A 138,639-nucleotide genomic window follows, 5' to 3' on the forward strand; every position below is an offset into this window, starting at 1 on the left:
AAGAGTATTAAAAAGAAGTCGTGTGCGAATAACAAAATTCTCAACTCGATCTTCTCTGTTAATCCACTTCGTAGTGTATCATATAATACATTAAAACTAATTTGGCTGGAGTAATTAATTCCGAACAGCAGTCTCGACCTTAATGAGTACTTAGAAAAGTATTAGGAATTGTCCTGGTGGACTAAAAAAAGTTCTCAACTCGATTTTCTGTGTTAATCCACATCCTAGTGCATCACAAGATGCATTAGGACTAGTTTTGTTGGCGTAATTAACTCCAAATTGCAGTATCGACAGTAATTAGTAGGTTAATTCACTTTGAAGAGTATTAGGAATAGACGTGTTGGAAAAAAATTCTCAACTCGATCTTCTGCGTTAATCCACTTCCTAGTGTATCATAAGATACAGTAGGCCTAATTTTGTCGGAGTAATTAATTCCAAACCGCAATATCGAGGGTAATTAGTAGATGAATCCATTTTGAACAGTATTAGGAAAAGTCGTGCGGGACTAAAAATTTTCAATTCGATCTTCTGTCTTAATCCACTCTCTAGTGCATCACAAGATACAGTAGGGCTCATTTTGCCAGAGTAATTAATTCCAAACCGCAGTATCGCTGGTAATTAGGAGATGAATTCTCTTTTAAGAGTATTCAGAGAAGTCGTGTTGGAATAAAAAAATATCAACTCGATCTTCGGCGTTCATCCACTTCCTAATGCATCATAAGATACAGTAGGCCTAATTTTGCCAGAGTAATTAATTCCAAACCGCAGTATCGCTGGTAATTAGGAGATGAATTCTCTTTTAAGAGTATTCAGAGAAGTCGTGTTGGGATAAAAAAATCTCAACTCGATCTTCTGCGTTAATCCACTTCCTAGTGCATCATAAGATACAGTAGGCCTAATTTTGTCGAGTAATTAATTCCAAGCCGCAAGTTTCGCCGGTAATTAGGAAATTAATCCACTTTTAAGAGTATTCAGAGAAATCGTGTTGGATTAAAAAAATCTCAACTCGATCTTCTGCGTTAATCCACTTCCTAGTACATCATATACGATACATTAGAACTAATTTTGTCGGAGTAATTAATTCCAAACTGCAGAGCTTTTAAGAGTATTCAGAGAAGTCGTGTTTCGGAATCTGTGTTAATCAACTTCCTAGTGCATCATACATAGGACTAATATTGTCGAAATAATTATTTCCAAAATGTAGTATCGAGAGTAATTAGTTGATGAATCCTCTTTGAAAACTATTATGAATAGTCTTGTTAGAATAAAAAAATTCTCAACTCGATCTTCTGCGTTAATCCACTTCCTAGTGCATCATAAGATACAGTAGGGTTAATTTTGTCGGGGTAATTAATTCCAAACTGCAGTATCGACGGTAAAATTAGTAGATTAATCCACTTTGAACAGTATTAGGACAAGTCGTCTTGGAATACACAAATTTTCAACTCGATCTTCTGTGTTAATCCCACTTCCAAGTAATTAATTCCTGACTGCAGTATCCCCGGTAATTAATAGATTAAATCCACTTAGAAGAACATTGGGAAGAGTGATGTTGGGGGATAAAAAATTCTCAACTCGATCTTCTGTGTTAATCCACTTCGCATCGACGTGAAGTTTGATTACGTCCATCAAAAAGGAATATAAGTAGATATATCAAATTCTGAACCGAACCAACCCAATAAAGAGTTCGAATCAGCTAGCGATTTTCAAAATTGATTTCGAATGGAAATGTTGTCGGAAATATTTCTAAATTTAGCAAGAACACAAAATCATTTACGTCACCGCATTTATTCAAAACCCGCAGCGGACGAAGCTACCATAAAACACATTCTCACAGTACTAAATTAACATTTAAACACCGACTGACCAACGTTGTACCTACTAAACGCAATTTTTTATGGCAAATGTAAATTTCCGAAGAAGGATCTCTTCCTTAATTTATACCCAACTAACCAAATACGGATATGCGAAATATGCTTCTTTTTCCCGAGATGTTAGCAATGTATTACGTGACTGATTTCAAATGACACAGGCGACCTAATGAATGAAATTTACGATGACCTCTGAATTTTGAAATATTATAAAACCGTCCTTATTACCTAATGCGCTAAACTTTTGGCCCGAAACATAAAAAAATTACGAAACGTCGTAGCTTTTAAATTAGCAGATTGCTAAAAATATTTACCTTCATATACAGAGTTGGGCGTAATTCCCGCCCTTAATGCAAGCACTAACGATAGGACGCGTAACCACCAAACAACTACTAATAATTAATGTAATAAACGGCCTCCTTCAGATAATTAACGCAACTGCATGAAATAACTGAAATATTAGTCAGAACCCGCTAATTTTCAGGCGGGTTCGTCACATAATGTCATATTAATGGTTTTGCTCTAATAGCACATATTTTGTCATTGTCTCGCATACGTAACTTTCACAATCGTGTCTCCCGTACAATTTAAAATTTAAATACATATATTGTAGCCCACTTTTTTTGTTCCGCGAACAAAACGGCGCCCATTGTGTGCAAACGAAGCTAACAAAATTCGATTTGTCCCAGATATTCGCGGACTCGCGATTTACACGTACTCGCGGAACATTAACAGTATAGCAAAAATGGCTAAGTATTTAGATAAATGTTTCGCGTTTCGTAAAAAGTTGAATCTCTCAAGAAAGAACGCATAATTTCTGTAGAATTGCATTGTTTTAAGGCAATGCCATCTTAGAGATCCTAACAAGGGAGTGCACTTGTACATTCCGATGTGACATTATTGCCGGAGTTTGTATGCAGCGTATGTAGCTGTGATCTCAAAGTACACCCTTCAATATCAGTTGTAAAACTGAAATCAGTTTATATTATAGCGAATAGCGTGTGTGCTTCGGTTTTTTTTTAATTACTTAAGGCCGCTAAAAGACGACGCAGGCGACTTTAAAATGTATAATTGGAAGTGGCTGCGATACGTAGAATGGGATCTGTTGCAGTTTTTCTAATTAACTTATTACCAAGGCTCGTTATTAAGCGGATTGTAATGGAGGACGCGGTTATTTAAGCCGCGCAATTGAATTATGCGCTTTAGTTCTCGATATCCGAGGACAGGGTTAAGCTGCATTTGCATTGGAACCAATTATTAAAAAAAAATACTTCACATCGATGTCATGCGGGGAGTTATCTATTCTATTTTATTTAATACGGGAACCCCAGGAACTGTTTATTTGTATGCGAAGTTAAAGGACTTCTTATATTCAAAGAAACAAACAAATTTACAACCCCTTCAGTAAGAGATTGCTATGTAAGAGAGGATTTTCATAAATAATTTTGTAATTTTAAGACAGCGAAGTTTGTATGCTAAGCTAAAGTGTTTCTGATCAAACCCTCAAGCATACTCAATCGCAGAAACAAAACTAAAAGCCCCCTCGGAAAGAGACCGCTATGTCAGAGAGAATTTTCTTAAAAAATACGTAATTTGGTAACAGCACAGGGTTTTATTTGTATGCGAAGCTAATTAGTACAGCATGCAGATAATTTTAACCTGCAAAAGGTGGTGTAAAAGATTTTATTATTTTAAATGGTCCATTTGCGTCCCAATAACATTGATTTGAAGAGTGCACACCAATTTTTTCACGCCACAACTTTTGGCAGCCAAAAAATCTCAAAATGGTTAGACTTTTTTCAGTTTTTCGCTTAAAACTCGAAAACGGTACCATATTTTATGAATAACACTTCTTTAGTAAAAAATGATCAAAGTCCTCGTGTGAGATCGAAGGGACTTCAGCGCATTTTTGTGTGGCAGATCAGTGTTTTATTAGCCAATATTGACTCCACCATCAATAAGATCTTGCCGAAAGCTACCACGTTCACTTTGTCGGTACCATTTTCTCACTTACCGTGCACTCGCAATTCGCGTTTGAAGTTTTGACTCCACCATCATTAAAATCCTTTGGGGTTACCATATTCCCTTTGTCGACACCCACTTCTGATCACCCGCAACAATTCGGATTTGAAGTTTCGACTCCACCATCAGTAAGATCTCGTCGGGGGTTACCACATTCCCTTTGTCGATACACAGTTCCGACGTCCCGTTCATTCGTAATTCACATTTTGGTAGATTTCGATAAAATCCCGGCATAAAATCGTATTCAACTTTTGGGTACTTCACATAGCTCGACCTTCTATTAGTGACACGAGAAAGAGAGACCGCGATTCGCGCTGTAAGAAACTTTTGGGCGCCCAAAGTCGACTACCCCTCGAAGCGCGCCGCGCAAAAGGTGGTTTATTTCGCCCCTAGGAAAAAAAAACAAAATTCCGCCACGCAGGAGTTGTGCGCGTTGACAAGATCTTCCCGACGACACCAATTTGAAAACAATCGGAGAAAAACTGTAGAAGAAGATAGATAAAAACTGAAAAATCTCCAGGTTAGTATAATACGCTCGGGGATGGCGTCCAGATGTCGTCGACTCCAAATCTTGTAGCCCCATCCCTAACGTTCTTAATTACACGGCCCCGATAGTTACATGTACACTCCTTGTCTTTTTACAAGCGTTTTTCTACGGGCGCGCATTTACTGCCAGCCAGCCAGCCAGCCGACCAGCCAGCCGCCAGCCAGCCAGCCAGCCAAAGTGAGATTAAAAGCTACTTTTTACAAAAAAATTTTTTTGCAAAAATGCGCTAAAAAGGAAACAAAACCCTGCGTCGACCCAAGGGTGAACAAACAAAATCGATCCAATAGAAAAATGGTTAAAAACGACCATTTAAGGATGTTGCGCGACCTTTTAAAATAAAAATATATGCAACAATAAATTTAAAAAAATGTTCCCCTACATTTATTTATTTGTTTAACCAGACACCATACAGAATAAGAAAATTCCAATTACATAGCACTGGGGCTCTGAACATACATTAGGGCTTTAGATTTAATTTGATTTATTATTACATTTAAGGGATCGTGAAAAAAGTCGATATCATTCACTGAGGAGAATTTATTTAAAGTGATCATCAAGATCGATCAAGATCTTAAAAAATGGGGACGTGGTGTAAAGTCCCTAAGAATATTGTTTTGGGTGTAATGCTTGCCAAAAGCCCAAAACCACGTCTTTTGTTCAAGTTATTAATGATTTTGGACATTATTTTAAGCTATTTCTAAATTGTAAGGTACTTGTTTTTAAAAAACACACCAAAACTTCTATTCCCAAATAACATCATTTGTGGTTGCGATACCACCATAATAATTTCATTTCCGAAATTCCATTACTAACACGCTTCAACTACAGTATTTTTAATTAATTTTCATTTAAAATTGAATGAGCTCGGTTTGATAAATAGCCCCCGAAATTTAAGACATCTCTAAAACCGTCGTTTTAGATGTTACACTTACCCAAACCACGTCTTTATGCAATGGGCTAATGACTTTGAATTTTCTAAAGCATTCCTAATGAGCAAATCCCTAGGGGCGTCATTTGGGGATCAAAAAAGCGCCTCCTTGGGTAGGAAGTTTACAGATCAGAAAGGCATGCCAGAAACCTTGTTATAGCCGCAAGTTTAATCGTTCCACTTGTCATGGTTGTTGAGACAAATACCATTAAACAGTCATGCAAGAGGTAATAATACAAGTTCAAGACAAAATTATCTGGTCTGAATATGCGAAAAATGGAAATCCACTTTTCGATTCTTCAACTCTAAAGAAGTTTGTGAATACGTGGATATTGAATGAATTTTTGGACCAATTAAATGCCTCTAATAAGGACCCGGATTTTACATGAATACAGAGAGAAAGAATGAAATTGCTATAGTCTGTCTAAAATTGACGCGAAGTAATAAATGTACCTGATAAACAGAGACAGAGAATCACTTCCATACAAAAATACTATTTCTATTTCACCAATTTATAATTTATTACTTCGCGTCCATTTTAGACAGACTAGTAACCCTTTTCGTACAATTTTTAGGCATGAGGTGACACAATAATCTTGAATTGCATGTTTTGATTTCAAGGCATTTCATTTTGCGAAGGTATTTGGTTCACTCGTATCAAATTAATTCAAAATTAGTAAACTCTGCGATAATTATTAATTAAAGCAATAGGCAAGAATGAAATTTATTATATTTAAACACCTGTTTAAAATGCCGACGTCGCCGACGCAATGGACTACTCACATGTGTTTTTAATTTTAGACTTGGATTGATAAGATGATTGTAATCGTCATGTATAAATTTTTGATTTGGAAAATGATTGATTGAAACTAACGGCAGTTACATATTGTGTTGAGGTAAATTTCCATACACAATATTTAGTCACACTTCACATATTGTCCAACTCATTTTGCATTGTATGGCCAATGTTTAAATGTAAAAATCCAAATTACTTACTGCATTTTACGCGGTACCTAATCTCTCCTTGTCAAAATTCACCCTTAGCTTTCTTGCTTTCGGTACTAGGCACTCTCCTTCGAACCACTTGAAATGTTTGGAGACCATTCCGCACAATATGCACTGCACTTCGCGTTAATACGATCGAATTATTTGATCATAAGTTATATTTTTGATATGGAGGGGCTGTAACGTAAGCAGGTAGTAATAATCACCTGATGCGCTTATCTGCACATGCGGTCACTTTTACCTTTCAATAATTGTTTTGCCGTACCGAATGAAGTCGTTTCTGATAAGATATGACATGTGAACTACAATTTTTTAACCCAAGAGATTGTGTTCTAAATTAATTTTCATTCTCACATGGAAAAAGTCAAAATCTGACTTTCCTTGTCTACCTTCCAATTGCATTTTGTCACTGAAATAGCTTTCTTTGATTCGTTCAGAAATAAACTTTAGCTTCTAATTGTTTTGCTCACGCAGTAGGTAGAAATACAACAATCGCAAATATTGTTATTAATTTATAATATCTGTGAGAAGGTGCGTGACGAAGCGTAGGTTTTTCTATATGAAAGCGGCAGTAGTAAAGTATTGTAATGGAGTGTCAAACGCAAGTATGGGGAAGAATTTAAGAAGATTTCGAAAGCATTTCTGAGGATTTATAAGGAATTTTATCCGATTTCAGGGATTTCCGTGGATCTCCAGGAATTGACGAGGAGGTTAAGAGATTTCTTTGATTTCCTATTGGACCGATTTTGTTTGTTCATCTTTTGATCGACGCAGGATTGTGTTTTCTTTAATTTACTAAAGAAGTGCTATTCATAAAATATGAACCGTTTTCGAGTTTTAAGTGAAAAACTGAAAAGTCCGAACATTTTGAGGTTTTGGGCTGCCAAAAGTTGTGAAGTTGTCTCCTGTCTTGGTCCTTAGTTAGTTCCTGCCGTAAGCGGCAAATGTGGACGCCGAAAGGCAATGCTTAACATTTCTGCGGCGTTCCTCCACTGCCAAGGGAAATGCCGATGATGATGATGCAGGGCCCTTTCAGGGTGATACCTACGATGAACAGTGGTCAATATACATGCGGAAAACTCAAACATTGTACCTTTCCCCCATCCGCGGCTCGCTACCTAGGAAGAGGAATGTGAACTACCTAAGCACTCAAAACGACCGCTTAGGTCCCTGCTCACGCACGGTACACCTGTTTCGTTGACTGGCCTATAGAGGGTTTCTTATAAAACCTTCAAGCATAATAAATCACGCAAAGTAAAATATTTAATGCACCACTAAAGTTACAACCCCCTCAGAAAGAGACTGCTATGTGAGAGGGAATTTGGTAACAGCCGAGGGGTTTGCAGTGGCGTCGTAAAGGCGGGACGGAATATCGGTTAGTGTCGAGCGAGGCCCGCACTCTGGCTGGACTTGTTCTTGGACCAATACATCATTTGAATATGTCAGCACTAGAACATGCACGATTTAATACCTGAAGATACATAAAAGTGAATTTCATTCAATTCGGTTCATAACTAACGGAGGGCCTTTCTTATTTTTTGGCCTACATTGCCAATTCAGGAATTCCGATCATCAAATTTGATGAAGAATCTATCTGCAACATTTTATTGTAATCAGTCCGGTGTTCTCTTTTAAATCGATGGACATGAAGTCATCGAGCGAGCGAGAGCCGGACGAATCACGAGCGAGCGACGGACGAATCACGAGCGAGCGATCGGACGATTGGGAGAAAGCACAAGCGTCTCGCTTAACAACAAGACGCTAAAACTGCTTATTACATTTTTGAACTTTTCGCGCAACTCAAACGTCATAATTGAGGTGGGGGATGTATGAGGGCGCAATTTTGATGGGCCGTTTCGGGCAGCAGCGGTATCTAGTGCTAGTCCGCCACTTGGGTTTTGTCTCGGGGTTTGTATTCGGTAACTGCACCCCCTCCACCCCCACCCCCACCCCCCCGATTAAGAGACTACTATGTGAGGGAGAAATAATTTAGTAACAGCGAAGGGCTTTGTTTGTAAACGGTTTCTTATGAACCCCTTAAGCACAATCAATCAGAGAAACAAAAATATTTAATGCACCACTAAAGTTACAACCCCCCAGAGACTTCCACGTGAAAAAGAATTTTCTTAAAAAATCCGTAATTTGGTAACAGCGAAGTGTTTTGAGTGTAAAAGGTTTCTTGTGAACCCTTCAAGCATAATCAATCACTGAAACAAAAATATTTAATGCACCACTACAGTTACCACCCCTTCACAAAGAGACTTCCATGTGAAAACGTAATTTGTTATATTTGTAAAGGATTTTTTTATGAACCTCTCAAGCATAATCAATTACCTCGTCAATTACCGAAACAAAAATATTTAATGCACCACTACAGTTACAATCCCTCAGAAAGAGACTGCAATGTGAGAGCATTTTTTTAAATTCGTAATATAGCAACAGCAAAGGGCTTTGTTTGTAAAGGGTCTCTTATGAACCTCTCAAACATAGTCAAACACAGAAACAAATATATTTAATGCACCACTACAACCCCTTCATAAAGAGCCTGCTAAAAAATCGTCATTTGGTTAACAGCGAAGGGTTTGTTGGTAAAGGGTTTCTTATGATCCCCTTACGCAAAACCAATCACAGAAACTAAAATATTTAGGCACCACTAAAGCTACAACCCCCTCAGAAAGAGACTGCTATGTGAAAGAATTTTCTTATAAAATTCGTAGCGAAGGGTTTTGTTTGTATAAAGGGTTTCTTTTGAACCCCTCAAGCATAATCAAATACAGAAGCAAAAATATTTAATGTACCGCTAAAGCTACAAGCCCCTCAGAAAAATACTGCTATGAGAGGGAGAATTCTCATTAAAAATTCGTAATCTGACAACAGCAAAGGGTTTATAAGGGTATGCGGAGCTGAAGAGTTTCTTATGAATCCCTTAGTCACAATCAATCACCGAAACAAGGATATTTAATGTACGGTTTTGGTTTTGGTCAGGAGTAATGTCCCTCGATTATCTCAAGTGTAGCACATAATTAATACACCAGCTCTTCTGGGAGTTTTGAGCTTCTTTTCAAAATGATGAAAGTCTCAAAGATTGAAATGTAAATGAACTAAATCACGGAGGAACTGACATACTAGTACTTTTTCTACAGTTGAGGTATCTGAGTGAGGGCGGACATTACTCCACGACTGTACATGTACCACTAAAGTTACAACCCTCTCAATAAGAGATTGCTATGTGGGAAGGAATTTTCTTAACAAATTCGTAATTTGATAGTTCCTTATAGACCCCTTGAGCATTATCATGGAAAATAAAATTATTTAATGCGGTGCTAAAGTTACAACCCCCTTAGCACGGAACTGCTATTTAAGAATTGTAAGAAAAAATTTTCTCAAAAAATTCTTAACTTGGAAACTACAAAAGGATTATCTGTATGCTAAATTATAGAGTTTCAAGCCAAGGATACTATATAATATAAGGATTGCTCGATCACTGAATTTTTTCGCCGCGTGTAGTGACGTCACTCGCGGACCCAGTACCAGCGCATGCTTTGATTAAGGCCGATTGCCATTATAGCAGCATCGAGCAGCGCGGTGCGGTGAAAAGCTGCTCTCAATTGTTCGCATGTAAATAAATAGATCCGTTTTCACCTAGGCAGAGCAGAGCGGCGCGGTGCAGCGTAGCAAAATTTAAACGCGTCGGGAACCATTGGAATACGCCGCGCTCTGCGTGTAGACGGACAAGTGGGAATCGAGGAACGAAGCAGATCAGCGTGGACCTGCGGCTTGTGTGGATTTGCTATGGACGGACAAAGAATCCCCTTTCTTTTTCTTCTTTTTTCGTCGTGTACATGGCATAGTGCCGCTATAAATATTGTGAAATCATTTGGTGATGATGACGATGATGGCTCTTCTTCGAGCGTGCCAGAATACATTCTCCCTTAAACTGAACACAAACAGAAACGCTGCTTCGTCACGCTTCCAAATGGTGCTTAAGTGGGAATAACCCTCTACAATTTCCTGCTAGCGACGCGCCGCGCTGTTCTGCGTCGCGCCGCTCGGTGCTGCTCTAATGAGAATCGACCTTTAGGATTAATATAATAAATACGTTCAAATGGGTGTTGTAGGCAGGCATTTAAATTAGAAACACTTGTCCATTAATCTCGCTTGCAGCAGCATATCCATTCCTTGCGTATTAATCCATCTGTTTTAGGGAAGTTATGGTAAATGACTTCCGGGTTAGTGGTTTTTGTGCAAACACGGCTGTTGTTACAGTCTAATATTGCACATCGGCGTCCTGGCGTCCATGCAAATACGTTCACAACTTAGCAAATTATAACTGTCAATTCTGACAGCCAGGTCCGTTGGTGACGTCACATATGACTTAAACTTGGGCAACATTACAAGTATAGGGATCGAGCAATCCTTATATTATATAGTATCCTTGGTTTCAAGCTAAATCAATCACAAAAATAAAACCGTTTAATGCACCCCTAAAGTTCAATCCTAGGTTCAATCTCTCAGTTACGATTGCTGTATAAGAGAAAAAAATTCGTAATTTGAAAACTGCAAAGGGGTTTATTTGGTTAGGAAGTGAAAGGGTTTCTTATGAACTCCTCGAGCATAAGCAAACACACAAACAATAAAATTTAATGCACCACTAAAGTTACAACCCCCTCAGTAAAAGACTGCTCTTTGAGGGAGAATTTAAAAGAAGTGAAAAAGTGTATCTTATGAATCACTTACGAATAATCAATCAAAAAAACACAAACATTTAATCCACCAATAAATTTTACAACCCGTCTGAGTAAAAGATTCCTGTGTGATATTTTAAAACGCTTTCCTACAGAATGAACACTCGGCGCATGGATGAAACTCAGCCAGGACTTATGTATTTCTTTTCTAGAGGTTGGAAATAGAGATCAAGATAATGTTGCTCATTCGCCGTTGGTGGCCGTCCCCGTAGAGATATTTTATTTGCTCTTGCAGCCTTCGAAAGTAATTTGGAGGACGATAGATATGTTCTGATTTACCTTCCGTTTATTGGTTGTTGGACGATTTTAGAGTTCCATTGCTGGCTTACAACTGGGATAGAAGCGAAAAGAGTCGCCGTGGAGCGTTAAATAAGATGACCTCTTACATGATACGAGTTTTCCACGTAGCAATTGGTGTTAACTGAACTAACGAATTTGAAAATTTCGACCTGGCCATTTGAGTGACCATAAATATCGGTTGCCTCGTCTGAATAGATTGTATTTAGTATCATTGAAAATGCGCTAATTAATCATGAATTTTGAGAGTGGTTCTGGATTTTTATGATGACCGGAAGCCGAGAAATTAAATGAGGAGGTTTCTGTTTTGAGCGTTTTCTTTTCACCCCAGTTCGCCATACTGTTTTAGACCCAGCGTTTCCTTCCCGAAATTGCCAAGGTAAAAGCGAGGAACGTGATTTAGAGGGGATTTTTACCGTAATAAATTTAATTAAACCGTAGGTACCGTTTAATTTTAAGGGTAAGCGTTTGATATTTTCATTTCTTTAAATATAAATGGAGTCTGCTTTGTTTTGTTTCCCGTTAGATACTTTTAGTTAATTTGTGCTTCCGTTCCCGCTTTGGGAATTTTACATTTTTCGCCAGTGGCAATTCTTAAAAATCCAAAGAATCTTGAATTCTTACGAATTAATACAATTTCTGAACTCAATCTATAAAGGTTTTTTGGGCCTTTGTCGTTGCAGATTTACCATGTATTCTTGGTAGGATTTTAAACCGTCTGAATAATTTGTAGTAGTTCGACCGTAAAAGGAGATTTTGTAATAGATTTGGATTTTGGCCTATAGAATAAAAAAAAACAACCGCCAAGGTCTGACTAGCACAAAAATGGAGTTATCAAATCGATTTTTATACACAATATTATAATTTATGACTTGCAAATGTAGTAGAAAGGTAAGGGGCATTTGGAACCTCAACTTGGAAATTTGGAGTTAAAAATACGGAATTTCCAAGATGAAGTTGCAAGTTAAAATAACGCACACACCCTCTGTACGCATTTTACAGACTGTGACCCCGTGAGGAATTTGCACATACCATAAATAGTCCACAATGCTCAAGTTGTTCCATAATCAATCAGACAATTGGAAGATGCTTACAAACAACACCTCACCTCCTGAAGCCAGACCAATTAAATGCTTATCTTCAATTGGGGTTAGGTAAACACCAGCTCGTTATCGTGTAAACACTAAAGTTAAACGTACAAAATTAATTATTCAAGTTATCTGGATGCTGGACGGCATCGGCGTCAGGCAGACTGGTGGGTGGCGTGCGCCTTTCCAAATTACTACCAGAAGTAGATTGATGCGTTTCGTCGTGGCCCAAATTTTTGGATACGTTCTTTAATGGCTTAGCAGATTACGATGTTGTCCACGTGTGTCCTCCTATACGAAACCATTAAGATAAAATGCCTTTCCGAGATAGTGTGGGGTAATGTAAATAACTGTAATTTGTATGCACCGGTACAGTTTGAAGAATTCCGTAATAAATTTTCCAAATTTTTGTTAAAACTACCTACAAGAATGCGTCCTTTGTCGTTCGCTGAAGAAGGTTAACGAACAGATAATACAAAGGTGTACACACCCAATAACTCTCGTTTATGATGTATGACTGTACTGTATGTACGACATTGTTCTTTGCAGGGAGAGGAAGATCGTTAAAGTTAATCTCGAGAGACGAATAATGGTTTAATGTTAACCAGAAATCAGTTACGGTTATTAAATCCTATAACCTTTCCCCTTTTATAATACAAACCGGGAACGTGCGTCATGCCGTAATTAGTTTTAGGGCTTTCACTGCCACTGTCATAATAATTACCGCTCGAATAGATTAGTCTTAACGGGTGCCTAAATGAAGTCGTAAAAATAACCTTTACAGGTACGTGCTTTTTCTGAAATTTGCACGTCTTCAACGATCTTGACAAATTAGAAGGGTTCTTAAACTGTCGCAAAACGTGACATGTTTCTCAAACGGGCGATTATAAGGTGAAAGGCAATTTTTACCTGACTACTTCGAAAAGTTACACGCATAAATTTTCTTAGCGGTAGCAATTTTCGTTTCTCGGGAAAATAAATAAGGCGTAGAAAGTTATCGAAAGTCTTTAAATGGCCGTCAGCGGCGACATGTGCGAAATAATTGCAAGCATTGAACTTGTAATAATTAACCGTAAACCACAAGATTGCGAAATGTGTTACAGAGATGCCGTGTCGTCATAATATATGCAAATATGATAGGGTTGGTTGGCCTTCGATGCCAAAGCCGATTTAATTTCTTCATTGGAAGGGGAAGCATATAAATCTTCGCCAAAGATTTATCAAAAGAAGAGTAATGAACTTGCATTTTTCTAATTGGCACCAGTTCTTTAAAGTGAGTTCCTCAAGGGTCTACTCTAAGAGCCCTCCTATTTCTAATTTATCTGTGCGCGGATGGCGCCTCCAACTCCCTCAAAAATTGTGGTGAAAATCTACATGTATGAGTGGATACACTGACCTATGAAGTTTTCTAGGGAGTTTCTGGGATTTTCTAAATTTACAGGAAACTGCCTAGTATAAAATTTCTAGGGAAATGTATACATTCTTACTCGAATATAAGCCCCCTAAGATTTTAAAAAATATTTCTGTGAAATAGTGATCCTGTTGACAACTGGATTTAGAATAGATTTTGATAAACATACACATTTGTATGAACGGGCACCGTCTCAGATTCTATCTATGAAGTTTCCTAGATGTATTATTAGGTTTCTGGTCAAACTCCGTTATACTATTACATTATACTATGACACAACTGTCAAACACAACTAACTAAATAAAATATGAACAATAATGAATAAAACGAAAAATGAGATAGGTCACTTTGCTCTTCAGTGTCCACCCTCCACCATATATTTTAAGCAAGATTTTGAAAATGATCTTCATGGGACCCAAAAAATAATTCTATAGCGAATATTCCAGAAATCCCGGTGGACATCGAGGCGTCATGGAAGATTAGTCATCGGCAATAAAGAAAAAAGGCGGAACCTTCCGGGAAATATAACGTGTTTTGTACTAGAACAATGGAGAAGATTCGCGAGCACTCGACTTTGCTAGATAGGCAAATCGAATTGCGTTTCAGTTCAGTTCCAATTTCAACGCCGTAGTAATGATGATTGAGATTAATCACTGATTAAAAATATTACAATGGGAAACATCTTATCTTATAATCAAAAGTGTAAGAAAGTGAGTACATATCCTGGAAGGTTTTCTATATCCCTTTTTCCTTCCTTGTAATCAATGAAGTACCTAGAGCTATTCTCGTGTAATTAGAGAGGCGGCAACCCTGATTTGAATTTTGATTTGATTGTTTTTCAATTAACGTTCTTTTGGGGACGTGTTCCTTGACTATTCTGGGGATGATATTCCAATTTCCGTTTTATTAATACGTCCTCGAAAAAAATAAACTATAAACAAAATTTAAAAGAATTATTGGTATCAAATTGTTTTTATAATATGGACGAAGTTCCGGAGAGAGTTGGAACATAAATTGTATGGTTAAGTTATTAGTAATTTTTATAATGGATACTGTCCGTCAATATATAATATATATATATTAATCAGAATTTTATCAATTTGTAAAACCTTAGTTTAAAACGTATTTGGCTTATTGTAAATCATTTGACGTTTATTTTAGTGCTTTCGCAAGAACCGTACTAAAATATGTACTAATAAATATTATTATTATTAATACGAAATATTACGTAGGTCAACAAATTGGCGAGAGAACCAAATATTTTCTTCTAATTCCAAAATTGTTTCGTTTGGGAACTACATCCCCAAATTCGCATTTCTTCTCCAACAGCAGAACATTGAAGATTAAAAGCATGTGTCCTTTCTACTTTTCAAATTTCCAAAATTCCAACCGCACAATGGCGTACCAGTAGGCGAGGACCAGAAAAATTCTGATGTTCTGAAGCAGTGTCAAAGGGAAGTACTGCTAAGGTCAAATTTTAGGAAGGTCTAAAGACCGCGAATATTCTGAGGGTAAGTGGTAAATTTTCTGGGGCGAGGTAGTCCGTCGTTTTCCATGCGAATTCTTTGGGAAAACATTATGTGGGTGGAACTCCCGTGGGAAAAGTACCAAGAATTAAGTATTATCCAGGGATACAAAAGGGGGTAACCTGTAAGCACGCCAGAAAACAAATGCGGTCGAGAGAACAATTCTCTTGGAAGCTACTTATGTCCCCAAAAATGACAAAATTCGTGTTTTTTTTTAGATATGCCAAAGTATCTCTAGAAGAGATTGTGAAGAGAGTTTGGAAAGATTTCGAAAATAATTTGGAAGAGATTCAAAAGAAACTTAGCAGAGATTTTGAAGGGATTTTTGAAGAGATTTTGAAAAGATTCAATTTCTTAGTTATAACCTTGTGATCTAACTAAAACTAGTGTGTACTATTGTTAACGTTGCCTTTATTGTATACGAACTGAACTTTTGCTTCAATTTCTCACAATACAGGGTGATCCAACTAATATCAACAATGCTAACGTTCGTGCTATTGGATTGGAACATAAAGTTGCTTAAATTTGCAAATATGAAGCATTTTCCATCAGAACTGAAAAATTGAGGATCAGGTTCAAATAGAACACTCATTATACAGTGTGACTCATTTTTATTATTGGAGCTACGAATTTTCCTAAATTTGCAGGAGTGAAGCACCTTTTCTCTGGATTACAATGATCAGAAAAGAGGAAAATGGAGCATCGGGTCCAAAATAGAACTTTCCTTTCAATTTCTCAGAATACAGGGTGATCCAACTAAAACCAAACACTATTGCTAACGTTTTTATTATTGGACCTACGAAATTCCTCCCATGAACCATTTTTTCTCGGGATTATATCGATCAGAACTGAAAAAAAATCAGCATCGGGTTCAAATAGAACTTTCGCTTCAGTTTATCATTATACAGTGTGACCCATTCTTGTTAATGGAGAATTTTCGCAAGAATGAAGCATTATTTCCTAGGATTATAACGATTAGAGCATAAACAAATTGAGCCATCGGATTCAAACTGGCACTTTCGGTTCACTTTCTCACAATACAGGGCGATCCAATTAAAACCAAGCGTCTTTCTTGCCAAAGTTCAGGTTATTTGCAAATATGAAGTATTTCTCCTTAGAATGACGATAGTTAGAACAGGAAAATCGGGAGCATCGGGTTCCAGTAGACCTTTCGCTTCAATTACTCACAATACAGGATGATCGAACTAAAAAAACCAACAGTGAAGTTGCTTACATTTACAAATATGATTACAATGGTCAGAACCGAAAAAATTTTGAGTCATCGGATTCAAAACGAAAAAATGGAAATTCAGGTTGTCAACAATATTTTTTAATGGGCATATTTTTACATAAATTCTAAATAAAAAAAAACTTTAATACTCAACCTTTCTTAAATATCTTTATTTATGTTTGCCTTTATTTTTGAGTGGGCGGGCTTCAGCCAAGGCTGCTCTACTAACCCAACCCACTATACATTTACAAAAAACCATTCCCGATCTCGGATTCGAACCAGGGAACTTTAGTACCGCAGTCCAGCTTCAACTAAACTGCGCCACACGGGCCGGGTAACTTTTTTCGGACGTACTAAAAAATACAGTTAAAAAATAAAAACATCAAAAATCAAAAAATTAAATCCAATTTCTAAAATATTTCTGGTCACCACTGGCGTGCTGTATTCTTACACTTAAATCGAGACTTAAACTTTCGTTTTTTGGTTAGAGTAGAGCTCTTGGGTCTACGACGGTTGGGATAATCGTATAAATATAAACCGGATTTATGGTTCAGTGGTAGAGCGTTGGGCTCCGGTAAATACCGGAGTAGTATAGAACACCTTAAAACCATCTGCAGAGGCACCTCTAAAAAAGCATTATGCGAGTCACTCTGCAATTGGGCGCAAGTCTGTTGAGGGCCCAGAACAAGAGAGGGATAATAAATAAATAAAATAAATAATTATGTCGCAGTCTTTTAGTGAAATCCATCATTTCATGAAATATAGTGAAAGGCTGACAATTTGACGTGCGGGGTAGTTTTCCTTCCCCTTTCTAGATCGATAAGGCATTTATCGATCTCGAAGGGGAACGGAACCCAATCACTTAGCCCTAGAAGGTACAGTTTTTTCACTAAAAGACTACGATCACGCTTGACACTGCCCAAACATCTCATATGTAAAATTTCAACCCCTACGACCACGTATAACAGTAGATCGGTATAGTTTCTTAGATCCTACACCCTGTATAATAAATTTAATCATTGGTAAATATTACGCTCCCCAACAAATCCCTTGATAATGACTTTTTATTATTGTTGATATTTTTAAACGAGTTTGTAAATATTAATAAATTCAATGAATGTTTATTTTGGAGTTAAAACGTTACCACACCATAATCCACTAAATGACACTATCTATTACAAACAAACGTAAATATAAAGCTATTGAAGAAGAAGAAGAAGATTATGGGTTATATAAGCTTGTTGATGTCATTTTAGCTTGTAGCGGCGTTTTCCAACTCACAAAAAAACTTCTGGATCTATAATTTTATGAATAACTATAATTTAGGTCCGACAACGAGATAATCGCCAAAATTAATGTTCACCTTGAATAATTCAGTTGGCTCGAAAATTTGTTTGGAGGTTACATGGAAAAACACACAGGATAAAGGGGATGTTGATTCAAAATCGAACCTTTTGCATATTCGCAAATGGTACACTACTGGAGTTGTGACTTATTAATTGACTGTCAACCGTGAAGGCGCGAAATTTTCAGTGTGGCAATTTTTCAAGTGCGAAAAAGCACGATTATCCAAGATAAACAAAGTGCAATTAACAAAGGTGTAAATCGCCAAACAATTCATTATTTACCTTACCTGCTGTCAGTAAACAACATTTAACAACGCATACAATGTTTTCAAGAGGGCCCTTCGACGTTTAATTATGAGCCACGCCAAATAAGGCGCACACAAACAATGGTGGTATCAAAAAAGGTCATTACTCTCATTCCAGGACTACGCTCGTCTTATGATCGTATTTTAACTGTTACACGTCCAGCTGCAGCAGCAAATGCATTTACGACATTTTTTCGAGGTATTTTGACCTTTTCGAAGGCCTTGACGTGTGCGCGCGTATTTTTCTCGTAACGGGGCGCGCATTCCTCTCGGCGCTGAAGAAATATTAGCTGTCAGATTTCTGGAATAATTGTTACATATTTTCGCAGTTCATAACCTCAATTTGCTCGCGAAAGGATGTAAGTAACTTGTTAACTGGTTTCAATTATTAAAAAAGCGCGAGATATTAAAATATTCTTACCTTAGAATTATTTGTGCTCGTTTGCATATTCGTGCATATCTACATGCGCATCTTATTACACATATCCCAGATTTTTTTTGCGCAAAAATGAAGGATGTTCGTAATTATCTCGCATACCGCACTTAGAATAAAAACCTCAGCGGCCGTGAACCTGGAATCGTACGGGCTAAATTACAAATTGATTAGCCTAACGAGGTATTAATAATCGTGTAGGTACGAGCGGGGGGCAAAGGGATTAATTAACAATAAAATTTCGTTGCGCAACGAAAACCCGTCCGATTTATAATGTAGGTAATTCAGGTTATTAGACAATGACCTCACTTGTAAACAAGAAAGTGTAAATGGCGACAATAAAAAAATATGGAGCATGAAGAGATCGTATAACCTACGCAATGTCACGGACGTCGCAACCTGATTAATTACGCAACTTTGCCGATTTGCACGCAACTTTTCGGATAAATTTCATTTCTAATAAATTAATTTAATGAGGCGCGCCAAGTATTTAGGTCATATAGATGCAGAAAACTGTAATTCAATGACAAACATTCGTGGACAGGTGCACCGATTTCGTCAAAAAAAAAGCAACATTAAAACAGTAATCTGAACAGTTATTGTTTCCTGGGCGTTAGTCGTTCCGCAAATTTTTCGAGGTTATAAAATGCGATTTCGTCATTTGTAACAAGAAATTGTATTATGTATTTTATTGTAATGTGTGGGAAGTTCCATTCATTTCGGTGACGAAAGTTACGCAAAAATGAGTACCACCCCATCAATAGCCTAACGATTAATAGTTTTTTGCATTAAAAAAACTATTAGTTTAACAATTACAAATAAAACTGAATTACGAACGGTCATTAATTTTAGCACTTTGGTCAAAAATAGTTACCAGGTTACGCAATTTGGATTTGTATGATTTTTTTTCCAAAAAACGTCGACTTAATAGACAAAAAACTCAAAAAAAGAACTGGAAAAGCATGCGCACATTAATCGTCAAGATTTTTCTTGGTTCAGGTGCCAGAGCTATAAGCTACCGAATTCAAAAGGAACAAACCAAATATATTGAAAACTGTAGGAGTTGTTAAGGCCTCGGGTGGACGGACAGATAGATGGACGGATGGACACAGAAAGTGGCTACTAAAAATTAAAAATATAACAAGGTATTGATGCATACAATACTTCTGCAGTGGCTTCCCGGCTAATGTGAATTATTACTTAAAGCATTCAACACCAGCCACTCGTTTGGCAATACGCTTTACAAATTATTAGAAAAACAAACTCTCCGTTAAAAAATTCTACGGGAGCAAATTTTTCAAGAGAGAATTTTCCGGCGGCGAATTGTTCTGTGTGCGGTTTAAGAGACTCGGTGCTTCAATCAACTTCCGAAAATTCCAAAGAATTTATTACACAAATTTTGACATCTGAAATTAATATTGGACACCAATACTTAAATCTGAAAAGAAAACTATCTAGGCAGCACGTAGTTTACACCACAATATTTAGGCTGGTTTTTCTTCAAAAGTATTTTCGGAACCTGGACCCGAAAACCATCAGCATTCAAAAATGTTCGAGTCAATTATGTAATCGGTATTCCGTACAGCAAAAGATGTCGTCAATTATAAAGGTAATCGCGTCCCACCTAATTTCCAGCCGTGTGCTTGGTAGGGCTGTAACAATACCTAAAAGGTTAACTATCGACCCTATAAATACGCATGAAAATATACACCCTCCCAGTAATTTCTTATGCGAATGCAATCTCATTTACTATCGTCATGAACTTTGAAGGAGTGTAACTTCTGCTGTACGGCAAACGGTTTGGTTGTTAGCGCATTTTCCAACTGGTGTTGGAAGGCTACTTTCTCCGCCAAGAGAAAACTTGACGATTAATTTGCGCATGCGTAGACTGTGCAACACCAACTTTCTTTGAAATGTTAACGAAAGATGCTTCTAGTAAAGGCAAACATATCGCATATTGTAAACACCAGGTGTGCACATGCGCAATGCTAACGCTCTTATTCGTAGAGATGTTTTTTGGAATTTTAACCACATATGCTTCTAGTAAAAGTCAGTATATCGCATATTGTTAAAATCAGATGTGCGCATGCGCAATGCCAACGTCCTTATTTACGGAGACATGTTTAAATTTTAACCATAGATGCTTTCAGTAAAAAAAAAAGATAACCCATATAACTATGGTCTTGGTGAAAGTACTGATCAATGCATGGAGAATGAACTTTAGGGCTAAAACCTTTTTTTAATTTTTTTTTGATTGAGGACGTTTAAAAGGATTCACTATCAACCCTTTAAATGCGCTTGAAAAAATACTTACACCCTCGCGCTTTTAACACTACGTAATTTTTTTATGTCGTCGTGAAGTTTAAAGGGACTTATGCATTACGTCAATTAATTCTGGTTCTGTGATTGAATATGTTTAAAAGGTTCACTATCGACCCTTTAAATGTGCATGAAAATTTACACCCTATCAGTTCGAATATTACGTAATTTTCTATGAAAATTCCAGTAAAAGAAAGAAAAGATGATAATTAAACAGGAGAAATGTCTAAAATATGAATAATTTCCAGGATTATTTACAGTATTGTAACGTAAATTTAATTACGAACAATTAACTATTAATGAATTCTTGTACACAAATTTATAACATGTACACTTATCACATACGGGCTCCAACCTTACTAATAATGACTTTGGCATCTATGTTGGAACTGACATTAAATACGCTTCAATTTTTTTATACGGCAAACGGAGTTTCTAGACATATCACGGACATTCTCGAAAATTCCTGAATACCTGAGAAGGCGACATATCGCATTTTTCGAAAAGAGCGCGTCACATTCGCCTTCGTTCCTTATCGCCGGTGACAAATCTTTTGTAACCCCTCGACGACGGCTGCTGGTGCCACGATGTCTGGGATACTCGCTACAGTATCATTAAGAGAGTTTGTTGTATTAAGATCAAAAATGTATAAGATAAACCTATACTAAAGAAACAATAATATTCTCTAGACCTTTCGAATATTCGCGCAAAAATCCCACTTCGCATTTTCGCGTATAAAATTTCCCAAAATTGGATCAGGGATATTCTCAACCTATACAACTTGCACCAAAGGAGATCCAAGAAAACTCCACCGCGATTGAAATTAGACCGTATTTATAAGAATGCTTTATTTCCTACTCGTAATCTTTTACTTTTCCTTGCAAGTAAATCCTCGTCCTCCCCTTTCCGACGACACAGTTTTGAAAGCTGTAGAAGATAGGAAAAAACTGAAAAATCGTCAAGTTAGTAATCCACGGTTGGGGATGGCGCCCAGATGTCGCCGAACCCACATCATGTAGTCTATCTAGGATAGGAAGGGGGAAACGAATGTGTTGTAAAATCACCACTCACCACTATTTACCCCCTAACCTAAGCCACACTCACCCCAGCTACAAAAATGAAACAGGTTTAACCTCTACTTGTGATACATGATTGGCAAGTATCAGTAATTAGCTAATTAAGAAGTAACAATTTTAAAAACAAACATACTCTACTTGTGAGATATATACCCGTTTTGTAAGTTTTTAAATTATCACTCTGTATAGGTATGTAGTCTCCAGCAGATTCGTCCACGTAAGCGCATTTTCAGAATATTCGCCTGCTCCAAGGAAATTTTTTTCGTTACCTATGGTCCCTATGGATGCTCCCCTTTGGCGGGTGGGAGAATAACTTCAATATCATAGATCAGTATTGTACGAAAATCTCATTCCCGGAAAATTCCGCCCTAGGAAAACTCGTCTTGTTGGTAACGTTCATCCTCAAAATTTCAGTATTGATCACGATATAATTATATTTATTGTAGGAAACTCTCTTTCCAGTAGAATTCGACTTCAGGGAAACTCTCCTTTCGTAAAATTGGCACTGATGACGTTCACTCTCCAAACATACGACACAGGAATATTCGCCATCCATCAAATTCACTCCGAAAATTAGCTAATTATTTTTTTTTAATGGAAATTTCAGATTAGGAAAATTCACCTCCCGAAAAACTGACGCTCGTACCCAAGATTTCTTAAATCTTCTTGATTGAAAAAGATTTCTTAGTTCATCCTTTAATGACATAGAGGCCACTAAAGAATGGTAGGTGTCTTTATCACAGTTTTGGTAATTTTTTATATAAATGTGGCCAAAAGGAAAGTTTGGAGAGAGGTTAAAAGCTTGGCAATTATTGCAAGTTTATATTATTGCTGTCCGACAGAAAACCTACAAAGCAAATCTAGCATTTAGTTTTGCACGCAGTCATTTATTATTGAAAGAAAGTGTATCAAGGGTTATGAACTTGTGTTGTATTTAAAACAATTGGTTAATATTTATTCAAATTGGTTTCTTCTCGCTTCAATATCAGGTTGAACTAACATTAGTACATTTTTTGTCCATCCCATTCTCTACTAATGTTAAAAGGGCACCGGAATAAATTAGAATACCGTAATTAAAAAAAACACGAACGTAAAAACAATAAATTTAAAATAATGAATATTGGGGGGCCATATTTTCACTGGTACACATATTAAAACGAATGGAATGCCTATGCCCCATTACCATAAAATATAATTATGACGGAATTATCACGTAATTACCCTCATTACGCGGACAATTAATCACGAGGAGGATCTTATTATTTTCGAGGTGACATTTTTCTCAACGTCCTAAGGTCATAGGTGAAATGGGGAACGATACTTTTTGTTGGTCTCTTACGCATCTGTGCTGCATTAATTTCCATAAACCTACTTCTGTATCATATTCATAAATTTTTTTTGTACCGTTATCGTAGTACGAGGTTTACGTAAGCGCGGGTAAATTATCTCATAGTTCCATGAGGAATTTATGGCAGAAGAGAGGGTGCAATAAAACACAAATTATGTGGAATTGGCGACTACTTTACACACCGTCATTTGTGGCAGTAAATTTTGGGTTTTATTGTACACCAACTGCCTGGGATTCTTGACGAATACATACCAAGTCTAATTATTTTAGTGTCGGTCCTACGGAATCTGTCCATATGACACTCATTTATTGCCACAACACACAATTTTGTATTTTAACTTATTTATACTTCGCATGTTCATGCCTTTTGTCAATTGTTTCCATATGTTTGTGATAATTTACAGAAATAGTTAAGTCTTCAATTACCATTTGTGTTTATGCGTTTGTCAGTCACGCTTACACTTTTTCTTTGTTATTGTTTCCATGTCTGCAATGTAAATTACTGTTGTTAATAATGCCATTGTTTAGCAAATGGTAATTACATATTTTTTTATTGTTCAATGTCTGCTTTGATAATAATTAATTGCAACTTCATACATTGGCAACATATTGAGAAAATACAAGAATAATTATTAATAAATATAAAGTAATTGAAAATAGAAAGTATTTATGTTTTGGGTCTATTTTTGAGGGGAAAATACAGAAGAACTGGATTTTTAATCAGATTGAGATCGAGAGTTTTTTCCAGGAGGCAACCAAACTGGAGTGAATTAAAAAAATAACGCGATCTTCTACGGGCTTGCATTTGCTGCCAGCCAGCCGGCCGGCAAATACATTTGCAAAAATGCGTGCCCCATTCTTGTGTGGCCGTTCTGTAATTATAGGGGGATGAATTAGGAATCTTTTTCAGAGCCTAATTAGGACTGTTCTCAAGAATCTTTTAAAAATCTTTAATACTTCCATCTCAATTACGAATATAATTTTCGGGGCGAATCGATGGGTGTTCCTCTGAGGCATGTTTTGAGGGCGAACATTGCGAGCGTCAATTTATCTGAAAACGCGTTTTCCTAGGGTACAATTTTCTAGGAATGTGATTTTCGTACAATAATGATCTAAATGAAATTGAAGTTTCCTTCCCATCCGCCACCAAGGGGAACTTCCATAAGGAGAAATTTTCCTTGGAGCTAGCTTCTTGGGTGGTGAATATTCTGAAAATGGGTTTAGGTGGAGGGTTTAGAGGACTACACGAATTGTTATTTATTAATTTGGTAATTATTGATACACTCCATACAATTATTTTTTAGTGAACGTGAATTTCCCCTGGGGTGAATTTCCTTGGGTGCGAACATTGCGAGGGAGAGGTTTCATGATGGATTTTCCTAGAAAATGTTGTACTCGCGCATTTCGAATCATGTGTTTCGAGAGTACTTGCTGTGTGCAATGACAAATAGTCACTAAGCCATCCCCAAAACACCTGTCCAGCTAGTTCATACAAAAGAACCTTAAAATTTAGTATTTTTTCTTGTACACGCCCGGCATTCACTGTAAAAAATCCTAATGTTGACCTAAAGTTTTATTAATTTGAAAGACAAAGTAACCTCGATTAACTTCCAAAGAATTAACTAAACAAATTACATAATTTTTGGGCACGAATAAAAACATCTAACATGAGAACTTAATCTGGGTCGCACTTTGGGTTCGATTAAACATACAATTAATTAATTGACAAGACGAACATTTATTCCGCAAAACATAAAAGAAATTAGAACAGCAGTGCTGGAAGAAGAAAGCGATTTAGAGCCCGTTTTTACACACAGTTCGACAGACAATTAAATAAAGAAATCTTAATTACTTACATTTTTCTATAATGCAACAAATCTGGTTGAATTAGATCACAAATTTGGTGGCTTTTCGGACTTAGAACACTTTTAGTATTGCCGAATGACAAACCTTGCCGAAAAGCTTCATTAAGACTGCTTGATGCGTAATAAAAAATCAGGCGCACTCCAATACCAAATTTTAAAAAAAAGATTAAACATCGTCTCTCGTATTTAATGGATCCACCGCTTCCACCAAAAAAGTGAACTCATTTATAAATTTTTACATAAACCGCCAATCATAATTGGACTTCGACAGAACGCGTCCCCACTTGCGCCGTGAAACGCGGATGTCTTCGTATCAGAACCACATGTGCATTAATTAATTTCGCCTAACAATAATACTTCTTATCGCAAACGACCAGATAAAACCTTTTATACATCGCGCAAAATTCGACCAGATATCTTAAATTCTAGCACCTTATCGAAATTAAACAATTCAAAAAAGCGATAAAATGCTAAAAACCCACCAGAGTTACCCGATTCGTGATCGGCACAAAGATGTCGTTCTTATTTTAATGACACCGTGATATTAATAAATCTGCGACTGAAAAATAACCACAGATCTTTTTAAAATGAAAATTACAGATTAATATAAATTTAAAAAAAATAAAAACGTGCCCCACCCCTCATTATATAGGGAACGACCAACATTAAAGAGAAATTTATTCAATAAACATTTTCACTTTCACGATATATTTGAAAAAAAAGACCTCCAAGGGTAAACCGAACATCTAATATCAATTATTTTTAGGTATAACCGAAAAGAAGTATCAAACTTCATTGTTTTTATAGTAGATTCCTTCCATACTTATACAAACATGCATCCAATAAGCTCTCTTAATGATACTGTAGCGACCGTCCCAGACATCGGGGCGCCACCAGCCGCCAGCGAGGGGAATTAAAGATAAGTCGCCGACGATAAGGAACGAAAACGGATGTGACGCGTTCTTTTCGCTAATGACCGTGATCTTTTTTCGGTTTGTTATAATTATAAGCAAATTGATGCGTGTTAATGCCAAATGAACTTTAAAAACGGCGAAGGGTTTTATTTGTACGCGGATTTAAAGAGATTCTTATAAACCACGGAATCATAATCAACCAAAGTCAAACAAGTTTTTAGCGCATTTTTGCAAAAGGTGATTTTTAATCCCACTTTGGTTTACTGGCTGGCTGGCTGGCTGGCAACAAATGCGGGCCCGTAGAGGGACGTAGAAAGACGAATGTGCATGTACCTACCGAAGTTGTGTAATAAACAACTTTAGGGACGTGGCTACTTGATGTTAGGTTGGCGACTTCTGGGCGCCATCCCCGAGCGTGTTATTAATGATGATTTTTCAAGTTCTTGAAAAGGGATGTTTGACGGTAGTTCATAAGACCTATTGAAGAATTTTGCAACTCCATTAACAGTTAAAGTAGGTGTATCCAGAGTGGTATCACATCCAATTTTGTTTTTAGCGTAACACATAACGAAGTTAAGGTAACGCTTATGTGCTCGATTTTCCGTCGCCTGTCTGTGTGTCTGTCTGTTCCATCGAGATCTCGGCCCCTCGGCTACCTAGAGACTTCGGATTTTCGCTGATAACTGCTATTATATTTGCCCATTACTCACCATTTACGTGGAAACACCCACGAGTGGGTTTTGAAACATTTTTTTTCTTACGAGCGAAATTAACCACCTTTTTCGAGGCGCGCGTTTTGGAAGGGTAGTCGACTTTTGGCGCTCAAAAGTATCGAATTGCGAGTGAACAGGAAGTCGGAAGTGAGGCCCGCCAAAGGGAATGTGATGGCTTCCGACAAGATCTTACTGATTGTGGAGTCAAAAACGCCAGGCGCAAATTACCGGTGAACGGGAGGTTGGAAGCCGGGCCGGTATTACCAAAGGGAATGTGCTTGCCCCCGGTAAGATTATTGATGGTGGGATCAAAACTTCAAACGCGAATTGCGAGTGAACGAGACGTCGCGTCGGAAGTGGGTACTGACAAAGGGAATGTGGCGGCCTTTGACAAGGTCTTATTGATTGAGGGTTCGAAATTGGCCAATAAAATACTGATCTGCTACACAAAAATGCGCTGGAATCCCTTGGATCTCACACGAGAACTTTGACAATTTTATATTATTTACCACCCCTATTCTTTTTACACTTGAACTTCCAATTACTTTTGCTATTTCTTTTTCATCATACTCAAATGGATTCTCCCCATCGATCTGAGATAGCGTTTTGTTGTTTCTTACGAATCTTATTAATTGCCACCTTTTTGACCACCCTCCATTTTTTGACAGAAATACACGTTTTGAAGAACCAGGATTAGGTACACATATTCTTAAGACATAAAAGGAAGGGTTTCAAAGTTTGTGTCTTTCAAGTCAAAATTACACAATTTTAGTGACTCGCACTTGCACAAAACATTTCATAATTTGGGATTGTAATTACAAGCTAAATTCGGATTTAGATTATATCCACTTCAGTTTCTTTGAGTCGTTTTGATGGGTTTACCTTTTTTGTGGTGGCGGTCGTGATTTTGTTTCCTCTGCATTCCAAAACGGCAAAACTTCTTTCACAGGTCAGAGAAAACTTTGTCGACTAATTTTAGAGGATTTTAAAGGTGACCGTGCCGATATTCACTTTTCGCACAATGGGGAAGGGGGGTTGCGAGGACTGCATTAGTTTGAACGGGACCACTTTTTAGATTTATCCAAGATCTCTAGAGCCTCACATCCAAAGATGTAACGATGACACTTCAAATTGGTTTTCATAGTTAATCCACCGAAAGGGGCGACGTGATGTAATCCCATCTTAAAATTACCAAGAAACCTTTCGAGGTCGTCCCTCTAATCTAAATATGCATCACGTCAAGCCACATTGTATTTTTCAATAATAACGCAATGACGTCTTGTTCTTTTACCGACTCCTCTCGAACATCACTAAGGCTGTCATTTTAGAATTTAATCTTTTCCATCCATCAAACGGCCTGGAAGACGCTTTTTAATGGATTTTTTTTCTAACCGTATGGCATATAAATTATCTCCATTACTTTAAAAGGTCAATAGTGCAGTAGAGCGGGATTTGTCACTCAAGAGTTTGCCGATCGATAGTGGCGATTAAAAGATCAGAGGAGAATGGAATCTTAACGGTAGATTCTGTTAAATAGCCGCCGATATCAAGCTTAGACAAAGATTAATTGAACTTCGATTTTAATGGTTTAGCGATTACTTCTGTATTTTATTATTATCTTTGAAATAATGAAGTAATTACTGTAACCGTTGCAACTGGATTCCTGCTACTGCACTTTCAGCTCAACGGTGATAATGCGAGCAATTATGGACGAAAAGTCATCTAACTGCCGATTTAATTAGTGGCCTTGCAAAGTTCGTATGTATGCAAATTACCGTCCGGAACGGATACAATGGATGGCTGCATGGGTATGCGTTTTGTTGGTACACAATGTGTCCAAAAAGCATGACGTGTTGCCCTGTCAATCATGGTACAATAAAATTAACAGTTTTCGGCCGTGTCAGATTCTCATCTCGCCAAAATTGCGTCAGGATAACGTAGTAAATTCGAGTTTGCATGTGAAATAAATTCCGATTTGCCATTGCATTGCGGGGAGTCCAGGCGCATTTCTTACCAAATCTTCGCCCACCCAGCTCATCTCAAACGCACCTGCAATTACAACACTGATCTTTGCATGTAAATTATTTTTCAGTAGACACTTTTTTGCATACAACCATAACGTATACGAAATAGTTGGCATATATCCTTTCAATTAACATCCCGCTGTTTAGATACCCTTACCCTTGCATACGCCGTTTTTTAACGGTCGGAGATATTTTTGGTTGATTCATTACGGTTTTTTGGACGTATGTAAATTTGACTTGGCACGATAGACTGGAAAATTGTCTCATCGGGCCCACGCGGTTGACACATTCGTCATTACCTCGCTTGTAAACAAGTGTAATGTGGTCGTTGATTCATAATTTTTGTCTAGTCCCCCATTCATATTCCTCGATTTTTCCGCTCGCATCAAAACACCATTAAAGATCAAAGCAATAATGCGTTTAGTGCGGATTAATGCACTTTCATACCACCGACAGGGAAGAAATCATTAACTGCATTTGCATTGGCTCACGTTTCCTTAGAATTTCTTGAAAAAGTTTTCTCGCGATGGAGTTCTAATGGCGCCGTAAATTAAAGTTGTAATTAAGGAGTGATTATGCAAAGATGTACCGGAAGTTCCGTAAACCTGTAGCTCGCCGTATGAAATTTAAGTTTTCTCATTTGCAAGTGTAATTTTTCTGTCTAGTTTTTGTTGCGTACGGTCGCCGCGAGAGCTGAGATGAAATTGTTAAAAAGCCAGAAGTTCACACATGGAAATCATTTACACGTTCCTAATGAAATTCATACGGCTAATATTGACTAAACCACTCCGAAAATTCGAATTTGACAGTGACCTAAATGGGAATTGACATGGGGAACCAGAGGCATATTTAAATGAGCATTTGAGATAAATAATTTCAGGGAAACTTGACGCAATTGTAGGACAAATTTGGGGGAAAGTGAAGAAGAACTCTTGAGAGTAGCATGAGAAAAGCTAAAGGGAAATGTTTCGGGAAGGGTGGACTCGCGTTGTCAAGAAGAAAATTTGAGGGGAAGAAAACGTGAGCTTTTGGAGAACTGAAAGAGGAATTTGACATAATACATAAACTTGAGAGTAACAATAAGTTTTATCATTGAATAAAGATTGTGAATATTTTTATCAAAATTTGATGGGAACTTGGGAGGTAATTTAAAAATTGAGAGGGTCGCAATACTGCAATACTCAATCAAAAAAAAATATTCCGTGGAACTTAAAAGTTACAACCCTCGCCTTCCTTTTTTACCAAAAATCGACTGCACCAAAATTTCTCGGGAAAACACTTTTTCTTATTAATTTTGGTGCGTAGAATCCAAAACAATTCGTACTTTTTCGATCAGACTTCTCAATCAAAAGTTATAGACTAGAAACCAATTTCGAAAGAAAATTCAAAGGGCTGTAACTTTTGAACTAGTAGCCCAATCTTGGAACTGTTTGAAATTATGGATTCTACAGGCCACATTCTATAAGAAAATTTTTTTTCCGGGTCGATCTGAGACAATTTTTTTTTCGGGGCTCAAAAAAAGGCAGTGTATAACCTTCCTTTTTTACCAAAAATCGACTACACCAAAATTTCTCGGGAAAACACTTTTTCTTATTAATTTTGGTGCGTAGAATCCAAAACAATTCGTACTTTTTCGATCAGACTTCTCAATCAAAAGTTATAGACTAGAAACCAATTTCGAAAGAAAATTCAAAGGGCTGTAACTTTTGAACTAGTAGCCCAATCTTGGAACTGTTTGAAATTATGGATTCTACAGGCCACATTCTATAAGAAATTTTTTTTCCGGATCGATCTGAGACAATTTTTTTTTCGGGCCTCAAAGAAAGGCAGTGTAAAACCTTCCTTTTTTACCAAAAATCGACTGCATCAAAATTTCTCGGGAAAACACTTTTTCTTATTAATTTTGGTGCGTAGAATCCAAAACAATTCGTACTTTTTCGATTAGACCTCTCAATCAAAATTTATAGACTAGAAACCAATTTCGAAAGAAAAAAAAAGTTGGTAATTTTAGGGGGTGTTGTCATTTTATGCGCTGTTAAAGGGTTGTTTGTAGATATTTTAGATAAGTATATTCAATTAAAGAAACAAAAAACTTTCTTGAAGGTACCTTAAAAATTACAACCCCTCGTAATAGATAGTTGCCATGCATTGTAGAAAATACGTCCGCAAATTTAAGTCAGGAGGAATTGCAACTTCATACGCAGTTAGGGGTTCTTTTGTAGATATTTTAGTTATACTTAAATCAAGAAATAAAATATTTCGGGGACCCTTACAGTTACAACGCTTGCAATGGATAATTGTCATGTATTGCATTAAAAAAAGTCGGTAATTTTAGAATAAGAAGGGGGTGCAATTTTATGTGCAGTTAGAGGGTTGTTTGTAGACATTTAGTCATACTCAATTAAGGAACCATAAATATTTCGTGCTCCCTAAAAGTTACAAACCCTCCCAATGGATAATCGCCAAATATTGCATTACGAAAAATTCGTAATTTTAAACTCAGAAGGGGTTGGAACTTTATGAGTCGTTAGGGGGTTGTTCGCAGATATTTTAGTCATACTTAATTAAAGAAACAAACATATTTCGTGTACCCTAAAAGTTGCAACCCTCGCAATGGATATATTGTATTTAAAAAAGTCGTAATTTTAAAGTCAGGAGGTGTTGTAAATTTTATGTGCCGTTAAAGGGTTGTTTGTAGATATTTTAGATATATTCAATTAAAGAAATAAAAATATTTCTTGCACCCTAAAATTTACAATCCTCGCAATAGATAGTTGCCATGTATTGCAATAAAAGAAATCCGCCATTTTAAGTAAGGAGGGGTTGCAATTTCATACGCAGTTGGGGGTTCTTTTGTAGATATTTTAGTCATATTCAATTCAATAAATAAAAATATTTCGGGGACTCTAAACGTTACAACCCTTACAATGGACAGTTGCCATGTATTGCATTAAAAAAAATCGGCAATTTTTAAATCAGAAGGGGTTGCAACTTTATGCGCAGTTAGAGTGTTGTTTGTAGACATTTTAGTCATACTCAATTAAAGAAACAAAAATATTTCGTGCACCCTAAAAGTTACGACCCATGTACTGTATTTAAAAAATCGGTAACTTTAAATTCGGGAGGGATTGGAATTTTATACACAGTGAGAGGGTTGTTTGTAGATATTTTAGTCATACTCAATTAAAGAAACAAAAATATTTCTTGCACAAATTGACAAATTCGCAGATATATTTCGTCGAGATTACAATTTTTGCACCCCTATTCAGATACACAAATTATGTTCAGAAAACGCATACCCCAAAATGTATGGAATGGCGTTAGTTTATGGTTAGTGAGAAAAAAGGTCAAGGAAATTTGGTGTTTATTAAACACAAGAATATGTGTTGTCCCCTCTACACCAAATTTTTTGGACCTACTTTGTTGTTAGACCGTATAATTGATTTATTTTCCAAATAAAAGTTGCGTAGATACAGACAGACAGAGGGGTGGGCGAAGGGAGACATTTAATCGTACAATACTATCTGATACTGATGTCTTTAGTTATAACTCTCAAAAGTGCCTCGAATGTTTCTAACATTTTTTTTGTAATGTAACGTAAATCTAATTACAGATCTATTTATTTAGAATTAACTAACAATAAATTTATAGCAGTCTTGAAAACTTTTGAACTGGTAGCCCAATCTTGGAACTGTTTGAAATTATGGATTCTACAGGCTACATTCTATAAGAAAATTTTTTTTCCAGGTCGATCTCAGACAATTTTGTCTTCGGGGTTCAAAAAAAGGCAGTGATTAACCTTCCTTTTTTACCAAAAATCGACTGCACCAAAATTTCTCGAGAAAACACTTTTTCTTATTAATTTGGGTGCGTAGAATCCAAATCAATTTGTACTGTATCGATCAGACTTCTCAATCAAAAGTTATAGACTAGAAAAAAATTCAAAGGGCTGTAACTTTTGAACTAGTAGCCCAATCTTGGAACTGTTTGAAATTATGGATTCTACAGGCCACATTCTATAAGAAAATTTTTTTTCCGGGTCGATCTGAGACCATTTTTTTTCGGGGCTCAAAAAAAGGCAGTGTATAACCTTCCTTTTTTACCAAAAATCGACTACACCAAAATTTCTCGGGAAAACACTTTTTCTTATTAATTTGGGTGCGTAGAATCCAAATCAATTCGTACTTTTTCGATCAGACTTCTCAATCAAAAGTTATAGACTAGAAACCAATTTCGAAAAAAAATTCAAAGGGCTGTAACTTTTGAATTAGTAGCCCAATCTTGGAACTGTTTGAAATTATGGATTCTACAGGCCACATTCTATAAGAAAATTGTTTTTCCGGGTCGATCTGAGACAATTTTTTTTGGGGGCTCAAAAAAAGGCAGTGTATAACCTTCCTTTTTTACCAAAAATCGACTACACCAAAATTTCTCGGGAAAACACTTTTTCTTATTAATTTGGGTGCCTAGAATCCAAATCAATTCGTACTTTTTCGATCAGACTTCTCAATCAAAAGTTATAGACTAGAAACCAATTTCGAAAAAAAATTCAAAGGGCTGTAACTTTTGAACTAGTAGCCAAATCTTGGAACTGTTTGAAATTATGGATTCTACAGGCCACATTCTATAAGAAAAATTTTTTTCCGGGTCGATCTGAGACAATTTTGTCTTCGGGGCTCAAAAAAGGCAGTGATTAACCTTCCTTTTTTACCAAAAATGGACTGCACCAAAATTTCTCGGGAAAACACTTTTTCTTATTATTTATAGCAGTCTTGAAGTGGATTAATTTATGACAGTAATTATTATTTATCACTAATATTTTAACGAGCGCATTGATGTTGGAACTGATTGATTTGATTATATTTTTTTTCCTAAAATATACACACGAAATATGCATAAAACATACACGCGCAATTTTGCATCATTTTGACGCAGCATAAAATATGAGGGATGGGGGAAGGTTTAGGTTAACCGCTTGTCATATAATTTGTTTATTGGAAAGAGCTCTCTTCGTGTAATCAGATTAGAGGGCGTGGTTCGACATTAACAAAACTTTCCAGGTTTCTTGAAAATTTCAAATGGAACGATATAATTATAATAGAATATTCAAATAAGATGAAAACTCTCTGTTTATTTGAAACAAAGGTATTTATTTGTTTTTATCGTCTCTATCACCGAATCTTTTAATGTGTTTAAATTTCAAAATTGGAGCCACACCAACAAAAATTTTTGGAAAAAACCTTTGCAATACTTCAAATTCTTACTATATGAATAACTGATGCTTCTGGACAATCAATCGCCCTGTATACAACACGCTACGAAGAAAGCATGAGTTGGGAATACGTAAACTTCGCTTATTGTCGGAATTTAATTATTTTCTAATTTTGAAGTTACAATTTAGTTACTTTTCGAGTTTAAAGTGGAAAGTTGTCAAATTTCCGAATTTTAGACGAAGACGAATCGCAATTTGCTTAATTTCCGAGTATTGTAACGAAGCACTCGTTTTCCACCTCGGGTTAGTGAACACTCCGTAGATGAACATCCGGCATCTCGAAGCGTTTTAAGTTCAGCGCTTCGCTCTGAAAGTATTTAGGAGTTGAAGATAGAAGCTAAAGGTAATTGATTTAATTTCTAGAGTCGTGTTTCAGCCGTCGTTTCTGTAATTAAAAGTTGCAATTAATTCGCCGTTTGCAACCGTCCTCGTCAAGATATTCGAACTGTCTTTGTTGCCTACGAAAATTGTTGTCATTTAGAAGACGAGGGCGAATTAATATTTTAGAACCTCATCTCCGTTACGTAAATATTTAGTTGACTTTGGTTTCTTACGTTAATTTAAGTCGAGCTTTACAACTGCAAGGCCAGGTTACGCCGGCATAAGTTTTGATAACACTGGACTGGAGTTGAGAAATTTCTTAAAATAAATTTTGGAAACTTAATTTTTTTTGGAATCTGTCCTAAATTGGATTGATATCGTCACAAAAATCTCTTTTTTAAGATGTTTTTCACCACTTAGTTCCATTTACCGAATTTAGTTTAGTTGAGGATTGGGATTAAAGAAAATCTTTTTAAACACGTTTTTTTATTTTTTTATTTTTTAGTTTAGTGAGCCAAGGATTCTGAAAATTTTTTGAATACACCCCTCACGCAAATTTTGGAAAGGCAAACTCGCGCGATAATTTTCAATGTCGCTCTTAATCTGCATCAAGCGTGACCTCCTTTCAGATGTGTAATTACTTATTATTATAAAACAGTACGAGATTGATTACAAATAAGCAACACTCCTATAAATTTCATTGCAGATTTAATGAAACAGCATGGGCAGCTATTAGGTTTTAAGTAGTCGTGGTAGATGCATTTTGTACCATTAATAATGGCCATACGTGGGCGTTGCCAGTTCTAATAAAATACGAAGTAATGATTACTTTATGCGTTCGTTGCACATACAGGTGCGCGTTACTTTGAAAAAACCAAATTTATCGAAATAGTTTGCAAATGCGGCCAGTATATTATTTTCGAATTAAAAAAGTGAAATTGTTAAGACTATTTTCATTACCATATTTATTAATAGGCGTTTTTGTAGATAATGAAGTATAAGAATAAAAAGATGAGTATCCCACGATACTAGTTATGTGTATGTTTTATTTATTTTTCATAATTTTCTATAACTAGTTTATGCGGGTAAAATTTGAAATGGAAATATAACGAAGATTTATTTATTTTCTTACAGCGCGCATAGTATAAACATTCCAAAAAGATGGAATTAAAAGATACGCGTTTCCCGTCAATTAATTGCAAATCGCCGACATTAATTTAACAATAGTCCGATGGCATCTTTATTACGCAATTACGGAATTTCCATTTAAAGTCGCCTTAAATCAATTTTCTATTCTAATTGGAGATTTTATCAATTATTTTCGCCACCCCAACAAACTTGCATCCAGAGCATCAGCGCAATCCATTTTAAGGATACCGTTTCTAATTAAATTTTTCCAGAAAACGCTCAATTCTGGCACGAACGGAAAATATTTCAATTAAGAAAACAATCTCGGTTTCGTCGAGCTCAGAATAATGGGTTAATATTGAGCACGTTTAATAAGCAACCAAGCCCATTCGCGTTAGTCTTTCGTAATTAAAAACTTGAGCTTTATTAATGATGTATCTATCTGTTGGTGGTCGCATTATCCATTCAACCCCAGTGTATCTATTGCACGTCTTCATACTCAAAATAATCTAAAGTTTAGATTAAGACATTGGTTTTTTAAAATATTTAAAATTTCGGCAATTTGCAAAAAATTATGTGAACCCTGGCAATTAGCAAGTAATTTTGATAAATACCGTGGGCTTTTTTTTATTTGCTTGTGTTATAACTACTATTAGTAATCACGAGTCAGGAATGCACTTTGCTTAATTACCGAAGGTGTAAATATCAATTTCCGGTCATACATGACGTTTGTTTTGTTAATTCTAATTAACAACGATTAACTTTTGGTTTGTCATGGGTATGAAAGTTACTTTTTTTATCACTTGATCCTAAAGAAGGCAGAAAATTAGGCAAAACAACTGCCCATTTTAGATATTTTTACGTAAAATACAATAGCGTAGTAAAAAAATTGTTTGTCTCATTGTTTCTGAGATTGATCCATAATTGTTATTTTTAAATTGCAACACCCTGTATATCTTAACGTTAATTGTTTGCATTCTTTCTCCTGACTAGGTTGATGTACCACAATTAACAACCTATATTTTTAGCGCTTTTTTTAAGAATGAAAAAAGATTAATTTTATCTCTCATTGTATTCTAATTAAAGGTCTCAACGAAAGGAACCGTTTTCTACCAACTACTGCCCTTCTTTCTGTCCTCTTATCAAAGTACGGGGTGGAGGGAAAGGGGGAGGGGAATGGAGCTAATTTTATCCTTCATGGTACTCTAATGAAGGGTCTCAACAAAAGGAATTAATTTCTACCAGCCATTGCCCTCCTTCTCGACCTCTTATCGTGATCGGGTGTATTCCCTTATACCTCAAGAACGGATTGTCGGAAGAGGATACTCGCAATTAATTTGCAAGAAATATATCCATTGGTGATGTCAAAACAAAAGCTATTTCGGCTAAAAAATGCGCTTTATCTGCACAAGAGTTGTGCACAATTTATACTTGTTTTAATCTTGGGCATGAACCTAAATCAAAAACCTTATTTTTTAATTACCATGGATTCATGGAGATTTTGTTTTGTTTATTGTATCCATGGTAACTAAGACCAATCAATAAGAATCGCGGTAGAAAAATATCATTTCAAAATTTTGAAAATGTGATAGGTACCAACCTATATATCTACAGGATGTTTCAATTTAGTACTCGTGAAAAAATCAATGTGATAAGGAAAAAGAATGATACAGAGTTTTGAATTTAAAAAATACTACTTTGGGTCAAATCTCAAAAACGGTGCCCCAAAAATTTGTTTGGCTACGCCACTGGAAGAAAAATAAAATACCTACAAAATGATCATAAACACGGTGATTGTTCTAAACATTTTGGAAAAAAATTATAACCGGGGGGTCTGTGGGGTATCGAATACCCCCCAGTACACAGAAGGAATCAGTTACCTTTTGTCGAAAACTGCCATAACAGTTGTCATCCCTATGCTGGGGGGTATACCCCTATACCCCCAGACCCCCCGGTATTACATTCTTCTCCAAAACGTTCAGCAACTCTCGTGTAAAAAGAAAAATTTGAGGACACTCCCTACAACATAATCATAAACATTGTGATAGTTTTAAACGTTTTGAAAATTGATCACCGGAGGTCTCTGGGGGGATGGAGAACCCCCCCAGTTCACAGAAGGAATCAATTAACTTTTCCCGAAAACTACCATTACAGTTATCATCAAACCTGCCTGTGCTGGAGGGGGGCGGGAGTAAACATTTCATGACACTCCCTACAAAATAATCATAAGCCTGATGATAGTTCAAACCTTTTGGAAAAATTTACCGCAAAAATACTTTTGTATGTACATGGTGCCCCGTAAATGTGGTATAAATCACAAATCAAACGCCCTGTATTTATTACGATAATAATGCATTGTTCTAAAGATTTTGTATTAATAATGCTATGTGCAATACGAAACGGTCACTCAAACCACCCGTGACGCGCAAGCACCTGTTCAGATACTTAGCTCAATTTAGTACAGGACAAAATTCTCGGTCTTGACGTAAATTTAATTAATTTGAGAATGTCGGCAGCCTTAACCGCCTCCAAAAGACCCAACAATCAATTAAGACATTTTAAATTTTCATTTGAAGTAATTTCGGATACAAAATAGAAAAATTTAACATGAACACTCTTATCTGAGTCGTCATTTGGGTTCGATTAATCACAAAACCAACCATTCACAGATGAACAAATTTATTTGACATCAAACAATCAAATAAATTGGAGGAAAAAAAACAGGCACTCAGAGCGAGATTAAACACCACGCAACAAGCGATCGATTAATTAAAAAAGCTCCAATACCGGCAAAACTGACTGGTTTGCAACAAATAACGCCCACCAAAAAAAAAGCTTGACCAAGTAACGTTCAGTTCAGTTCTTTTCTCGAAAACGATCATGCCAGTTGTCATCAAATCTCCCTTTGCTGGGCCGCGGTACTACATTCTTCCCCAAAACGTTCAGCCCTTATAGCTCTCGTGTCAAAAAAAAATTTGATGCCATTCCCTACAAAATAACCAAGAACATGGGGATAGCTCTTAACATTTTGGAAAAAAAATTTAACACTGGGGGGTCAGCACGCAGAAGGAATCAATTACTTTTCCCGAAAACTATGACAGTCATAAAATTTTCCTTTGTTGGACAGTATTCCATACCCCTCAGAACTACATTTTTTTTGACATCTCTCTTTAATAAAAAAAAATATATCCAGTGGAAGTTTTCAAAGGCCCACAGTGTATAATATTACATAAGTCATTTCCGAAAAAAACCACGGTTCTTTCGAGTCCTTTCCTTTTTAATTGCAGAGGTAACTATTAACGCAGTTTTTATCCGAAAAGTGTCAGTTTGGTTTGGGAAGGCCGAAACGTATTACTCGGTTTAATTGAAAGAGGTAATACAGCAAGTTAGGGAAATATGGAGAATCTATGTCTAAAATGATGGAACTTTGAGGACATGGGGAAAATACCTAGGAAAAATAGCAACACGAGAAGAATTCTAGAAATTCAAACCTTCTTCAATGTTCTCAAAGATCATTATGATCTTTGATGTTCTTCACTGCAAATATATCGCATAGGAATATAAAATAAGATTGGCCTAGGTTTTTGATTTCTCCAAATTCCTACGTTAAGATCCCTAAAAGGGGATGACGAAGTTTGATATCTGGATGGTTTTTAACATGAAAATATCGATACAAAACTTCTATTCAGTGGCGAGGCATCTTGGGGTATCACATTTTTGGCAATCAGAAAGAGAATACCAGAAAATTTGGGCATCCCTCGCTCCTATCTGTCATGATTGCTGAGAAGGCTTTTCACTTCACTTTAATTGCACGAAATTCTTGGTCACCTCCCGTAATTAATTTGGTTATACAAAAAGTGAGAAACACATCACTCACCTCCTTAATTCCATCCAGTCTCCCTAGGCTTCTCGCCTGCCGCAGCCCGATTTCGACGAGCTTCCGGCCCTTCCTTCTCCGTTCCAAAATTCTGGGTTTTCTGGGCGTGATCGGGTCATTATCTTCGGGATCGGAGTGTATCTCGGGACAGTGGTACGTGTGACGTCGACGCGTGTTGGGGCTCGTTATTCGCGTAATTAAATTATCGAACATTTTCATCACATCGGTATTTTTCGCGCGCGCAATTGTGTCAATGCTACAAATTTATTTGTAACAGGTGGTACGCCAAACGTACTTGAAATTACCCTTACCGCCGCGCGTAACTTTTAATTACAAAGTTTCACCTTCGATTAATGCGTTTCCGTCCATTTTGTTCAATCTGAAAAAGAAAAGCGCAACTATTAATGAACTATTCAACAAGTTTTCCCATTCATGAGAAGAATTGTTAAAATACGGTGGAAGGTAATGAAATCGGTACTTTGTTGTTGGTGTACGTGCAAAATAAATTAAAACCGGAACGTTGGGAGTTATTAAAAATAAATATAAACTTTAAATTAATTCAAGAACAAGTTTGTAAAAAGCACCGAGTGATAAATACAGATTGTTTACGGGTTACAACGAACTCATTCAAGCCTGGTTATATCTTCATACTTATAAACCCAATCCTCTTTTTTTTTTAATTAATAGACCCAATAAAAAAGGCACTCCTTGTTTTTTAAAGGCATCATTTGTGTTATGGTCTCTGAACACTGCAATCCATTCAAATAACCAAACAGTGCATGCCAATTTAAAGCAGTTGGTGCACTCTAAAAAGTTTTAACTTTAATGTAGACGCTATAGCAATAAATTGGTTTTGTATTATCGTTAAATTCGAGATTTCTGTCGATTTTTTGTTGGAAGTCTTAAAATACAAATTTTATTGCATTTTGTTAAACTCAACTCAAAGTGCTCTTTCCCGAACACTGCAGGATAAGGAATCGAGGGTTCATTAGTAAAATTCGCATTACAAAACCAGCTTCTGGACCATATATACCGAATCTATACTGCAGAGACACCCAATTTCACATCGCGGAGAAGAAACCCTTTTTTCCAACAAATTTTGAAAAAGGTCTTCTACATAATGAATCCCCTAAATTTAATGTTGAGTGGAGTATATATGTAAACGAAACTTAATTCCCTACTAATTTCATAGGGGTCTCAAATAGACACCTTCGGGATTTTCCAATTATTTCCTACAAACTTTTGAAAATTTTATAGAAACCACTCAAATGCCAAACCTCACCTTTACGTGGTACCACCTGTTTTCACTGACGAGAACATGACGACCGAGGAACTTGTGGAATAAGAAGTGAACCCACTACCAAGCACCAACGGTCTCTTCGAGGGAACATTTTACAACTTCCGGGTGTTGTAAATTGGCCCCCAAAGGCGGACGAGTCTATCAAAATCAACGCCATCAGGATAGGAAATGCAACGGGAAACCACCCCATTAGAGTCCCTAGTGGTATTTCCCTGGAAGAAGGTGAACGAGTGCACATTCATTTAGTAGGGAATCCACGAATATTCCGGAGTTTCCCATTTCTCCCATTTCCCAAGCTTAAAAATCTGGAGACGGTATAACGGTCCGCAAACTATGGAAAGCGTTTAAAAGGGTCTACAGTGCATTCTACCAAAAAAAAAATTGTCTCAGATCGATCTGGAAAAAAATTTTTCTTATAGAATGTGGCCTGTAAAATCCATAATTTCAAACAGTTCCAAGATTGGGCTACTAGTTCAAAAGTTACAGCCCTTTGAATTTTTTTTCGAAATTGGTTTCTAGTCTATAACTTTTGATTGAGAAGTCTGATCGAAGAAGTACGAATTGATTTGGATTCTACGCACCCAAATTAATAAGAAAAAGTGTTTTCCCGAGAAATTTTGGTGTAGTCGATTTTTGGTAAAAAAGGAAGGTTTACACTGCCTTTTTTTGAGCCCCGAAAAAAAAATTGTCTCAGATCGATCCGGGAAAAAAATTTTCGTATACAATGTGGCCTGTAGAATCCATAATTTCAAACAGTTCCAAGATTGGGCTACTAGTTCAAAAGTTACAGCCCTTTGAATTTTTTTTCGAAATTGGTTTCTAGTCTATAATTTTTGATTGAGAAGTCTGATCAAAAAAGTACGAATTGATTTGGATTCTACGCACCCAAATTAATAAGAAAAAGTGTTTTCCCGAGAAATTTTGGTGTAGTCGATTTTTGGTAAAAAAGGAAGGTTATACACTGCCTTTTTTGAGCTCCAAAGCAAAAATTGTCTCAGATCGACCCTAAAAAAAATTTTCTTATAGAATGTGGCCTGTAGAATCCAAAATTTCAAACAGTTCCAAGATTGGGCTACTAGTTCAAAAGTTACAGCCCTTTGAATTTTTTTTCGAAATTGGGTTCTAGTCTATAACTTTTGATTGAGAAGTCCGATCGAAAAAGTACGAATTGATTTGGATTCTACGCACCCAAATTAATAAGAAAAAGCGTTTTCCCGAGAAATTTTGGTGAAGCCGTTTTTGGAGCCCCGAAAAAAAAATTGTCTCAGATCGATCCGGAAAAAAAATGTTCTTATAGAATGTGGCCTGTAGAATCCATAATTTCAAACAGTTCCAAAAAAAGGTGTTAAATTCCCATGTTTGTTAAAATTCGTTTTTAGTAGGTACTACTAAAAAAATTGGGATTCATCAAGAAAGCATCCGAGGGGCTAAAATTCGCCCCTAACTGACAAAGAAGGTCGCTTAACCCCTAATAAAGAACGATTCATCTTTAGAACTATACGAAAAAATTGGCATCCACTTAGAATGCGCCCGCAGGGGGTAAAATACGCCCCAAACTTGCAAAGAAGTTCGTTTAACATCCAACAAAAAAAAGTTTCAAGTTCTTTTGTTTGTTAAAAGCTTAATATTCACCTTTAGCACTCCCGAAAAAAATAGCAATCACTTAGAAAGTGCCTGATGGGGTAAAATCCTCCTCTTACAAAGAAGTTTGCTTATCACCCAATAAAAAAGGTTTCAAGTTCTCATGTTTGTCCCTCTTTAGCACTGACCAAAAGATTGATATTCACTTATAAAGCACCCGAGGGGAGAAAATCGGCCCCTAACTTACTAACAATAAAAACGCTTTCAAGTTGTTTTGTTCGTTAAAGAGTTAAAAATTATTTTTAGCACTTCCGAAAGAATTGGAATTAAAAAGCGACCGAGGGGGTAAAATCCGCCCCTAACTTTGCTTAACACATAATAAAATAGGTGTCAAGTTGTTTTGTTTGCTACAACGTTAAGATTCATCTTTAGCCCTCTCGAAAAAAAAAGGCATTCATTTTGAAAGAGCCTGAGGGGGTAAAATCCTCCCCTAACTTACAAAGAAGTTTCCTTAACATCCAATAAAGAAGGTTTCAAGTTGTCATGTTTGTTAAGACGTTAAGATTCATCTTTAGCACTCACAGAAAATTGGCATTCAGTTAGAAAGTGCCGGAGGAGGAAAATCCGCTTCCCTAACTTACAAAGAAGTTCGCTTAATAGCAAATAAAAAAGGTTTCAAGTTGTTTTGTTTGTTAAAATGTTAAAATTCATATTTAAAACTCCTGAAAAAATTGGCATTCATTTAGCAAACGCCCGGGGGGTAAAATTCGCCCCTAATGTACAAAACAAATCTATTAGCACCCACAAAGAACAGGTTTGTTAAATTATTAAGATTTATCTTCAGCAATCTCGAAAAAATTGGTAATCATTTAGCGATCCCCTAAAAAACCACGGTTGTGCCAATTTTTTTGGTAGTGCTAGATTTGGTTAGCATTCTTCACATCCTTTATTTTGATTGGGGTTTTACAACAATTCTTTAACGAATAGATGGCCGTTCGGGTGTCTCCGGCAATTTGGCTGCTGAAAATGGGCTGAGGAACGTCAGAGCAATAATTGTTGGGATATAACGATGCCGATGCACCACATTAAAAGCAGGATTTCCGAAAAAGGACAATTCGGGAAATTTTGCCGAGTGGTAAGGCACATTTTTCGAACATATTCCATTTGGTTTCTTGTTGTATAAGTCAAGCACTAAGGGTATTGGACTAAAATTTCAGCGAAAAAATTGGTTCCAGTTTTCGATTTCCTTAGACAACCAGTTTGGGTCAATTTCTGTAGAGGATTACTGCGGTACTACTCTTAAATGGTTCATCTCATTACCATTTCGAGTTAAATTATAGTACTACTTTTCCTTACCGTTTTCGAATTTTTACCGCATTTTGTAGAGCACATCTGCCGCTACAATTCCCGGTGAACTATCATCAAAATAACGTGTCCAGTAAGTCTGGTATCGAAGCGCTGTTACGTGCACTAATCATAACAGTACCAATGCCTTGGCAATGGATTTGAATGAAAAATAGTCTGGGTGACCGAGATGATTTTGCGTAGGTAAATCTTGCGTGCAAAGTGCGAGTTTTCGCGGCACTTAATTGGCATTTAATGATTTCCAGCTTAAAATAACAGGAAACGTGATAATTATCGACTTGCCAAAGACGCGCCATGTTTTATCATCACGTATGCGCATTCCTAGAAATTCGCCATTTTACCTTTGTTTAGAAGGATGGAGAAGAGAAAAAAAAGTTGTGGTAAATTACTTCAAGTGAATATAATTTACACGTGTTTGTCTCGGGGCGAATTTGAAATTTAAATCCCAATGACACATACCTTTAATAATATTTATTTAGCCGGTTAACAATTTGCAATTGGTGTCAAAAACGTTAGCGACCTCGGTCGGTCATCGTCGAATTGAAAGATAAAAAAAAACAAGTACAAATGGGATGTTTCGGAGAGGTTGCTCAGACCGTTGGTATTCGACAGGTAGAAGGAGGTGGGTTAATTGACTGGATTTAAGTTATTTTTGAATTGAATCGTGATTAACACACCTTTCCATACGTTCACCTTGAGTAAAAACTAAAAAGGATTCTTCTTGGGGTTACGTAAGAATTTTGCAAATATTTTCGCTAGCACAATTTGGTTTTCCCATGGCGAGATCATTTTCCTAGTCGAGTGTAACCCCGAAGGCGTTGACCGACAGCAAACTCACTTGTCGCATTATGTTCTGTAACTGTTAAACGCAATAACTGTGCAATATCAACAATACCGCGCGCGTGATCACTTACGTTATTTGTTTTTAAATCTTAAAAGTCTTCTATTTGTTTTACTCTAATGTACCATAACCTTTCGAACAGTGGCAGTCGAAAATCTTCCCATACTTGATTGGCAGTGTGTCCGTTTTCAACAAGACGTAGCACCACCTCACGAACTATGTAATATAGTATGCAAAACGTAAAGGGTAATAATTAGATTAACCATGAAGGCATAAATTTAATGAAATTCAAAACAAACGCAATGTAATGCAATATAAATCAAATCCACTATCGGTGAATAAGTAATAAGTTGTAACATAAATCCAAATTGAAATACGGCATGCAAGTAACTAAAGCGTAGATTGTTATCGATTACAAATTATAAATGGAATTTATGCCATTATACGTGCCAGGTGATTATTAGTATAAATAAACAATTTTTTTTCGTTATCTTCGCAATTAAAATTAAACTATAACAAATCCACTCATTCGCTAGTTACGAATAAACCGTCCAAGCCAAAATGAAACCTGCTGGAATGACTTTGGTACATGTCAAGACATGCTCAAAGTTTCCCAACATAGAAAAATCCGCCATCTTGAAAAGTTATCGATGTGGACGTCATTTTTTTTCTATTTTCTTGTTCTAAATTGTGCTCAAGAGAAGAAGAGTAGTAGTTGCGAAGGAGGTCTGAAGACGACGTGAAACAGTAAGGGTAAGATGTGGAGGTTGAAGAAGAAGAATATTTTTGACAATATTCTTGGTGTTTTCTTAAGAACGTCAAAAAATCTTAATGTGATTTGAAAAGCTTCGAAACCTGGTTTAAAAAACCCCACGATATTTTTTAGAAACCTTCTAAATCGTTTGGAAATTAAAATTGAAAGTTTCTTACTGAAGGCTGTCAGAACAACATTATTAAGAAGAAAATCTTCGAAATCTCTTAGAAAACCTCTCAAAGAAAATTCTACGGTACATAGTATATATTCCTTTCGACCTTAGAAACTATTAGTTTTGGAAATATTCCTTTTCCTAAACACTTTATAGAACACCCTTTTAGATCTGCTTATAGATATGATAAGAATCTTAGAAATCTACTGAAAGATTGTACCTAGTATATTTTTAAATATAACTTTATGAGTCTTCCTCAAAGACTATCTAGATGTGTCTGCCCTGCGAAACGTTTTTGGAAATATTCTTAGGAACTTAGAAATTTCTTGGCATCCAATTTAGGAATATTCTCTTTTTTTATTGAAAGGATAATGCCTGAACTACAAAGGTCTTGTTACATTTTTGCTTATAGAGCAGATAATTCATTTAATGTTACATGGCATCAATTTCTTAAATGTCTTTTAGAAAGTTTATTAAGTTTTTTGGTTTTGAAAATGCTGCATCTAAGTTATTACTGATTTGCCAAAGTCGTTGGGCTGCTTCGCGGTCCCAGGGCAGTCACAGAGTTGTCAAGGGGTACAACTTTTTAACCAAAAACTACTTTACTCCCTTTCACCCTCTGCCTCCAGGGCGATTCCCTTACAGATTTTAAATGAGAAGTTGTATCGAGTAATAGCTTGTTTGAAAGGTCCTTCGAAGTCCTTTAGTGTGACGTTTGAATTTTAAAAATCGGTCGATTTGTTTCCCCAAAAGTCCAAATTTTAGAGGTTTAATGACAATGTCTTCTTAGCAATTTCACTAAGTCCAGTTGCAAACTTAGGAAATTTTCTGAGGACCGATTTAAATAGTATATTAAGATACAAGTGTATAATCAAGTCTTTAAAGCACGCGCAACGAGTTTAAGGGTACGACGCAAAGCGGAGTGCCTTTAACGTTGCAAGTGCTTTAAAGATCAATTATACACGTGTATCTTATAGTATTTTTTATTATACCTGCAGTATAATTTAAAAATAGGAAATACAATGAAATCATATTGACGTTATACTCGAATACATATCTAATTAAGTGGGCTTGGTGTTCGTAATTTCACGATTGCCATGTCACTTGACGTTTGCTTATAAAAATCATCGTCTTAGTGAATAAATATGAAGGAAATGTCAAAGGTATTTAAATCTTCTATCTTTTGGTGCATTCATTCAAAACTTCAAACATTGCTGCGACTAAAAAGTGGAACAGATTTGGAAGCATACCCTAAATTGAGCGCGTTTGTGGAAGCTTCAACCAAAGGATAGGTACAAGCCAAAGCAATGTTCTGCATTTACAGAAAGCGACCTAAGAGGATTTTTTATTTCAACCCCAGATGACAGTTTCAAAAGTCATACTTGAAGTATCATTACCTAGCAACTTTAAAGCACGTGTGTTTTAAAGGCCTTTTTTCGCACGCATTTGAGTGTTTAAAACGGAGATTGTGATTCAGGTATAATAAAAAAGAGTTTTCGAAATCTTTTGAAAAAATGAATTTGATAAACGTCACAAGAATTTTTGAAATTTCCTTAGAGATTTTAGACATCTCATAAGTCCACCTGCAGCTTTTGCTATAAATCTCGCAAAGAACATTTTAGGGGTCTTCCTAGAAACTTTGTTCGGGTCTCAAAAAACATTAGAACGTGATGTAGACATTTTTGGCACTATTTATATCCAATAGTGTGATTTTTAAACGAAAATACCTCAACACTTAAAAAAGTCTTACAATTTTATTTTCATGCGCTTCATTTTTTAGAAATAATTTGTTTTTTCTTAGGTAGACATATACACGGCGGACAAGTCCTACTTAAAGGTGCTTGGTACATAATCAGATAAAGCAAATTTCTAGCAGCTACTCCTAGCACATAAGATTTTCCTGATACAAAAGTGTACTTACTCGAAAATAAGGTACAGGGTGACGATTTTGTCTGGAACTTTGGATATATCTTCAAAACATCATTTTTTTAAAGAAGCTTTCGTTACATATTATTAAAGTTTTGTTCAATATAGTAGCATAAATAATTTATATTACATAATCAAATTTAAGAGAAAAGCTCAAATTAAGGAAAATTAGTTATATTAATTTTACTGGTTTGATAATGTTTGATATGTCTAATTATTATTAACACTACGTCGACCCCTAATATAATCCGCAATAAAATTGATAACACGCTTTACTTGTTTGGAAATTAGTTAGGAGCATTAATAAAATATACAAGGTTACTGGTAAGTAGTTACATTCGTTTGGAGAGATAATAATATAAGAGGTAAGGAGTAGATTTAACCCTAATATGTATTATAGAAAACTCAATAGGTTTTGAGAAAAATATTGATTTTTAGTTTTTCTTAAAAAAGTAGATCTTAATGTATTAATTTAATTAATTACAATAAGGAAGATTTTAATATAATTTGTACGTAAAACCTCGCGTAAAACTGTATTTATATTCATTCGAAAATGACTTTCAAGAATTTTCACAACACATTTTTTCTTTGAAATTTTCACACGATCGAAATGCTTTTAGACCTATTTTATTCTAAACGAAAGACCATATGATTGGATAAGACCCCAGCAAAAAAGTTACAAAAAATGAGACTACATTTCTTGAAAATTAAAATTTAAGTTATTAAAATTGTAAGAAAAACGAAAAATTGAAATATCTCGAAACCTACTAGGTTTTGAATTATACATGTTAGGGTTAAATTTACTCCTATCTTGTTCTACTAGATCCCTAAAAGAATGTATCCAATTACCAGCAACCCTGTATAACGAATCCATCCTAGGTGTGTTTGGATATTAATTACCTATACGAATTTTTGTGATTAAAGTATCATTTGGACATCAATTCTTAGAAACCCGCATAAAAATATCCTTATCGTCTACTTGGGAACATGCTTTCAAATGTTTTTAGAACTAATTTTAGTGGCAAAAACCAACGACACTATTTTTAATTAGAAGATTTAGAGAGTAGTTTTAGAAATCCATACTCGAAAAATTCTTAAACATCACCTTAGATGTCATCCTAGAAGTGTTCTTAAAAAATTGTATTACCTATAAATCACCTCAAAATATTCATTGGATTTCAGTAACCTGAAAAGCCTTCTTATAGATTCTCTTGGGAAACGCATTGGAATTATTCCTGGAAAATTACTGCTTCGAAGCCTTGGAAATCTGAAAAATGTCCACTGGTTTTTAAGTTTAAAATCTTAAAAATAATCCTTTTAAAAGATCTTCGCCAATTTTATTAGAGATCCTTTTTATAAAATTTTTAGAAACTCTTTTTGAAAAATATTTTTAGAAGATTTAAGAACCTACTTGAAGGTCCTCTTAAGTTAGGAAATTGGGTATATTCTTAAAAGTATGATGCGAGATGAGAGCCCAACCCAATTCGCCTGTGGTATGGGATATTAGTTCGAGCATACGTGACTATGGGCTAGCCACTAATCTCCAACGAATTTTTCACGTAATTAATTCAACTCTAGGTTATTTATTATTTTCCGAGTTATTCTTAAATGATATTAGGAAACCTCAGATTCAAATCCAGTACCCCAATGCAAGACAACTTTCCCACGAGAGACCCTTTCGAGTACAAATTGGCTGTATTTTAAGGGTGACCCTTCAGTATTGCAAAACGAATGGGTCGAGATAGGATCCTTTAGTGGCCTATGTGCTAATCCTATGTTTCGTAATCTAGTTCTCTGTATACTACACTCAATTTTCTCATCACCCACAGACATAACTTGAATTATAATTAATTTCAAAAAAGTACTTGAAGAACAACGGTCGAATTACAAAAAGGCGCTTCGTTCTCATCTCATGTTTGCATAATGTAGGTTTTTAGCTTTTAAAACACGATATAATGGAAGATAAGCCCGTAGGTATTGTTCTTCTACGGAAGTGGAAAGTAAATGTGAGTAAAATTATTATTTAAACGAAATGCAGACAACTTCATCCATCCTCTCCTAATGCCCGTTGCTGCTCGACGTATTACATAAACTGTATTACGATACAGTGTCATTATGTAATAATTTGAATGGAATGACCTTATGACAAAATAGTAAAAACGCCCGAGGTGCAAGACGCTTTCTTCCGATATAAACCTAAGAAGAATAGTTTATTCTTTTTGTTTAAACAATGCTAAAACGTGAAAGTTGGGCGTTACCCGGTCGCGCATTTGCTTTTAGTTGACAATTTGTACAATGTCGTTTTTATAAATATTCATTTTTTTGTTATTAAAGCGCCCAGTGACTTTCTATTCATCTGAAGTTATTATGAAACCTCCAAGTTTGGTTTAAATTCAAACAGGTGTTTTATGGTCGCCTTGCATAACCAAATTGTGAGAAAGTGCATTTTTATTAATTGTTTCGATTTTCCATACACGCACGGCGAAACCATTTTCTTCGCGAGCTTTTTTTTCATCCGGTATCGAATTGTGAATGAATGAAATTCAGTTGCACAATGGCGATTTTTTTAATTTATATATAAGTGATGTAATAGTTTATAACTGTGAATCTCTTATGGCTGACTGGGCATAATTTTTTTAATTAAAATATTTTATAACGTGCAATGATACGGCAAAAATGGTAAGGTGCACGGAAGGCCATTATCTTGCAACCAGATGGATGTTAAGATTAAATTCAATCGAAGTCACGTGGTTCCGTAACTAGCAATCATTCTAACTGGAGCTGTCATAAAGTGCACAATAATTTTTCGGTTACGGTAACAGTGGATTTAAAAATCCCCTTTGCTAACCTACAATTTCCAGACAAAATGGAACGGGTAGATACTGCCTTAATCAACCATAAAGATTGTGAACTGATAGTTGGGCAATGAAGCATTTTATTTTGTTAGCATTATTTAAGGGGTACATCTAATAAAAATCGTCAATTAAGGGATGATATGTGCACATTTATTCACACATTACTATTCATATAGGTTCCTCCATCTGAGTAGGTTTCTAAGGTTTTTTGACACCCAAACAATGTTTCTAACTCCTAATATTATGTTCTTTCTAGGAAAAGCTGTAGCACCACTCTAAAAAACCAAAAGTTTGAAAATTATTTTCAAAAAAGGGAGCAGGTCATACATTTTATTGCAAGTTATTTAACGGGTAATTTAATATTGATCAGTGGGTATATTTATTTGCCCTTATATCTAAACACCCCAAAGCTAGACTGTTCAGCCCATTATATTTTTACCCATGACAAACGCCTAAATGTGAAAATTGCTTTAAAAACGGACTGTTAACATGCGAACTCGAGAAAGTAGATTTTTTAATTCGGTAATCAGTGACTTAAAAAATGTTTGTTTAAATAATCGCTTTGTTTATTTGTTTAAAGTTGAATTACATGTGTAAGTTAATTTGCTGCTGTTTTGTAAAAGTTTATCTGTTGCGATAATGAGTTTATCGCTGCATAAAGCTAATTCAGTTTGAAGATAAGCAGGTTTCGCCGATAAGAAAACACAGGTGATTAATTTATTCGAAGACGCGCATGAATCTTGTGTTTACTTATTGTGTTGTGTTTATCGAGCAGTTATCGCTTATGTGACGCCTTTCGTTAAAGCTTAACGTACTAAAGTATTAAAGGGAGTTCTTTCTACCATCAAAGAGCCAATATTACATCTGTAATTACAACGAACTAAGTATCATCAAAATCGAAATTTAAGTGCAATCAAAGAAATGAATTTCCAAAGTATCATTTGGCGTTTGTGTTTGTGGGCCATTTAATGCAAATCGCGGTAACCACGAGATATTTTGGTATATTTGGACTTTACCGTAATTAATATTTATTTAATTAATTGTTTCAGTCAATCGCTTGTTGGGCGGTATTTGCACTCTGCTCCTGAATGTCTATTATTTTTATTTCAGCCTTATTGATTGATTTTGTCTAATAAATTTGTTTCATCTGTAAATGTCTACGTTGTTTTTAATCGAGCACAATTACCTTGGAGTAAATTAGGGATTGGGGTGGATTACATTTTTTTACCATTGTCAAACGTTAATGTGGGTACACATTAAGGGATTGTATTTAATGTTTGTCTAAATGTTGTCTCTTAATATCAATGCTAATTTTAAGACTAAAAATTTATAACATAACAAAACTCTGTAGATTCTCACTCCCAAATGACACGACCAATGATTTAAGCCCGTCAGGATAAATTATATTGGAAATTTGAGCTAAATATTTCAAAAATTGCAGGAGATATAAAGAAACGTTTGCCGACCTATTTTCATATGAACCTCTAGTCCTAAAATAAGTTTCAGAATTAGCCTATCAATATTACATGATATTTAGAAACACTCTGTATACACCTTAAAAGGAGTTTTTAAATTGGGGTGATTTACGTTGTGTGATCGTCCTACTGGATTAAGGAATTATATTTGGTTTTGTCTCTGAATATCAAAAGGGGATTTTTATGAGAAACTGCGCAAGGTAAAAGTTAATATAAGGCAAACTTCGAAAATTAGGAGAAAAGTAAGGTAAATTAAGGAAATATATTTTTATTAATTTTTTTGTGATCGTTGTCAAGGGTTAAGGGGTGCAGATTATGGGATTTGGTTTTTGTCTAAATTTCAAAAGTGGATTTTTATTAGAAACGTATTCTAAAACCAAAGTGGGTAAATTGCAGGTTGGGGTGGATGACATTTTATGATCATTATCGAGGGTTGAGGTAAAGCGGATTAAGGGATTGTACTTGGTTTTTGGTTAAATATCGTCTCTTAATATCAAAAGTGGGATTTTATTAGAAACCGCGTAAAGTAAAGGTTGACATTTAAAAGTAAATGTTGACATTTAAAAGTAAATGTTGACATTTAAAAGCAAAGATGGTAAATTAGGGGTTGGAGTGGATTACATTTTATGATTTTTATCGACGGTTGATGTAAGATTGAACCAGCCTTTAAAATCAAGTTTGTGCTAGTGCTCGTGCCAAAATTTGTACTGACTGGAAGGATCAACAATGGAAATCTGAAATTAAATCGACCATCATCAATTCCTACCATTTGTTTACTCATACGAATAAAGTATACGTATACTGGAGGGCATTCCGTACCCCCTAAACTCCCTGGTTCCATTTGTTTACCCAAAACGACTATTACTGCCTCACAGCACTCGCCCTGTACATTTTGGAAAGGGACACCCTAGTATATTAAACAACCAATGACGTTAATTTAATTTCTTTTACACTTTAAAGCACTTGTAATTAATTAATTTAATTCTAAATCACTTTTTTGGCAATATCAGTCCATAATTTCGTACATTTCGGACTAGTATGTTGGGTGCGGAAAGGAAGAAAGTCCTCGGGGGTTAAAATATTGCGAGGGAACGTAGAACTGGAGAGCCTGGGGAGGTCTTTATTGTATGCGGAAACAAATATGATTTTTTTGCTGTTTTTACCCAAAACGAAAGGCAAAAGTTGTATTTTATTAGAAACCCTTCATAGTAGGTACTTTAAAAGCAAAGTTGGTAAATTAGGGGTTGGGGTGGATTACATTTTATGATTGTTATCGACTGTTAAACTTAAAGTAGGGTTCATTAAGGAATTGTATTTGATTTTTTCTACATCGAACACCCCCCAGCGGTTTATGGTGGCGCCCCTCCAGTCCCAAGTCATAAATTATCAATATTCTGCTAAGACGAAAATGTCTTGCAACTTCTGGCTGTTGAAACAGATTTTAAAGGTTTTTAATTTTTCAGTATCTTCTTCCAGGACAATGTTTTTTACCACCAGTACGTTAGTAAAGGGAGGTATTGCATTAAGGTACAAAATTACCCCCCCACCTTTTGAAGGAAATACACGTTTTAAAGCACCAGGAATCCGAATCAAACAAAATCTCGATTATGTCGGTCGGTCTGTCTGTACTTGGATTTAAGCTAAACGGCTGAACCGATTGGAACCAAATAATTTTTATTAAGAGCAAAAGAGATCAAATTCTTGCGCAGATTTTTTGAAAAGTTCCAATTCCAAGTGGAAACAGAACACATTTTTCTCTGTAACTTTTGAAACGTTAAAATTTATGAAACAAACAAATGTACGAAGAGAAATCTTTTCGAAACCGTTTTATCAAATCGGATCCAGTAAATTTCAGCAACATTTGATAGCCTCAGCTCTTCACCGAAATCAATCATTTTGGAACTACACAAACAAGCTCGATGCCAATTACTCTAAGTGGGAAACTTTTATCTTAAAATAGTCCGAGGTCTTCCACGTGAGTACGTGCCGAACGGAGTGTACTGCAACCGAATGTCAGAGAAAACACACCACCAATAATTATCGCACTATTTGTTTACGTTATAAGATTATTTATAGGTGAATTACACTAACGGAATTTTAAGTATACGGTTTTGGGTGTAGATCCTCTACAAGCTCTTCGCGTTTAACATCTGCATAACTCAATTAGAAAAAGTCTGTAGTACATAAATTCAATTAAAATTACTGTTTTCATATTCGATAGAGACCGAAAGAGACGTGGCCATCTCGCTCGGGTCGGTCGGAATTTGATAACCCGAGGGTTGATGGGATGCACTTTTTATCTTGATGCCTTAAGAAATGTTAAATGTACACATCACGCTCGGCTGAACGTTTGGAAGCCAGTCGCAGCGGGCGGCCGTTACAAAATTGGATTTTATTGTACAAACAGTCGAAAGAATCGGAGATTTTTACTTTCAGCTAATCGCACGAGCTCTTCGGGGGAACAAAAACAGTTAATGACGACGTAGGTACCAAGACGGAGGCCCCTTTTTGTTCGGGTCTAGACCAGAAGTTGATCACCTCGTCAGATATCGAAGACAATGCCATTTCCTTGTAGCTACCGTGATTTAAACAACACGAGATAAGTGGTAGTGCTGAGTTATGTTCCTTCGAGATATCAATGGGTCGGGTTATAAAGAAAAATCGCCCCACATTACATAATTTAACATTCTACGCTAGAGTGACCATGTTGCTACCTAAGCAGGCGTTTGCAGCTTGGAAACATTAATTTCTGGTTGGTACTCAAAATGGGTACGTTGAACTTACAATGTAACAAACCTTGTTACGTTTTTTTTTTCTCACTCTCAATTACTGGGTGGAAGGTATCGACGTTACCGATAAACTTAACGGTTAATAGATAACATAATCCTATACTCTGAAATATAATCTTCTCGTTCAGCTGCCTTAGGCTGACGGTCTCATGGGTCAATATCCACTTCAATGAAGATTTAAAAGAAGCATTCAGGCCGAACCGGGTCTTCGTAATACAATACCGTCTAGAGGCCTGTGCCACCGAGAAATCAACCGAATTTATCTAACACTAAAAGCATCTCAATGCCATGTCAGGGGAATACAATGGTGTCTCGACCAAATCAAAATTAACCTTCAAACGAATTTTATAGGGCAAACCCGATACATGAAATTCAGGACGGTTTCGTTTCTAACTCACTTTATTATAACTTTCACTCCTAAATAAGGTATAAGAAACGAGACTTTTTAGGGAAATTTAGAAATTTTTGTACTTTATTGTTATGATTATGAATTGTGCCTTATATGGAATTTGACGTACCCACGCGCCTGGGTATTTAGGACAAAATCTTGGTGACAGACCAAGCACCTGCAGTGATGAAATTAGCGAAAAACTTACCATTAAAAATAAATTACGAAACCTCTAACATGCATCTTACAAAATGATACCTTGTCAATCACGAACAATTTTTTTTTTGTCTAAGAGGCCATTAAAAAATTATATTTTTGTTCGTGAATGCCGACCTTTTTTTTTAAGGAAAAAAAATGGTAATTACTTACATTATTCTAGGGCACTTGGAGCGATTCTTCAAAACCTGTAACAATGAAATGATTATTATTAGTTTATTACACTTGGACTGCAGTAATTTAAGGGACGATCAAATTCGATGTTATCGCCGCAATTACTCGGCGGAATTTGTACTGCAAACAGCGTTTATTATTAATTGTCTAGACGTGTTTAAAGCAAATTTTTCCCTAGAAAATTCCTAGGGGGCCAACGTTGCAAATTTTTACTGGTGGGGAAATCGGAAAAACCTAATTAATAGTCGATTATATCGGATTTTTTAAAATTCTGGGACACTTGACCATTTATTGATTTCTTTCCGCTGTGGGATTTCTGCCTGGTTTCGGTAAACATGTACAGGGTGATTAAAATTTGTGGCTCACCATAATAACAAGATACAGTGTAGGTTAAATGGGGGCAAAGAAGTCCCTTTTTGTGACTAAAAAACGCTTTTGAAATTATGAAAATTTTTTTGAAAATAACATCACGGAAAAACTGAAAATGTCAAATTTCGTTTTCCCTAGCTTAAACGGTTGGAAGTGGACGATTCCCGTTAGCACCTTCTATAGACAATCTAAATCTATTTTCAGAATTTCCATAGCACGCTAGATGTATGTAGAAGCTACAGGCGCCATTTTGGATTTGTACGGAATGAGAGAGAGAACAAAAATAGAAAAATAATGAACGTTAACGTTTTGCGAGGGAAGGTAGTACCGAGGGGTCAGTGGGGTGGGGGAAGAGGGTTATATACTCCCCGTATACGTAGACTTTGTTCCTATGAGCAAGCAAATTTGAAATTTTGAAAAGGAATATTACCATTAGGGGTACATTTTTACCGCTGAATTTTTACCACCACACTTTTTTACCACTACCATTAATAAATTTTACCACCGGCTGATAGGATAGGTTTCTTTTTTAGCATAAGATGAATAGTTTTAAAAATTCGATACAACTGAATACCGAACGATCCTCGAGATCTTCACGCATACATCATTTTTACAATATACCTTAAGGGGTTGATCTTGATTCTATCCCACCAGATCAGCATAGCTTGTAAAATAAATTTTTTGAATCGGCATTAGTTTTACTTTTATTGGAGGTGCCTAGATACAAAATTTCATTTAAATATCTTAACAAATAAAAAAATTGGGGTTGCGTAAACACAAAAGTTGGAATGCGCATGCGCAATATTTTTTTTTAATATGCGTAGCTGCCTGAGGTTTAAGGAATATTTACTAACAGAGAAAACCGGACATTCATATGTCCTCTGTAACAAGAGTTATAAAAGAAATCCTTTTTGGAGGTTTGGGCAGTTTTTGGGCTGTAACTTTTTGGCCCGTTGGCCTACGTAGCCAAAAACAACAGCGACCTTTCTTATATACTGAAGAACATGTGCATCCATTTTCAAAGCGATCGGACGTTTCTACACAAAGTTATCGTGCACACGAACAGACAGACAGTAATATAAAATTATAAACGATATCGAGGATCGTTAATAACTTAACCTGGTAATACAAAAGGAAAGATGCATTGATAAAAATGGAGGCGAATCGAATTGTGCCACTACAAGCTTGAAATAATGAAATTTCATGATGATTGAGTAGATAATAATAATAATAATAATCTTTATTTCCTGTGGACACATAAAAATGTATAGGACACGTCAGTAACAAAAGATCATGTTTTCCTTTGCTGAGGGGCATTCCATACTCCGCAGGTCCCCCGGTTCCATGTTTTCACCCAAAACCACCGATTGAACCAGGCGCATGTTGGATGTGGAAGAAAACGAGATCTCAGGAGATAACGTTTTGCGAGTACCGTAGTACCCGCGGGCCTGGGAGTATGGAATACCACCCAGTACACGTAGACCTTATTCCGATGAGTAAACAAATCATTTCATGATGATTGTACAGAAAGGCTCTTCATTTGTACCACTTGTACGTGAGGGAGGTTTTGCATTGGGGTAAAAAACGACTCCCCTATTTGTTGACGACAATACACCTTTTACAGTATCAGAAATCCGAATCAAACAAAATCTCGGTAATGTCGGTCTGTCTGTCTATCTGTACCCTCATTTTCGGCTAAACGGCTGAACCGAATGGAACAAAATTTCAGAGTCGAAACGCTTTTGGGCAGAATCGCGCATGCGCAGGTATGCGGGTGGTATCTGTGCTAGCCACAGCAAATTTTTTCTTTGCCTCCCAGACCCCCCGGTTTCATGTCTGTGGGGTATGGACTACCTCCCAGTCCCAGTATACGTAGACTTATGAGCAAACAAATGATCTCATGATGATTGTACAGAAAGGCTCCTCATGTTTTTCTTGTTGGGGGCGACGTTTTGCGAGGGAATGTAGTACCAAAATGATTCCATGATGATTCTGTGGAGGAAGACCGTGTTTTCCTTTGCTGGGGCCTCCCAGAGCCATGTTTTTACCCAGTATGAGTGTTACTGCTCCATAGCTCTCACCCTACACAAGGGACGTGTGAGCTAGGGGCAGGTTGATGTTGGTTGTAGAAAGGAAGAGACCTCAGGAATGTTGCGAAGGAACGTAGCACCGGGGGGTCTGTGCTTACACCCTCCCCCACACCCCGTAAAATCAGCTTATAAGTTCTCGAATTTTACGTTCCCTTAAAGTTCTAGTCCAGTACCTATCCCTCAAGGTAACGAATTTCCTTCACGTGCCCTCCTGGAGCTTTGCTCAATTTCTTCTTCTCTGAGTTCTCTTTGAAAGCGTGAAAATTTAAAAATCTTCTGGAACCACTTTGTAATTTTCTTTTAAATATTCCTAGGGTTATTAACAGTGGCATAGCGTAGCTCGTTGGCGCCCGGGGCGTGATCAAGGTTTGCCGCCCTATATTTTAGGAGCTGATCGAGGAACTGATGAACATTTTGAGTTCCCTATCGTTTATTTAAAAAAAAAGTGTATTTTCACAAGATTTTTTTTATAGTTTCATACTTTTAGCTATTTTCAAAAGCGCCCCGGGATATTATTGGCAGGTATGACGCTGCCACCCCTACTAAAGTGGCGCCCGGACCGGACCGCCCTTCCGTCTCCCCTACGCTACGCCACTGGTTATTAGTAGAAATCGTTTTGGAAACAAATTTTTCTAGGAATTTATCAGAAATCGTCTCGAAAACATGCTGAGAAACCAATACTTCCCAAAATACCATTGAAACTGCGTTCAATTATTTTTTTATTAGCAATCGTGCCAACCCTCAGAAACCTCTGTCCAAAATTTTTAAAATCTTCCTATGGACAATCTCCTAGGGAAACTTAGAAGAGTTTTTAGAAAGGTTCAAAAAACTACTTTGAATTATTTTTGAAAATGCTAGTGTCGTCTATTATCTTACCAGAATTTCTGTAAAGATTATCTCTAGCGTTTGTGTTCTAACTTCGGATTCTACACAAGTGCAATGCAATTTGGTCCAAAAAAGGCGATGTGCAACTAGTTCAACAATAATTGACGTCACTTTAACTTGGTAGTTGGTTGTAACAAATCTTTCTAATTGTAAATGACCTTTTTGGCACAATCAGCCTTTAATTTTAATTTCGTAGCGACTTTTGAGGCTACAATTCGCCTTAATTTAATTTAACGCGATTTTCTCACTATTGATTATTATTAAGATACCTTTACAGAGAACTTGAAGAATAGGTAGGTATACAGACCGTTGAAAGTGATTTTTTGTAAGGGGACTTGTTTATTGTCAAACGCGGTTTCTAAGGGATTTTTTAATTGGCGGAACAAGTGACTTTTCCAAAATTGCTCTGTAATGATTTCATTGTGTTCGAACTGTTTCTAAGATTTATCAAGTGTAGGCGTCTAATTAGAATTGCAAAAGTTTTGTAATGGAGGGCCAAGTTCGCATTAATAAACTCGCACACAGAAATTCTGCACGAAACGAAGTAGGGGCGTCTCTAAACTGTCAATCTAGCACAAAATTTCGAAACCACGATGACTTGTACCTTTTTCGTACCGTGAAAATTGTGAGCTGTTCGTTGCGAAAACGAGAGGGTCACATCAAAAACTATATTTTAAGGCGTCGTGTTTTTAAGTCCCGTCTGACTTATTTAAAGCCGTCTCGTCATCGATAGACCACATCTAATCGTAGAGGCGCCCCAGTAGAAGATTTTAAAATAAAAACCCACCAAAAACCATAATAACGAGACACTTCGACACAGATCTTAATCGAACTGTTTCAATATTTATAACGCCCTAAACTTGTTTAACATTAAGGTAGCGAGGACAAGGCAATTTATAACGCCGTACCTCAGACAATATTCGAATAAAAGTGAACTTTCTAATTTTCTAACGGAGTTTAGTACTCTTAATGAGCAATCCTTGGCTCGGTAGTCTTTTGGCATCGGGGCACAAAAAGCGAAAAAAGAACTATAATAAATCAGAAATAATCGAGGCACCAGCTGTGTTACACAATGCATTAATTAACGTTCAATTATAATTTGAAAATGTGTAGGATCAGATTTAATAAATTAAGATAAGTAACGGTTAGTTTTTCCATATAGGCCCGCATTTTTTTTTTCGAAATTAAATAATTGGCTGCCAATCTTAACGAGTACTGCTCGAAAAAGGCAATAGACGTACAACTTTCGGATGTGAAAATATTTAAAAATAACGGTCGCTCTGTGGGAGATGTCACAGATGCTGAAATTATTCACGTTGCGTGGTCGCAATCTACATCCACCTACGGTTAAACACTTCAAGATCAAAGGCCGAATCATTGCACCTGTAAAGATCTGCTTTAATTATATCAAGAAATTATCCAAATCCGCTGAAATCGGTTTAATTCATTTTGAAATAATGTGTTGTACAGTCCGAATCTTAAAAGAAAGGTTTCAACGTGGACCAGAGTTACCAAACCTTTTGACATATCCCTAAATATTCTGCAGAAGTTAGCTTCAAAGATTCTATCACTCTTTATACATGTATCAAGTATTTTTAGAGACTTACTGATTGATATCCTAGTGGTTACCACCTTCAGAGATTATTATTCAGTATTTTTGGGGGTGAGGGCGAATAGGAATTGATCCTTATTTTCATATTTGTGGACCCTTTAAAAGTAATTAATCAAATATTAAACGAGCTGCAACAAAGATATCACTCCCTGTAGTGGAAGAGTACTGAGTAATACCGCATTTACCAGAAAAATACGTAATTTCCGAACAGATAAGGGTTAAATTCATAGAATAAAAAAATAAAAGTAGTTCGTACCCAGAAAAAGAATTTAAGAAATATAGGGAAGATTAATATAGGGTTGCATGTGGTTTCTTTAAAGGTATTCCACTTTTGTGTGAATGTTTAATAACATGGCTATGGCTAATCCGGGCTAATCTAATCCCGAATAAGCTGAACATATGCAATAGTGATGGTTTGGAAACCTAGGCAGAGTAGACATCTGACTTACCCCTTCAGACCTTTACTCTGCCTAGGTTTGTGCGGAACTCGCCTTCGGCTCGCTCGGCGCTGGTTTTTAAAGTGTCACTTTGAGATAGAACAAGCCTATTTGCCAATATTGAATGCCGAACGAGCCAAAGGCATGCAAAAGTGATAGTTGGAATCGGCCAATTTCGGCATATTGGAACAAAATGGCGGAAAGAAATCTACCTACACCTGATCGGTCGAGCCGAAAGGGATTTTATATAACTTTCTAACCGTGTGCGGTAAATTCGCCTAGGCAAAATCAATCGCTCCCCAAAATTCGCCCCCTGAAGATTCACCCTTGGAAGATTTGCTTCGAAAAATTTCGTCTCCAGAGGATTAGCGCCCGGACCCAAGAATCCTATCCCCCCGAGTATATGTCCTCGGATGATTCCCCCTCGAAGAAGTTACCGGCAATATCTTCGCCTCCAGGAACTTAAACGTATCGTCTTAAAGTAACGTCGATACCACGTCGACTTTCGTAGGAACTGTATTAACTAACCTATGGTCCAAAATAGGTGATGTTCTCCAAAATTTCCTGGAATGAATCCCCCTTCTGGGACGAATATTCTGGGAGAAGGTTACCAGGGGTGAATATTCTATAGGTTTCGGAGGCGAATCTTCCAGTGGAAATTTTACCTGTAAATGTGTCAGAGTGCTAATATTCCGAAGGTCAAATTTCTACTCTACCTAGGTTTATGCCGAATTCGCCTTCAGCTCGCTCGGCACTGGTCTCATTACTATCACTTGCCTTTGACTCGTTCAGCATTAAAATAGGTGAATTGTCTTATGATTATACTTCTATGTAAAAGTGACACTTCAAACCTGGGCAGACTAAAGTTCTGCCTTGGTTGATGCCGAACTCACCTTCGGCTCGCTCGGCACTAGTTTCAAAACTTTTGCATGCCTTTGGCTCGTTCGGCATTAAAATTAAACAAAACATAGAAGTGTAATAAGTTAATATCAGACCTATTAGCCTATTTTAATGCCGAACGAGCCAAAGGCAAATAATAGTTCTGAAACCAGGTTACCTAGGTTGAAGAATTGCGAAAAGATAAGGGTAGATTTTTGCGATTTATATAGTGGTGCTGGTGGTTTCTTTAAAGGTAAGGAAAAGAAAAAATAAAGGCAAGGATATATGCCACCCCTCGCAAGTATTTGAAAATTTACTAGGAAAATAAGGTCGCCTCCGGAATATTAGCCCTCTGATACACTCACAAGTTAAATTTTCACCGGAAGATTCGCCTCCGGTAACCTTCTCATGGAATATTCGTCCCAGCAGGATGCATTCCAGAAAGTTTTGGACAAAATTTTTTAGGCCACCTAAGAATGTTGATTGCGAGCCCTATTTTGTACCATGGGCGTCACTTTCAGACGATATGGTGAAGTTCCTGGAAGCAAAGATACAGCCGATAAATTCTTCGCGAGGAATCATCCGAGGACAAACACTCGGGGGATAGATTTCTTGGGTTCGAAAATCCCGGCGGCAAGTTATTTTGAATCTTTCGGGCGAATTGGAGGGGAATTTTCTCGAAGCAAATCTTCTAGGGGTGAATCTTCAGGGGGGCGAATTTTGTGGAACGATTCATTTTACCTAGGCGAATTTACCGCACACGGTTAGAAAGGCATTTAAAATCTAAGAATCTTTTAAAGAACGTCCGAAAGAACTTTGGTTGCTTCAGAAGGTTCTTTAAACAATCTTTGAGAAATACCTCAATATTGTTTCTAAGGTCTCTAAAAATTACTCAAGAATGTTAATAATTTGAAGAATATTCGTCCCAGGGGGATTAATTCCAGAATGTTTTCGAGGGTATTTTTAAGCCACCTAAGAATGTCGGGGGTTAGTTAATACAGTTCCTACGAAAGCCCATAGATGGTAGTGACGTCACTTTAAGGCGATAGGGTAAAGCTCCTGGAAGCGAAGATACTACCGGTAAATTCTTCGAGGGGGAATCATCTGAAAACAAATACTCGGGGGGATAGATTTCTTGGGTCCGTAAATCCCGGCGGCAAGTTATTTTGAAGCCACATCTTCCGCGCGATATTCCTCAGGAGGCGAATTTTCTCGAAGCTAATTTTCAGGGGGGGCGAATTTTGGGGAGCGATTGATTTTACCTAGGCGAATTTACCGCACACGGTTTGAAAGGTCTATATAAAATCTAAGAAACGTCCGGACGATCTTTGGTGAGTGTCTCAGAAGGTTCTTTAAACAATCTTTGAGAATGTTTGTTTCTAAGGTCTCTCAAAGATCTTCCAGATGGTTTTGGACAACATTTTTTTAAGCCACCTGAGAATGTTGATTTCGACCCCTATTTTGGAGCATGGGTATGGGTTAGTTAATACAGTCCCTACGAAAGTTAACGCGGTACCGATGGTAGTGATGTCACTTTTCGACGATATGGTGAAGCTCCTGGGAGCGAAGATACTGCCGATAAATTCTTCGAGAGGGAATCATCCGAGGACAAATACTCGAGGGGATAGATTTCTTGGGTCCCAAAATCCCTGCGGCAAATTATTTTAAAACCTGGCGCTAATCCTCTGGAGGCGAATTTTCTCGAAGCGAATCTTCCACGGTTAGAAAGCTATATAAAATCTAAGAATCTTGTAAATAACGTCCGGAGAACCTCTGGTGGGTGTCTCAGAAGGTTCTTTAAACAATCTTTGAAGATTGTTTCTAAAGTCTTTACAAAGTCTGTAAAATTACTCAAGGATGTTAATAATTTGGAGAATATTTAGGTAATATTTAAAGGATCTACAGTAATCTTAAAAAGACTACTGAGGAATCTTGGAAAAAGAACCTCTGAGTACTCCCTGAAGTATCTAACCTCCAAAATTGTATGGTACTTTTCTTTTTATTATAAAGACGACCTTATTTCCTGTCCTTAGAAAGTTTACGCTTCATTTTCCAGTCATATTCCTATATAAATTTTCTTAAAGATTATCTCATAGGCCTTCCTTGGCCCTTAGCAAGTTTTTTAAATAAAAAAATCATGGGAATTCGGTCGGAAACTTTAGAAACCCATAGAGGCTACCTGGCAGCTGTTGAACCTGAATTATCATGTGTGACCCAGTGATTCGGAGAGTGAGGTGAACTGCTGGAAAAGTGGGCATATTGCTCAGAACTGCGATAGACCTTTAATGCAACGCTGCTTCACTTGTAGTTCACCTGAAATTACTCGTAGTGATTGCGGAAAGTGTGCTCGTCTTCGGAAAACGACCATGGGGGATGGTAGAAAGGAGCCAGCTATCATCTCTTGAATCTCGGGAGGCCAATCATGTTCGTTGTTTGTTAGATTATCTGTGCTCACATTTTCAGGGGGATGATTATGGTCAATATTGGGAAAAGACATATTGGGATTATTAGATTCGGGAGCTACAAAAGGGTTGGAGGATTTTAAAGGGAATTGGTATGTCGTATCTATTAAAAACCGATGTTAAAAATGTTACAGTAGCGAATGGTGAATCGTGTGCTGGTCTGGGTATCCTTCGAGTACCAGTTAGACTAAGGGAGGTGGTAAAAATCATCGACATTTTAGATGTTCCTAAATTAAGTCAGTTGGGATGGAATTTTGGACTAAGATGGGGATTTACGGGCAAATGAGTGGAAATTTTCGGTTGAAGGTGATGAGCAAATACAATAGGCACGGTAGACATCTTGAAATCTCGACAGAATTTGGACAAGGACCAGAAACTTGAGCTGGGGTCGTCGAGAGGGTACCAGAAGATTTCGGTTGAACATACAAGATAATATAGAACCAATTAAACAGAGCTGTTACCCGGGATGTCCAGCCTGGTTAAAAGAAATCGACGTGGAATGTTGGACAAAGGTGCAATCGAACCATCGACGAGTCCTTGGAGCAGCCCAAGGAAGGACGGTTCGTGGAGATTTTGTGTAGAATGATGAAATCATCAAAATTTAAATGGAATTAAGAACGGTCAAAACCTGGATGGTGTCAGCTCCAATATTATCCTGCCCAGACCACACAAACAATTCGTTATCCAGACGGATGCAAGTTCCTTTGGCATAGGGGCCGTTTTGAGTCAGGATTACAAGGGGGAAGGGAAAAAAGTAAAAAAGTATTTATCCAATTCTCTTACTATGCAAGAACGGAAGTACTCCACAAAGGAGTGTTTAACGGTACTGTGGAATACCGAGAAAGTTCGACCCTGTATTGAAGGTAATCACAGGCCATTGGTCCCTACTGTGGCTGATGAACTGGAAAGAAACTTCTGGTAGGCTTGGTCGTTGGATTCTTCGTTTCCAAAGAACCCGTTATAAGGGTTGTACCGTATTGGTGATGGTCGATCCGTTTAGTAAGTTCTTTGAGTACCCAAGTAATATCGTAGAAAAGTCTGCTTAGAAATGTCTAAAAAAAACTGCATTATTTATTCTCCATCATCATAGAAATATTTTTGAAGATCTTACCTATTTGGTAAGAGGTTAGTAGGAAATGATGGTCGAATTCTGACTGTGAAGCTTAGACACTTCTTCTTGTAGCATTCAATATCCGTGCCTAAGATTTCTTTTTAACAAGATTCAAAAAGAATTATATTGAAAATCCAAGATTTAGTAAACGAGTCCACTATCAAAAATGTGGAAAAGGAACATATGTTCGCCTTTTTGAGTTACGTATACTACGCAGTTCGTAGGTGATTTCATTCGAGTTGCTCAATAGTATCTTGCCTCATTATTTTTAATTAATGCTGTTTCTGTAACAACAAATTATTCGAACTTAGTCTTAATGTCATCGATACTTCTAGCATTTCTGGTTTTTCATTCAGACCACTCTGCTCTACCTCATTGCGAAACGAGTTCAATCATTTTACGGCATTCCGCGCGGCGAGGTCCTAAATCACAATTTTCATTTTCATTCAGAAACTCGTACGTATTAGTTCCGTTTTTTTCGCCGCGCTTTGTCGCGAAATAATTGTACGTATTTATTAAACAATAAAATGTTTATTAGACACATCTAGCGCATTTTACACTTATCTATAAAATTTTACGCGGTGATTTTTGCGAGCAATACTCACAAACGACTAAGTGGTAATACGTGTTTGGTTAGTATGAAATGTAAAATGCTCGCATACAGTTAAACGAAACGAACTTAAAACCTGTACGTCCAAAGAAAGGCGACAAATTTACAAGCACGTCGAGATTCCGCGCGCCGATTAAGGAAGACATGAGAATTAGCACCTTGATCCATCCCGGAAAAGTGTCAAACAAAACACGGAATTAGGGGCACTTACACTATTTTGTATAAACAGTAATGAAGACAGATTTTCGTAATGGAAAGTAATTTTTATGCATTTTTTTTAACAGCTACAATGGGGTGTATAGAAGATTTAGGTGGCTCTTGGAGACTCTACAAGTTATTTTCCCTAAAAGTCATCCTCTTAATAAGGGTCTTAAAAATCTCCTCCAGGGTCGAATTTCAAACGGTCTTAAAAACTAAGGCTCTTAAAAAGCTTTTAAAAATTTAGCCGTCTAAAAAGAGTACCATACATACATGCATACCTTGTATTTCCGGTTAGCTCGAAAACAAACCAATAAATTCAATATTTTTCAAAAATTTTGCACATGTAACAAATTAATTTAAAAAAATGGGGGAAGGGCAATTTCACTTGAAACCTTTCAGAAAACTTTTCTTTCTTTAGGTATTTGGAAAAACATGAGACATTAGAAGGGAAATTATTGGGAAATCTGTCATCTTACGAAATTTTTCTGAAATTTATATAAACTATTAGAAATTAATAGGTAATTAATATTTATTGCCCAGGATTTATTTATATTAATTGACCTTTTGGCAAATTTTCCATGAAATTTAAAAGAAAGATTTTTCGGAATGCTCCTAGACATTTTGGATAACGGTGGCTGTCGAAAGTTCTTTTTAAAAAACCTGTTCGTGGAAACACTGCCCTTCTGAGAGCGTCTCGTAAAAAATTTTTACTAAAACTTGCAATAAACGGTTCAGAAAAGTCTTCTTGAAAACATTTTTCTGAACGCCCCAAAAACAATACAAATTGTATCTTTCCGCCCAATCATTCCAAAGATGTGAATTTCGAGTGGTCTGCGATTTTACGAATATATGGAAAATTTAAAAATATTAATAATGAATAGGTACATTTTTGCTCAGGATTTATTGATAACAAATTTAAGTGTACCCGAAGGCCAATTTCATCATATTTCAAAAATTCAAGTACCTACATGTGACAAATGAATTAGGTATGTATGAAAAATTTTATAAAAAGATATTTTACAATAAATTATCCTCAACATTTTTACAGCATACATGGAAACCTTCTAAAACAACCTGTTCGTAGTAGATTTCTTTTATAAAAAAATTTGCGTTCAAAGTTTTATAAAATATTTGATAAATCTCTCGGATACAATACAAATTGTTCCTTTCCGCCCAATACTTTGCATGGTGCAATTTTGGGAGGTTTGATGAAATTTCGAAAAGGGAAGGGGCATTTGTCAGAAACTTCTGTTTCCCAAACTCTAAAATTTCCGAATATTATTCAATTTTTCTCAACGTCCATAATTTTGTATAAACCTCCTTAGGTCTGTGAATAAATTTTCTTGGAAAACATGGTATGCTCACTAAAACAATTTCTATTTTTGGAATATTCCTAAATTTTATTAGGAACCTTTCCAAAAAAAAACCATCATTTGCAATGATTTGGACAGTGCCCCACAGGAACTTCACTAGAAGTCTTTTTGTAAAACTTCTTAGGCAAAGAAATCTTCCAGTCATCAAGTACTTCTTCCTTTAGAAAAGATGTTTTCCAGGGATCAGAACTATTCGTCATTTATACTTGAAAACGGTGACATAAATAATTTTCATTTAAAATTGAGATATTAGCAAAGAGAAAAATATTTTGCTTCTTTTTTAAAAAACAATAAAGGACTTAATTACTTAATTAAACGAGGACTTTTCAAGGTTAATCGGTTACGTAACGCAATTAAAGATTAGAACGCGATTCAGAAAACCGTTTAGAATAGGTAATGGGAGATTGGCTCGTCCGAAGCAGGCTGGCTTGTAGAGAAAATCTTCAAGGGTTCGCAGTATGGAAGTGCATCCGCCACGTAAGTGTTTCACTGTACTACTAAAAACTGTGTAAAAACTTATGTCCAGATTGTTACGGGGCGAGACACACCCAGACGATGCTGCTCGTTTGCCTAATGGCGCTATCGTTCGGAATGAGAGCCAATTTATCGGTTGGGATTGTTGCGATGACCGATCCAGAGGCCAGTCCCAATCCAGACGTTCCTGTAAGTCATATTCTTCCCCCCATGAAACTGAACTTCGTAAGCCTTTAGACGTTTGTATGGCGCGACCAAAGCGTAATCATGTCATCGTTCTACTGGGGTTACCTGATCACGCACTTTGTGGCTGGGCCACTGGCGAAAAACTACGGCCCCAAGCTGTTTCTAATTCTAACCACTGCGATCGGATCCTTGGCCTCGATTGCTCTACCATTTGTCGCGCATTTCGGCTCGTGGGCGGTTATAGCGTGCAGAGTCGTCCAGGGTCTCGCCCAAGGATTTATTTTTCCGAGCGTTCACTGCCTCCTCTCCAAGTGGGTGCCTCCACTGGAACGCGCGCGGCTCGGCGCTTTTGTGTACACCGGTAAGTGGGAGATTCTCAACAAGTGGGACGTTAAGACTTTTAGGTGGACCTTTTGGTAGTGTAATATCCATGCCGTTTTCTGGGTGGATCTCTGGAACGTGGCTGGGATGGCCGTACGCCTTTTACATTTATGGTGCCGTCGGGCTCGCGTGGACGATTGTGTGGGTCATTCTCGGACGAAATAGTCCGTCCGATCACAAAGGGATTAACCCCCAGGAAAAGGAGTACATCGAAGTGAGCTTGGGACAAATCCAAAGGAGCACCGTACGTGTTTGCACTTTGAAAAAAGTGAATAGTGTGTTTTTTAGCCCCCTCCAACTCCTTGGAAGCAGATACTGACCTCGCTACCTGTTTGGGCGCTAATTCTAGTCCACTCGGGGCACAGCTGGGGTTTCACCACGCTCCTGACCAATATACCCACATTCATGGCTAACGTTCTACATTTCGATATCAAGAGTGTAAGTCCAGCATAGACGGCGGTCTTGGTGCATGTTTAAATTGCAGAATGGGTTGCTATCGGCGGGCCCATACCTCGCGTTGTGGGCGTGGAGTTTAGTGTTTAGCTCCATGACCGACTTCGTCATAACACGCCGATACTTGACCACGGGAACGGCTCGCAAAGTCGCCAACACCATTGGTAAATATTCTCCCACCAAACAACGATATAATTCAATCTTGTAGGTCTGTGTGGACCGGCCGCGGCGCTAGTGGCACTAGGTCTTCTCAGTAGCTCACAGGCTGACATCACATCCACCATTCTCACCCTTCTCTTCGTCGCCGTTGGTATTAACGGTAGCGCTTATAGTGGGTACAGCGTAAATCACATGGATCTTTCCCCTAATCACGCCGGAACGCTTATAGGGCTAAGTAACGGAATTTCCAACATATTTTCCATCATCGGTCCGCTTCTGTTGCAATTCATTGTTACCGAACAGGTGCGCTTACCTTCAAAATTCGCGCAGAAATTACTAGATTTTGTTGTAGGATAACCCCATGCAGTGGGCCGTTATTTTCTACGTTGCTTCGGCGATTTACGTAGCGGTGACCGTTATTTTTGACATATTTGCATCCGGCGAGCAACAACCTTGGAATGACGAACCAGGATCTAAACCTAAACCTGTCGCGGTTCTCGATTCTGCCTAGGTTAACGTATTGTGTATTCATACGAATAAAATGTACGTGTACTGGGGGGTATTGCATGCCCCTCGGTAGTACGTCCCCTCGCAGAACGTGAGCTAATTACGACGGCCTTCTTTTTCACACCCAAAATGTCCCTAGTTCAATCGTCCTTTTTCCGAAATGTGTAGGGCAAGTGCTATGGTGCAGTAATACTCGTTTGGGCAAAAACGTGGAACCGGGGGATCTCAGGTATAGAATACACTCAGCCAAGGAAAACATGAGGAGCTTTTCTCTCAATCATTTGTTTACTCATACGAATCCAGTCTACGTATACTGGGGGATATTCCATACCCCCCAGTACTACGTTCTCTCGCAAAACGTAAATCCCTGAGGACCGCTTTCCTTTCCACACCCAACATGCCCCTAGTTCAATAAGTAGTTGCACTAAGGGGGAGTTTTCTAAAAAAATTCTTGGGGTTTTGTTCGAACACTTTTTTCCGAGTTAATCTTTCGAAGGGACGAATATTCCTGAGGGAGAGAATTTTTGCGGGCGGAGTGAAGTTTCCGTATTGTCAAAGAAATACAAAAGCGCGTTTTATTACCCCCAAACCTTGAGAAGTGTTGCTTTAAACTCATTAGGAGCAAGTTCCCGGTGAGCTGGTATTCCAGCGGTTCCAGGGCGAATCTACTGATGGCTTTCCTGTGAGTGGTGGATTTACGGGAACGAACTTTAATTTTACCACAGAAGCGAAGAGAACTTCCGAGTACAATGCGCTTATTTCAAAATCAACTTTATTCATCTCGATCCTTTGGACCAATGCTTTTCAAACATACATTTTCTAATAAAGTTCTGGATGAGCGAATATTCTAGCAGAAACGAAAATTTGGTAGGTGAGTGCCGTTTTTGAGCGTATTATTGGAAAGACAGTCAGTCTTTATAACTGTAAAGTTCTTGTGATCGAACAAACGCGTATTAAGAGGTTGTCGTCGTGATACAATAGTGTTTTAAGGTCGAATTAAAGAAGTGAAGTTTACGAAGAAGTAATTGTTTCTCAGTACCCGTTAAATCAAAGAGCCATGTTTTACATCATTACTTACAACGAACCTAGTGTCGTCCAAATCGAGATTGAAGTGCTATAATTAAAGTCTAGGAGTCGCGAAGCATGGTGTTTTGTGTTAGTGTGTCTGTTTGAAAATCGTTTATTAACATTTGAAGATAATTGAGACTTCTTTTAATTAATTTGTTCTATCGATCGCTTGTTGCATGTTATTCTGACCTTGAGTGCCTGTTTTTCTTTCAAATTGTTTGATTGTTTTAAGTCGAATAGATTTGTTCATCTGTAAATGGTTGGTTTTGTGAATAATCGAGCTCAAATTACGACCTAGAAGAGTATTCATACTAAATTTTTCTATTTCATACCCAGAATTTCATCAGGTATTAATTGAAAAAATTTTAATTAACTCTTTTTTGGAGGCGGTTAAGGCTGCTGCATAAAATTTAATATCAAGATTTTCCCAGCAGCAGATTCTGGACGTGCCCTAGCAAAATTTTTGTTTAGATTCCTAAAAAATTCCTTCTCAATGTTTAGAGGTGCTCTAAACTCCTTTGGAGCAAGCTCCAGCTGTGATCACCTTGAATGTCCCGAGATGAGGGTACTTGGCTGCCAGTTTTTTCGTGAGCGATTTTTTTTACAAAAGCCGAAAGAAGCTCTGGGATTTAATAGATAGTTCCAAGGGAGAGTTTTGTAGGACAATATGTAGGGAAGGGGGGCACGAAATTATCTAAGAGTGAGTTTTCTTGACGGTGAATATTCCTGAGAATTTTCTTATTTCCAATATTTGGAGCTGTTCGGTACTCCTTTGGAGCAAGTGCTTGCTTTTCTAAGGAAACTCTAGGGGTGGGTAGTTGTTCCAGGGGTGTGTTTTTTAAGGACTTCTGGAGGCTCGTTATTTATTAATCGAAAGTTTTTGTATAGGAGCAACTGAGGAACGCATATGTTCTGGGAACAAACACCTAGGGGAGGGGGAGGAGGTTCTATTGGGAACATATTGGGAATCATCCGACAGCGAATATCTCGATGGTGAAATGGCCGGGAAGAAAACTCTTGTAAGAGAAAATTTCTGACGCGAATTTACCGGAGAGAACTTTAATTTGACTGCAGATAGTTCTGAGGAAATAGCACTTCTTTTAAGGGCGACTTTTTTGCATCTAGAGCTTTTTTGAACATATATGGTGCACGTTTCTGGTGGTGATTCCAGGAGGTGAATTTCTCTACGCCTACTAACATTCGAAGTCCTTATGGTTCCCCGAATACTGTCTCCCCCGATTGCGCCTTACCTCTCCCTCTCAAATGCCAAATCGCATCTTCACGTGGTACAATATGTTTTCACTGACGAGGATATGGCAACAGAGGGATTTCCGGAATAAGAAGTCAACCAACGACACCAGGACAGGATTGCCAGAAGACAATGTTCTTGAACTAAAATTGAAAAGAGTAAAGGAACGGGATCTGGTAAAATTAAGGGAGATGGATAAAGAATATATAGGAAGGGCAATGGGCATTCAAATGAAAATGGAGGCTACTGTAACGAAGAGTCATGAAACTACAAAAGACAAATTGAAGAGCATGAAGAAGTGACGAAAGAGGTGAAATGATTGAAAAGATGGAATTAAGAAGGAAGTATAAGCGGCCAAGTACCGAAGAGGGAAGAAATAGATACCGAGGACTGGAAAATGAGTTAAGAAGAGAAACTCAAAGGGCGAGGGAGCAATGGCTGCTAAATGTATGCAAGGAGATAGAAGAGTTCGATCTAATAGAAAACCAAACGAGGAAGATCTGTAAGTCAGCGCCGTGGACCTCTGGAAAAGGCACTCGATTATTTGAAATACCAAAAAACTGAAATTTGAAGGGTGTTGATTGGAGAGAAAGAAGCAACTTGTACATGAAGCAGGAGGTGGCACTGAAGGTGACTGAACGGTTTGGAATAAGAAGAGGAGGCAGGGATGTTGTCTATCATCAACCTTATTTAATATCTACATGGAGGATATCGTGAGTAAGCGCTGGGAAAGGATTAAAGCGGGTAGGTTCACCAAGATATATTGAATTGCCAGCATTGCAAGAACGAATTTTATGCACTAATTTCGGCGTCTAAACGGCAAAAGACATTCCCTTGCCCATATGACTGTTAGGTACAGATTCAGATTCATTATAGCTGGAACAGGCCCAAATTCCCCTGTTTCCCTGACCTTTCAAAAACGGCGGCGCTCCTATGAAAAAATTTACTCATCAACCGGTCCGCGTTTGCTTCATTACTCATTCCAGCAACCAATCATAGAACTTTCAAATGTGACAACAACAAATAGAAATGCGTCGATTGAATAATGAAACCCAATTTGGTCAACATTTACGTTGAAATGATACTCTTTCCATTTAAGCGTGAGTCATTAATAAATTTCAGGTCCTCCTTTTTTCAGTATCGACTGATTTATTTATAAATCTTCGGGTTGACGAACCTTTACTGTAATATGAAGGTATATTTTTGGGTATGCGGTCCCCTTTGCGAAAACGTCTAGGAACAAAAATACGGAACCTGTCGCATCGATGTTTAGTTTAGTAGAGGAAAAAAAAGATCCGAGCAAAACGAGCGTGATGAAGCAGAAGACGCCGCCTCGCCATCGACGGGCACACCAGTGAAGAATATGTGGAGCGGATACTAAGCTGTTAAACCAGCTTATTGAGATGAATTTCTTTTAAGATCTTACCGGAAATTCCAACGAACGCAACTTGTGCAAAGTGAATTTTAAGAACGTTCGCACAAAGTGGAAGAAGGTAAATGTCAAGGCGAGTGTGATTGAGTGAATGGCAATTAATAAACAATTCCAAAAGATGAGATGTTAATCTTTTCAGCAATGGTTAAGTTAATATATAATTGTCAGCAGCTCGTGAAATCGACATGCACCGCGGGCCGGATTGCAACATCTTTCTTTAGACTATTATTAATAAAGCCAAGCTATTGTTTCTATTCACCTGAAGCGTTGAGTCATACTGAATGTGAATCAGAAGTCTTAAAGGAAGCGATTTTTGACCAATTCCGTCGAGTTTGCTTTCACTTTTTTATGTACTAATTTTTGCAACCTGAAATTTGCATTTAGGGCGTCGTCCAAAGTTAAGAGATTTGAGTTTCTCAACCTCAGGCCCTAAAGCAAAACGACGGTTTTTCGATATAACTTTTTTTGATATTGAAAATCTCCAACATACTAGGGGCCGTTTTAATATTCCCTTAGTGGGCTGCTTTGAATTTTGATGCAATTTTTCATTATGCTGTTTTTTAATCACATATGCCTGGTAACTTGTGTGGCAATTTATCACGGGATGATGATCCCCGTCTAGGGCGCCATGTTGACGTGATCACTTCAGATGTCGTTGAAAAAACCAAATGCATATTTTCATACTGGATTAAAGATGTTATTGAAACGGTGTTCAACAGCATATTGAAAAATAAAATTTTGTTGTTGTTCTAGTCCGGGGATATAAACGACCCCTCGTACCTGCTTCTAGGTGAAGCGCTTCTGATGGGGACTCGGAAAATGCGGGTTCTACTTACCCCCAGAATTATTTCTTGGGGTAGCAACTTTAGAAAAAATTACAAAATCGAAGAGAAATCAGACTTATTCAGAGAAGAAACGAAATTTCGATCCTTAGCTTATTTGAAAAAAATATCCAACGTTTTTGTACCAACCCTATTATTTTCGTTGTTGAATGTGCCCTTTATAATTTTGTGAAACGAGTCGTATTTCTGAAAATCCTACTTCTAGGTGCACACACACTTCTTCCAGTACTGTTTCGAGATTCAACCTCCTCCTTCGAAAGAAAGCAATCTACATACATACTTTCCATTTGTGATCAGTGCATGGTTAAAGGGGGCACATTTTTTCAAATAGCAACCACTAATTTTTATTACACGTTCTTTAAGAATACACTTTTTTGGATATAGCAGCACAAAAAACTTATATTACATAATCAAGTTTAAGAGAAAAACTCAAATTAAGAAAAATAGTTTGTTAATTAATATCATAATTTTACTAGTTTGATCAGGTTTTTTTATGTTGTGCTCTCCATTAAAACTAGTGACCCTCTTAGTTCTATTGACGCCTGGATAGACGCACGCCACTGTAAAAACTTTGTAGGCATATAGATTTACTTAAACTTGTTAAATGATTTTTGATACAAAAAAATGCTTTCAAATAAAATTATTTAATCAACACTTCCAAAAAATAACTCTTTGACCATGCAGAAGTACGCCACTGACTACAAATTTTAAAATACGTATATTAGTAGCAAACATTTTATAAGTATGGATACCATAAAAAGTTTCATTTAAATAAACGATGTTTTAAAGTTCCTGACAAAATGTTCACCATGTATATGGTAGATACAGAGTCCAATGGGGAGTAAATAAATGTCAAATCGTGACAACACGAAAATTTACCCCCCCCCCCCCTACATTCGCCTTCAAAAATTCGCTCTCAACAGAATTTGCACCAAACTATTATATATTCGTATCTAGAACAGTAGCTCATAGAAAGTAACTACGGTGTGTAGATCTCCTTTCTGTCTCTGTAAAAAATTCGCTCACACGAAAAGTCCTCTAAAAGTAATCTCGCGCCTATGTGCCCAAAAAATATTCGCTCATTAAGGAAAAGTCGCCACAGCTGGAATGCGTGCTCATCAGGAACTTGATCCAAAGGAGTTTCTAACAGGTGCTAGAAACCCCTTACCCTTGCGTATACAAATTCACTGAGGGGGTTGTAATTTTAGTGGTCGACTGCCGCTACTAATAATATTATTTTTCTATAATTTGTAAATCTATTTATTTTCTTTTAAATTAAATGGTAATTATTATTCCGCTAATACTCATTTAATTTTAAAGCTCAGCGAGTGTGCGCCGACAACCCCAAATTCGTCGCAGAGGTTCATAAGAAATCCTTTAGTTTCGGATTCAAATAAAAGCCTTCCCTGTTTAAGGAAATGATAATAGACTTTATACTGGATATGTGGATTTTGCACCTACCAATTTTTCTTCTGCCATTGCAACAATTCATTGAATGGACGGTGTGCTATATTTTTTAACGGAAATTTTCTTTACAAACTGATTTTTATAAGCAAACGTCAAGTGACATTTCCATGGTAATCACGGAGTTACAAATAAGCAGACCGCTTAATTAGACAATAAAACGTCAATATGATTTTAAATTTATTTCCCTTATTTTAAATTATATTGCAGGTATAATTAAAAAATACTATAAGAAACGCGTGTGTTATTAGGCTTTAAAGCACTTGCAACGATTAAACCACCCTCTTATCCACTTGTCTCTTAATATACTATTGTTTGATTGATTTATTTTGCTTCGCATTCAAATAAAATCCTTTGCTGTTTACAAATTACGCATTTTCTAAGAAAATTGTCACACATAGCAGTCTCTTTCTGAGGGGGTTGTAACTTTAGTGGTGCATTAGACATTTTGTTTCTTTGATTGATTATACTTTTTACTATTGACACTGGGACATAAAACTTTTCTAATGTTGGAACCACCATTTCGTAAAAGTATCGCGAATCTTGTAAAAAGGATGCCATTTTTTGGAACTCTGGACAGAGCTCTTGATATAAGTTTAAAAGTCATATTCAATATTTCATCGTTTTATTAACCATCATTTCCGTAAGAGAAATATGTGAGAATTGAATTAAATGTCTACGTCCAATTACAGAGTGACTCGCACGAGGACCCCCAGCATGCTTTTTAGAGGTTTGGAGAATTAATGAAGGATCACAGTTAAAACGTGCCTTACTATTATCGATATTGTGTTATCTAGACATCCTTAGAATATTTCCAAGAACTATTCATTTCAAAAATATTTACTAAAGTTTCAGAGACACAAAGAAGAGATGGTAGTTTCCAGGACTCTTTCTAGAAAGACTATAAAATCAAACTTCTACCATGTTTGTCTAAATTTCAAATTTTCAAAATATACTTACAAAATTGTCGATGTTTCCAAAACTGCGGAAACTCTACCGAATCATTTAACAATTTTTTGCGAAGTACATATGCCTGAAACTATCTAGTAACAAATTGCCTATATATTTCCCAAAATTACGGATCCTCCAAGGGGTCTAGTAATATTTTCTTGAAATACTTCTAAAAATGATATTTAAGTGAATCTCTAGTAAACCCCTATAGAATTTTGAGAAGAAAATTTCTAAAAAAGAAACGGTTTGGAGGAGGAGATTCTAGGGGGTGGAATAATTCCTAAACATGATCCTAAGAATAGTTGTAGCGCGGTTTCTAGTAATTCACTCTTAATATCTTCAAATGCACCTTAAAAAGATACTTCGAAACAATAAATCGCCAAGAGCCCCCGAGATCATTAATAAATTTCAAAAAATTGTATGCGGTGGATTAAAAAAAATCAGCACAATTGCCAGTTTATCAAAAAAGAAAATTTCTAAAAAGGAAAAGGTTTCGAGGGGAGATTCTAGGAGGTGGAATGATCCCTAAACATGATCCTAAGAATAGTTGTAGCGCGGCTTCTAGTAATTCACTCTTAATATCTTTAAATGCATCTTAAAAAGATATTTGGAAACAATAAATCGTCAAGAGTCCCCGATATCATTAATACATTTCAAAAAATTGTCTGTGGTGGATTTAAAAAATCAGCACATTTGCCAGTTTATCAAAAAAGAAAATTTCTAAAAAGGAAAAGGTTTCGAGGGGCGATTCTAGGAGGTGGAATGATTCCTAAACATGATCCTAAGAATAGTTGTAGCGCGGTTTCTAGTAATTCACTCTTAATATCTTTAAATGAATCTTAAAAATATATTTCGAAACAATAAATCGTCAAGAGCCCCCGACATCATTAATACATTTCAAAAAATTGTCTGTGGTGGATTTAAAAAATCAGCACAATTGCCAGTTTATCAAAAAAGAAAATTTCTAAAAAGGAAAAGGTTTCGAGGGGCGATTCTAGGAGGTGGAATGATTCCTAAACATGATCCTAAGAATAGTTGTAGCGCGGTTTCTAGTAATTCACTCTTAATATCTTCAAATGCATCTTAAAAAGATATTTCGAAACAATAAATCGCCAAGAGCCCCCGACATCATTCATAAATTTCAAAAATTGTCTGTGGTGGATTTAAAAATCAGCACAATTGCCAGTTTATCAAAAAAGAAAATTTCTAAAAAGGAAAAGGTTTCGAGGGGCGATTCTAGGAGGTGGAATAATTCCTAAACATGATCCTAAGAATAGTTGTAGCGCGGTTTCTAGTAATTCACTCTTAATATCTTCAAATGCATCTTAAAAAGATATTTCGAAACAATAAATCGCCAAGAGCCCCCGATATCATTCATAAATTTCAAAAATTGTCTGTGGTGGATTTAAAAATCAGCACAATTGCCAGTTTATCAAAAAAGAAAATTTCTAAAAAGGAAAAGGTTTCGAGGGGAGATTCTAGGAGGTGGAATGATTCCTAAACATGATCCTAAGAATAGTTGTAGCGCGGTTTCTAGTAATTCACTCTTAATATCTTTAAATGCATCTTAAAAAGATATTTGGAAACAATAAATCGTCAAGAGTCCCCGATATCATTAATACATTTCAAAAAATTGTCTGTGGTGGATTTAAAAAATCAGCACATTTGCCAGTTTATCAAAAAAGAAAATTTCTAAAAAGGAAAAGGTTTCGAGGGGCGATTCTAGGAGGTGGAATAATTCCTAAACATGATCCTAAGAATAGTTGTAGCGCGGTTTCTAGTAATTCACTCTTAATATCTTCAAATGCATCTTAAAAAGATATTTCGAAACAATAAATCGCCAAGAGCCCCCGATATCATTCATAAATTTCAAAAATTGTCTGTGGTGGATTTAAAAATCAGCACAATTGCCAGTTTATCAAAAAAGAAAATTTCTAAAAAGGAAAAGGTTTCGAAGGGCGATTCGAGGAGGTGGAATAATTCCTAAACATGATCCTAAGAATAGTTGTCGAGCGCTTTCTAGTCATTCACTCTTAATATCTTCAAATGCATCTTAAAAAGATATTTCGAAATAATAAATCGCCAAGAGCCCCCGACATCATTAATAAATTTCAAAAAATTGTCTGTGGTGGATTTAAAAAATCAGCACAATTACCAGTTTATCAAAAAAGAAAATTTCTAAAAAGGAAAAGGTTTCGAGGGGCGATTCTAGGAGGTGGAATGATTCCTAAACATGATCCTAAGAATAGTTGTAGTGCGGCCTCTAGTAATTCACTCTTAATATCTTTAAATGCATCTTAAAAAGATATTTGGAAACAATAAATCGTCCCCGATATCATTAATACATTTCAAAAAATTGTCTATAGTCTTGTCTGTGGTAGATTGAAAAAAATCAACACAATTTCCAGTTTCCTAAAAAATTGGTACGCAACAGTTACTTGACAAGCATTCTACAGGGAGCCCTAAACTAACCAGTGCAGTTTTGAAGGGCGACTACTTCCGTTGTAGTGAAGAGGGCAACCTGGGGAGGGAACTGTGTCCGGTCACTCACCCCACACTGGTTTGTAGTGTACAGCATCGTGGCTTCACCGTTTTCACGTTTTTTTAAAGTGGTCGTTCTTCACCTCCACCTGTGGTGGCCGCATGATACAAAGAATCTTTGTATCATGGGGTGGCCGGCGAGATCTTCGAATTTGAGCGAAAACCACATGTAATAATGAAAGATCGACCGCAAATGGCGGACTAAGACTCAAAATGGGGTGAGTGACCGGGAAACAATGGCTTCTCACCCAGATTCTTCTCTACTTCACAGCGGATGTAGTCACTCATGAAAACTGCACTGCTTGTGTTTGCCGCACCCTGTATCAAAATTGCTAGTGTCCTAAAAAATTGCTATAAAAATATTAAAATTTCCGGACACTCGGATTTCGTTAACACATATTTCTGACAATATGCCTTAGAAGGTTTATAAGAAAGTTTCTAAGGAAATGATGGATGAACAAGAGTTTTAGGGACACGTCTAAAAATGTCTCGAAATAGAATTGTAATCCAGTTTTAAAAAAAAATTCCAAATGTCCAAATTTGAAGGTTTCTAAAATCCTCTTGAGTGATTTGGTGCCCTACAAAAGTTTCTTTTCGCTGCGCATGAGAAGCTAAAAAAATGATTAATTTCAAACTAACGAGGAGGGTGGCCTGTGGACTATTTAAGTAAATTCCGAGGTAAATTGAATAAAAGAAGTAAAAATATGTGATTTAAGTAGGTAAAAGTGAACACCCTGCTCAATATGAATGAGAATAATCAATTAGATCGAATTAAAAAAATCTCAATTTCTAAATATATCGAGGGGTGACATTTTTATGTGCAGTTGCCGGGTTGCTTGGACATTATTTAAACAAATTCAATCAAAGTCGCGGACTATAGCCGAAACTACGTGAGCCCAATGGGTTTAGAGAAGCCAAAAAAAGATCAGATGGAATCACTTTGATTCCATGGAAGTTGGGACAGCATTTGGTATGGGATGGAAGGTGCTGATACCCTGGCTAAATCCTACCTACATTTAACATCACGGAAGGCTGGAAAGGCAGTGCGAATTCGAGTACATAAATCTCGACATAAATGATACAAAATTAAAGTATCATTTCAGACACTCTTTTTGATTTCATACCATTGCCTTTGAGATTTTTGGTTCTTCGGGGGCCACTGCCAATGAGTTTATTAGTGAAATTGGCGTCATAATTCGCATATAACTAATGAAACAAGATCCAGGAATTATTTAATTCAATGAATCGGATATGATTATCTGTCTGTTGATTTGTTTAAGATGACGAATGGTAAAGCGAACATGCATAACGTTATGTAATAACGACCTACTGAAGATTTCGTAAGGTTAATTGTGTCAATAGCCAATCTTTGCAATTCGACTTGTTCCAAGTCGAATTTAATTACATCGAATTATTCGTCAACCCGGATCTTTCTTCGTAGGTACTTTTACTCGTTTGTGCCGTCATTTTGATCTTGTTTTTCGTCTAGGTAGACAATAACAATGTTAGATGGTCTCCATTAATTGGAAATATGCAAATCCCCCAACCCATCGTCATAAATTCGCATGGTGGTGCACAATGGATTGCTAGCGGGAACGTACATACCAATTTATGATTGATGACATTCATCTGGTGTTCGTTACACGATGGAATACAAATTTACTAAAATCATCACCTTCATTGTTAGCTAATTACACCTACTACATTCATTTTACAATTCGCATGATATTAAACAAACTGTACATTCCATTCATGTGATGCATCGAAAAGAATTTCTTTCAAGGTAGGAGGTGGTAAACCGCTTTTTTCAACGATAATCATTTTGATGGTTGGTACGTAATTCTTTTATCTTCAAAGAGATGAAGAAAAAATGGTAAGCACTCGATCATACCGAACTGGAGGATCATCGTGTAAAACGCGCATAAATCAGCATCTTTTGTGTGTAAGAATGCGTTCAATCTTGTACATAAATTAATTGATTGCTGAAAAATTGAGATCAACCGTTAATTCCAGCGAGATGTTGTAAAAGAACATTCCTTTACTATGTATGTTGACCCTCTCACCGTAAAATGGCGCCAATTACAAGCAAACTGGCCACGTAATAATACTAATCAATCGTTACAGCTTCGGGCCTAAGTGGATTAAGGTAGCAGGAAATTGGGATTTAATCAGAAGCTAATTATCCAGCATTCACGAAATTCTCAAAAATTTGACCTCGTTATCCTTCTTGTCATTTTGTAAAACAGGTTCTGGTTCGGGGTGAAAGGGTTGAACGTACGACTAATCACTAATCCATAATACGTACTCTACATTTTACCAAGCAATTGATTTCTGTGGTCACGCTTCGGGTCTCCGTTACGGGAACTGGCATCGTCTGCACTTTACACAAATCTAATTGGATTATTCGCCAAGTGCTTCTAACCTAATTTCTCGCGGTGCACGCGAAATCGAAATTCTCCACGGACAGTATGCAAAAAACCTCACGGCGGATCGCAAACTAAAACCTGAACAACACCAAGGCACGCTTTTATCACGTTTCGATCGAAAATTCTTCGACGAATTGAGCAGCCCAAAAACATCCGATCGCTTATCGGAATTTTAGTTTAGACAAACCTAATATAGACGACCGGTGGCAAAATATTTATTTTACTCGCAAACTGGAACGCCCGAAATTATCAACAGCAGATGGTTTCCGTTTCGATCCGCAACGTCGCCCCAAATGGAATTTGGCAAGCGAAGAAGAACGACTTAATCATCGTGCCAAATCAAAAATTGAAATTCTTATCTAATATTTTGGCAGACAATCCTTGTATGTGAAGGACAGATTGATTGGCAGTTACATAATGTTATGTAGTTTAGTGACACGATTTTAGAGAAAGGTATCGTTATCCGTTGCGTTTACTAATGGCATGCCAAAGGATTAACGATTTTTTCTTGTTTTGCTGTCCTCGTTGCATGTTGAAGTTTGACGGGCAGGCTTTTGGCCCCCATCTCGCATCAAAGGCGCGTGCGGCGAGGTATTCGATTATTCAATCCACAGAAAAATTCACGAAATGTTTACTTAGCGAAAATGGTAGACCCAAAACCGTCTGGTAGGGAGGAGCTAAAACCTAAGATCTTACCGGTTACGTTACAGTCTTAGACCATATAGTACATGGACTGCTATTAGCCCTATGCTTTCAATACAAAATGGGTGGTCACGGATAGAGGGCACTGTAGTCGTGGGTATGTGAATCTCAGGGTAAACTAAGGTCGTATGAACACCACTCGGATCGCGTAAAGAGCAGTTTTCTAGTAACCGCGTAGTACGGGAAGCTTTTATATACTCTTCATTATTTGCTATACGTTCACAAATAAGAATAAGTTTGCTTTTTTTGGGATATCTAGGCGATTAATTAATTGACGTTATTTACGTGAATTTATAGGTTGACAGTCTCAAATCGTGTCTCATCGGACAACTTCGAACAGACTCGTTTACCCTGAAACTCACATACCCAGGCGATGTCCTTGACCATATTTTAGTTACAATTAGCAGTCCATGTACTATATGGTCTAAGGTTACAGTACGATAAAGTTCAGAAAGGCACAAAGAAATTGAAATAATCTAAAGCGCGTTTAGGGGACATTCTAGAGCTTACAATTATTTTCTAAAATTTCTTGATTTGGCAGACTCCACTAGGCCTTTTCTAGAATTCCCCGCCCATGTTGCATCGTATTGTGAATGAGACCAATTGTTTCCTTTAAAGATCACAGAGACGCAAGAAGATTAGTACTACAGTCAAGAGCCAAAATGAGAGCCAACGTCGAGATCAGGGTGGAAAATGGAAAAATCAAGTCAACAGTCGGATCCAGACTATCAGAGCATCACGTTCTACCCAGAAACTGTATTAGACGAAACTTACTTCCAGTCTGGCTCTGTAATTCTCCAAAAAGTTTGGACCCGGCCATTGATATTATACTACGAACTATATAACCAATGACCCCGAGATCCTAACATCATTCGAAAAGCGGCCCGAGTGACCGGATTGCATTACCAAAAAATGATGGGGGATGGGGTAGTCGCATCCCGGGGCCTTATAGTTATAACGTGTCATAAAATCATAAGCGTGATTGTTATTACCACCGTGAAAATAACCATGGCGTCATTATCATAATCGAATCAAACTTAAAGTGACAAAAAGTTCAGATACAGCGTCATAATCATAATCAATAAGGGTTAGGCTAGTCCAGGAAAAGAAGGTATTGTCGTGGCAATTTTTTCTAAAGTGAATCGATGAAAGTTTGACAATAGGTAGGAAATAGCCCTCGTAATAGCCTAAGGATCAAAATCTGTATCATGCCTGGGGGTGGTTGCCACTCCATCTCGGGGGTGGTAATTTTTTATTGTAATTTTAACACAAGAATATAGATAGAAACATTAATTCTAAGTAAAAAGTGCTCCATACATTTTTTTTTCGGAAAGTTAATACTTCTCCAGTTATTCGCGACCGAAAGTATGAGTTTTTCATAGAAAAGATCAATGTTTTTAATTGGTTATTCGCCAAAAACAAAGAAAACGAAGAAATTTAATACTTTCTCTATGACCAATACGAACCGAGTAGCTCTTGTTCGTCAAACGCTAAATTAGAGAGTGTCACAGTCAAATAACGGCAAAACTAGGCATTTTTCGAGAAAAACTTGATAATATTCATCCAACGTGGAAACGCCGCTAGCATTAGGGGCACCCTCCCAGATCATCCAGGAATGGACGAAATATTTTCATTGTGAAAATGAATCATGGCAGAAAACTCAAGTGGATACTTGTTGAGCTCTCCAAGGCTTCTACTGACGCTATACACTACTATATGCGTCCATCACATTATATTAAGATTATTGTTGTTACCTACTCATATACTCTTAGTTTAGTTTAAATTCAATAACCACTTATTTAGATATTTAAATACACGTTCCCCTATTTAAAAAAAAAATAAATGGTTTTCTTTAGTATTTAAAAAAAACATTCTTCTTTTTTTTATAAACAAACTTTAGCATAAAAATTAAGTAAGTTACGATTACGAATTTTATGAAAAACGACCTTCGCTTCAAAATAACTGCAGATACCTAGGTACGTAAAAATTGCTACAGCATCCAATTGTAGCACTTTTAATTCCAAACACTTTCCTCACCGGGAATTTTCTGTAAGACAAAAATTACGAGAGCTATAGAGGTTTAAAACGTGTATTTATAACTACCTTGTTTTAGCTCTTTAAGTTCACCCCATTTAAAGGGAAAATAGCTTTGTAGCTTTTGCAAAAACCTACAAAATGATTTTTTTAATACACTTTCTACCGACTTTCTACCATAAAAAGTAAAGGAGTTATGATTAAAAAACGAATCACATTTTTTTTTATTCTGAAAGCATAAATCGGAACTTGATTATCTACATGACCGGTATACATTTCGTATACAACACATTAGAAACTGTTATACACACTTACATCCATTCCATTCACCATATAATGTATATACAGGGCGATTCAAAAAGAGTAACACTACTTTCTTATCTGAATTTTAATTAAAGAAACAAAATAGAGTCATGAGTCCTCAATAATATTATATTAAACTTTTGAGGGTAAATACTTTTTTTTAATTATACCACAATAAGTGTTTATTTTTAAGGGTTTAAATCTCGGTTTAAATATTCTGAAATAATGTTCCAAAGCTTCTAACAATCATTACTTAACTCATCTGAACCAAATTTTACCCATATTAAGCTTTAATATGTAGTTTTATGGGTTTTGGCAAAGAGGGTTAGTTTTCACCCCTGAAAACTGAAGAGCGCCCATCGGCATAATATAGATTTTGAAGTGGAGGGTAAGTTGAACTTAATCCCAAATGTTCATGCAAATCGATGCATTTTGAAAAAATTGACAGGTTTTATAAAGCGCCCACGCGAGGAGCGAATTTTCCTAAAAATCAGGATAATTTTAAAGCAGGAAGTTATTTTCTTTTTATGTTACAATTGAAAAGTTGCGTGAAACCAAAATTTTGGATGTACCGGATGGTCCAAATTGGACACTTTCTTATGGAGACGCGCTTTATTATTGTAAGAGATAGCAAAAATCTTTCTTAGAGCACTTTTTTATGTAGAATCCATCGCGATACACAGTTTTTATACAGGGTGTGTCGTTTTGACCTTGGAAATGTTTATGTTTTCGTATATGGGTGTTATGAAGCTGAAAGGCAACGGCGACGGTTACTCGTTCGTGATTGGTAGCGTAATGAAAAGTCGCGGATACTATCGATACGATAAATAGTGATCAATCGGAAGTCCAGCCCCTTCCCAATGAATTTCCTAGCTAGGAGCCTGGATAGAGGTAAAATTAAATCGAGCATTAAATGCAAATATTACATACCTACACATATTTAAACGCATTTATTTCATTCAGTGAGTACATAATGTAGTATGGTAGTGCGATCAAAAAAGTAATATATAATGTTACGTGCTCTTTTTGGGTCAAACTTAAAATGGTAAAATCAAATTTTAAAATATTCGCATACGGAGGAAAATAAAAAAATTATTAATTTAAGAATTCCCTTAGTTAAATGATATACAGAAAGATATTTATTACAACGATTTCTTTATAATAATTGTTTAATAATCTACCGTTTTCAAAATAAGTATACGGGGCTAGACTTCATTTTTTAAGTGGAACACTCAGTTTATTTTATTCTAAAAAGGTAGTATGTTAAATTCTCTTTCCAGAAATATAACACTACGAAAAATCAAAAATATTTTCAAAAAATTAAAAAAAACGTAAGCAAATTATTTGAATTTAATCCTTTTTTAATATCACCCCTAGTGTGTTACATTTATAAAAAGAAAATTTATTTTGTAAAATATACAAGGTGTTCTATTTAATGATAAAGTAGATATAGTTAGATTATTCAGCATGTCCTTTTGTAATAAACATCTTTCCGTGTCTCTTTTAACTAAGAAAATATAAGGCCTTTCTGAGGATATCTCGTGAATTTCCGCGGATGTCCAAAGAGGTCTGGCGGATGTCGCTAAATCTAAATAGAGATTTGATGTACAAAACTTATCTGTGATTACACCCTCGGTTGTTACTATTCGTTTCTATCAAAAATCTACCCTAAAAATTATTAGTAATTTCGAGTGTAGCTTGCTTAAGAAGTGATTATGAAAAATCTGATTCAAAGCTCATTTGAAATTTTCTCAGGAGTTTTATTAGAAATCTGTACGGGCATTACCGAGCTGTGTTAGAAAATCCCCCAATGGGCTTGGAAAACTTGGAGGGGGTGCTCATACCGAAACCAAATTTTCGAAATCGTACCGAAGTGATTTACATTCGACCTAAACTCGCAGTGGAAGAAATCTTAAAATACACGGCACGAAAATCGCATTATTCAAAAGGAAAACATGGTATTTCGTTTTAAGGAGTCTTGATTTAATCACTTTTAGAAGGTCGTGTGAAAGTCTTCGTAACTTTAACTAGAAATCGTGGAATCTTCCTAGGGCTTTCTTTTTATTAAAAAGAATCATGTTGGAAAACTTATTAGGAATATCAAGAATCTCTTTGGTTTTGAGGAATCATGGTGAATATTCTTAGAAACTTCCTTTTGAAAAAAAAAGAAACTTAGGCTCAAAGTGCTTCTAAGGTGAAAAACTAAAAACGTTTTCAAGCATATTCATAGGAAGAATCGAAAGAGATTTTTGATATATTGATATATTTAATAAGTTTTCCAACATTTGCAATAAAAAGAAAGCCCTAGGAAGTAACAGAATTCCATGGTTTCTAGAAAAAAGTTGTAGGAAGACTTTCACGCGGAAATTCCATATTTTCCTTCTGAATATTGCGATTTTCGGAGAGTGCAAGGATTGTATTTACTTTTTGACTACATTTTGTCTTTCAAAACCAAAAATGAATTTTTATAAGAAACCACATGCAGTGCAAAACTCGCGGTAAAATAGTTAATATACGAGCAAATTTGGCAAATTGGGGGTCGATGTGGATCATGATTTCATATCGTTGAGGGTTAAAGTAGAGTAAGGACTCGAGTAAGGATCACATTTAGTTTTTGTTTAAATTGCGTCTCTATACGATTTGCATATTTATGGTCTTCAGAGTAAATATGCAAACCTGTTGCTAATTTCTTGCGAGTAACTTAAATTTAGAAGTATTTTTGGAAAGAGTTCCAAAAAATCAACATTTTTCAAAATCAATTCCAAGAAAAAATTCACACCTTGAAATCAAATGGCATTTTGGTATCAAGATACATTTCAAAATACTCGGATTTAGAAACATTTTCGAGAACTGAGAAATGATCCGTTTGAAAATTGATAATTTTTGACACCAATGTCAAGAACAATTCCAGCATTTGACGTAAAATGGTGAAATTTTTCTGGTTTCACATGTTCCAAAGCAACATCATGAAAAAATTGAAAACTAAGAAATTTCTCCAAATTTAAACACAAAATTCAAAATTCAGCCAAAATATAATTTAATAACAAAATTCATTCTCATTTTGGAACATTTGAAAAAAATCTAAAATTCTTGAAACCTAGGATTCGAGCAAAAAATTTATATTTTTTTGAAAATCTGGGTCAGTCATTCCTTCAGCTCCCATATTTTGACCTCGATTTTGATTGGCAAACTGAATAGCTACCAATTTTTGCAATATTTTTTCTTAATCTCAGGTATTAGGCATATCTTTTGTGGGAATTTTAAACATTCAAATTTTGAAGCTTTTTTTCAACTTTATATTTGAAATTTTGCAACGAATTTATATTTTAAAAATATACGGTCCCTAAATTTGAAATTGACAGCTGCGCATTTAAACTTCAACGTAAAATATTTTGGTTTGCAAGGTACGAAATTTTGTGTTATAGTTATCTTTGGTACAGCCTCGACTTTTCAACTTAAGATACCTTTTTGCTTAAAAATATTCACGTGCGTCCTTCAAGACCCAAATCTTTGTGTATCCAAAAGATGTTAAAGTACCAAATTATGAAATTTTGACGTAATGGGATTCTTCTTAGAAGCTCTTTAAAAATCTTTAAATCAGGATAGAAGGCAAAAAAGAGAAAATGTTTCAGAAAGACGTAGAAGATGATTTCTAGAGTGACCCATAACATTTACAAAATCTTGCTAAATGGGATTCTAAAAAAGGTTTACAATTTCTAGTCAGATTGCTATAACTAGGGAGTGACTTAAGATTTATAAGATAAACAGTTTCTGTTTTTAACAAAATGTGGGCGTTATGATCATTTAATCCGGCTTGGTAGTTAGAAATGTCTACCTAGGAACTTTATCTTCGTGGAAACCGAGGTGAGAACCTTAAAAATCTGAGAAATTTTCCAAACAGTTCCTTAGGAGGCTACACAAAAAGATTTTTTACATCCTTTTGCAATCTCAAGGTATCCTTAATTTCTTCAAACAGTTTTTCACGAATTTTCTTAGGCCCTTTGGAAAAAATTCCCAGAAGAAATTTTCCTTTTTGAAATTGTCTTTAAAATCCATGAAATTGTTATAGATATTCATTAAAAATTTTATTGGAAGTACAGAAATTGTTCAGCACACTTTCTATTAAATTTTATAAAAATATCCTAAGAAACGTCTTAGAACAAGTTTGAGATTGTTTTTAGGACTCTTTAGTTTCGTTTTTAGTTAGTTTTTGATTTTTCGAAGCCTTTTTTATTAAAATATTGTCGGGGTCTTTTTGGGAATATTATTATTTGAAATTATTAAAATTCCCAACGATATCCATTAAAAACCTTTTTTAGATTCGTCTGACGGAGTTCGATTTCTAATGAAGTCTTTTCAAAAATTTCTCCCCAAGATTTAGACTCGCCAAAGACTTGGTTACGTATAACTTTTATTTTTATTAATTTTCCCACGTCCTTTATGCGAATAAGTAATCAGTGCACTAATACTACTTTCTCATTTTTTTCACGTTGCCGCAAGTCCGACAAGTGTCAAAATCGGAGCGTGATAATTTCCGGCGAATTTACTAAACCCACTTAGAAAATCAATCTTGAACTCGTGAACTGACAAATTGAAAGAAGTAACTCCACCTTTGAACGGCAACTAGGAATGCTTAAGCCATAATAAATGGACAGAGAATTATTTTACAATACCCATTATCTGGGTATTAGCATATTGGCAATTCTGTTTAAAAATTATGTTGCTGGAAAATATAATTTTATTGGTTTTGTTGTAAAAATTTTTTATTGCGTCTTACACGTGCAGCTTACTGCCGTAGTAATTGTAATCAATTTGCATGCGTACGCAAATTGCTAGACAAATTCGTTAAGATGTACCTTAGGGCATGATTTTTTTTCGTAATTTTCAAGCAATTTTTATCTCGGGGCAGGACCAGTAATAAATTAACAATAATATGATGGACTCGTTTTGTTATGACAAGGCTTTGTGATATTATACATTTCTTCATGTCATCTGTACTTATTTCTTCTTCCTTCTTCCTTTTTTAATACTGACACTCCCGTTACAGTAATGTATGAGACGATAGGAGGAACGAGGAATCTATCTTCAGTTCTTGTAATTGAGATAGTTGCTGTCTCCATTTTTTTAAACTTTGTAGTGCTATCATCATTGACAATTTTTAATTTTCCCTCTTAAGCGAGCAAATATTTTCAAATTTTGATAGTGCCATTTTTAAGTTTGACTCGAGGTTTGATCCAAAAAGAGCACATGACGTCTATATTAGACACTTTTTTTGACAGCACTAAAAATTACAGAATTTTTGCTTTATATAAGTAATATAGGATGTTATTTGCCATTTTTAGGTCAAACTTGGTAAAATCAAAACTTTAAAATTTTCGCTCCCTTAAGACATGCGGGAGGAAATCAGGAAATCGAGGAGGAATTAAAAAAACTGCCAATTTCATGATGACCCTATATTTCCTTAGTTCAAAGATATACAGAAAAATGTTTATTACGAAACTTTGTTTTTGATTGTTGAATAATCTGCCGTTCTCAAAATAAGTATATGGGACCAGGTAAAAAAGTTATCGCACCTAATCTCATTTTTGTGGTAAAACTATTTTAAAAAGCATATTAAATTCGCTTCCCCAAATTATACAGTAAAGAAATTAAACAAAATTCAATATTGGTTCAAAATAATTCAAAAAATTAAAAAAAAATTCAGAAATTCAACATTTTTGTAATTCCTTTTTTAATCTTTTTGAATGTTGTTGCTGATCCCGTATACTAATTTGGAAAACGGCAGCTTAGTCAGCAAGTACTTATGTAATAAACATTTTTCCGTGTCTCTCTTACCTTTTAACCCAAAAATTGCAAGGAATAGAATCAATAGTATCGAACGGAATTCATGAATTTAAGTGCATTTAAGGGGATTTAACTTACTTATTGGATTTAAATGTATTTATTAAATATATTTAATACACGAGTACACCTATGTAAGGAGTGTCCCACCCCTCGGTAAAAACAATTGGGAACACGTCGATATTTCAAATAACACCTATAAAATGAGATCACTAGATTTTACAATCATATTTCACGCATTACATAAATAGCGACGAAGGTCGACTAATTAGGTAACAAATTACTTATGAATGCTCCCAGTTACACGCACCTGCACGCTTAATTTAATTAAAGAAGGTGAAGGGAAACCGGGCTCGCCCATACAAATTTCCTTAAAGCATTTTTTTCCCAAATTCCTATTAATAACACAGAATCCAGTAGAAAGTGAAGGAAAACTTTCACACTTCAAATGCTTTATAATTAAAATGATAAAAAGTCATATATACGGTTATGTATCGAGAAACAATTAAAGTGAAACTTTATACAATGAGCAATGCCGTTTTCTTAGTGAAATTAGGAAAAAAATGTCGCTTAATGAACTGTATAAGGAAATAATTATAAAAGGCGTCGTTTTTGTTCCGAATTTCTCATGTATCTAACGCGTAGCAGATGCCGAATGGAAGCCGTATGTGTATCATATAATGACTTCTATAATCTGTTTGAAAGTTTTAGTGGCTTTTAATGCGAGCGTAATGGTCAATAGTACATTAAACATTAGTTTACAATTGCTCGATTTAGCAATCGTTTGTACTTGTAGGCATTGGTTTTTTCTCGTAAAAAGTGAAATGAATTAAGAAATTGTAAGTGTAAAATGGCAGACCTTTCGCTCTTCTTACAGCATTTTGAATAATTCGCATGAAAAAGTCACATAAAAATCAAATTTTGTCGCAAAAGTTGTTCTTGATCAGCAGTTCTTGCACGTTTTTTTTAAAGGTCTCATTACAGGAATGATGCTTTGAGAGGGACCATCTGGAATTATGAGATTTTCTTTGATTTAGATTTTATTTTGAAGTTGAACAATCGTTAGTTGTGTCTAAAGGTAGAAACAGAACAGGGGAGGCTAAGAGGATTTACAAAGCATTTGTCGTCGGTCGGCGGAGTTTCATCCACATCAATTTGATTTCCATAATAGATAGGGAATAGGGGGAGATATCCAGCGTACAAATATCCAATGATTTCCGCAGATATCGGTGGATGTTCGCGGGTAGCCAAGGGAAACATGGGGGGGTGGTAAGTTTTCAAATTGCCACCCTGTATATTGAACACGATGTACTAATTTGCCAAGGGATATTTTCAAATTCTCCACCTACTTTTCCCAGACACGTGGATTGCGTTTGGCCGTTTTGATCGATTTGACATAGCAACGTGTCAATTATTAAAAAAAGTCCGCCATTAGTGTCACATTGAAAATACGCATGAAAACTGTACGAAAAATATCGAAAAAGCATAGAATCAAAGTATAATAGAATTTTATCCTTTTCCCACACGGAACAGTTTCCGAGTTCTAGCGCAAAGTTGTACTTTTTGAAATTAAACATACAACAATACTTGCACTGTCGTGTTCAACCTTGGACTATAACTCAAAGACTGTGTGATATTGGAAAAAGATATTCGAGTACCTATAGCTAAATAATTTTTATTTGTTGTGTTGTTGTGATAGAGTACTTGCAAAAAAGAAGTATGCAATTTTTTGAAATTACAAAGCGTAATCAAAGTCTCTTGGAAAATCGGTTCCAAGGATATCCATAGAGATCCAAGAATATCCATGAAAATCTGAGGATGGCCAAGTATAGCCCGTGGATGTTTGGTGTACGAAATTCTATGAGATTTCCCCCCCGATTAACTGTAAATGAGACCTGCTTTTCCTCCGTCCATAAGTCCATAATAGACAGTTTTCTACTTGCAAATCTGTAGTTAGATTTTACAAATGTCCAACCGAGAAATACAAATTTTAGAACAATTTCACAGTTTGGTACCAATATTGGGAAAAGCGGGGGGAAAAGTTTAGTATCCTGTGTCATCCAATTCAAAAAGTTACCTACCTACTGTTCTTTCGTTATTAAAGTTCTCATTTTTCAATAATTCCTTAATTTTAACCCGAAACCTCCGCAAACCAATTTGCTCGTACCTATTTTGGAAATCAACAACCTCGGCAGCGTGTAAATTCTCAAAAAGGTTTTTTGATTTTTTTATTTAGTTGTAATGGGATCATTTTTCAAAAATAATTTGCGTAGGGATCCCCGCATTCTCACAGAGATGCACTCATTTAAATTACATAATCCTCTTTAATCTTGCGGGAAAGCTTCGATATCGCAAGGGAGTTGGAAAAACGCACTCCTCGACGCACCCAAAATGCTTATACTGTACAGACAGATAGGGGGTTATAGGTGAGCCCTTGGGCCACCACGGCGCCCTACTCCTCCCCGTGCAAAACTCACTCAATTTTAATAAATTAATTTTGAATTGCCACTTGCATTATTCGTATACCGCGCCATTGACCAAACAAAAGCGAATTTTTCGAACTGTGGATCACTTTTGGAAAAACGATAGATAGAGAGTGTTAGGTGAGCCCATGGGCCACCACGGTGCCCTAATCCTCCGCATGTAAAACTCACTCAATTTTAATAAATTAATTTTGAACTGCAACTTGCATTATTCGTATACCGCGCCATTTACCAAACAAAAGCAAATTTTTCGAACTGTGGGGCACTTTTTGAAAAACGATAGGGAGGGGGTTTTAGGTGAGCCCTTGGACCATCACGGCGCCCTGATCCTCCGCGTGCAAAACTCACTCAATTTTAATAAATTAATTTTTAATTGTAACATGCATTATTCGTATACCGCGCCCGAGACCGCGCCATTGACCAAAGAAAAGCGAATTTTTCGAACTGTAGGGCATTTTTGGAAAAACGATAGGTAGGGGGTGTTAGGTGAGCCCTTGGGCCATCACGGCGCCCTAATCCTCCGCGTGCAAAACCCACTCAATTTTAATAAATTAATTTTGAACTGCAACTTGCATTATTCTTATACCGCGCCATTGACCAAACAAAAGGGAATTTTTCGAACTGTGGAGCACTTTTGGAAAAACGATAGGGAGGGGTTTTAGGTGATCCCTTGGGTCACTACGGCCCCCTAATTCTCCGCCTGCAAAACTCACTCAATTTTAATAAATTAATTTTTAATTGCAACTTGCATTATTCGTATAAGTCCCGTGCCATTGATCAAACAAAAGCGAATTTTTCGAACTGTGAGGCATTTTTGGAAAAACAACAGGTAGAGGGTTTTATGTGAGCCTTTGGACCACCACGGCGCCCTAATCCTCCGCGTGTAAAACTCACTCAATTTTAATAGGTAAGTTAATTTTGAATTGTAACTTGCATTATCCGTATACCGCGCCATTGATCAAACAAAAGCGAATTTTTCGAACTGTGGGACACTTTTGGAAAAACGATAGGTAGGGGGTGTTAGGCGAGCCCTTGGGCCACCACGGCGCCCTAACCCTCCGCGTGCAAAACTCACTCAATTTTAATAAATTAATTTTGAACTGCAACTTGCATTATTCGTATACCGCGCCATTGACCAAACAAAAGCGAATTTTTCGAACTGTGGGCCACTTTTTGAAAAACGATAGGGAGGGGATTTTAGATGAGCCCTTGGACCACCACGGGGCCCTAATCCTCCGCGTGCAAATCTCACTCAATTTTAATAAATTAATTTTGAAGTGTAACTTGCATTATTCGTATATCTCGCCATTGACCAAACATAAGCGAATTTTTCGAACTGTGGGGCCCTTTTCGAAAAACGATAGGTAGAGGGTTTTAAGTGAGCCCTTGAGCCACCACGGCGACCTAATCCTCCGCGTGCAAAACTCACTGAATTTTAATAAATTAATTTTGAATTGTAACTTGCGAGGTAACTTGCATTATTTGTATACCGCGCCATTGACCAAACAAAACTGAATTTTTCGAACTTTGGGGCACTTTTGGAAAAACGATAGGTAGGGGGTTTTAAGTGATCCCTTGGGCCACCACGGCGCCTTAATCCTCCGCGTGCAAAACTTTTTCAATTTTAATAAATTAATTTTGAACTGCAACTTGCATTATTCTTATACCGCACCATTGACCAAACAAAAACGAATTTTTCGAACTGTAGGACACTTTTGGAAAAACGATAAGTAGAGGGTTCTAGGTGAGCCCTTGGACCACCACGGCGCCCTAATCCTCCTCGTGCAAAACTGACTCAATTTTAATAAATTAATTTTGAATTGCAACTTCGTATACCGCGCCATTGGCCAAACAAAAACGAATTTTTCGAACTGTGGGGCACTTTTGGTGAGCCCTTGGGGCCACCACGACTCCCTAATCTCCCGCATGCAAAACTCACTCACTCATACACTTGCGCAATTTGCCAACTTCGGAGGCGAATTTGTCGAGTTTTAGGGCTCTTTTCCAAAAAGGGGATGAAAATAGGTCTCTCTGTCATTACTTTCGAAGGCCGTTGATTTAAAAAAAAAACAAAAAACGAATCTAACTTCAGCCTGGTCCTAGTTATTTTTTGTTTCCCCATTCAGGTTGGTACTATCCCAAAAGCGAATGTCCTTAAAAAAAAGCAAATGCAACCTAGGGCTAGTATGGAATTTCTGCAAAAGCATGTGTACAAGGGTTGAGGGAAGTGAGCATCCTCCAAGAGAACTTTTCTTAGAATCCTAAATAGTTTCCATGAAGGTTTCTGGTCCTACCAAGACTTCAAGTATAGATTTTTAAGAAGTCTAATCAGCTTCTAAGAAATTTAGAAGCATACATTTTTTAGGATGATTTTGAGCCTGCTCTGCAGAGCCCGAATGGCGCTTTCCAATATTTGGAGGTCCCAAACTTTGTGTAGACGGTTTGATTTTCTCATAGTTTTCAAAAAAATGTCGAGTAAAAAACGAAATTTCTCAGTTGTCGATTATGTAGGAAGATTCCAAAAAAGCGTTTTTTCCGTGTCTAAAATTGTACTCCCCCCGGAAAAATTCGCTCATCCTGAGTTCAAGGAAATCTATTACCGCCGGAATATCCCATCCTCCATTAAACACTTTGAGGGAGTGACAGAAACGCGCGCTTGGACTGATAGAAATATGTCGAATTTACTTAGGAACTGGACGAATTTATTTTGACCGTCGCAGATATGGCGAATATTAGCATAAAAATGAGCTTTTTGCACAAAAAACGCAGTGGTTTCTTTTAATTCACAAGTAGAGAACCCACTCTTTTGCTTATTAATACTGCTATAAATATTCATGAACCACGAACGAAATAAACTAATGCATTAATCGAACACCAAAAAACCAGAAAAAGCAAACTGGCATGATAAAAAAATTATTTAACATTAGGTCACTTCCTTTAAAAACAAATCTTGGTGCTCATTTATGGAATATTTGTTGAAAGATAAATAAAATGAAAACATTGAAACAGATTTTGGCCTTCACCGCAAATAAAACCTTTCCATTATCAATTAGAGATAAGAAGGGAATCGGAAATGTTTTCTCCAAATGAGCGAAACGAAAAGGTGAATCATTAAATTGGACGTACAGGTAAAAACAGATGGTCCCAGAGATACTTTATCAAAAATTGTTAGCGCAGATTAAATAAACGATCACGTGTCTGCTGTGGAATGCGCAATACAATAATATTTTACAAAAATATACAAGGTCTCATAAATAGCGAACTTGTTTAACAACAAAATTCGCAAGGCACCTCAAAAGTAGGTACATCCATAAAACTATCAATTGTGAATTGGAGCCGAAGAAAATGACATAATCATCGCCAATATCAACATTTTAATGCCCCGTACAACTTTTGGGCAAGTTTACAGAAAGGCACCGACTTTCCAGACCGTTGATCCCCCTTTTATAATGCGATTTAAAAATAACCGGTACCGGTAGGTTCTTGTTTTGCTTGAAAATCTAAAATTTATGACAGTTTTACAAATTCAAAGTTAAGCCGCAAGCGGTTAACACTAATCTTAAAAGAAAACAGACGAGGAGGTTATTTTTACAGGCTACCATTATTTATACCCTTCAAGGTTCGGGAAAATTGGTACTCACCCATTTCCAAAGGCGACGTAAAAAATAACACACAATCGCACCTATGGTAAAAAACACCTTGGTTTTGCACTAGAAACTGCCAAATCCTGGCGAGCGCGACGCGATAATAATAAATACGTGATTTTCACGTAAATTACACGCACACAAACTTCCACAACTCAGCACAAAGTAAAACTGCTTTAAATTTCATTTTACCGCCAGCTCAACAGGTAGGTAGCGCGAATGAGTCACGATTTGAAGTCACCTTTTCGAGTGGTTTCGTCGTAGTTCGGCGTCCCATGTAGTTTTAGTGGAAGAAAAATTTCTTTCCTGGCGAAAAAGTGCGATTTTCCAGAGCGATTTTGATCGACGAAAGTACGTTGGAGATTGAGGGTCCTAATGTACCTAACATCAGGAGAATGCGCCCTCATTTTCAAGTAAAGTAACGATCCCGATTGCATCCCCTGCGAATGCAATCGGCTAGGGCGGCAAAAAGAAACAAAAGAGGAATGACCTTTTACTTTTCTGTTAAATGAACCTTTTTATTTAAACATCATACGTCTTTTATGGCATTAATGAAAATCACGCTTTGTATTTACGTGTATCAAGTTTGAAATTTTGAAGTTGGGGGTGGTAGGTGGTTGCTTGTTCAAAGTGCCCCTATGTCCTACGAAAACTTTTTTTTGAGTTTAAGGATAACAATGATTTTTAAAGAATAAGGCTTGATCAACTTAAATTTGTCGAGATCTTAACCCTTTGACAAACATTCAAGGATAGACGAGACGTTACCCCTATGATTGCCGTTCCCACTAGGTAGTTCACTTCTGGTCTCCAGTAATGATTGAAATTGAAAGTTTCCTTTTCCATACTCCAATGGTTTCGATTGCAACTGACTTGAAACTTCTCCATCAAGAACCCGCAATTGCGGACTGATTCACATTTAATGGAAGATAAACGCGGATGCGAACGAATCCCAGCACAAGAAAGCATTAAAAAAATATAAGCCAATGGGAGGGGAAGAGTGCTGAGGTAGGTCTTCTACCCTACCTCCGCAGGAAACTGGTTGGGATGACTGAATTCAAACTTCCTCAAAGCATATTTCAGAACTTCCAGCCTGTTTCTATACGAAATTTCAAACCCGCAATTGAGATTGAGGCTCTGAGTGGGTCACTTTACTGAGTTTGGGGGACATCAAACACTAACTATTTCTTTTTTTCCTTTTAGAAGCTCATCTCAACACTCTTGTCGGAGGGGAGCACCGCTAGGGATCAGTTCAATTTCAGTAGCGACCAATTTTATGGAAATCCTCCAGGACAATTGTAGGATCATTATAAAATTGCACCTTTTCTATAAGGTTTTGGGTGCAGTTCAATGGTTACCTCTTTTAGACTAGTAAAAATATCAGAAATGATGTTCTGGGCAGTTTCTGATTAGTTTTTTTTTACTTTACATAATGAAGTTATACCAAAAAAATTAAAAATATGCGAATAAATCTCGCCAAAATCCCCGTTTCTACATTCTAATTAATCAACATCGTTTGCAGGATGAACGGCATGAAAAATATTAAAAAACGCATTTTCAATGAAAACGAGTAAAGGATATTGACAATCTAACAAAAAAACGTGAATTATGCAAAATTGCACGACACGAAACACTGTTAATTGTGGTAAAATCACAGCTAACAAATCATTACACTGCCAGTAACGAAGGCACAAAATTAATTACAAACTTCCTCGTCGTTCTCTTTTTTTAAAAGTCGGCGCAATTAAACTTTTCGGCGTAAACAATTATCGTAATTGGTAGGTACAACACCCGCGGTATAAATTAATCGTGCACTAACCCTTATCTATAAAAACAATACGAAATTTGCATTTCAATACATTGAGTCTCCCCGCAGGAACCCTTTATAGGTAGCTGGGGCAGGTGTAAGTGGGACCCAAATATTTATAAAATGACGAACTGGTCTTTTTTTTTCGTAGACAACTAAAGACGCTTAATGTGCTTTAATACATAAAGAACGCAGCGGGGATTTTTAGGGTTAAATTTAACGCGGGGTGTCGTTTTTAAAATAGATTTTATACACGCTCGTCAAGTACCGCGTGTGATGAATGCGTATAAATTATAGTTTCAAAATTGTGAGCAGCGCTAGACTGGTACAGTAATTTGATGAAGCACTTCGGGAAGATATATGAGGATTAATGTACGCGAGATGGTAGCTTTAATGCTAATGCGGAGGACGGTTATTAAAAAAGATTAAGTGCTAAATAAAATTTGGAATTGAATAGGAATTAAAGATTTGTTTGTGGTGGTCAGTATTTAAATTTTTATTATGGAATTCCTCTCGTAATTTTGATTTAAAGACACCGTAAAAGTTTTGGTCGTTCTTTGATTTATTTACACAAATTGGAGAACATCCAAGCACAAAAAACTATTAGTTTTATGATTCTGCTTTAGCGTTATGAAATCGCACCTAACTGCGACTACAACTTCGAGAATTATTGCTAATTTTATTAATGTAGGCAATCGATGATAGAATGATAAATTAATATAGAATGTATCGTTGAGAATTCCATGAAGACCTTCGGAACAGTTAATGTCGATTTTCCATTTTCCACAAACCCTAGGTTTTTTCCTCTGATCTACCAGATCCTTTGGTTTCTTAAAGATTTTCCAAAATGGATTCATTTTCCATACGAGAAAATTACAAGATATGCAAGTTTATTTAAACGAACCATATTTATACATAACATCCCTTAAAATCCGCCAATGAAATTGTTACTTACATTTCTGCCATTGAATCGAAATAATTTCCAAATGTAACCGACTTTCATACGAAAAAGTTACGAGATCGATTTAGGGGTGGTCCATCAACAATTTTTCACTTTTAATAATTTCATCATAATTAACGCATATCGTCCATTCCATTTAAAGAAGTTTCGAGGGAAGGCAAGTTCAATTTAAGGGTGGTACATCAGTAATTGTTTATACGTATTTAATTGAATCATAATTTACGCATATCATCCCCCATGTCACGGTATTTCGGTCTAAACACCAAAAATGATGACGGGACACCCTGTATGTGGTATTATTTCAATTTATTAAGTAAATCTGGGGGATTATTTACGAAATAAGCCCATAGTTGGTTCGTTTTATTTGAATTTGTTATCTCAGTGTCTATTTTTAAATTAAAAAATTGCATTGTCTAGATTTGTGTATTTAATTGTCACTTATAATTGCACAAGAGGTTTGTATTTTACCGAGTAAATTTGGGTTGTTTAGGAAATGAAAATCTGGAAACAGATTTGAATTGCAACAACCCAAATTTACTCGGTTTAATACAAACCTCGAGTGTAATTCGGCAGGACAATTTAACGAACAAGAAATTCACCAAACTAATCAATTATTGATAGACGTCAAACTAGTCATATGGGAAAGGATAATGCGATAATTGGTTCGAAAATGAATAAGTGAAAAAACCACTAGTGCATTTGTCGCTGGAAAAGTTGCAGGTAACTTTTGCCGCTATCAAAGTGACAATTGCACTGCGGCTTATGCGATTTTTTATACATGAGTTGAATTGTCAAACGTAAAATTGTGTGTTCAAGTATAAGTAACACATCTGGTCGTTTGCGATATAAGTTTAATTATCGCACGAAATTTAATTAACGCACGTTTTTATTGCTGATAAGAGATAACGGAAATGCGGTTATTACGATCTGCGCTGTAAGTAGGGACGCGTTTCTTTGATGCTGGCGTTAACCAAATTTGTGTAACAGTATTTTTTTAAATCCATTTTCGAATTATTTTTATTATGCGTATAATTTGACACAGAATTTGAAAATGAAATACTGTGCAATTTCTACTTTTTGACGTATCATGTATATTTTCTCTTTAGCGCAAAAAGTGCAAAAGGGAAAAAATTATGATAGACGTGTGCAAGAATTTTTTAGATGAATTTATTCCATATTTTAGCCGTGCGCTGTATATGGAAATTTTTGTTTAATATACTCGCGGTTTTTCATAGAAAAAAATTATTACGAATAGATGCAAGTCAAATTTTTGGGGTGGTCGGTTTAATTTTGTCATTGTACACATATTGCCCCCTAAACTCAATGATTTTCTCCATTTTTGTGTATACATATTAATCAAGCGCATATTTTATGCTGGCGTACAGTAAATTGGTTGCTCTTTTCAAATAACGAATAAAAAAGATACTGTATATTTAATTTTTTTAAATTATTTTTCATGTACGCCCATGGAATAATAGATCAATACAAATGCATTGTATAATATAAATATAATATTTAAAAGTATTCGTTTTTGTGTGTTGAATTTAGGGGTGGAGGATCAAAAATTGTTCACGTATTTAATTGAATCATAATTTTCGGATATCATCCCCTAAATTTCGCTAATAAAATACGTACATGCGATCCTGGCATTGTATAGAAATAATTTTTTAATGTACTCGTTTTCCATAGCAAGCTGTTTTTAAAGGCAGAGATTTGCGGTTTTCGCGATCTTTACCAATTTTTCGTTAAACTTTTAATGCAACAAACAGAATCAATCTAGCTAGTTTTGTTTCTAAGATACAGGGTGAAAACGAAAAGTTTGACTTTGGACTTTAAAGGTATCATATTTATTAGCCATCTAAGATAGAAAAAGAAGAGAAAACTGCTTATTTTAGATATTTTTACGTTGAAATCTAGTGGCGTACCCAAAAAAATTTTTGACGACCGTTTCTGCGATTTGACCCAACGTCGGCATTTTTTAAATGCAACACCCTGTATATCTTGAACTCAATTTTTTCTTTTTCGTGATTACATTGACGTATCAGAGCCTACATATTTTCCAAAATAAAAAAAACCTTAGTTTTTACTGTTTTAAATAGTAGGCTATTGCTTCATGGCGATTTTACTTTGTTTATTGTATCCATGGTAACTAAGGCAATTATCAAAAATGGCATCTCAATATAAAAAAAAACGTAGGTTGTCATGTAATGAAGCACCTATTTTCCGCCTTGAAGTGTACATATATTCATGATCATCCGGTACGTGAACACCCGATATCTGCCGATATCTGTTCGTTAGTGGTAAGTGATTTAATTTCTGGAGTTGTGTTTCGCTGTTACCGTAAAAAAACTTAAATTAATCCGCCCTTTGCAACCGTTACCGTGAAGATATTTGAATTGTCTTTGTTACGCCCGAAAGCTTTTGTCATTCTGAAGACGAGGACAAATTAATATTTTAGAACTTTAGTCCAGAATTATTCGATGATTTTGGTTTGCTCTGTTAATTTAAAACCAACATTAAAATTGCAACGCCATGCAGGTTTACATCGGGATTAGTTTCATAAGAGACCTTTTACCTGAGACATTCCAAGAGACAATGCGGGTTAATTAGAAGTATGAATTTCATCTCGTACATGTAAGTGAGTATAATTAACAGTACTCAAATTAATGAGTTGCAGAAACAGCATCCGATTAAGTCGTGGGTGGTCTGAAAAAATGCGCCTTTAATTAATTTGAATTGGTCAATTACAGATTTTTAGGACGTAGGCAGGTCGCATAATTATTTGGACGTTCTTATGCGAATACACTGGGCATTCCCTCTACGGCACGACCGAATTTTATAAAGTGTAAAGAGGGGATCTTTATTCCTTTTGCATGTTTTCCAGTGAGGTACCGTAATTTTTGAGCTTTTCCGTAAATTTACCTTTGCACCCGTGCCGTATTTAAATCGTCGGCCTTTTTGCCGTTGGTGTTTTAACCGAAATGTAAGATTTTTGTATGTTTGTAAGTACCGTATTCACCGTATTCATTTTGTTACTGTCAGTAAATTTATTTTGCATTCATATCGTTTAATTTTTGCTTTTACATTAATACTTAATACTTTCACCCGCTGACGTGATTTATTTACAATGAATTGTAAATCTATTTATTTTTCTTGTAATTAAATAGTAATCCTTACTCTGCTAATTATATTATTTAATTTTCATGCGATTTGTGCGCGGACCTACTACCGAAGTTCGGCGCAGTGATACATCAACGTAATTGGGAAAATGAAAATTGACGTTAACATATACAGGGTGTTTCATTAAAAAAATTTCAAAAGTTTTTTCGACTAATCCACAGGATTCTACGTAAAAATATCTAACATAGCCAGTTTTTATATATTTTCTATCTTACATGGGTAGATATGATAACATCCCAAAAAGTCAAACTTTTCGTTTTCACCCTGTAATAATTTACACATAATATCATCCCTTAAATTTCGTCAATCAAATGTATAGGTACATTACATTCCTGCCATTGTGCGGAAAAAATTCGTAAACGTATTCGTTATTTGTACGAAAAAGGTAAGAGGGACTGCAAGTTGTATTTTTAAGGGTGGTTGATCAAAAATTGTTCACGATATTTAATTTAATCATAATTTTCACACATCATCCCTTAAATTTCACCAATAAAATTGGTACCTATATTCCTGCCATTGCACGGACGAATTAATTATCATCATAGAGGATCCTCTTGTATCAATAAATGCATAGGTATAAAAATTCAACCCCTATCCGGTTTGAAAATGCGAAATTGTTAATGAAAATCGGGGGCCGTGAGTATTTGGACATCGCTCCAAAAGCAACATTTTCAGGATTTTCCGAAAACCGAAATCATTGCTTATTGTTCCATCGAATACCCAACACGATTTCTGATTAAACCATAAAGCTTAAATTCCGTTATAATACTGCATATTTCCATCGAACTGGGTTGTCCAAATATTTGGTGTCTCAATATTTAAACCATCGCAGTGTGAGTAATTGGTTACGAAATATCGTCTAAATTTACGCTATTAGACGGCAAATGGTCGACATAGGTGTCGTTTAACAAGATCGCGGCGGCCGATATCAATTTCAGTTCTCGCCTTGACAGCGGGGTCGAATTTGAGTGTAATAAATTATGATGTGATCGGCCAAAAATGAGCTGGGAAATGAAGAATAGGTGCGGAAGGTCCGAACTGACCTCGCAGCTGTACAGGATCGAACGTGAACGCAGGGACGACGTACGCATGCATGACACAATGGCCCAACAGTTCAAAGCGAGGCGGTCGGTGCTAAATTTTTATTTGGACAAAGTAAGGGTAGTGCTGAAATACAGATCACGCAGTGATGATTTTAGACGGGAAAGGGACGTTTGGAGGCGCAGTCGTCGGTTTGCTATGAGGCGAGTATTGGAAACGTTCGAAACCTTCAATAAGGAATCCTTACAGGATATCCACGACATGCTGTTCACCGATGGCGAATTGGACGTGGATAAGATCCTGTGCCTGCACCTTCTGACGGCTCACCGTGCCGAAACGCTGACACCTCCAGCTCGAAGTCGTAGACCAATCAGCTTCCTGTCCAAGGATCAGTCACCCCTCGAAAAACTGATCGAGAGGTCTCGAAAACGTCGCGTAACGAACAGGTGTCCGAAACTCTCACCTACCTACGTTTTAGGTTAATCACTTTACTCCCGTATCATTCTTCAACAATTATTTTTAGACGTCAATAATGAGCAGAAAGAGGTGATAACGGACGGACGGTTAGCGGAGAGAACAATCATCAACGATAAAATAATGCTGCTGATACAAACGGTTCTTGAAGCCTTACAAGTTTCGAATCCAGAAAAGATGAAAGATCTTCAGACGAAGGCGCAGGACGGGGACGTTTTAATGGGGATCGCTCAAAAACCGGAGATGCAGGACTTTCTCCAGATACTGCGAAAGCAGTTGATCGTTTCCAGGTGTGTAAAACCGGGAATAATCGTCCGTGTCATACATTTTTGTATCCAGTTGCGAGTGCTTTCATTTAACTCAACCGTTTAAAGCGGCAACGGTACCACTGCAGGTGGCGCCTTCGGCTCTCAGTTTGAAATCGCTGGTAAATTACATTAGAGGCAATGTTCTACAAAATCCCTCGCAAAGTACTTGGGGTGATATGTACGATAGGGAGGTGGGCAGTAAGGAGGAGATGATAAGCAGTTACTTCTACGAGAAGAGCTACAATTCAATTGACGGGTTTTCGAGCAGGTCCAGACCTGAGGCCCGTGCGGAAGAAACCGAAGCGAGTGACATAGGAAATTTAACGTAAGTAAACCTCTAGGTCGATTGCAGTAAAAAAATCTGTTATTACCGACCATTAAACTCATGTCGCCCAGACCTACGTGAGCAATTTACAAAAGCGCATCAAATCAACTCAATTTCTATTCAAGTCCCCGATTATTCATAGAAAACGGATCCTCAGATCAGAATTGGTATGCGAAGCGACAAATTTACATCGTTTCTACTGCGTGTCGCATTTCGTGCATAATAAGTACGACTTTTTGTAGCCGCTTTTATTTGTTTTCAGTCGGAGAACGTTGGATCTCGACGATCCGAAAACGTCAAGAGCCACCGTCCTTTCGGCCGACGACACGTCGAGCGGACCAAAGCGACGCAAGCTGCCGGTAACAAGCTTAGAGCAAGTCGACGACGATAACATCGCCAAAATTGGCGTGGATAGGCTGGCGGTAATTGTGGACCTTCACATGAGGAAGTTGAATTCCGAGGAGAAGAGACCGTCGAACATTCAAAAGAGTCCGTCGTTAAGGGTTTACAAGAGTATGGCGAGGGGTAGAGTCGGATCTAAGGCTTCCAACGATTCGGTCGAGTTAAACGTGTACGACTTGGCGAAGATCTCCCAAGAAATTCGACAGAAGGAAACCCAACAAAAATTTGAAAGGTTTCTCAAGGATGCGCATTAATTGCTTATGTAATTTGTTCACTAAAAAATTCATTGCATTGTATTATTCTACCATCGAAGAAGATTTTTCCAGTTTCTGAATTGTTTACAAAAAAAGGCTCTAAGGATTCGGTTTTTTGAAGAACCAAAATCGACTTCATGTACTTGATCTTTAAATGTTTATAGACAACAAAATTGAGTATTTTTAATCTTTTAAATGGAAAACTCACGTATTTCACGAGCTCTCTATCCGGAAATCACACACTAAGGCAAACAATGCTACCTTCAGGAAACTGTTATCTCGCGGTTCTCACACGACTTCTGAATTTCGTTGAGCCTTATCTATCGTAGACAGTTCACAGATTAAAATTACCCAACGAGTGCCATTATTCTTTAATTACTTAATAGCACAGTACCTTTTTTTTAGAAACGCGACACATGTATTTTTTCTATGTAATTATCGCAGTATTCCCGTAAAAAATTTAAGGACACCGAAGGTCGTTTTAATGACCGTTGCATAATTCGGTAATAGAAGTTATACTAAGATATTCAGCAGTCGTTGTCTTCTCTACTTCGCAGTACATTTTTAATTTATTTTAAGCGCAGTCCTTCAAGATTTATTTCACCAGTTCTTGTCTCTTGCCCCCTTTGAAACGAACGCGTGAGCGTTTCCGTTGCATTGCTGCATTCTTGATTGATGAAGAATCTTAACAAAGAGGTGGGGTGTGTGCGTTACTTTATTAACTTAAGAAAAATGTCATCGTACATCTTCGGAAAAATAAGTTGGGGTCCTAGTACCTTTTTCTTGCATGCGAGATGCAACCCTGAACTGATCGTTGCATTAATCTTGTTTACTACGAGAACAATCGACCATTTATCAAAAAACCCTAGAAATGTTACAAAATTAGTGTGTAATTACACTAAATTATCTTATGGTTGCCCGCTTAAATAACTCACTCCAGATAAATTCACCTGAAACAAACTACCCTGAGGAAGGAAAATGAGAAGTGCATCTAACGTGGTTGATAAAAGGTTTGAAAAGTGTTTTAAATGTTTATCGTATTTCTTGCCAAGTGGACTCCCAAACTCTAATTTTACGTGTTCTACAACGGAAACATGCTCATGTTTGAATTTTTTGAATGAAACATAATTTCAAGTTGTTAAGTGGAAAAATGATAAATTGTCACACACTTAAGGGCCTATTCTCTAACGCGTAACGATGTCGTTCCACAGCGGTTATCGTTCTGCAACGACTTTCTCTATTCTGCATGACATATAACATAGAACAGTGATACGGAATATAGTTGTCGTTCAAGATCAAATCGTTACCATTACGATATTGTTTGTTAACGACAATATACAGAATAGACCCCTTCATGCTGTTCAAAAACGTACTGTAATAACCCAGTAAAACCACTATTTGAAATACGCTTTTATTTCAAATCTCATAGATAGTCTAATAGACAGTTCTCTAGATAATGACAAACGCCTACCCTTCTTCGCCGCCCTTAATATTACTCGTTCCATTCCGCGTCCACAAACTCTAAAAACCCTTAAAGTCTCTTAAAAGTCTTCAACGGTATTAAAAGGCCCTTTAAGAGAATTATTCAGCTTTTCATTTTTTGAATAAAAGATGTTTAGTTGTTAAAATGGAATCATGCGCTTCAAAAACTTCTTAGGTATCAAAAATTCTCAGATTAATTTATTTTTGAGTTATTGATTTATTGTACCCCTTCATAATGCTTTTTAGAGGTGCCCCCGCAGAAGATCTTAAGTTGTTCTAAACTACTCCGGTATTTACCTACGAATTAGGAAAATTGCAGGAAAACCTAATTCGGAGTAGCGGGCAGAATGCTCGAAACTAAGGAAATTCACATCTCTCCCACAGATGAAAAATTGCTACCTCAGCCCAGGTTCGAAAACTCGATCTCCGGGTTTGTAGCCCAACGCTCTACCACTAAGCTACAAAGCCGTTATGCGATCTCATATCATACATTTTCATTTACCGTTAATGCAGTCGCTTTCTCTGTCTATCTGTCCGTTATATCGTAACTACTCCCAAGTTATCTGAGCCACAAGAAGTTCTTGGAGATCGCTTGATCCTAACTAGCAAGGTCATATCATATTCTTTGTATTATCATTATTTAAAGCGAACTTGTACCGCCTTCTCCTTTTTTTGGATGCTACATAGGCTCGGTTTCGGCGGCTGCGCCGCCTCACCTCGCTCTTCCATTTAAACTAGCATGCATAAATACAGACATTAATTTTTATTTATATAGATATAGGGGGTAGTACCCAATGCGGCACTTATTTATATATAATATAATCAAAATTCTTTCCCTTTCAAATCTCTGGAAAAGTGATAGCGCGTTGTGGCGGAGGCATACGGATAAAAAAGGAGCATTGTCTATTTGGAAATTGTTCCACACTTTTCACTTTCTCACAATCAAAAACGTAACGCTAAACATCCTGCCGTATTCAGTGATAGGTATTTAAACATTAATTTATATCCTTCCATTCCGGATGCGGTTAATTGCTATAAATTCATGCCCTAATGCGTAGGCATTTAAAATTAACCTAGGGGAAGGTTTTTCAGCACATCTGACAAAGCGAAAGGTAATATAAAAGCAATCAAACGATTGCACTTAAATATGCCTTCGTAGTTTTTTGATCGTAAAATAGTAATCTCGAAGTTATAAATTTCGATTGAAGATCAAATCGCGACACCGTTATTATTATCGATGGACTAAATGTCTGTGCAGGGTATGCAAATTTATGGCGCAAATGACGGACATTTGTGTGAAGTCAAAGTTTTTGCTTCCAGTACATGGCAAAACGTACTAAAAAGCCAATGACTGGTAGTTTCTGTAGATGGAAGATTACGGCTTTATGGTGTTTGAATATTAATGGATCGTTAATAAACGTTTTCAGTTATTTGTTGGGACATTTTTATATCCTGTAATCATAATAAAATTTTTGACTATTTTAAATATGCCAGCCATTCGGCTCTAACTGTATTTATTGGGGAGAATATGTGTTTGGTCGTTGCCATGTTTGGTGGTTTTTGATTGAAAATAAGTGAAATTTTTGTTATAATTGATGAAATTGACTACTATGGCTATGAGGCTCTAAAAGAGATAATAATAAGCCTTTACTAACATGGTGAGCAGCCCCAAACAATACTTTTATTGGACAATTGTTCGAGGAGCAGCTGAGATAGACCAATTGCCTGCAGGCGGCGACTTTTACAAGATTTGATTCCGAGAGGGAAACATCGACAAAATTAGGTGTACCCAAAAATTAATCAAAAGAAGGGAGAACCTCAAATAAAGTGGCATGGTGGCACGAGGGAATGGAGTCCATACCGAACCACACTCACCGAATATAATAAGGCCATAAAAAAGGCAAAACGAGGTACTACGAGGAAATTGATCAAATTCCAGAAGGTGCCAGGCTCCAAAGAGCTCTTTAAAAAGGGAACAGAGGGCAGAATCGGTTCCTTGAAGAAAATTGAGGAGGGGGGGGGGGTTATACAGAGACCGCAATGGTGACCTTGAAGCTGAATGAAGTGGGGTGTCCAAAGAATATACACTAAAATGATTAAGCCAGTCATTACGTATGCGTCACTGGTGTGGTCTAGGGTGTGGTGCTTACCTTGGAATTACGGCGGCATAATGACCCCTATGGCAGCTATGGAGACCCTCTTGGACCAGTGCACCTAGTAATTAGGGTAGAGAGACTTAAAGGGTCATACCGGTTGAGAGTCAATGGCGAGGAGGGATCGTGAAAGATGGGACACTCACTCACCTGATCTAATCTCTAAAATAAAACCCTCAGAATGACAATTTAGAGGATAACTAAATCAGGTTGTCTTACAAAACTGTTTAAGACGATAATCCCCGCTCGATACAAAAGAGGACTGGTCGGAAAGTACAGGGCAGAATCACTCCAAGATGTTTCTGGAAACCACAAACGCGAATTAGCATCTTTCATCTTAAAGCTAAGTAGGAAAAAGATCTAACTTGCGATAGAGATGGTCACAGGCTACTGTCGGTTTAATAAACTCCTGCAGAAAATGGGGACAGGGGTTGTGGTGAGGAAGAAAAAACAGCACACAACGTCATTTGCCATTGTAAGGCATACACAAAGGCAAGGGAACGCCTTCCTGGGAATGAGAAAATTACACAAGAGGAAGTAACAAACGTTCGCCCTATCAAAACCCTGGACTTTGCTAAAGATACCGGTATTCGTGAGGGGTAGACATTTAGACAACACCGGGGAGCTGTGCAACGGAGATCAGTAGAAACCCCGAGATGCTTCAAAAATTCCTAGAAGAACCTGGATTCAGATCTGGAACACCTTCGAAAGATTTGAAGAACAGGTATAAAGTTCTGGATGGCGTTTAGAAGACTTCCTATTCACGCCCTTACCGGATCCTTACCAGAGCTAGTTGAGCCTATATAGATTTGCAAAGGATCAAGAGTGCTCTTTATAGAACATAGAAGACTCTGGAGAGGGCGTAGAAATTCTATTGACTAGTGAGATCTAGAACTTTCTAAAAGGAAAATCTTTAATAAAATCTTGGAATATAAAATAGAATGTTTTCTAAAAGGAGTAGTGGGGTCCAGAAATCTATGGAAAAGCGACTTTCCGGAGACGTAGACGAATTTGGAAAGCTTGCGAGTATTCTCAAAAACCTTTAGGTGCTCTGGAAAATACGTCTAATGCTCGCGAAAGTGTTTAAGAGTATCTTAAGCGTTTTCCAAGAGCTTCGTGAGTCATTTTCTGATAGACTCTTTTCATAGGTACAGACGAGCTTAAAAAAGGCGGCCTTGAAAGCTCTAGGGACTAGACAAAAGGTTTAGAGTGTTTCAAAAAAGCTTTAAATATCGATGAAAGGCAATGGTTAGATGTGGGTACCAATTACAATACATAACACTCAGGTCCTTTTTATGGCTTTTCGGTCTTGGTCCAAGTCTGGAAGGATCTCAAAAGAACATCAAAATCTAGGAGCTATAATGAATTCTAGACAGTCTTTCGTTAGGTAATAAAATGCCACGGAAACGGCCTGAAAGCTCTGGCGGATCTGAGAAAATTTACAAAGAGTGGCTTAAAAGGCTTTGCTTATACAATAAATTTGCGCAAACACAGAAGAGGTTTTTGATTGCTCTGGAAAGTTTTTGAATGTTCTAGAAAGTACCCACGAATCTCTGTAAAGCGTTCCAGTCTTTTAAGTGCGTTCCAGAAACTACTCCTACAGCGTTAGAGCGCTGGGCCCCTAACGGTATAGGAAAAATTTACATAGCTCTAAAAAGTTCGTAGTCTATACAAAATCTAAAAATGTATAAGGGTGCTCTACCTAATATTATTTAAAATGCTCTGGAAATCTTTAGATTGTGTTCTATAACATTGGCTTCATAAACTCCTTAGACTCTTTTTAGAGTTCTCCTTTCCACTGACAGACGAGCCAAGAAGAAAAGCTCGACCCAATTATTAAACAAAATTTAATATTTTTATTCACAGGGTGTTCCAAAACTATCGGCCATGATTTGTTCTCCTTGCCTTGGCGTGGTTTACAGCTTTATTCCAAAACCAATGAGGGACATACCAAGGAATTAGTTGCAAGTTCTGTAACAGGTGGTAATTTTGGACATTTCCATACTGCGGAACATTGGTCGAGTGAATAAACCAAATTATAACTAATAAATTGCGAGAAACCTGATACACAGTTTGTTGTTTGTTCAAATTCGTCAACCAACTGTCGAAATTCACTTTCAAGAAGTAACCAAATTTTACCTGATGGTACTGAGGTGTTCCACCATCCAATTTTCCAAGTTGCCAGTTGCCACCCTTCCAAAGGAAAAAATTAACTGTCCATTGGAAAAAATGCAAAAAAGTAATTGTTACAGTAAAATTGCTACCAGTGCCGTAGTGAATAAAATTTATTTTCTAAAATAGGGGTGTCCAACCCCGTAAATGTAACTAAACCGTTACAAATATCATATATTATTGCGACCACCAAAAGTTAACTTAGATACCCCATGTGTCCCTTTTTCCAGACTGGCAATGCCAATTTACCAAGTCTAAAAAATTCAAGAAAAATGCTTTTACCTACAGAAGCGAAATTTGTAAACAAACCCTGAGACCTGCGTGCACCCAGATCATCCACCCTCCAACCCCGCGGTGGCGATCACTGCAAGCCCTGATTTACGCAATTGTGCCCACACCCCCGCTGGTAAGGTCAGTAGGTACATGTAATTTTATGACGATTTTGAATTTGGGCAAAAAATCCGACAAATTTAGATAAATTCAAAAGTTATGAATTCATTCAAATTTAATAAGCAAAAATTCCACACGGAATTCGAAAACTAGCAACAATTTACAACAATTTTTTAAATTATGGAAAATTTAAGAATTACATAAAATTATCCAATCCAAATCCAAAATATACAAATTAAAAGTTGTTTCCTAGGACCTCTCATTATTCCTGGAAACAGGACTGCAAGTCTGATGGACTGCTCCACACAACATTTTCTATTGAAAAAACTATAATCTGATCTACCAAATTGAACCAGAGTAAGACACTTTGGGACTGTGGCTCTGAGTTGCGAAAGGTATATTGATGCACCCTGATTAGCCATATTGAAATTTTCCGCTTGCATAAAGAGTAACGTACAGCGATGGCGCCGAAACTGTACTCATTTTGACTCAGATTGAAATTCGATACACCTGTTACCTTGGCGATCCGAAGGAGGTGCCTTTTAATAATCAAGACTAATCCTTTCGCCAAAAATTGAACCGTTTAATCCGAACGCTCGCTGCAGCCGCGACGTGTTGGAAGATAGCGTGATTAATTGGGCCGAAACCGTCACTAAAAAACTGACCGCCGATAAATTTCACCAATTCACTAACCGATATAATTAACGAGAACGAATATACCATCAACTTGCTTAAATTCGAATCGTGCCTTCTATGCAAATGTTGCAAAAAAAGACCGGGGGCGGATTTCGATCGGATATATATTTCACTTGACTTTATGTAAATTAGTGTAAGAAGTAAAAGTTTTTTGGTTATTTTTAATTTCGAATGTTAATAAGGTAAAGTGCTGGAGTTTTACGACACCATTCGTAATACGTTTAACAAATTGCCGTTTAGTAACACTTAGAGAGCAATGAATAATGTATTTAAAAAATACTTAACCGTGCTACGTACCTACATAACTTATCTGAATTACAATAAGCAGCACGTGCAGGAATTAACTAGAAGATAATGTACTACAAGAAGCCAGTACCTACTGTGGTTAATTTTACAGTCTTACGTACATAATATCATTCCTTTGTAAATGCATGGCGATATTTATCATGATTTAAAAACGTCAGGAGCTTGTCAGAAGAACGACGCTGTCTTCTTTGACTTGTCCGCATTAATTGGAAGCGGAATGTAAATATTTTGGAATGTTCCCATGATTGTACCCAGAACGAGAAATTTATATAGAACCTCTTTTGACAGATTATCTGAAATGTTCTCCGTTGACTTTGTTGGAACAGTAGCTTGAATAAAACGCAAAACGAATCAAAAGGACTTTATAATGAGAATAAACTATAACACGATATGAGGTAACACGTCACACTTTTTTTTTACATTTTGTTTGATTCAGATTCCTGGTGCTTCAACAGGTGTATTTGCGTGGGAGATCACTTTTTACTCCAATGCAATACCTCCCTTACTAACGTGCGGGTGGTGAAAACCAAAATTTAAAAAAATAATCAACAAAATCGGAGCTGTTCTTGAGGACTTCCGAAAATTCCCTCTATTATGAATTTATTGATGCGACTATACCAGAGCAATTTATTGGGGGTGGTACATCTCGAATAGACTTCCATTTAGGTTTATAAGGAAACGAAATAAAAATTAGCGTACGAAATTAAAGTTTCCAGTAATTATGAGCATTTTATCCCTTCCTCTACGATTTCTTTAGAAAATCAGGTCATTAAAAGGAAATTATCCTTGTCAATCACAAAAATTTTAGTTGATTTATTTCTCCTTCAGTTTTGGGGATCCTTAGACGTTGTTCCCCGGAAATTTGTTTATTATGGTTCAAGTAGTTAGGATCAAATCGAGATTTTTCTTGGCTCAGATGGCAGATCTAGTGCCAAATGAAAAATCACAAAATAACTGCATATGGAAGAAGAAAAAAGTTTTAACACTAATTTATACCCAAGTTGGTTTCATTTAAATAACTTTGTTGGTCGTTACAATATCAATAATAATGCAGTTAGATTTTAGAGACGTTACCCGAAAAGAGCTTTGAACGTTATTTTGTCGAATTATCCTGATTGTCAAATTCGTAAATTCTTGAGGTTCTTTGGATACTTCGGTTTTTTGCACGAGCAGAGAAGTACCTACGCTTTAAATTTCGTTGAAGATGTTTCACACAAAGTTCATTCCCATCGTACTCAATCTAAAGTTAATTAAGTTAACTAACGTACACTTACCAACTAGTTACACCTAACAATTTACTCATAAAGCAGACCGTATGATACAAAAGAAATTAAATAATTATGTAACTGTGAGACCTCTGAAGAAATGAATTGAATTATTAGCGGTATACAACTGATGTCTTGTACGCACGACATTTTTTATTCTATTTTATTACTACAACGCTAATATTTATTGCTACTACGATATTGACAAAAACTTTCTTTTTGTGTGAGAGTGTGAGAATCTCGCCGTTAATAATTAGATACATATTGTATTCTTAGAGGATATTTAACAATAACGTATCTTATTTATGTATTAACGAACGCTGAATGCTAATGAATTTCAGAATCAATCACCGAGGAACTGTTATCATAACTTTTTACGGGTTTCAATAGCGGAATTCTGTTCGCTCCGTCTATACCCCTAATTACAGGAAATATAGCATTGAGTTAAAAGTGTGGCAAATAATTATTATTAGGTACAAGAGGTTGCTCTATGAGGATAAGTGATCAAAGGGTAAGAAATTGTCACCCCTTGCCGAGTAAGAGAGGATTTTCATTAAAAATTTCGCATTTTCAAACCGAATAGGGGTTGAATTTTGATAGCTATATGCATTTATAGATACAAGAGAACCCTTTATGATGATAATTAATCAAAGGAAAAGAATATTTGATGGCCGCAAAACTGTCACCCCTTGCTGTGGATATGTGCTGAGTAAATTTCACATTTTCAAAACAGGGGTTGAATTTGTATACCTTTGCATTTATAATTACAATAGACTAATTGATCAAAGGGTAAGAATATTTGATCGCCGCAAAATTGTCATCCCTTGCTGAGTCAGAGAGGATTTTCATTCAAATTTCGCATTTTCAAAACAGGGGTTGAATTTGTATACCTTTGCATTTATAATTACAAGAGGATGATTGATAAAAGAGTAAACATATTTGATCGCCGCAAAATTGTCACCCCTTGCTGAGTAAGAGAGGATTTTCATTAAAATTTCGCATTTTCAAAACAGGGGTTGAATTTGTATACCTTTGCATTTGTAATTACAAGAGGATAATTGATCGAAGGGTAAGAATATTTGATCACCGCAAAATTGTCATCCCTTGGTGAGTCAGAGAGGATTTTCATTAAAATTTAGCATTTTGAAAACAGGGGTTGAATTTGTATACCTTTGCATTTGTAATTACAAGAGGATAATTGATCGAAGGGTAAGAATATTTGATCACCGCAAAATTGTCATCCCTTGGTGAGTCAGAGAGGATTTTCATTCAAATTTCGCATTTTCAAAACAGGGGTTGAATTTGTATACCTTTGCGTTTATAATTACAAGAGGATGATTGATAAAAGAGTAAACATATTTGATCGCCGCAAAATTGTCACCCCTTGCTGAGTAAGAGAGGATTTTCGTTAAAAATTTCGCATTTTGAAAACGAATAGGGGTTGAATTTTTATAGCTATATGCATTTATAGATACTAGAGAACCCTTTATGATGATAATTAATCAAAGGATAAGAATATTTGATGGCCGCAAAACTGTCTCCCCTTGTTGTGGATATATGCTGAGTAAGAGAGGATTTTCATTAAAATTTCGCATTTTCAAAGCAGGGGTTGAATTTGTATACCTTTGCATTTATAATTACAAGAGCATAATTGATCAAAGGGTAAGAATACTTGATCGCCGCAAAATTGTCACCCCTTGCCGAGTAAGAGAGGATTATCATTAAAAATTCCGCATTTTCAAACCGAATAGGGGTTGAATTTATAACGTATACACTTACAAGATACAAGAGTTTGCCCTATAAGTTAATTGTTCAAAGTATATTGAATCGCCGCAAAATTCTCACCCCCTGCATGTGGATAAGTGCTGTTGTAAAGAGGATTTTCATTTTAAAAATTTTGCATTTTCAAAACCGAATAGGGCGATGAATTATTAAGCTATATGCATTTATAGATACAAGAGAAACCCTCTATGATGATGAATTAATCAAAGGATAAGAAATTATTTGAGACCGCAAGGTGTTACCCCTTTTGCTGTTGGGATTGTGCTGAGTAAAAGAGGATTTTCATTATATTTTCGTATTTTTCAAAAACAGGGGTTGAATATGTATACCTTTTCATTATAATTACAAGCAGAATAATTGATCAAAGGGTAAGAATATTTGATCGCCGCCAAAATTGTCATCCCTTGCTGAGTAAGAGAGGATTTTCATTAAAATTTCGCATTTTCAAAGCAGGGGTTGAATTTGTATACCTTTGCATTTATAATTACAAGAGCATAATTGATCAAAGGGTAAGAATACTTGATCGCCGCAAAATTGTCACCCCTTGCCGAGTAAGAGAGGATTATCATTAAAAATTCCGCATTTTCAAACCGAATAGGGGTTGAATTTTTATAGCTATATGCATTTATAGATACTAGAGAACCCTATGATGATAATTAATCAAAAGATAAAAATATTTGATGGCCACAAAACTGTCACCCCTTCCTGTGGATATATGCTGAGTAAGAGAGGATTTTCATTAAAATTTCGTATTTTCAAAACAGGGGTTGAATTTGTATACCTTTTCATGCATAATTACAAGAGAATTATTGATCAAAGGGTAAGAATATTTGATCGCCGCAAAATTGTCACCCCTTGCCGACTAAGGGAGGATTTTCATTAAATAATTTCTCATTTTCAAACCGAATAGGGGTTGAATTTTTTTGCTATATGCATTTATAGATACAAGAGATCCCTTTATGATGATAAATAATCAAAGGATAAGAATATTTGATGGCCGCAAAAATGTCTCCCCTTGCTGTGGATATGTGCTGAGTAAGAGAGGATTTTCATTAAAAATTCCGCATTTTTAAAACGGACAGGGGTTGAATTTTTATACGTATACACTTACAGATACAAGAGTTGCCTCTATAAGTATAATTGATCAAAGGGTATGAATATTTGATCGCCGCAAAATTCTCACTCCCTGCTGTGGATAAGTGCTGCGTAAGAGAGGATTTTCGTTAAAACTTTCGCATTTTGAAAACGGATAGGGGTTAAATATTTAGAGCTATGCATTTATAGATAGAAGGGGATCCTCTGTGGGGTAATTGATCAAAGGAATATTTGATCACCACAAAATGATCACTCTCTGTTCCGGATATGTGGTAGGTAAGGAGTAGTTTTATTAAAAATTTTGTTTTAAATACGGATAGGGGAGGAATTTTTATACCTTTGCATTTGTAAATACAAGAGTATCTTCTGTGCGGATAATTGATTAAAGGGTGGTCGCCGCAAAATTATCACCCCTTGATGTTCCGACTTCCGAGTACGAGAGGATTTTCATTAAAAACCTCGCAATGTGAAAACGGAATGGGGGTTGAATTTGTATACTTTTGCATTTATAATTACAAGAGGATCCTCTATGAGAATAATTGATCTAAGGGTAATAACACGTAATCACCGCAAAATTGTCATTAAAATTTCGTAGTTTTAAAACGGACAGGGGATGAATTTTTATACCTATGGACTTACATATGCAAAAGGATTCTCCATAAGGATAATAATTGATGAAAAGATAAGTTAGAGAGTTTTTTAATGAAAAATTTCGCACTTTCAAAACGAATAGGAGTTGAATTTGTATACCTATGCCTTTATAAATACAAGTGGATCGCGTATCAGGATAATTGCTCAATCGGTAAGAATACACCACGATATAAGGGAGTTATTTTGCTTAAAAATTACTTTGTTTCGAATAGGGGTTGACGTGCCTCACCAAAATATTTGTTTATAGGAACTTGGTCCAAGGAACATTATTATTTGTAAAAGTTAAACCGCCAAAAAATTTCCCGCAACAAAACTTGGGCGCCTTGGAGCCTCTACAACCGAACAGAATATTCGGCCGCAAAGAACTCGCCATGAAGTAAATTCGCGCCGGTAAATTCACTTTTAAAAATTGGCCCCCAAGAATGTCGCCGTTAAAAAATTCGGTTAAGGAAATTTCCCCTTACGAAAATTAATCCCAAAGATTTTCTCAGCCCCAGAAAACTCGTCTCCGGAGCAATCGCCCCAAAAAATTCGGCTCGTCTTTGAAAAATGCGACAGTTGAATGTTCTTCTTTCATTCCTATAACCCTAGTTAGTCAATCCTATACCGTCACCTTGTACTTTTTATTCACTGGGGATGAAATAATTTGCAATCTTTCCCTTTGTTTAAACATTTTCAAAAACGAAACTTATTTTTGTGTTCAAAAATCCATTTATACTAAAATGAATCGAGATGCACTTATGTCTAGTGGGGGTGGCATGTTTGGCTAGGAATTTACTATTCATTTTGCATAAATTGTTATTGAAAGAGAGAAGGTAAATATTTTATTAATACCCCGAGTTCGTACCACGTAATTTCGTTGTCATTATGTACGTTATCGATTACAACAAATACTGACTTAAACGTTAACGCAAATTCGATTTCAATAAAAATGGCAAAATAAAGCTAACGGGTACTTACAAACGCGCTTGAAAACATTACGAAATGATTTAAAATTCATATTGGTAGTCTAGTCAGGTTTTGTACCTGCATGTTCCCTAAAGCTAAATTCCTGCCGAAGCATTCGCCGTCTCTCTTCGTCTACGGCTTCAGCACCATCCTAAGAAAAAGAGATTTCTTTGCCTACCTCCATCTACATTATAAAAGATGTTTATCTTTGATAGATTTTGTAATGGAAAATATAGGAGCAGGTGGGTTTCTAATTGCGGGGTTGAAAACGAAATCAATCAATTGTATTTTCTAGACGAGTTTATACAAATCAACAACTGTCGAAACCTAAAATAATCTTCTTTCCCAATTTCCCTCCGCCGCCAATAATCGTCGATAAAGCCCGCTCGTACTCCTTGAAGTTGACCATTTGAAAGGCGGGACCGTGAATTTCACCTTTGGTCATCATCGTGACCAACTCCTCTAGCATTTCGCTTCTGTCTTCGGAATCGAAGTGTTCGTTAGTCCACCTGGTCATCCAAAAGCCTACCGCTTTAATGTCTTTGAAAATTAAAGCGGAAGTGGGAACGGTCACGGGTTCTTTAGACATTCCTCCATAGGTTACCATGGTGCCACCAGGCGCCAAGTTACGCATCAGCTCGAGGGCGCTCTGCCCTCCAACGCAGTTCAGACCCAACTTTGGCCAGGGGCACTCTTTACTTTTGAACAGGTTCGTTTTCCTCAACTCGCTTTCGGTGACGACATGTGTGCCTCCCAGGTCCAACAAAGAGCGTTTTAGTTCGTCGACATTCTCGCGATCTCTCACAATGTTAACCGTACTCAAACCCCAAACGCGACAAATCTGTATGACGTACTGCCCACAGGCGGAATTCGCCCCATTCTGAATGACACAATCTCCCGGCTTCAGGCTCGTGAAATCCCTCAGCATGCGGTAAGCTGTGCAAGGATTAACCGTCAGCGTCGCCGCCTCCACAATACCCAAATTCTTCGGCACCTTGTAGACGAAATTGTGAGACAAAGCGGCGTGAGTCCTCCACGTACCCATCCCGGGCTTGAGAGGCACAATACGATCTCCCACGGCGAAATTGCGAACCTCGCAACCGACGTCGATAACCTCAGCGACACCTTCACCCCCGCCGATGGCCGGCAACACAGGTTTCGACGGATACTTGCCCTCGATGGTGTTGATATCGGCCGGATTAATAGGCGCAGCGAGCATACGCACCAAAACTTCGTCCGGCTTCACATTGTCGTTTATCTCCTCGTTGTGTTTGCGCAAAACCTTCATGGGGTCGCCGTATTCTGTGTACATCAATTTCTGGGTCATCACACTTTGCTCGCGTACGTTGTTATGCAATACACTCACTTTTTTTAGACGGTTAAGCGTACGCGTAAGACGAAACATTTTTCTTTGGGTTACGGACGAAGTTACAGCTCGTTTTCTTGTGGGAGGTTAGAATTCAGGTGTCACAGTGAAGTGAAGGTTCAGTGCACTGTTTTATCGGCCGCACGTGGTTTATGAATTTTTGTGCATTTTCAAGGATTCAGTTCTAATAATCAATCTTTTTTGCCTTGACAAAGCAAATCTCTTGGGAAGGGCTGTAAAAATCTTAAAATTTCTTGATCCTGGAGGATATTCTGATGATATTTTCTTTTACATTTAAATCAAAAGCATTTCATGTGCGCACCTAAAGATTTTAACTTCAACCCCGAGAGCAACCCCTACCCCTGAATTTGAGGATGCTTTTTTAATGTTTGATTTTTCATGTTTGAATCCAAGCCTAAATCAATTTAATTTATTTCCCTGAAAAACTATGGGCTCGAGCAAGAGATAAGATTTTTTGCCATTAACCCACTTGTTCCAATATTTCTCCAATAACGCTATGCCATTGAATAAAATTCGATAAAAAGCGACGCCTCCTGAAGTGGTTTTTGAGCTTTGGAAAGAGATAATAGTCACAGGGGGCCAGATCGAGCCCCGAAACCGTTCACTTCTTCAACTGCTTCCGACTTTTCAAATCCTTCAGATCTATAAAATCTTCAGGTTAATTGAGGATTCTTCCTTTGAGTACAGTGTGAATTATCCTAAAACTTCATGCTGGTAACTGTCTTAAAAACCGGTTAAGATCCTTAAAAATGAATTTTGTAACCTCTTTTGACTTCTTCGTAGTACTCTTCCCAGAAACATTCTTTTGGAAAACTTCAAGAGGGTGTCAATTTCCCCCAATCCAAACACAGATGTTTTTCCAAAACTTAGAGGAAATACCGTAGTCAAGAAAATCACCTGAAATCATAATCGGACTGAATCAACAGCGAAAAATCACTCACAGTCTAATCTCTAAAAATATTTGCGAAAAACTTCTTAGGAAGATTCGTGAAAATATCTTTGAAATCTTCTCGATATTTTACTTCAATTACCTATTTTGCTTTATTTATTTTACTTTATCAGAAATCTAGTGATGCTCCTCTTGGAGACCGAGTTGCAAGCCACCTTCGAAGTTTTCTAACAATGATATTGGAAAACGTGTCAGTTAACGTAGTGCTGGATAATGCGCGAAAAAGTTAATTCTTTATGGCCAATGGATTTACCACCACATGCCCTAAATTTGAAAAAAAAGGCTGCCGTGTAATGCTGTCGAGGAATTGAATCCAAAACGAGGACTTTGCAATGACACAAGGCTCATCGTTAGGAGACAAAATAATCGAATGTAGTAGACTGGGCTACTAGATTAAAAGTTACAGCCCTTTGAATTTTTTTTCGAAATTTGTTTTTTGTCCATAACTTTTTATTGAGAGGTCTATAATCGAAAAAGTACGAATTGTTTTGGATTCTACGCACCAAAATTAATAAGAAAAAGTGTTTTCTCGAGAAATTTTGGTGTAGTCAATTTTTGGTAAAAAAGGAAGGTTATACACTGCCTTTTTTTGAGGCCCGAAAAAAAAATTGTCTCAGATCGACCCGGAAAAAAATTTTCTTATAGAATGTGGCCTGTAGAATCCATAATTTTAAACAGTTCCAAGATTGGGCTACTAATTCAAAAGTTACAGCCCTTTGAATTTTTTTTCGAAATTGGTTTCTAGTCTATAACTTTTGATTGAGAAGTCTGATCGAAAAAGTACGAATTGTTTTGGATTCTACGCACCAAATTTAATAAGAAAAAGTGTTTTCCCGAGAAATTTTGGTGCAGTCGATTTTTGGCTAAAAAGGAAGGTATACTCTGCCTTTTTTGGAGGCAAGAAAAAGAAATTGTCTCAGATCGACCCGGGAAAAAATTTTTCTTATAGAATGTGGCCTGTAGAATCCATAATTTCAAACAGTTCCAAGATTGGGCTACTAGTTCAAAAGTTACCGCCCTTTGAATTTTCTTTCGAAATTGGTTTCTAGTCTATAACTTTTGATTGAGAAGTCTGATCGAAAAAGTACGAATTGTTTTGGATTCTACGCACCAAAATTAATAAAAAAAAGTGTTTTCCCGAGAAATTTTGGTGTAGTCGATTTTTGGTAAAAAAGGAAGGTTATACACTGCCTTTTTTGAGGCCCGCAAAAAAAATTGTCTCAGATCGACCCGGAAAAAAAATTTTCTTATAGAATGTGGCCTGTAGAATCCATAATTTCAAACAATTCCAAGATTGGGCTACTAGTTCAAAAGTTACAGCCCTTTGAATTTTCTTTCGAAATTGGTTTCTAGTCTATAACTTTTGATTGAGAAGTCTAATCAAAAAAGTACGAATTGTTTTGGATTCTACGCACCAAAATTAATAAGAAAAAGTGTTTTCCCGAGAAATTTTGGTACAGTCGATTTTTGGTAAAAAGGGAAGGTTATACACTGCCTTTTTTTGAACCCCGCAAAAAAAATTGTGTCAGATCGACCCGGAAAAAAAATTTTCTTATATAATGTGGCCTGTAGAATCCATAATTTCAAACAGTTCCTAGATTGGGCTACTATTTCAAAAGTTACAGCCTTTTGAATTTTCTTTCGAAATTGGTTTCTAGTCTATAACTTTTGATTGAGAAGTCTGATCGAAAAAGTACGAATTGTTTTGGATTCTACGCACCAAAATTAATAAGAAAAGTGTTTTCCCGAGAAATTTTGGTGTAGTCGATTTTTGGTAAAAAAGGAAGGTTATACACTGCCTTTTTTTGAGGCCCGCAAAAAAATTGTCTCAGATCGACCCGAAAAAAAAATTTTCTTATAGAATGTGGCCTGTAGAATCCATAATTTCAAACAGTTCCAAGATTGGGCTACTAGTTCAAAAGTTACAGCACTTTGAATTTTCTTTCGAAATTGGTTTCTAGTCTATAACTTTTGATTGAGAAGTCTGATCGAAAAAGTACGAATTGTTTTGGATTCTACGCACCAAAGTTAATAAGAAAAAGTGTTTTCCCGAGAAATTTTGGTGTAGTCGATTTTTGGTAAAAAAGGAAGGTTATACACTGCTTTTTTTTGAGGCCCGAAAAAAAAATTGTCTCAGATCGACCTGGAAAAAAATTTTCTTATAGAATGTGGCCTGTGGAATCCATAATTTCAAACAGTTCCAAGATTGGGCTACTAGTTCAAAAGTTACAGCCCTTTGAATTTTTTTTCGAAATTGGTTTCTAGTTTATAAATTTTGATTGAGAGGTCAAATCACAAACAAAACATGAATGGACAACAGTAAATTTGTGGACTAACAATTCAGGTGTATCCAGTCATTAGGTTTTTATTAGAGATATAATATAATCATCAAATTCATTTACTGAATAGAAAGAATTATTTTGTAATATCTGTTTCGTTCTATTTTTGAAAAGGGAGTGGTTCATTTTTTTTAGAGTTTCAGGCAGATTATTGAATAATACTGAACCGGTGTAAAACGGCGATTTTTAATAAAATGAATGTTGGTGTTTTGGAATCAAGATTTTATTTTTACCTCTGGTGTTGTGATTGTGAATTTGACTTATTTTGTTAAATTTGTGTCGGTTTTTATGAAGATAAATAAGTAATTTAAGGATATATATACAAGGCAGTGGCATTATTTTATGATTTTTGAAAGTGTCCCGACATGTTTGAGCGTAATTAAGATTGTACATCAAGCGTATTATACGTTTTTGTAATATAAATACTCTGCGAGTATGTGTACTTGCTCCCCAAGTTACAAATACAAATACTGCTACTGATTTGAATACTAAAAAAAGTATTTACAAAATCGAATACTGCCCAGCTCTGGTTATTTCAATTAAATTTGCCAAACAATTTGTAATTTGGCGTCCATTTGTGATCTTTGGATTTACTCGTTGCCAAACATTGTTTGAAATTCAAATATTAAAGTAAAAATATAAACACTGACTCTTTTTTTTTTAATGGCGGTTATTTCAATATTTAGGTATTTAGTTTTGAAATATTTAAATGGTAGGTAATTCCACAAAGTCACAGCTTACTAAGATTGACAATTACTGTGATATTCAATTTTTTTCAAACCATAAAAAAACAGAATCACCCTGTAAATGGGTTTCGAACGAAGTAAAAATATTTTAGGTTTGTAGCCTTAAGGGTTCCTCCCCATGCCAAAGCATGAACTTCACTTTTACAAGGATCCGTCCACACACTACTGGCCCGCCCTGTATATGAAAATAAAAGTATAAATAATGTTTAAATGAACAATACAAATTTTAACGGCCATCTAGGATTTTGACTGATTTCCTGGGCCGGAATTAATGGGAATTTTGAATATGTTAAAATTGATATCTTTCACAATAAAATGCAATGTTGCAATTTTGCCTAGTTCAGATTTATAAGGTCTTCAGATTTTGTGAATTCGGATACTTCCAGCTCTCGGTTTCTGCAGGTTTTTTTTTTATTGATTGAGATTCTTCGGATTTTTCTGTCTCTTTGAATTCTTCTGACTTCACCTGCAAAAATAGGCCGTGTGAACATACCAAACAAAAACAGCTAGGACGTTGATGAAATGGTAACACAAAAAGTTATATGCAACCTCAAGTCAGAATTAAGATACGCCCATACCTTTGATAAAAAATGTGATGTGCTGATTGGGAAGGAGATGGGATGTCTGAATTTTGCCTTGCGATCTATAGGGTTGCTTATCCGTCAAATTCTGAATTCAAATTTTTTCTATAAATCTCGGGTACACTTTAATAGGAATTTTAGAATGAGTTTTACTTATTATGTCCACATGATCCTATTAGAAAACTCCTTTTAAAAGTATTCCAAAAATCCTCTTGAAACCTTCAGCAACCATTTTTTAACATAGTCTCGAACTTATCCTAGAGAATTCTTTCAGAAACTTGCTTAATTTCCTAGTAATTTGACTCGTAATCCTCTCCCTTAGAAATTGCCCTAAAATATTACTAGAAAAGAAAATTGTTGAAGATTTTTAGAATTCCATTTCGAAACAAAAATGTTTTTTGGACATTTACTAGTAATCCTCAAAGGAAACGACTTTTTTCGAAATCGAAAATATTTTTGGAAAACTGCTTAGGCGTTTTCTTTGAAAAACCCTACGAACATTATTTATAGAAACAGAGAATATAACACTCTTCTTGAATGCTTAGAAATCTATTTGGTGAATTTCTTGCATATCTTTTTCCAAATTTCATGTCATTCACAAACTGTAATAGTCTTTTCTTAAAGGATCTTTAAGAGTTTTTGATGCCTTTAAATCTATTCGGATCTGATCTATTTATGAAAAGCTTTGGAACGATCACAAAGGATTTCAATTGTAATTAAATCACATTTTTATAAATATTGTAGTGTGCACGATACTTACGCATGACTAATTTTTTTTTGGTCTTTTGAGCCCAGTATGTAATTTTAAAAATTGATACAAATGCACATTGAGCTTTTGAGCCCAATATGCAATTTTAAAGTTGCATATAAATGCATATTTTAAAAAATTGAATACATGTATGAATGTTTTAAAAATTGTGCGTCTTTTAGCATATCTCACGCAGTGTGCAGTATAAATCGTTGCTTAATTTTAGTTTCAGACAAAAATGAGAGAGAAACTAGGGGAATTTGATGAGGATTGTATGAGAGCTTCAAGAGAGTTTAGCAGGAAAGAAAGAGTATCCTGAGGAATCAGAAAATTTGAGGTTTTTAAAAGAAATTTGAACAAAATATGTGGGAAATTTACAAGTTAGCCATGCAGTTCCAAAAGAAAGTGCATTTCCTGTTGAATTTGGAATGGTGAATTCACAAATCCCAGACGTAGCCAACCAGTAAACCAACCCTTAGATCGAGAGGAACACACTTGATAACATAAGTCTGGGAGCCAGTATTTGGTTCAAGGATATCTTTCACGATCTCTCATCAATTCACCATCCTCTTCTAGTGCTAAGGAAAATAATTTAAAATTTTATAATAGGTTTTTTTTAGTGAAATACACGTTTTGCTCTGTCGGTCTTCCTAGCTGTACTCTCATTTTCAAGTTAACGGCTGTATCGATTGGAATCAAATTTGTACACATTTTCTTAGATATAAAAGGAGCTCTTGGGCAGAATCACGCATGCGCAAGTGCGAGGGTGGTATCTGTGCCATTTCACTGCAAAAATATTATTTTATTATTAGCCAAAAATGTGGTTGCATAAAAAGTCAAATTCACCTTTAAAACGGCAAACGCTCTACTCCCTTTCCAATGGGCCATGATTTTCCTAGGTTTTCGTTTTTAAAAAATTTGCCGAAGCTGTCTGCTGAGCGGGTGATTAATTTTTGTAAGAACCAAGCCATGTGTGTTTTTTTATAGACACTTGAAATTATGGATTGAGTCTCCTGCATCCAGAATTCCAGCTAGTAAACGGAATGTCTCCCCTTACCTAAAATAATAATTACGACTTACTCTGTAGACGCAAGTACTTATAGTCAACGGAGTGATTTCGAATTTAAATAAGTCCTTTGCATTGTTCCATTTTCTTGATGCAAGTTGGTCAATAACCGAACAGTACGTGTAGCTTTTTTATGCTCCCCATCATCCGTTCATGCAATTTTTCAACAGATACAAAGTTCTCTAGCGCTGTGAGAAAAATCCCTTGGTTGGCATTATAAAATACTTTTATAAACAAATATAAGTACACAGATTCTTAGCATTATAAATAATTTAACAAAAACACAATAAACAAAGCTGAAAATGTGACTAGACAGTTTCAGATCCGATGATATCCAACAAATCATCCTTCATAGAAGAATCCTCCTCAAAATCGTCCAGGTTTAAATCGCTGAAGATTTTCTTCAAAGCGTCATCGGGCGTCGAAACTTTAATGTTATCGAAAATTTTGAGCTGAATGTCGTCCTTCTCCTTGCGCTGGAACTCGTTAATGTGCAAATTCATGTTGGGGCCGTTCTCCGCAGCGCTCAGCTTTCGAGCGCCTAGCATTTCGTTCGCGAACACCTCCAGCTCTTTGTTGTCGAGTCGCTCCTCTTCCTCTTCGTGCGGGTCCGGCTCCAGGATTTTGCCGTTTTGCGTCACCTCGTAGATGTTCTCGCCCAAATTCTTCAGCATGTCTTCCGCTACGGCGTTGTTGTTGTTGGAGGTGAAACTCGCGTCTTCGTTTTGCAACCCCATTCGCAGCAGGAGCGAGACTCGGACGTTGAAGCTCTGCAGCCACTCCACGATGCCGGCGTGCAGCTTCTCCTTTTCGTTTTTGTTGAAAATCTTGTTGAAGTTTTCCACTACGTTTTGTACTCTGTGGAGCTGAAGGTGGGTGTCGGGATTTATGAGGTAGGTCTCGATTTCATAGAGGTGCCGGAGTGTCAACGCCATGATATCCGTGGTCATTGTGACTTGCCATTTGAAAACCATTGTGATTAAATCCCACAGTTTCGCCATGCTGTTGGTGTCCAAACGCATGATTGAGGATTGCGTTACATCTTCGATTATACTTTTAACGGCCTCTGGACTTAGTGGAGGTTGCGGTTTTGTTAACTCGGCAATGAGCTGCGGTGAAATCAGTACCGATATGATATTGTTTAGTACTGCAACAATAGAAATAATCAGTTTCAACTATTCTACGTACTTGAAGACGAAGTGTGTCGGTGCAAAATTTCTATGATTGATCAAAATAAATAAAGAAGCTCTAGTTTGTCGCCCCCTTCCTTTCGACAATGACCTAATGCGGTATATGAAAAACGTTTCATTTTCTCGTTAATATAAGATGTTCGCTACCTACGCGTGTTGATACGCAGTAAATTGTAGGTGGATTCTATTTGGGGCTGAATGCCTGAGATGTGGCATGTTAGCGGCCAGGTAATTATTAATTATGAATGCGATCAATTTCCAACTAAGCGGCGCTTTAATAAAAAATTTACAATGACAGAAAGTGCCTACACCGTAGTTTATTAAACATTATATTTTCTCTAGACCTCAGGAGTTCTTCTGCTCCACATATTTTCGTTGGAACACCTTGTATACCTACGAAGTGACATCGAAATTTGCAGATCAAAAAGGCGTTGGAATTTTGTTCACCAGAATTGGCCATTTTTTCGCCCTCGCAACTTTGTAACTATAATAGGGAGAAGCGCTAAGATAAATCTTCAGGAGTTCGACACTATCATATACTAAAGGCAAGCGTTTGGACGAAGGTAATTAACAAGCACTTCTGGTTGTATACGAAACTGTCGTGTTGCATGTATTCTCAAAAACTTACACCTGGACAGAATGCAGGAAATTGTTGTAAAATCAGGATACCTGTAGTTTCTGTGAATCAACAAAGACATCGGGGCGCCACCAGTCGCCATCAAGTCGATAAAAGAATACTCACCGGTGATAAGGAACGAAAGCAAATGCGAGGATATACTGACTTCGAAAATGTTCCGTGATTTTTCTAGAAATTGTGTTTAATGGAAGTCGACGCCATTCTATTTAAGTAGTTTCGTACATTCAGTATAAATTAATTCTAAATAAATGAAACGCGTAATTAAATTTACGTTATAGGGGTATAGTAGACCAACTTCCAAAAAATAGAGCAAAGACTACAATAAAAAATTGTAACACACGAAATCGATACACTTATACATTGAAGACATATTTTTTGGATATGTAAGGATTTTCGGGTAGCTTACTGGGCAAGGCATGCTAAATTTCATAAATTTTCTAAATATACGAATTTCTCTATTTTTTTGTATATTAATCATATGCATATTTTATGTTGTCGTATAGAAAATTGATTACTCTTTTTTTTTTTTAGAGGGCATCAACTTCTCAGGTCATTAGCCCTTTTTACTGGTTCTTGTTCTACTTAAACGTTTTCAGACTAGAATCGTTTTTCCATGTAAGATGTAAGCGGGTAAGTACCACCTTCTATATCTTATCTATATTTTACTAAAATACGCAGAGACTTTCAGGTACTTCACAGTGTTCCTCATTCCATCAGGATCCGTCAGGCACTTCTCCGTTCTTTGTTGAAGTTCGTACATTACTCTTTTCAAATATCGCAATTCAATGAGACGGTCTTATACTATAAATTGGTAACAATAAATGAGCCTGTTTATTTATATAACAAAATTCAATTTAGTAATAATCCTAGATTGGTTAATTTATTATATCCCCAATTCATAAAACGACATTAAATGAAAGATCATTTTCATACAATATTTCTAAAAAATATAACGCTTATATAATATATAAAGCAATATTTTAAAAAACATCAATGTCGAAGAAGAAGGCACTCCATAACATTGTTTTTGTTAGGCAAACGTTTGAGTTGAGTTAAATTTTAAATTTTATAACCCAATATATTTTTTTTCATACATTTTGTATTTATTCATAAATTTATTTATGCATTTTTTCCCATTACAAAGTAATTCTTTATTTTCTGTACATTTCCCAATTAGATTTTGAGTTCTTGTCATTATAATAGCCCAACTTCTGAACTTCGCCCTGTTAAATTGTGTGTGGCATGATTTAATAAAAGACGTTATTATTATTATTATTATTTGAAAAACAAAAGTTGCATCGATTTCCGTTTGAACCGGAAGTGATACCAGAAGTTTGAATAGGCGATCAGATAGATCGTAATGTTCCATATAGGTAAAATTAGATGTACCCAATTTTCGTATCTCGCCAAATAAATCTCAAACGCACTGTATATTCCATTTTCTAAAAATTTTTTTTAAAAGTAATTCCGTAGTTAAAATTTTGGTTTTAATAAATTCCGTCCGTCCGTCTGTGTACACGATAACTCACGATTACGAATTTTCCAATTCTGTTTTTAGCAATAGGTAGACAATGATCAAGGGACTAATTGATCAAATTTTGGTCAATATTCGTCAACTGGAAGTGACCTTGTCGCTCGTTGTCTATTTTGGTGCAGTTTATTATTTCTGATATCGCTATGATGAGATTATCTTTCTAGTATCTCGGGTCTCGTTTAGTTTGTCCCATACAGGGTGTGCCGAAATATAATGTACATACGCAAGGGGCTAATTCTTACGTTTATTTAATGACTTAAAGTTCATATAAACATATACCTCATTTTTTCGCACTGGAGGATAACTTTGGAGCCATGTGTAAGATTTGCTCGGAACTGTTGTCTGACGTAAAAAAACAGCAGCCCGTGGAAGTGTGCAACGAATGGCTGGAACTCTGTGAGGAGAACCCAAATGTCCTTGATAACGTCATCACAGGAAATTAGTCATGCGATCGGGAGACGAAAATGCAGAAGAAGGCAAGACTGAGCAAGTCCCACGTCAAGTCCATGGTCATCGTGTTCTTCGAAGCTAAGAGGATCGTGCACCACGAGTTTGTACCACCTGGACAAATCGACAACAAGGACTACAAAGAAGTTCTCAAATGAGTCACCCGCGTCTGACCAGAGATTCGGTCGTCATGGAGACTCGATCATGACAACGCACCGAGTCACACCGCCTTCGTTGTTAACTGCTATCTGACCCGGATGGGTATTTCAACGGTGCCACGGCCCCCTAAACGCCCTTTGTAGCACCGGCAGACTCCATCCTGTTCTCAAAGCATCTGAAGACATTGGCGTAACAAAAAAACCACGAAATCTATTTTTTTTAAAAAAAAAGGCTCATTACGTTTGGGACAGACGTGTCCCCGTTTTTGCGATTTTTCCGAGCAAACGTTGACACCTCATTGTATGGGGCAATTTTGAAGTTATCGAGCGCAGAGTAATCGCCTATTGGTCATCTCTGTAACCCGGTTGTTTTTGGTGGAAATCTATAAACACGTTTCATAGTTTTCGCAAGGTTTTTCTGAGCCAAAGTTACAAGACGCAATTTCGAAGTTACCAAGGGCACTTGGGTATTGTTGATGTGTATTTCTTATGGTAAGGCCGATGGTGATTGAAATTAAATTCATTCGTTTATTGTCTCGCATATAGTAATATAATAATCAACAGGGCTATAAGTAGAATTATTGCCATAAAAAATAGATTGTACACTTCAAGGCAAAAATTCAAGATTAATTCCAAAATGTAAGTGTTTTCTATCACTGGTTTTGTAATTTTTTTCTCTGTCGAGTGTTATGAAAGTCCAATATCCAATATGTCGTCCGTAGGAATAAGAATGTGGATGTGATTTACTCGAAACCCACAATAAAAATTTTATTTTAGCACCACAAGAAAATTGAGAAAAAAATCACTGATGGTTTGTTAAAATTATTTTTTGATAGCCAGCGCATTCTCGAAAATTACATTTTTCGTTTTTTTGGCAAACCCACCTTGTATAAATTATGATGTATTCGTATGGTGACAAACCACCCCAATGTTAAATGGATTACAAGCTCTTAACTGGTTTTCCGAAAGGGTTTGCTAAAATTGCCGGCCTGTGTGGCGCAGTGGTGTAGAACCGCAACTGCGGAACAACGGATCCCTGGTTCGAATCCGGGTTCGTAAAAGTAAATACAAAAAATTAAAAAAATGTTAACGAGAAATATTTTCAAAAAGATTTCTAAAGAAAAAAGAGCCTAGTTGTTTTAAGATGTCCTTTTAAGACTTCTACGGCTACCGGGAGGGCTACCGTTTTTAAAAATTTTAACTACCTATTTAAAAAATAAAAAAAATTCATCGAAAATTTACTGCAAGGTTTCAAGTTAAAGTTTGAGGAAGAGTTTTAAAAAGGTTTCAATGGAAATTTCAAGAATATCAAAAGTGATTTAAAAAAAAAGTGTTTCAGAATATTTTGAGGAAAATCGAAATATTTAATAATAGACCGGGTGCTAGATAGACTTGAGTGTGCAAAAGTAGTATGTTATAGCCGTTTCTAAATATGACCTTGAGATTACTAAAAGGGCATTGCCTTCGTTTCGGGTCGGTAAACTTGTGCTTCGTGTCGTGTCGTTTAAACTCGTGCTGCTTAAAGTGTATTAACCTCAATATGGCATTGACCTTTATTGTGGTTTAAATTGTCCGTGAGAATGACCTTTTCTATTTAAAGGTCGTTCACCTTAAAGGCACTGACCTTTTGATAAAAGGTTATTGACCTCGTTGTCTGTTCTTAAACCCTTTAGCTTAATGGTTTTGATCTCCGCTAATTGCGCATAGTGGGGCGCAGTAATTATATAGCCCACTCGTCGTGTAGATCAAATAATCATGGCATGGCTAGCGTATGCTGAGCAATCGTGGATCAAGGCGATAGATTTTGTAACAGCGGTAGAACGCCTTAAGCAAAAGTTTTCGGCGTTAGTATTTGACGCCGAACATGAAGCAATATATGGCAATGGTGAATATAGTGAGGAGGAGTGTCTGGCCATCGCTAAAAAATACGAGTTGGGCGAAGAAATATGTGAGAGTTATTTAAACAGTAAAATATGTGAAAAATGTGTAGTAGTACGCAGATTGATAAAGGCCAATTTAGAACAGTTTATTAGTGAGTTAAGTGATTGGACTGAAAATGAAGAAGAGAGTTACAATTGACGAAACACGGAATCAAGTGTACATAATGGTAGCGTGGTCGTTTGCTTACGGTAAAGCACGAAGAGGTTCGTGGGAAACAGTCGCGCTCGATAGATTTCGTTTCCGAAATAAAATCGAACAACTTAGTAGAGTTTTGTCTTCGGTATTAGAGAAAAGTCATCGGGACAAAGTCTATCGTGAACGACTCGCCTCCCCTCCACAACGTTAGCAATATAAGTGTAACTGCAGTAGTGCTTAAAATCATTCCGACAGCGTGTACGCGAACTGGTTAAAATGGATCTTGATACACTCAACAATACCACTTTCTGCAAGCCGTTCAAAAATGTAAAAGACCTGGAGGTGGGGGAGAAATATCGAATCGTCGGCATCGACACAATCAACACAAAATATGGTGACCGGGTAGTCGTGGAGACTGGAAACTTTAAATCTATGCTTCCCTTACGTTTCTACAACTACTTTAAGGAGGATAATCGTTTACAAACATTCCAAGCCTCCTTAGCCAATAAAGAGGTATACATAACAAGTGCCGGATCTGCAGGGCAAACGACTAACTTAAAGTTTATGTAAATAAAATATTTGTGTATTAGAAATGTAAATAAACATGGTATATATAAAAAGGAACGGATTCGTTTTATTTCTTTCTAGAAGGCTTCAGTAGATATTTCCGTTTCCTGTTTCAAGGTCCGAGCACACAAGGTAAACGGTTAGAGAATGGCCTATTCTGGACCACTCTTATTGATTTTTTATCGATTTTTGAAGCGCTATCCTGATTTATTGATTGATTATCGATTTCGGAGGCAACATGCAAACTCACTGTCCTTGTGTTATTGGTGATTGTCAATTTTGGGGGCATAGATATGTGTCTGTTGTGTGTTATTGATTTTAGGGCGTGTGTATAGCGGAATGGTATGTTTCCTCCTCGTGTTAATGGGAACTGAACTCGGGACATTCGCGCCATTTTAGTGGGAGTGTGTCATTGACCACTTTGACTGCAATTGTTGGAGAAGCAGGACTTCTGGAGCTAAAGTTTGATGTCTTCAAAATACGGTAGTGTAATTGACTACAATTGTGAGTTAATAGCCTGGAAAGCTAACCTTGAGCTCTCACGATGCTTACCGAATGCCTTCGGAACTTTTTGTGTTAGAGGGGCCATAGCGAATAGCTAGGGCTCTCTTGTATACCTACAGGATTTTGTTACTGTGGAAGTTCGTCGGTGTTGCAATCGGAGCTCTACGTCGCAATCTTTTAATCTGTATGAATAAGGCTGTCAACTCAGATTGGCCGCTAGTGTTGTGGGTATTGATCTAAGAGGGAAGCGACCTCTGAAATTAAAAGGTTGTTGGTCTCAAAGTATGAGACAATAGTGTTAAGTGTCATTGATCTCTATTCTGAGTCAATAGCCTCGAAAACTAAATGTCGTTATCCTCAAGTTGGATAGCATTGGCCTCTAATGGAAGTCAGTGTTCTCTAGCGCTGCAGGTGGTTAACCTTGATCGGTAGCCGTAATATGTTGGACGTCATTGAACTCTAGGTGTGAGCCACTGCCGCTAAATGTCGTTAACGTCAAAGGATCGACAGCTCAATACTATGCGGTCGATTGCAAACGTGCTAGTGGTGGGGACTGTATGTGTTAAGAATAATATTAAGAAACCGTTTGTGGATAGTATATTTCAAACAATCGCGGAGACATCAGACAAGAATCGTGCGCCGCAATCTATCGCTGCAAATATTCGAACTCTCGCAGTAGAGTTTCAAACGTAGTTACTTTAGGATCAGTCCTGACAGAGTTTCAAACCTAGTTACCTTTCTGGTGACTTTTTGATTTAGAATCGATCCTATATAACGAGAGATGGAGGACTCTCAGACTTTGCAATCGATACAAAGCTCAATTACAACACACATAAACAGTTTTCCCCAAGCATTCGATCTCCTTAAAATGAAATTAGTTGACGCTAGTTTAAGTAAACTGCGAATACTAGAACATATTATAATCCAACACGACAAATTTGTGAGGAATGCTAGAGTTATATTAATTTAGCTAGTGACGTACATCCAAACTTTCCAAAAATATGATAGTGAAATCGCACTAATATAAAATCCCTAGAAAAGTTACTGGAGGACCGACTCTAAATCACACTTAACTAACGCCCTTAGAACAAAAAAGTACTAGAATTGAATGTCAAATGCCAAATGGGAGGCTAAAAAGTCATTGACAAGAACCCCAGCCTGCAATCGAAATCAAACTGGTACTTTCGAAAAATACGTTAGTGATGATTAATTTCGGACCTAGCGCAATGCATTTTCAGGTGGTCTAGAATAGAACTCACTAGTTTGATCATCATTGCAGCAGTCAGTTGGAGGGTTATAAAAACACACAAAAATGTTGTTTATTTTCAAACAAATATCCACACAAAATTTTGGAATGCTCTACCTCGTAAAGGAAATTTTCGACACACGATCCACAAGTGCCGCTTCGCAATAGTTCTGGTTCTGCAAAAACTGCTATTAGAATAAACTTTTAAAAAAATTTTCAGTCACCTTTTTATAATTATACCCAAACGTTTGCCCAAACGCGTCGGTTGCAAAAATGTTTCATTGACCGGACATACGAGGTTGAAATTTAATCCCTTATTCACCAAAAGGAGTCCGCAATTGTCCGCCCCATCGCCGCCTGGCCGTAGTTCCAAAATTCGTATTTAAACATTCTAGAAGAAAAATTAGTTAGTTAATGTGGCACGCAATTGATGATGGAGTGATGTTTAGAATGAAGGAAAATTTAAAAATGCAGATTTTCCCACCAATTAGCCCAGCCTTGAAAAATGGAGAGCTTACGTTTATAAAGCCAGTTTGAAACGCTACAGGCTACTTAGCAATTTGAAGTTTTTGTAAAATTCCCTTTCCTAGCAAATAGCCAGTTAACAGCAGATTGAAAAAAGTTCGCAATGAACATTCCATTGAAAAATGTCGGTCGCTTAATAATTTGCGTTTGGTAGTCTTTATGCAAATAAATGTCCATCGTAACTAAATTGTGAACTCCCTTACGTGATAATTATACACTTCTAAAGAAGCTGAATGTGCATACCTGGTACGTCTGTTAACGCCGTTCACACTGAAGAATTCCATAGAAAAGGCTTATGTAGGTATGGATGTTTTTTATAGGGATTCGATCCGTATATTTCCACTGGCGGCCCCTTAATAAAATCGTAGGCGTAGGTATGAAATTAGAAAAAAGAAAAATATGTAATATCGTATACAGTCCGATTTGAAGAGCTTATTTATTACCTTTGCTAATGCATGACTCCTTATTTGCCAAAAATCCCAAACGACATATTTATAATCCAAATTGTTTCACAAATGCACAAATTTATTTCGCCCATCGTATGTACTGTCGCGAGAGCGCGGTAACGACTCCTCTCTTTTTTAGATGACGCAATGAAATCTTAAGATAATGCATTGCGGTTCCACGTAATCTGCATAAATGTAGGCATTATGTGCAGTAGGAAAACTCGTAATACGAGGGATGTCCAAATTTTTACAAACAGCGCGAGCCATGCCTGCAATTAACTAACTAATTGGCCACTTTCCGCTGTCGATACAAAGATACTGCATTGAACCGTACATCTAAAGTTAAGGGATCCCAAATTGCGCATTTTTCCTAATTCATAATAACATACGAGTACATTTTTTCGATATTTCAGTATGTACCTAAGCATACCTATACGTATTAGGTACACCACCATGATTTTCGTGTTTGAACCGTTGGATAAGTGGTTTCTCGAATGGCAGGATAAATTTATGGTAGACCTCTTTTTTTGCAAACACACGCTGCTAAAAAGTACCTCTAGTGTTCACCCTTCGCCCCGTAAGCTGAACCAACTAAATTACTAAACAATTGCATCAGTTGACGTTGACATCATACGCGGTTGTATGTACCTTAAAAGTGGGGATAAAACGTATGGGTTATGTATCTGTGTATCCCACATGAAGAGGGTACCTACCTACAAAAGTATCATATGCCGAAAAACCGATAGTAAAATGCACGATATCTTTTATATCGAAGTTGGGATACATTAGTGCCGTATATGTATGTGCATTTATTGTATGCGGATCGTTCGATACAGTATACATTTTTTTTTTCTAAGTGTAAGCTTAATTTATGGCATTCAACGTTACTAATCATGTTTTCACGTATTAGTCACGGCCAAACTTCAAATTACGGTTGATGGGAACTTTTACGGTAAAGTTTTATAAATCGTATCGAAATAACAGTGGAGGCATGCTATTTAAAGAACTGGAAACGGAAGAGGTAACAGGTGAAGAGATTGAGGCTGTGGCAATACATGAGCTCTTAATTTTTGAAAGCTGTGATAATTCCATCAACACTTCCGAGCTCTTCTTTTTGCGTAGAGGAACCCGCGCCACCTGATTTTGTTGGCGTTGATGCAAGTCCTTTGGAAAATATTGTAAATATCTGAGGTAGTTCCCATATAACCAGCGCCAATCATCGCGGTCTACCGCTTTCAACGTAGGAGTTGGAAATATAGGCTGTAGCGATGCTTTCTATCAGTCCAGTAGTAGTTCTCGAAACAGTTGGTGAATCAGTAGCAGAAAACTGGTTATCGATATTGAGGTTCAAGGATTTAAAACATACAAAACGTCAATTACTCCAAAGGATTTAGCGGTATTTAATGGGCACCAACTTGCAGATTTTATGTTCAAACCTCCGTTTTCATTTAGCAGCTTAGATGTGAGCTACCAGAGAGAGAGAGAAGCAATCTGGCCGATTAAATGGGAAGAAGGACATACGCAGGCACACTTATTTTCAACTATAGTGCGCCTGCTGGTATCACCAATGGACGCTACATATGTCAAGGGAAAGGAGAAGGTAGAATTTATACGAAAAACCTTATCGCAGGATGTCCTCGAGATCAACGAGAAACCTGCACTACCTAAATTACAATCCAACTGTTTATATCATTCCCATTCTCAATGTCATTGTGCATTGTCAAACGTGTACTACATACATAACAATCTTACAATGACATAATTTTTTACTAAATAAAGCGGAAAAAGTATATAACATTTATTCTTTCTCTTAATACCTGTAACCGACAGCAAACCTTAAGAATTACAGTTTTTTGGGCAGCAGAGTTCTTAGTGACCATCGGCCTCCCAAGAAGAGAGAGATAAGCATCTTTTTTGAGACGGAAGCGTGTTAAGTTTGATCCAGGTAAAATCCTGGTTTGCTGCAATTATGGGGATTTAGTGAGCAACCCGTTCAATTTATATTAATTCTGTTTTACCAGGTAATGAAGACCTAGTTAACTATGTACAATCCCTTATCGACTGTTGTTCTTGCCGCTTACACTACGAACACTTCGAAATCTAGTTCAAGAAATTTTTGACGTTTGACTGCTTTCCTTTTAAGCCCTGTACCTATGACTCCGTTGACTTGAATTTTAAAAAGTCTTTAAAATCAACAATATACTTACGTGATGCTATATGAGAATGATTGTAACTCTTTGCTAGTACTCACTAATTATTTATAGACGAGTGCATAAATGATTGTAGGCTATATATATCAGGGTTCAGTGGAAGAACAATCTCTGGAGATTGAACTGCGCCCTGAGGTTATCTTATAGCAAGTAAGATAATAAAGGCCATTATTATTATTATTCTTATTATTTAAATTTTGATCACTCTTTTACAGGATGTTTTAGCTGTTAAGCTGGATTCACATGCATACGAAATCCGACGATACTGTTTTCCGAAAGGCGTATGATTGGTCAACAATTTCAAATGTCATGAGGGGAGCGAAAGCCGCATGACAGACTCATTCGACGATGCCGAGGGAAAATTCTCAGTAGAAGAAGTACAAATCCAGTCGCACGTCACGATCGTCCACATCGCACCACAGCAGGAAAACTGCCTGTGATAAATACAAAGACTTCGTGATGGCAGTTCCGGCCAAGCACGTATAACCTGATTAACCCGGACATTCATCTTAGCGGGGAGGAGTGATATAAACCATTGAAATAAAAGACTAAGGAAGGAGCTTATGTAGCATTAGCCAGGACCCTATAGGCTTCTCAATATGGCGGACGTTCCTACGCACAGTGGCGTAAATACATAAATAATAAAATAATTTAGTATATTTAATTTTTTTGGCGGATAGTACTGAAATTACATACATTTTACTACATACAGATTCATTACTTCTTTGATAAACAAAATCCATCTCGCCATTCACTGTCTAAAGGAAATGTGAAAAATAGATGTATTTCAATATGTTGTTTTACGCCTATTCCTACGGCAATGTATCACAACCAGTAAAATGAATGAAATTAAGTATCGTGAAAGAAGACCATTTAAGAAATACTAACATAGTTATCACCTATGAAATGTCATTTTCGTTTCTTCTATAGCTTTTGACTTTGTTATATTACACGATTTACAGCTAACCATTGTGTTT

The 138,639-nt window shown here is 36.6% G+C and overlaps 4 protein-coding genes and 4 long non-coding RNA genes across 9 annotated transcripts; 2 read left to right on the forward strand and 6 right to left on the reverse strand.

Moving 5' to 3' along the window:
* Positions 1–23,775: 23,775 nt before the first annotated feature.
* Positions 23,776–96,806, reverse strand: LOC116179846. Its single transcript, XR_004147054.1, has 4 exons — positions 96,615–96,806; positions 55,428–55,462; positions 39,613–39,991; positions 23,776–23,985 (listed from the first exon to the last, which is right to left on the reverse strand). It is a non-coding gene; the product is annotated as an uncharacterized LOC116179846 (long non-coding RNA).
* On the forward strand, positions 67,882–69,667 carry LOC116179845 (putative inorganic phosphate cotransporter). Its single transcript, XM_031499699.1, has 8 exons — positions 67,882–67,954; positions 68,004–68,140; positions 68,189–68,498; positions 68,542–68,732; positions 68,807–68,956; positions 69,003–69,135; positions 69,180–69,433; positions 69,483–69,667. Exons 1-8 carry the CDS (start codon positions 67,936–67,938, stop codon positions 69,639–69,641), a joined length of 1,353 nt encoding a protein of 450 aa, XP_031355559.1. The 5' UTR covers positions 67,882–67,935; the 3' UTR covers positions 69,642–69,667.
* A 6,689-nt stretch (positions 96,807–103,495) lies between the features above and the next one.
* On the forward strand, positions 103,496–105,403 carry LOC116179201. Of its 2 annotated transcripts, XM_031498920.1 has the most exons (6): positions 103,496–103,717; positions 103,762–103,806; positions 103,853–104,081; positions 104,127–104,367; positions 104,417–104,710; positions 104,973–105,403. In XM_031498920.1, exons 1-6 carry the CDS (start codon positions 103,562–103,564, stop codon positions 105,364–105,366), a joined length of 1,359 nt encoding a protein of 452 aa, XP_031354780.1. In that variant the 5' UTR covers positions 103,496–103,561; the 3' UTR covers positions 105,367–105,403. The 2 variants fall into 2 exon arrangements, with proteins under 2 accessions (XP_031354780.1, XP_031354781.1); XM_031498921.1 differs by lacking the exon at positions 104,417–104,710.
* Positions 105,404–118,568: 13,165 nt separating this feature from the next.
* LOC116179285 (enoyl-[acyl-carrier-protein] reductase, mitochondrial-like) lies at positions 118,569–120,374 on the reverse strand. The gene has a single exon (XM_031499039.1). The coding sequence runs from the start codon at positions 119,709–119,711 to the stop codon at positions 118,617–118,619; it is 1,095 nt and encodes a 364-aa protein (XP_031354899.1). The 5' UTR covers positions 119,712–120,374; the 3' UTR covers positions 118,569–118,616.
* A 3,754-nt stretch (positions 120,375–124,128) lies between these two features.
* On the reverse strand, positions 124,129–124,719 carry LOC116179388. Its single transcript, XR_004146997.1, has 2 exons — positions 124,306–124,719; positions 124,129–124,193 (listed from the first exon to the last, which is right to left on the reverse strand). It is a non-coding gene; the product is annotated as an uncharacterized LOC116179388 (long non-coding RNA).
* A 966-nt stretch (positions 124,720–125,685) lies between these two features.
* Positions 125,686–128,709, reverse strand: LOC116178294 (protein OSCP1-like). Its single transcript, XM_031497754.1, has 3 exons — positions 128,647–128,709; positions 125,903–127,297; positions 125,686–125,842 (listed from the first exon to the last, which is right to left on the reverse strand). The coding sequence occupies exons 1-2, from the start codon at positions 128,707–128,709 to the stop codon at positions 126,431–126,433; spliced, it is 930 nt and encodes a 309-aa protein (XP_031353614.1). The 3' UTR covers positions 125,686–125,842; positions 125,903–126,430.
* A 4,310-nt stretch (positions 128,710–133,019) lies between these two features.
* On the reverse strand, positions 133,020–135,815 carry LOC116179839. Its single transcript, XR_004147052.1, has 3 exons — positions 135,250–135,815; positions 134,706–134,872; positions 133,020–134,657 (listed from the first exon to the last, which is right to left on the reverse strand). It is a non-coding gene; the product is annotated as an uncharacterized LOC116179839 (long non-coding RNA).
* A 1,113-nt stretch (positions 135,816–136,928) lies between these two features.
* Positions 136,929–137,692, reverse strand: LOC116179012. The gene is made up of 3 exons (XR_004146935.1): positions 137,660–137,692; positions 137,471–137,603; positions 136,929–137,413 (listed from the first exon to the last, which is right to left on the reverse strand). It is a non-coding gene; the product is annotated as an uncharacterized LOC116179012 (long non-coding RNA).
* Positions 137,693–138,639: the final 947 nt, after the last annotated feature.

This window comes from Photinus pyralis, unplaced genomic scaffold (genome assembly GCF_008802855.1).
Source record: "Photinus pyralis isolate 1611_PpyrPB1 unplaced genomic scaffold, Ppyr1.3 Ppyr1.4_LG8, whole genome shotgun sequence".
Taxonomy (NCBI): Eukaryota; Metazoa; Arthropoda; class Insecta; order Coleoptera; family Lampyridae; genus Photinus; species Photinus pyralis.

Bases quoted from the DNA above. Each gene is read 5' to 3' on its own strand.
- LOC116179285 (XM_031499039.1), bottom strand. From the start codon at position 119,711: ATGTTTCGTCTTACGCGTACGCTTAACCGTCTAAAAAAAGTGAGTGTA.
- LOC116178294 (XM_031497754.1), bottom strand. From the start codon at position 128,709: ATGTACGAACTTCAACAAAGAACGGAGAAGTGCCTGACGGATCCTGAT. The intron at 127,298-128,646 runs GTGAAGTACCTG...TACGTAGAATAG, and splicing joins CTGATGGAATGAGGAACACT to TTGAAACTGATTATTTCTAT.
- LOC116179201 (XM_031498920.1), top strand. From the start codon at position 103,562: ATGAGCTGGGAAATGAAGAATAGGTGCGGAAGGTCCGAACTGACCTCG. The intron at 103,718-103,761 runs GTAAGGGTAGTG...TGATGATTTTAG, and splicing joins TAAATTTTTATTTGGACAAA to ACGGGAAAGGGACGTTTGGA. The intron at 104,368-104,416 runs GTGTGTAAAACC...TTTTGTATCCAG, and splicing joins AAGCAGTTGATCGTTTCCAG to TTGCGAGTGCTTTCATTTAA.
- LOC116179845 (XM_031499699.1), top strand. The intron at 68,957-69,002 runs GTAAGTCCAGCA...TTTAAATTGCAG, and splicing joins TACATTTCGATATCAAGAGT to AATGGGTTGCTATCGGCGGG. The intron at 69,136-69,179 runs GTAAATATTCTC...TCAATCTTGTAG, and splicing joins CAAAGTCGCCAACACCATTG to GTCTGTGTGGACCGGCCGCG.